This window comes from Mustela putorius, unplaced genomic scaffold (assembly GCF_011764305.1).
Source record: "Mustela putorius furo isolate JIRA1106 unplaced genomic scaffold, ASM1176430v1.1 tig00001535_pilon_pilon_pilon, whole genome shotgun sequence".
Taxonomy (NCBI): domain Eukaryota; kingdom Metazoa; phylum Chordata; class Mammalia; order Carnivora; family Mustelidae; genus Mustela; species Mustela putorius.
Genome location: NW_025421787.1, coordinates 98354 through 229946, shown reverse-complemented (window position 1 = coordinate 229946; position 131593 = coordinate 98354). Strand labels below are relative to the sequence as shown.

At 40.4% G+C, this 131593-nt stretch overlaps 4 protein-coding genes across 6 annotated transcripts; 3 read left to right on the top strand and 1 right to left on the bottom strand.

The window, feature by feature from the left end:
• Positions 1-11742: 11742 nt before the first annotated feature.
• On the top strand, positions 11743-48740 carry LOC123394146. The gene is given in 4 exon segments (XM_045087819.1): positions 11743-11746; positions 14062-14335; positions 47964-48378; positions 48380-48740. Coding segments are annotated over 4 exon segments (1011 nt in total). The 3' UTR covers positions 48698-48740.
• Positions 48741-54272: 5532 nt separating this feature from the next.
• On the top strand, positions 54273-73052 carry LOC123394142 (ral guanine nucleotide dissociation stimulator-like). Of its 3 annotated transcripts, XM_045087813.1 has the most exons (7): positions 54273-54362; positions 67925-68512; positions 68910-69017; positions 70398-70591; positions 71178-71237; positions 72166-72365; positions 72617-73052. In XM_045087813.1, exons 2-7 carry the CDS (start codon positions 68375-68377, stop codon positions 73027-73029), a joined length of 1113 nt encoding a protein of 370 aa, XP_044943748.1. In that variant the 5' UTR covers positions 54273-54362; positions 67925-68374; the 3' UTR covers positions 73030-73052. The 3 variants fall into 3 exon arrangements, with proteins under 3 accessions (XP_044943748.1, XP_044943750.1, XP_044943749.1); XM_045087815.1 differs by lacking the exon at positions 54273-54362 and having other exon boundaries at positions 67707-68039; XM_045087814.1 differs by lacking the exons at positions 54273-54362; positions 71178-71237 and having other exon boundaries at positions 67707-68512.
• On the bottom strand, positions 65870-124202 carry LOC123394144 (ligand of Numb protein X 2-like; the record flags this gene model as incomplete). The annotated part of the gene is made up of 9 exons (XM_045087817.1): positions 65870-65944; positions 76828-77005; positions 102632-103003; positions 108286-108485; positions 109720-109967; positions 111719-111784; positions 112899-112923; positions 117309-117419; positions 124055-124202. Coding segments are annotated over 9 exons (1407 nt in total), but the record flags the coding sequence as incomplete, so codon positions are not given.
• Positions 93416-95642, top strand: LOC123394145 (ral guanine nucleotide dissociation stimulator-like). The gene is made up of 3 exons (XM_045087818.1): positions 93416-93611; positions 94196-94255; positions 95189-95642. The coding sequence occupies exons 1-3, from the start codon at positions 93463-93465 to the stop codon at positions 95406-95408; spliced, it is 429 nt and encodes a 142-aa protein (XP_044943753.1). The 5' UTR covers positions 93416-93462; the 3' UTR covers positions 95409-95642.
• Positions 124203-131593: the final 7391 nt, after the last annotated feature.

Sequence of the window (131593 nt, the reverse complement as noted above, 5' to 3'; positions counted from 1 at the left end):
ATCATCTAAATTCATATTCTGACAGTACTAAGTAAAACATTTCAAATATTAATTTCGAACAAGTCTATTTCTCATTGAGTGATATGGTCTATTCAGGCTATTTGAGTATATCTGCAGGTATTTTCGCATCTGACCGTCTCCAGAGATATTTCAACATGAAGCATATGAATTATCGTCATTACATATACTTTTATGTGTCTAGTTCTAAAATGAGACCTTCATTTTCAAGATACATCCCTCAATTTCGGATGTTAAAAGGTGAAAGACAAAAAGCCATCGAAAACAGCAAGTATTTACTTACAACATGTCCTTTACTTTTGCGACCTTTGTACATCGGGTTTCTTGGTTGTACCTTTTTAATCTAATTACAATTGAAATTTTCATTATTTTGTATGTTGATATGTTGTCTTTATACGTAACAATTATGACAATTCTGAAATTATAATCCATGTTTTAAAACTAACCGATTGCAAGCCTCTTGACTGGACGTAAGATAAAGGAGGGATTTAATTTTTTTCCCACAGACTTCAACTTTTTTATTCATTAAGCGTCCTATTTTTGCTCTCTCTTTGATATTCCATTTTTTTTATTATATTACAGAAGTCTCTATACAACACAAAACCGGCGTATAGAAAACTTAGGCCTGTTTTTTTTGGCCGACCGTGGGCCCTGACTAGTCCATCTAGCTTGGCATCTGTAATCCTCTTTAATACCTGTGGACTGCGTGTCCAAAGCTCACTCTCAGCACTCCACCTCTGTTCCTGCCATCTGCTGCACATTATCTCTTCCACATGGCTGCCAGAATGCTCTTCTTCAAACACGTATCTCATGTCCTATTATTCACATCAAACCCCTAGTGGGTCTCAACTGTCCTCGTGTGTAATTACAAAACTCTTTAAGATGACATACACGGCCCTTCCCTTTATGACATCTGGAATCTGATCTTCCCATGCTGCGGATTCCACGGTTTCCAGCAGTTCTTCAAAAGAGTAAAGATCATCCTTGTCTCTAGATCTTACTCAATGCATAGCCCCCACTTAGAGACCACTGCTTCAACCCCTCTTCATCTATCAAACCCAATACAGCAGGTCCAGGCTACTGATGCAGCTCTGCTTTAGGGAAACAGAGAAATCCTTTAGAATAAGGAACCCCTGGACACGTATAGCAGGTTAAAAGGAACTGGATGTGCTATATCAGGTCATGTGCACTTATTCTACATACTCCTTTGGTTCAACTCTGAGGCAACAATGCAAGAGGAAGACAATGGGGGAAGGTGGAGTGGCATGGGGGGGGAGGGCGTCGAAGGAGATTAGATAACTCCTTATATTTCTCTTACTCCTTTGCCTCAATCAAGTCTTTCACGTGGAGCCTATAAGCAATTACAATAAAGAGAGAACCAGTTTCCTAATTAAAATCAAAGTAGTTCAAGGGTACCAGACTGCTTCAGCTGATTAAAAAAAAAAACAAGCTGCTAAAACATCTAAGATAATTCCTTCTAATTTTGATGCGGCTACAAAGAAAAACTAAGTAAAAACAAGAGACAGACCCCTATGTTTAAAAATCAATTTTTGGGGTGCCTGAGTGGCTCAGTTGTTAAGCATCTGCCTTCAGCTCAGGTCATGATCCAGGGTCCTGGGATCAAGCCCTGCATCAGGCTCCTGGCTCAGCAGGAAGCCTGCTTTTCCCTCTCCCACTCCCCACTTGTATTTCCTCTCCAGCTGTCTCTCTCTTCTCTGTCAAATAAAAATAAAAAAAAAAAGTAAAATAAAATAAAAATCAATTTTCATTCAAAGTTATCCTAAATTTTCTAAGTTTAAAAGGATTTTAGGATAGCCAGCTTTTAAAAAACAGTACGTCACCCTAGAATCGTCTACATAATAAGAACCACATCCAAATAAAAAATTTCCTACACAGATATATGGACTCCTTCATCTGTTACTCATTCTAAGTTCTTCAGAGGATTCAATGCAATACGTGAAACATGCTTTCATCGGAGGCAGAAGAGGCAATGCAAGACAAACAAAACAAAAAATCATGCACAGGGAATCGACAAAACAAAAAATCATGCACAGGGAATCAACAAAACCAAAACATCATTCAAAATGAATCTGGATTGGTAATTTTTTAACAAGAATATTCAGCATTGCAAGAGCACAGGAAGAACGGCATTTTCATACTGGCTAGTGGGTAATCAATTGGTAAACTCTTTCTAGAAAGTAATTTTACAATATTTACCAGAGTCTCCAAAACTCTCCCCTCTCTTTGAGCCAGTGATTCAGTTTCCAGGTTGTCTTTAAAAAATAATAAAAAATTATGAATGAAAATTTATAAGAAAAACAAACACATAGAGAGCATTTATTATGTGCCTGGCTCTACTGAAGTCTTATAAACTGTAATCCTTGGGCCAACAATGTCAAGTAGTTACTGCTCTTTTCCCCCACTTTACAGATAAAGAAAACTAAACACAGAGGGATAAATAACTTGAACAAGGTCGCAGAGCTTATCAACAGTGGAGGGGATCTGAAGCCAGATTTCAGCTCAAGTCTATCCCCTTAAGCTACAATACCACATTGCCTCTCCCCATAAAGATGCTCAATATGTTGATACTTCCTAGAATATACGAACTGAATACAAACACTAATAATGGAAGGACGGCTGATTAATGATGTATCGATTCATAAAGCTGACTTAAGCAGCAATAAAACACTCCTAAACAATTACTGAACTGACAAATATTGGCGATATAACATATGAGAAAGAACAGGTTACAAAGCAATCCAGTTGACCTTTGAACAATGCAGGGATTAAGGGTCCTAAACACCCAGGCAGTTGAAAATCTACACATAATTTGACTCCGCAAAATCTTTACTAATAGCTTCCTGCTGACCAGAATGTTTACTGACAATATAAAGTCTATTCACACACACTTTGTATGTGATATGTACTACATACTGCATTCTTACAATAAAGTAAGATAGAGAAAAGAAAATATTAAGAAAATCGTAAGGAAAAACACATTTACAGGACTCCACTTTTACTGGAAAAAATTCACATATAAGTGGACCTAACCAGTTCAAAGCATGTTGTTCAAGTATCAACTTATATACCATACATGTGTTCATGATCCCAACTTAAGAACATATATTAATACACACACTGATAGCTACATAACCGTATGCATAAACAAAACTCAGTTTTCTATGAAAATAAAATCTTAAACACATAATACACAAAAAAATTTTGTGAGATATAAAGTAAATGCATAAGTAAAAACTTTACTACTGAACATGTAACTAAAAATCTTACTGACATAGAAATTTAAGTTACTGTTAGAACAGAACATTACTTACTCTTTTTATCTGATGAGGTACGAAAATCTATACCACCAAGACCTTCATTGCCTACAGTTGAAGTAGCTGCTGTGGTTCCCAAAGTCAAGCCTAAAGCATTCTGTCCAAATCCTACAAATAAACCAAATATAATTTACAAAGTCTTTACAATGATTTTCCCTCAATGGACAAAATTCTCAAATGCTTTCAAGCTGGATCCCATTTTTACTTCATAATTGGTTTAAGCAAATAACATGGAATAAGTCTAAAGCTGGGATTTAATGGTGTATGTAGTCTGGATAATAGAATTTTAAACTTCTTTACGTTTTAGGTAATTTTTTTAAAGTGTAGACACACAATGTCACATTAGTGTACAACAGTGACTTGAAAACTCTATACATGCTGTGTTCACCACAAGTGTCACTACCCTATCTGTCACCATACAACCTTATTACAATACCACGGATGATATCCATCCCTGTGACTGATTCCATAACTGGAAGGTTGTACCAACGCCCGTCAGCCATTTTGCCTGTCCTCCCTACCCTTTCGGGCAACCATCAGTTCTCTGTGTTTATGGGTCTATTAATTTGTCTTTACTAAAAAGGTCAGAGTTTATCTGTTAATTCAATAAATGTGAACATACTACTTGTTTTTTTTTTTAAATCCTCCTGAAAAAGCAGTTTTAGTTTGTATATTTCCAGGTGAATAGTTCTTGTCCTCTAGTCATGCTTTGTAATTGGATACTTTTTAAATTATCAAGTATTGGATGTGTTAATTAACTTGATGGGCATTTACAATGTGCACGTATATATGAAATCACTATGCTCTACACTTTAAATATCTTATACTTTTACTTCTCAATTATACCTCAGGAAAGCTGGTAACAGATAAATAACATTACATAATAAAATAATCCGGTAATGATTTATAAGATTTCAGCAAATATTATAAATCTTATAAAGCAAATAGTTTCATTATTCATGAAATCTAAAGAACTGAGAGTTAGAAGCCTTACAGTTCAAACATCAAATTTCATACTCCCAAGCTTTTTCAAGAAATATTTAATGAAAGAAATAGACTTCATTTATTTAAATCCTACCTCACTGACAAAAGGAATTGAAGGGGCTAAACTACAGTTAATCTTAAGTCATGAAGGTATGCTTGTAAATCAAGTAGCAAAATTTTAAAACCACGCATTGGTAAATCATCTAAGTCCATGCATTACCAAGCTCACATAACTGGTGGTTCTTTTTTTGGACAGATGCTATTTACTTTAAACAGAGGAAACAGTAGAGGTACTGAATAAAAGCACGGGATATATGAAGAGTGGATTTAAATACTGACAATGTGTGAAAAATAAAATACAGCTAAATGAATGTCCATTAAAGAAAAATAAAAAACAGGGGTATGTTTAGTTAGCACAACCATAAATCAAGCACTGACGTGTGTCTAGAGCCTAAGAAAAATTGTAGCAGGCCTAAAAACTCATTAGAAAGACACAAAAAAACAATCCTCCACCTCCCCTTTCTGTTATTTTTGTGTTTTTTTGCTCTCATAGGACTCTTTAGGAGAGATGTTTAAACACTTATCCTACAAAGAAATGTATGTTACAGTCATCCAGTGATTCAGTTATTAGGAGATATTTTGAATACCTACAAGGTGAGACTACAGTGACAAAGACAAGTATCTGAAAGATAATGCAAACCTGAATGCTACAAATTTTTACAGATTATCTTCACCAACTCCTTTTTTTTTTTTTTCCCTTCCACTGACCCAGACTTTCTTCACTAAATTTAGTACCTGAACGGAGGACATAAAAGAGCTGTTTAATAGAAAACACCAGGTCATACTCCTTCATCTCTCCCACACGACCAAGTATTAGACACCTACGAGGTGTTGAGTAAAACTTCTGATATTAAATAGCCATGTATTGCTGGGAATGCTATGATTTTAACATGTTTCAAAGCCAAAAAGTATGTTTTTCCTAACACATAAATTGTTAAAGAAAATTCTTGATATTATATTGCTATGTGAGATAATTATACAATGTTTTCAAATCAGAGGAAAGCTCTTCTCACTCCTACATGGTATTATATTACATGATTTATAGTATCATGTCTCCTCTATTATTCATTCATTTATATTTATATATAAATATATTTATAGTATACCTTAATACTCAAAACATCGACAGAATCCTTAACATGAAGCTAATTTCAAAATAAGAAAGAAATGAAAAATCAATCCAAGATGGAAAATATGAAGTATTCTCTGCCAATTGAATTGATACTTTAGTATTTTGCTTGACTAGAATAAATTTAATACTTGTGTTCTAAAACCTTTTCTTTGAAGCACGCTAATACCCTTTCCTGATGCCTGAAATGGAAAGCCATTCTTAAAACCAGGGCTTGAAAGGTCAAGTTGTTTTGCAACGAACTTAGATACCAAATGATCCAAGACTCTACAACTTACCATTTCTTGATAAATTTCTCTAGAATAGTTTATAGGCTCCTTAAACAGGCCCTTCTTTGTTTCTTTATATAGTCAGTCAATACTGAGAAGCAGAAAACTTTTCAAGTTATCTTGAATAAGGTGGATACCTACATTCACTAGCCAAAAACAAAATAAAATTCAACCACAAAACGTGACTTTTCCTTTCTGCCTCACCTGCTGGAGTTGACATCAGAGCAGACGAAAGAGTAAGACCACGAGCTGAGGTAGAAGTAATAGGGAGAGCAAATGGTGTGGCAGATGCGGCAGGTTTACTGAATCCTAAACTGAAACCTGTTGTAGACGCAGATGTAGTAGCTGGCGTTCCTGATTCAAACAAACAAACAAATCCTATTTTACCAGGACTGTATATGTATATGTATTACATCGGTTTCAATCAGGATCCCTAAAAGTTCGTGACCCTACTTTTGTAGATATGTGGGTAAGTATGAAAAAGGAAAATATAGAAGTTGGAGCCAAATCATGATGAATAATTAAAAGAGGATGCTATGATCTTAGGAAAAGCAAGAAAAAGTCCCATCAATGTGGTCATATTGAAATCCAGTATCAGTTCTAAAACAGATTTACCTAAAACAGCACTTACCCTTCCTTTGCTCTATACTCAACAGAAAAATATTCCTCCCCTCCAACGCTATTTAAACCACCATTCTCTACTGTTTCCTCTTCCTGTACTTCTGTCAACTCTGGCTACTCCTTCCAGTCTGCTTTTGTCCATCTCCTTCCTCTGTTCAGTTCTTAAATGATACTGCCTACGGCTCCAGGCCTGCTCCCATACTTCCCAACTACAGAATCTCAGCTAGGGCAACACGGGCCTAAATCTACACCTGCCGGAGTCTCCACTGGTTAGCTCTACCGGGATGTCCCTTAACTTTCTACCTCTACGCCTCCCTACACAAAACGTTTCCTAAATCCCCTGCTGTGGTCCACGCAGTTGCTCAAGCCAGAAACCATAATCACCCCTGATATCCCTTCTCTCTCCTGCATTCTACTAGCCACGAATCCTGCTGATTCTACTGCAGAAATAGCTCTGGATTACGAGCATCCTCAAAACCCTTAGCTCAGGTCATCTGCCTCTCAAGAACAATTATAACCTCTTAATTTGTTTCTGTCCCTCTAAACTTTAATCTTTTCTTGGAATTATTTCAGTTACTTTAAAAAAGAAGAAGCGAGAACACCAACAAAAAATAATACCCTGGTGATTCTCTCTGACCGAAGGCTCTTATTAGCTCTATACTATCTCTACCCTAGAGTCAAAAGGCGTGACACACAACCACCTTTCCTATCTACTTCCAATCTGCTCTTCACACCCCCTCTCTCCCTACCATTCCCACTTCTGAAACCTAAATTCTAACCAAACACTTTTCCTACTTCCCTGAGTCCCCTTATGACTGGGCAGTTGCACGTCTCCATCAGGAATGATGTTTCCTGCCTCCCAAAATAAACTTCTACTCTTATCTTCCTCTACTTCTCTTGGTGCCTTTCATACATGTTAGAGCACTTATCAGGTCATACAAGAACATGTTACTATACCTGCCAGTCACCTTCACCTCATCACCCACTGAATGCCTTACTCATGCTCATGCTCTTGACAACATTAGTATCACCTGCACCACCAGTATCATCACCACACCAACAGCTAATACTAAATGTTCAAAGCATTATGTATACCCAAGGCCACAGAGTTAGGAAGTAGTAGCTGCTCAAAACTATTAAATGAGGAAATACATAATGACCTGCATTTTGGCTTTCCCTAAAGGCACTGAGAGAAGCAGCTTCCAGAAATTAAACTTCTGGATTGCCCTTACAACAACCAGAAATTCCTGCCAGGGTACAGTGCTCTAAAATCCTGTATGGGTTCTAAAATCTCAGAAAACAAGAGAATCCAACTGCTTGCCCCGAAGCCAATCCTGTCCAAAACTCTGGTAGTGAACAGATGGGTTACACTTTCTGCTGGTCACAGGTGAGTAGCATCCAAATGAACAAAGTCCACCAATCTTTGGTTTACTTCAAATGTTAATTAAATTAATAAATTTAACTTTGACTGAGTTTCCTCACTGTCCTTTGATTCATTCATTTCTTTTGACATTATTTTTTTTTTTTTTTTTTTAATTTTTTATAAACATATATTTTTATCCCCAGGGGTACAGGTCTGTGAATCGCCAGGTTTACACACTTCACAGCACTCACCAAAGCACATACCCTCCCCAATGTCCATAACTGTATGTACCCCTTCTCCCTCCTTTGACATTATTAACTGTCATCCTACTTACTCACATTCCCTTTGGCGTATCGCTACAGAGAACCATGGCGTTTTTGAGCTGAAAGAAATACAAAAACCTTTCAGTCCTACCCTTGTTTTACAGATAACCAAAAGCTGCCAGATACTACATGACTACCTAAGATCTCACAATGATTTGGAATTACAACCAGGGCTTAATTCTAAGACTTCTGGTCTAGAGTTTGTTGCCATTTTTTTTTTTTTTCCACTAAAAGGGTTCAAATGACTATAAAAATACAATGTAAAATAAACCTCCAGAGAAAAAAAACCATTTGCTTTATTTAAAGTTTTTTTTGAATTATTAAAAAGTCATTGACTTTTTTAAAAACTCCAGTACTGAAAGGCTGTATAATGAGTCAGTGTCTGTGATCTATTAGGTTCCTTACATGCTTCCTTCTATACCCCAGCTCTGTGAGATAATAAGAAAGAGAAGAGAAGAAAACCACAGATCTGGGATCTTTCCTCCAAAAATTCTTACCCAGAGTTAATCCTGTAGTTATAGTTGCTGCTATGCCTGGGGACAAAAAGAGAAATAAAATTTAATCATCAATGGCAGATGACATTTTGGGGGGGGGTATTACAAGGGCAAGACTTAGAGTCATCCTCAGGATATGATACTACAACAACCAGTATCTTCTACCATGACCGCTAATAGAAACGTTCTTCCTAGAGCACTGGTTTTCATATTACCGGCTATATATAATTATATAGGGAATAAGATTTATAAATGCAAACAACGTACTGCTTATAACAACATTAGGCAAGGAGAAAAAAAAGCTACTCTAAGCAAACACTGGCACACAAAGTCGTTTCAAGGAGCTCACTGGAGGCTCCCGCATTCCTGCAGTTCTTACATTTTCTATGTGTGGCTGTGAAAAGTGGCAATCAAAGCTGGAATGTCAATGCATAAAGTGGTAACAGAGACCAAGAGGCCCTGCGGGTACAGAATAAAGAGTAAATAAAGAAATAAGCTTTTGAAATGGCAGCATTACTGACACATATTTTTAATAACCAAATATCTTTAAGTATTAAAAAACAGATTTTTATTAGCGAAATGTCTACCAGAAACCTTGACCTCTTGCCCTTTTCCCATCAAAACAACTCTTTTAATAATATAAAAACTTAAAACGCCTCTTAGGAAGGTAAATTATAATGTTATAGCAAGAAAGAATGCTGACTGCCCCATATATGCAAATTAAAAAACGTCCAAATTGGTAAACTTGATTTATCTTCACTAAGGTGAAACACTGCATTATATACTCTCATGTAAAAATTAAATTAATTCTTTATATTTCAAGAGGTATATCTCCTTTGTGTCAAGTATACCAAAAAAGAAGTTATTTTAAAAAGAAATCTTGGGATGCCTGCGTGGCTCAGTTGGTTAAGCGGCTGCCTTTAGCTCAGATCATGATCCCAGGGTCCTGGGATCAAGTTCTGCAATGGGCTCCTTGCTCAGTGAGGAGCCTGCATCTCCCTGTGCCTCCTGCTCCCCCTGCTTATTCTCGCTCTCTCTGATGAATAAATAAAATCTTTCTTTAAAAGATCACATCTTCAAATTTGTTTCTCTTCTTTTTTTGAAGATTTATTTATTTTTGAGAAAGAGCTTGGGGGAGGGGGGTGCAGTATGCAACAGGAGGATAGGGAAATAGAGACAGAATCTCAAGCCGACTCCCCAAGGAGCTTAAAGCCCAAAGAAGGTCTCATTCTGCAAGCATGAGATCATGACCCGAGTGGAAATCAAGAGTTAGACCCTTAACCAACTGAGCCATCCAAGAACCCCTAAATGGGTGTTTTCATTTACACTAGAATAGATCATAACCAATGTGAGGCCTACCACTAGCCCTTAAACCACATCCCTATATATCTTTCCATCTTCATATTTACCATGTTTTAGGTCTGACACCAATGACAATCCCTATAAAGGGCAGAGATATAAACCAGAACCTTCAAAAGAATATCCCACAGCTACTCCCTGAAATGTGACAATCCTCCTTACCTGTATTTGTTCCTCCCAGAGTGAACCCAGTGGTAGGTTTCGATCCAAAGAGCCCGGTTCCAAAACCACCTGAAGGAGCAGATGTCGTGGCAGGAGTTGCAGTGCTTCCAAGAGTTCCAAAATTGAGACCCACTGAAGGGTTGCTTATTTATAAAGAACACAAAATAAAGTCTACTGGAACCAGTATTTCCTAAAGAAAAATAAGAATTAACTCTTCAAGGTTAAACACTTTCTTTCTTTTCACATATTCAATATATTGCCATAAAATACAAAAAGAACTAACAATTTATTTTTAACCAACCCAATTCAAATAGTCTCCTGTTCTCTTTAAAAATAAGTCACATACAAAAGATTTCAGATCCCAAGGAAATCATAAACAGTATCACATATTCTCCTTTTCTAAGTTTTATTGACAGCGTATTTTAAAATGGCCACAGAGAAGTCCTATGAATGTGGATCATTTTCCTCTTGAATGACTCACGTATAGTTCATATTTCTAAATACATTTGTTCTTTCCCAACTACTAAATAAAGAAAAATAAAACATACTCAGAAAAGTTCTTTTAAGTGATCTTTGCCACCTCTCTGTTGCTTTATCACCATATTCATGGATTTAGGCAGGGATGGGGGATACAGTTACTTTTCTTGTCACCAAAACAGCATCAAGAACTGGGGTAGGGGTGAGAAGAGGAAAAGAAACATAATCTGGCAAGAGGAAAATACAAAGTAAAAATTACCCTCTATCCAGATTATGTGTTCATAAGCAGAAATTCTCTTCAGAGTTTCTGAAAGCTCAAAAAGAACAGCTGGTGATAGCAAGTGATGTGAACAAAGTTCACAACTTTCAAATGTTCTTATCAAAACTCAAGGGCTCATATTTGCTAACTATAGTGGGAGAACAAATTATTAAAATGAACAAAATGTCTCAACAACCTGACACTCCAAAAATTGTACAAGAGAGTTAAAAGAGACTATAACACATAACATAATGGGAGCTCCCATTCATCCTATATAGGTATCTTTATTCTGTCTTGCCGGCCCTTCCAAACAGACATAATCCCAAGAGAAGTCAAGGTCAGTTTTAAAAAGCTTATGTCTGGGACACTGCAATTTAAGGAGGGAGCGGTGTTATGGCTGGGTTCCAGTGCCAACTCTCCAATGTCCTGGGATGTGTGTGACATAACTTAGCCTTCTTGATCCTCTGTTTCCTCATATGCAATATGTTAATAACTGTGCCCACTTAACAGATTTTTTGCAAAAGATTGAGAGATTATGCATGGTGAATTAACTTCACTTAATAAATGTTATTACTGTCATCATTAGGAACTTAATAAATTCAACTAAACACATTTTATACAATGTATTACACCAGCCAATCACTGTGAGGGGAACAGAACTTGAAACCAGTCATCAACACTAGGGGGTCAAAAAAAGGGTCCTGGGATCGAGTCCTGCATCGGGCACTCTGCTCGGCGGGGATTCTGCTTCCTCCTCTCTCTCTCTCTGCCTGCCTCTCTGCCTACTTGTGATCTCTCTCTGTCAAATAAATAAATAAAATCTTTCCAAAAAAATGGAGCGGGCCTGCTGTCTTAGTTTATCATTGATTGTAAAATTATCTCTAGGAACATGGGTATGTGAAGTACAGAAAGTTGGCAAAACAGGGTTTAAGGTATTACCAACAAAGCACAAAACTGTGAACACTTAATCAACTGAGCTAAAAAGGTATTTTAATAAATGTTATTGGCAAATTTTGAAGACCTCAAATTAAGGAAATGGTAGTTATGCTGTCCTCCCTCCCAAATAATTCAGTGATCCCATTTGGTTTTACTGCTATTCCATAAATATAGAAAGACGCACAATGAAATTTTTTTTATTTTTATTTTTTCTGAAATTATGTATTTTTAGACTAAATATTTAAAATTTCTTGACAACTTAAGATAACTGAAGACACAAGGCACTGTTTCATAATTAAATGTGAAAACATTACCGAAGAAATACTCAAAGTGGTATCTTCTTACTCCAGAAAGCAAAAGAGAAATTTCTCTACAGGAGAGAAATTTATTTAAAAGCTACCCCAAACAGGACCAAGTTTTGCCTCAACCCACTATTATCTGCCAATGGCTCATCAGAATGTGTTACTGTTGACTCCATCAGGTCAGGAATGTTGTTTTAACTTCTCCAGCATGCCCTAATGTGGACTTAGAAAGTAACATTTAGGGAGCACTTACCAAGTGCCAGATATGATGTTAAGTACTTTATTCATCAGCATTTCTGTTCCAGATGTGGGAACTGAGGCTTGGAGAGTAACTTCCCTAAAATGATTTACCTAAAGAGACCAAATCGGGATGCCTGGGTGGCTCAGTGGGTTAAAGCCTCTGCCTTCAGCTCAGGTCATGATCCCAGGGTCCTGAGATAGAGTCCTGCATCTGGCTCTCTGCTTAGGAGGGAGCCTGCTTCCTCCTCTCTCTCTGCTTGCCTCTCTGCCTACTTGTGATCTCTGTCTGTCAAATAAACAAACAAACAAATAAATAAATAAATAAAATCTTAAAAAAAAAAAAGGATATTTTTGACACAGCAATTGTGATTCCATTGAACTAATCTAAGTAGGACATGATAGGAATAGTTTTCGCCAAATCGGAGAAGGGTTACTGGTTGAAAACCTGGAAGAAAGAGCCAGTACCCTTATTTATTTCACCATCTAAAACAGAGTCCATTATATGGAACTGTGTTCAATAAATATCTGTTCCATGAATGACAAGAGCTTGCAACAGGGCGGTGGCACTGGAAGTGAAGCAAATGGAAACTAGGTAATTAAAATTAGCAGGCCTTGCTGATTATGGGTGCAGAGAGAAAAGGAGGTATTAAGGGAAATTCCCCGACTTTTTCCTTGACTGTGTAGTCTGTACCTCCCCCATTTTTCTTGGTAAATTATGTTTTTTTTTTTTAAGATTTTATTTATTATTTGAGAGAGAGAGAGAGAGCTCTCAAGTAGGCAGAGAAGCTGGGGGTATGCCCCTTGCTAAGCAGAGAGCCCCATGCGGAGCTCAACCCCAGGATCCTGGGATCATGACCTGAGCAGAAGGCAGAGGCTTAAGCCACTGAGCCACCCAGGCGCCCCTGTACCTCCCCTTTTTAATATAAGGAAGATACTTTTGGCTTTTTACTCTACAATGACATCCCTCAAGCTTCAGGAGATAGATACCTTGTAACATTTTCTATGCACACTTCTTGATGTAATGAACTCCTCCCCTTTTACCTTAAAAAGACAGAGTTCTAAAAATTAAATCTCTCACCATGAAAATGACCTTTGACTATTATTGTCTCTTTCTAAACCTCTGCTGGCTGTATTTCGTCATCGCCTGAAGCGGTGCTTTAGCAGGTTGCACAAAAACGATAAATATGCTACCTACAGTTTTCAGTGTAACTAGAAGACAGTGTGAGTCATTCCACCATAACACTCACGTATACTAATACGCACACTGTTCAAAATGACCACCAAGAAATGCTGCAACACGTATTTAAAACAAAAACCTGCAGTAAAAAAGGACAGGGTTCCATGAGGTACCAAGAGGTGAGCTCGTTTAGAATACCACGAAATCATTAAAGCAGTGGAATGTCCAAAGCCCTATATCCTGCAATGAATTCTGAATTATCAGCGATAAAACTCTAATTGTCCCCCTTAAAATTTTTCTATTGTCTTTTTCTAAAAGCCCAGAATGACCCACAATGTCGTTCATCCCTTCTGTGCCTCAGACTGCCGCACTGCGAGGGCTCAGCGTGAAATCCCAGGCCCTTTCACCCAGCCAGACCCCACTGGACAGGGACACTGGGTGAACCATTGTGGATTCTGGGGACTCACAACCCTATGACCACCCTCCCGACCAGGCCCCCGAACGGCAGGACTATGAGGCTGGCGCTGCGCAAGTCTGTCTTTCTCTTTCGCAGACCCACTAGAAAGGAACCCAGCGCGAAGGGAGAGGGACGGGCCCACCCACGGGATCTCACGGAGAGGACCAGGCCGGGAAGGCGCAGAAGCGCAGTTACCTAGATGCCCCGTCCCGAAGGAGAAACCGCCGCCTGCGCCGGTCCCGCCGGGGGCTACGGTGGTGGAGCCCAGCGTGCCGGTCCCGAAGGAGAACCCCGTGGACATGGCCGCCGGGGTTCAGCGCCGAAAGGAAGCTGCAGCGGTTCTGGACGTTCCTCTCTCCTCAAAGCCAAGGCGGGCCAGGCAGCATCGCTCTTGCCCAGCCGCAACCTGGCGGGAAATTCAAGACCTAGAGGCTGAACAAACTAGGCCGAGGGGGGTGGGGCAACCACCCGAGAGCACGTTCCGGCTCCCGCCGCGCGCACGTAACCGGGAGCGAGCCCGCCGCGCAAGGCACCCTGGGATGGGAGCAGTGGATCACGCCGGCGCAGGGCAACCTAGGAGGGGGCGGGCTGCTGGGGGGGGGGGGGGGGGGACAGCGGGGGGGGGGGGGGCTGCGGAGGGGGGGGGGGGGGGTAGCGGGGACGGGGGGGGGGCTGCGGGGGGGGAGGGGCGGGGGTTGTCGGGGGCGAGGTTGGAGGGGTGGGACTCCGGTGCTCTTAAAGGGTAGGCGCTTGCCGTTAAACAGCCTAACCGTTCCCTTAGTTCTGTATTTGCATACGTGTTGATGTAATCTGTACTTCATGCCTGTTGAATATTATTGCTTATGTCTTTCCTTACTGGTAAAAGGATGCGTGGAATCCCAAGGTGGGGAGGGCCCTATTGAGCAGTCCAAGCCCTGTTAGAGGAACGGAGGCGCGCTCAGTCCATGGTCGGCTGCCGTCCCTTCCCGGAGGAGGAGGGGTAGCTTGTCTTTCCCTGACAGTTCGGAAATGAACTGAGAGCAATTCATTCATCCGCTCCACAGCTTTTGGAGCCCGATAAGCGCAGTCATTGCGAGTTGCCAGCCAGGAAGCTCAGAGAGCGTCCTTTGGTGGGGGGTGGCGGATCCCGTTGGTGGCGCTGAGCAAACCCCCTGGACGTCAAGCGATGTGGTCAAGTCCACGAAGTTTTTGCAGCATATCCTGCTGGGTAGGAGTCTGGGTCTCCAGGCCCATCGTGGCGATGGCTGCCTTCTGGCTTTGGGTTTTGCATTGCTCTGACGCCTCTTTGCTACCCACCAGAGGAACTGCCAGGTGGAAGGTCTAAGTACAGAAACAAACACAATATAGTGCGGAATTTAAGAGTTCCAAGAGCAACCCCTAAACATAAGAAAAATGTAGATTTAAGGAAGAGATCCCCTCTTGTAGAAGCATCAGGAGAAGCTTCATGTCTGGTGCATTTAAGGTGCTGTCATCATAATGTGGGTCTTTATTCAGAGATTGTTACATTACTCCCGCAAATGGTTTTCCTACTTGTGATTTCTTCCAGTAAAATTCATCCCATAAGCAACCACCAGATTTGCTCTCCTAAAACACAATTTTCACCCCTGCACTGCCTTGATGAAACACCCAGTGGCCCTTTAGGCTAGCATTCGTCCTCCATATAACAAATCTAAGCTCCGGCCTCACAATTCCTCTTAATGCAGCACTTTCTCTAGTGTTGAGGTTGGGCATTGCTGCCTCCTGTGGACTGAATCCTGTCCCTCTAAAATTCATGTGTTAAAGCCTTCACCTCCAATGGGATAGTGTTTGAAAATAGGGCCTGTGGAAGGTCTTAGGTTTAGATGAGGTCACGAGGGTGGGGCCCTCATGATGGGATTGATTCCCTCATAAGAAGAAACATTAGAGACCTCTGTTTCTCCATTTCTTGAGGATACAGCTAAAAGGCAGCCTTCTTAGGCAAGAGGAGAGCTGATGGGCACCTTGATCTTGAACTTCTCAGCCTCCAAATCTCTGAGAAATTTCGATTGCCACCCAGACTGTAGTATTTTGTTATGGCAGCCCGAGCACTTACACATTACCTCTGTGTGTGTTTAATTAAAAAACCTAAATAGCATTTTAGATATTATGGATATCACCATAAGAATAATTAAAAAGTATTGCATTTGAACTGTAATTTAAAGAAAAATTTCATAGTGACTGAACAGGAGGAGGAAAAAATGAAATATCGTGGGTTTTAGAGCTTCAGTGATCTAGAAAATGCTATTATCAGTGATAACTTATAAGATGGTTAATAAGAGGACTATGAGGGAAAAATGTAGGGTATTTTGACTGGAAAAAAAAGATCCAGATGATTTTTGGAGGAAGATAGAATGTGGCTCCCTACATCTTTTAATTCCATTGTGTATTCTTTCCACAACTTTTGAAGACTATCAACATAAAATTACTAAGTTCAAAAGGCTTGGCCTAGGAGTACCTGGGTGGCTCAGTCAGTTAAGTGTCTGCCTTCCACTCAGGTCACGATCCCAGGGTTCTGGGATGGAGCCCAGCACCAGCCTCCTTGCTCAGCGGGGAGCCTACTTCTCACTCTCCTTCTGCCTGCCGCTCCCCCTGCTGGTGCTCTCTCTCACGATCTCTCTGTCATTTAAATAAATAAACAAAATATTGTAAAAAAATGCTTGGCACATACAGTTTATATGTTGATTAATAAAACATGTAAGGTTAGCTGGAAGGAAAGTGCATGTAAAAATGTAGTAGGGACTAATATATATTCATAATAAGGGAAACTGATGTGGGCCATATCGGAATTAAGTTCTCAATCATTCTGTAAATCTTAAACAGTTTAAAAATAAGTTTATCAAGGGCACCTGGATGGATTAGTTGGTAAAGCATGCAACTCTTGATTCTCAGGGTTGTGAATTCAAGCCCATGTTGGGTGTGAAGTCTACTTTTAAAAAGCTAAATAAATAAAATATAAGTTTATAAAAGAAAGTCAGAAGTTTGTTAGATAAAAGTTTGAGTTTGGGGGGAGCCATTCAAATTGATAAAGTATTCCTTTAACTTCATAAAAGTTTTAGTATGGCATTTTTGTCTTCCATCTGGCAGAGTAGTTTAACTTGTGCAGAAGTAACCCCTGAGCTGCCACGGAGAGGAGGGCCGCAGGGATGGAAAGCAGACTACTTAATGAACAGCAGTATTACAGTCTATAACATGGCTCCAGATACACCGAGTGTAAGCCTGGACCTCAAAGACCTTTTCTCATATAAATTCTTCTGCTTGTCATATTAGCAAAAAGAAAACACTTTACCTCCTTTATTCTACAGAACTAGAACTCCAAAGAAAGCAGTTTCTATAAGCCAGCAATGTGGTTATTAAATGGAAAGCTTGATGTAAAATGTCCATGTAAATTTCATGCCTATTTAAGCCTAAAGTCTATGCATCCAGGCAAAACCATGCAGCACAGTCATTTGGCTTAACTGTCCTTATTTAGAATAACACATTCTATTCCAAAGGATGTTTCCCATATTCCTCTTTGACATTGGGGGACCTGAATCCGTGTATCCATTCTATGGGAATTACCACTTTCCAAGGAGGAAGCAAATGATTCAGATTCTAAATTATGTAACAAACCACATTCCTTCCCTTTTTTTTTTAATATTATGTGAATCATACTAAAAAAACCATCTTTTGCAGAGTTACTGGCTGTATGGTGATGTTGCTAATGTCAGAATAAAACTGAATAATCCAAAAGGCAATAGCATTGTAAAAAAAAATTAATTTCAACTTGCATTAAAATGGCTAAAGAAGCTTGTTTCCGTGGTATGCTCAGATCAGGATAACTCTGAGAAGCATCATTTGAGAAGTTCTAACATAGAAAAGAAGCTGGAATCTTAGGTCTATTTAAGTGGATCCGCAATATATATGGTCTGATCCTCTGAAATAACCAAGAAAGAAATTATGATTTAAAGCCTATATATGATCAGTTGACCTCTGTCTTGCATTTATTCCTGGGGATCTATTGACTTTAAAGTTTTATATAGTGTCCTAACTTTTTTATAAAAATCCTATTAAAGTTTCAAAAGATCCAACAACAACAAAATTTATAGAAAGATAGATCAACAGTCAAAATGCGACCAAATGTTAATAACTGCTGACTCTACAAGAAAGATAGATGGGTGTTCATTGTACTGCTCTCTCAAATTCCCTACAGGTTTCAAATTTTTCATACTAAAAAATTGGAGCCTAAATCTAAAGCAGAAGTTTCCAAGAATAGATCTAATTATGATCTGTTTCCTGATAAAATTTTCACTTATCTCCCAAGAAATGAATAAAAAAGAAAAGAAAGGAAAAGCAATACAGGGAGTCTTACATGAAGCTAATTTTATTTATTTGTTTTTAAATTTTTTTTTAGTAATCTCTACATCCAACGTGGAGTTCAAAATCACAAAGCCGGGCACCTGGGTGGCTCAGTGGGTTAAGCCTCTGCCTTCGGATCAGGTCATGAACCCAGGGTCTTGGGATCGAGCCCCACATTGGGCTCTCTGCTCAGCAGGGAGCTGGCTTCCTCCTCTCTCTTTCTGCCTGCCTCTCTGCCTACTTGTGATCTCCGTCTGTCAAATAAATAAATGAAATCTTAAAAAAAAAGATTTTGTAAAAAAAATTTATTTGGGAGAGAGAGAGAGTGCTCTAGCAGGGGGAGGGACATAGAGAGAGGAGAAACAGACTCTGCCACTGTCAGGAAGCCTGACATGGAGCTCCATCCCAGGATCCTGGGATCACAATCTGAACTTAAGGCAGATGCTCAGCCAACTAAGTCACCCAGCTCCCACTTCAGACTTCTTTTAAATGAAAGAAAAAAAAATCAACTTCCGTGTTAAGTTATCAGAGTTGGCCCTGGGGATAAAAATACATGTTTATAAAAAAAAAAAAATTTTTTTAAAAGTTATCATAGTTGGGTCTCTGTTATTCATAGCTAAACTTAATATACCAGTTTAAGTACGAACCCACACTAAAAGATAGATTTTGTATGTGTTACTGAAGAAACAGGAAATAGGCATGATGAACCAAGGTCCAGATTCTCTATAGGATCACTATATAGTGATAAAGGCAAAAACAAAATATCCTGTTATCTAATTTTATTCGGCTAGCAGAGAGCACAGTTGAGTTCTAGTCTCAAAAACATAGGAGCCAAAGAGGGAGAATGTATCTGCATTTATTGTTCTCACATCTTAACAAAACAATTCATGGTACCTGATGGACTCAGTATGCACTGTCATGGAGCAGAAATACATTCACAAGACTATTCCATAGCATGCACAAAATTTCCCTCAATTCTCTTTGACCAGTTTTCCCACTGCTTGATTAGACCTCTTTTGGTTACAAGGAATAGAAATCCTCTAAAAGTAATTTTAAGCACAACTGTGTATACATGTGCAAGGAGATGTGGGAAGACAGAGTTACTGGTAGGTCTTGACAGAGTTACTGGTAGGTCTTGTTATTGAGACATGGGAGACAGACTTGGAATACAGAGAAGTTTCAAGTGAATCTAGAGGAAAAGGTGTCACGGCCGGTGCGACAAATCGACCAGGAACGTGAGGGTAAGAGGATGAAGAAAAAAAGAACTCGAGAAGCAGAGAGATGGGGCAGGAGGAGCGCTGAGGAGGATGTCCAACAGTGCTAAGTTTATTCAAAGCATTAAGGCCATATATATAGTGATAATAGGAGAAGCAATACATCTGTGTCTAGTTAACCACGAGTTCCCATAATAAGTTTCACAATGAACTATAAGCAGACTTTGTGACACCAAATGGCTGACGCCGGTACAATTGTTCTGTATTGACACAGCAAACCTGAAAGTAATTTATGGGCTGTACTAGGGCAGCAAGGACCAGCCACGAACTTATGACCCCAACCGAATTGTTCTCATTTTTAGCAAGCATGTGGGAAGTCAGGTAGGCGAGCGCATAACACATAGCACAGACCCTTTCTCAATGCTACTCGATTTTATCGACCTAAGGCTTTTGTTCGGCTATTCAGCCTTTAAAGGAGCCACAAGTCAGGGCCTGGATTGGTCCTCATCTCAAGCCCTATTGTGGCCTCCCACAAAAAGGAATAGCCAGGCCTCAAGTATATCAGAAAGTGACAGCTAGACAGTTCATAAGAAATGAACAGGAGAGAGTTGCACTTATTTTGGAACTGAGAAGATCTGGAGGTCCCAGGGGATGGGGGAAGGAGTAACTAACTGGTTGAGTGCCCAAGGGAAACAGAGGGGCATTCAGGCATCTGCCACACAAGAATCTGAGACCCAGCTCTCAAGGAGAAAAGGCCAGTAAACAAATGCGGAGAAAGTGAAACAAACGTAGCAGAACAGTTTCCCCCCAACCCTGTCCATACGTCCAACCCCACTGTTATCAAACCAGGGAAGTACAGGGAAAAGAGTTTTTGAATAGGATAGAGGGGCAAATTTATATTTATGTTAAACTAAACTCTTGACTCCTAAAAATAAGTTTTTTCTAAATCCAGAGTAATCGTACAAAGTTATTGAGAGGTAAAAGGAAAACCAACAAAACAGCCTTAAAGGGAAACTGTGAAGAAAAAGCTACTGCCTGTTTCACCCCATAAGAATCCAGTGTTCAATGAAGGGATTATGCAGAATACAGCACGACTGACCACTGTATCCACCAATGTTAATAACCATTGTGAATGGCCAGAAAGATCAGACATGGATACCACTTGGGCAAATCATCAATATTTGCTCATCTAAAGGATTCAGAGAGAAAGTCACACCTTCAGGATACAGTGAAAAATGATGAGTTATCTTCTTTATGACAGAATGAGGAGCAAGCCAGCCTCCGAACTCTCAAATCCAGAGACAATGAAAGTTATACTAACCTCTGGAAATATAATATTTCTCCCTCCAAGTATGAGACTGAGGCATATCGGTTAACTTGGCTACATGCACTTTGCTGGGCCAGGTGCACGTCCTCACCCGCAGGTATAGAATACAGAGTGTGATCACTTGCATACAATGTACAGTCACTCTGATAAGAACAAATGTTTATTCCGTCACCCATTCTCCTCAAGGAACACAGCCTGATCCATATAAATTCCTAAACTCAGGGTTGAAGAGGAGGATGAGGATCAGCAAGCACGCAGACATCTCCAGGCATTCTGGGATGCATTCTTAAAACACACGTGCTCACACCTATTATTTATTGAGCATTCGTTGAGGCCAGCCACTAAGCTTGAGCATTTCTCTTCATTCCATCATTTAACTAACACAAATAACTTAGTGGAGAAGATGATGGTAAGTACTACTACTTACCAATAAGTAAACCGAGAGTAGAGAAATTAAATAATTTTGTAATTATTAAATTATAGCTAGTAAATTATTTGGTAATTAAATAATTTAATATCTGTTCACACAGATAGTGAACAGCAGAAATGAGATTTGAATTTAGATAGCTTTGATTCCAGAAAGAATTCTGACCATAGATTTCATCTTCTGCAATAATATACCTAAAACTAAAAGTGAAGAAATGGAGTCAAATGAAATATTCTTATTCTTTCAATGACTTATGTTTATTTAAGAAACAACCAAATTAAGAAATATAATTGCTCTTATGATATCTCATTAGGTGGCAAATAGTAAACATAATTATAAAAGCAACAACATTTGCTTTTAAAATATTAATGTTATCTCACATGAATCATAGTATCAGACAACTCTCACACATTTTGTAGGGGAAGTAAGTGTTTTGGTGTTTTTTTTTTTTAAGAGTGTTCAAACAAACAAGCATTAGGGAGAAAGGAATGCAGGAGATTCTGATTCCTCATTATTTCAAAGTATCATGATTGTTTATTGAATGCTTTATTGTGTTTGTTAATTTTGATGCAAAAATCTACCATCTTTAATTAAGAAAATGCCATTTCATTAAAGTCATCCAATAACAATAGTCACATCCCTATTGTAAGTTGTTTTTGTTGGCACATAAAGGAAAAATTTAGGTGTCCCCTAGAACTTGGGTGACAAAGGAAGTTCTAACTAGATGCAACAAAACAAACTAATCAAAGAACTAACATTTAAGGACTCCATAGAAAGACACAGTTTGGTGTCTAGACCATGACTTACAGGAACTTAGTTGGCCAAATGGTGTAGTTAAAGAAACAACAGGACCCTCAGAAGGAGACTTTTTTCGGCAATAAAGCCTAAATTAGGCTTACTTGATACACCCCCTATAATAATGAACCTTCAGGGCTGCGCCAGACGTTTCCCTGGCCCAGAAACACTACTACCTTCTCCTGCACTTGATTCCTCCCAATAGGATTTACAGATGCATCAAGACTTTGGCTGAATGAGAACAGCCTATCCACATGATTTTTTTCCCTTGCTCTGAATTCATGCTAACTAAGCAAACTTCTCCACTGTAAAGTGTCTGCATACCTTTATAGGAATACCTTTATAAGTATAAGTCTGGGAGCAGGTACCTATGATGTAAGATACTGAAATTCTGACCTTCACTGAAGTAAGTAAATGAAGATTATCTAAAACGGAAAGGAAAAAAAAAAAAAAAAGGAAAGAGTCCCATAACAAGTTACTTAGACATACAGAAGTGAAAAAAAAAAAAAGAGGAAAAAGGCAAAAATCAAAATGAGTGCTTTGGGGGAAGTAGGAATAGCGATGAAGCATGAGATAACCACATTTTGTTATAAGTTTTATGCTACTCTTGAACTTTTAAAAGCATCGTATATTATTTTGGGAAAAAGTTCAAATTTCCTACTCCATAGATTTTCCCAATTGTGAAAATATCATACTTGAGGAAGAAAGTACAAAGTGTACAAGTACTGTATAACTAGATACCCTCATCTCTAAACGTCACATTGTAACCACCACTCACATCAAGAAACTGAGCGCTGCAAGAGACTTAGAAGTGACTTCTAGTGATTGATGTCCTCAATCACACTCCAGTGGTAACCATTATCCTAGCTATTGTAAGGATATATTCTCCACTTTTCTTTACAGTTTCAATACCTACATGCTCACCCCTAAACATAGTTGCGTTTTTGCCTATTTTTGAACTGTAATATAAATGGAATCATACCATATGCATCATTTGGTGTCTTGTATAGTTTTCTGAAATTATTTTTTAAGTAGGCTCCACACCCAGCGTAGGGCCCAGAGTGGGGTTTGAACTCACAAACCTGAGATCAAGACCTGAGCTGAGATCAAGAATCAGATGCTTAACTGACTGAGCCACCCACGTGCCCCTGTGCCTTGTATCTTTTGTTCAAGCTTATGGTTTTTTTTTGTTTTGTTTTGACAGATTTTACTTATTTATTTGTCAGAGAGAGAGAGCGAGCGAAAGTGAGCACAGGCAGACAGAGTGGCAGGCAGAGTCAGAGGAGTAGCAGGCTCCCTGCAGAGCAAGGAGCCCGATGTGGGACTGGAGCCCAGGACGCTGGGATCAGGAACTGAGCTGAAGGCAGCTGCTTAACCAACTGAACCACACAGGCATCCCTGTTCAAACTTATGTTTAAGTTTAATCCTTGCTGTATGTAACTGAAGATTGTTCCTTTCCACTGCTGCATAGCATTCCATTTTATGACTATATCACCAGATACCTATTTTATTGTTGCTACTGTTTACAGTTTGGGGCTATTAGAATGGGGTTGCTATAAACATTATACATGTATCTTATTGCATATGTTTAAAATTCTCTAGAATCCACATTTAGGAGTGAGTTGATGGTTCCTAGGCTATGTATGTGTTCCACTGGATAAGAGGAAGATAAATTGTTCTTGAAAGGTTTTGTAACAAATTACACCCCAACAGCAACCATGGTCTGAGAGTCCATGCTGTTATCCATCCTTGCCAAAACATGTTAGTGTCAACGTTTTTGAATTTTCCTGATTAAAAATAAAGTTAAATACTTTCATATATGCTTACTGAAATTTTGTATGTCTTATTTTGTGAAGTCCTATTTAAATGTTTTTCCCATTTTTCTGTGGAGCCTCTGCCTTTTTCTAATTTATTTATAGAAGTTCTTTATATTTTCTTAATATGAATCCTTTGTATATTATATGTATTAAACTGCCTTACACTCTGGGTGCCTGGGTGGCACAGTTGATTAAGCCTCAAACTCTTGATTTCAGCTCAGGTCGTGATCTCGGGGTCCTGGGAACGAGCCCCATGTGGGGCTCTGTGCTCGGCACAGAGCCTGCTTGTCCCTCTCCCTCTGCTCCTTCCCCCTATGCTCTCTCTCTTTCTCAAATAAATAAAATAGTTTTTAAAAACCTGCCTTACACTCTATGGTTTGTCCTTGTACTGCTTTATTGTTGTCTTTTTTTTTTTTTTTTAAGGAATAGAATTGTACAATTTAAGTACTGTTCAATTTATTGTCTACAATGTTTGTATAGTCTGTTTTAAATAATTTCCTCTATAATAAAGTCATGAGACTCTTCTCACTTATCCTCCAAAAGTTTATAATGCTGCCTTTCACACTTGGGTCTTCAATCAACATAGGAATAGATAGTGTGGGGTCAGAAACAAATTTCATCTTTTGACCCATATAGATAGCAAATTTTCTCAGCCCCATGTATTGAAAAGAGAGTTTCCCCACACTGATCTGTAATATCACATTTTTTCATAAACCAGATAGCTACATATATGTGGTTTTATTTCTGGACTCTCATTCTGTTTGCCTATTCTTGCAACATGCCACCTTAAGTACTATAATTTGGGAAAGTCTTGCCTTCTTGTTCTTCCTCAGAATTATTCTTAGCCCTTTACATCCCCATATAGGTTGTAGAATCAGCTCATTACACATACATACTGACAAATCCCTGCACCCCCAAAATATATACACACACCAACCTGTTAGGATAGTGATTGGGAATACACTGAATTTATAGATAGATTAGTTTGGAAAGAATTGATATATTTTAAAATTGAGTTTTCTGTTCCATGAATATAGTGCATCCCTTCAATTTAGTTAGGTCTTCGTGTGTGTGTGTGTGTGTGTGTGTGTGTGTGTGTGTGTGTTGGCAGGGGGAGAGAGAGAAATTGAGATAGATCTACCCCAACATATCTTTTCATCCATCCATTTTGAAGTTTTATAACATTCTCTATAAATATCTTACATGTATTTTGTTAAATTTGTTCATTGACATCTGACATTATTTTTATGCGGTGGCAAATACAATTCCATTTTCATCTTCTATTCAATTGGAATTTATATGTTATTTCTAAAAGCAGTTTCCCTAGCAATTAAAAGCTATAAACAGCCTTTTTCTTTTCTTTTCTTTTCTTTTCTTTTCTTTTTTGAGAAAGAGAAAGAGAAGGAGAGAGTAGGGTGGGGATATAAGGGAAGGGGCAGAGGAAATGGGAAAGAGAAAGAATCTTAAGCGGGATTGATCTCACAACCCAGGATCATAACCTGAGCTAAAATAAAAAATCAGATGCTCTAACTGACTGAGCCCCCCAGGCGTCCCTACACACAACTTTTTAACGAAAGTTAACTAGCATTCCTAATTTCTACCAAGATGATGCAAGGATCCTAAGATACTTTATTTCAATCCTCACTCATATATATAAATTGCTTTTCAATTTTATAAAACTTGAGTATCATTGTTTTATGCAGTCAGTGTTTATTTACATTTATTCATTTCTTTACATTAAAAAAATCTTCATTTCTTTTGTAGCTTAGATCTTCCATCTCTGATCATTTTACTTATTCTGAAGTATAAATTTAAAATTTGCTTTAGTATGGATCATGGCAAACTCCATCTTTTTGTTTGTTTGTTTGTTTGTTGGAAAAATGAATTTTCCTCCCTACTCTTATTTTCTGGAAGATATTTTTTTCTGGGAGAAGTATTTTATTTATTTATTATTTATATTCATTTTTTGAAAGATTTTTTTTTTTCCCAAGTAATCTCTGCACCCAGCATGGGGCTCAAACTTACAACCCTGAGATCAGGTGTCCTATGCCACACTGACTGAGCCAGCCAGGTGCCCCTGGGAAAAGTACTTGAGATTGTCAGTTGTTTCTTTCTGTATATGGAAGATACCATTGCAATGTTCCATGGCTTCTATCGCTGATAAGAAGTCTACTATAAGTTTAATTGTTGATCTGCTGGAGGTAATTTGTACTTCTATTCTGGATGGTTTTAAAATCCCCATTTTTGTCTTTGGTGTTGCCATAATGAAGTCACCATAGTGAACCTGTAGTTCACTAGCCTGTGTTTAGAGTTGGATTTCTTTTTAATATACTTGGAATTCGTTGGTTGCTTTATTCCGTGGATTGGTGTCTAGCATGCATTCTGAAAAAAAAAATGAGGCATTGTCTCTTCAAATATTATCTTTGCCCCAGTCGCTCTCCTTCTCTCTCTTATTCTTGTGAAACTATGATCAAGTTTGCTTTAGATCTTTTAATTCTATCCTTCATTTTTCTTAACCTCTTTTCATATAATCTTTTTGTCTCTCTGTATTCCTTTTCTTTGTGGATAATCTTCTTTTAGTAACTTCCAGTTTTCTAATTCTTTTTCTAATTTGTCTCATCTGTTAAACTCACCCAATGAGCTTTCCATTCCAATTTTTGTATTTCAGTTGTAGAACTTATATTTGGTTCTTCTTCATATTTTCTATATCATTCAAAAATCATTTTCCCATACACTGCAGATGTTTTAAGGGTCTTTAATTTCTTGAAATAAAACAGTTGCTTTATAAACAAAGCCTGATAATTATAAAATCTTTTATTGCCATCAGGTTGTAACTGCCAATGATCTCTTGAGAATTGTTTCCTTGTGTACTAGTTTTGTTGTTGTTGTTGTGATGAATTATTTTCCTTTGAAAACTAATTGTGAGAATTATTTGAAACCTATCGTAGAGAGACAGTCCAATCAAAAAGAATTTGTATTTGCTGTAATAAAAATTCTTAGGCACTACTAATTGCAAACACTTTCAATTATATGCACAGCTTGACATTTGGGAGAAGTTTTTTGGGTAGTAAGAATATAGGTTGCAAATCCATCTATTAACTTTTTTGTGGTTGTGATATATCCAAGACAGGCAATTTCTCAATGTCAATACAAATTTTCTGATGTATTCTATGGTTTGGGTTGGTTGTATTTTTATATGTCCCTGGCTTTATGTAGGAAGAGTACCTCATTAGACTCCCCATTCATTAGGCCCTAGATTTTAACTTCTGAATTTTATGTCCTGTAAGAAATATAAATGGCCCTTTTGCCACAATTTCACTATTCTGCTTACCTCTCTGGGTGTACAGTTTCTTATAGTGTATAGTGTATAACTTCTCTACTCAAAATGCTAACAAAACAGGAGGCTGGGTACTGAGACACTAGGAAACACGCTCAAGGAATAATATCAGCCCATGATTTAACTCTTTGAAGAAATAATCTTGGTTTCCTCCTTGGCTCTTGAAGATTGGTTAATTATCATGAAGGACACAATAACTATCTGGACCAGGAAGTTCACACCATCAGACTATCTCAGTTGGAAACAAATGGTCATTGATGTTCTTCACTCCAGAAAGGCAGCAGAACAGGAGACAAAAGTTTGGGAAAAACTAGCCAAAATGTATAAGACCACAAGAGATGTCATCTTTGTATTTGGATTCAAAACCCATTTCAGTGGTGCCAAGACAACTGACTTTGGTATGACTTAGGATTACTTGGATAATGCAAAGAAAAAAATGAACCCAAAAATTGAGTTGCAAGACAGAGGATGTATGAGAAGAAAAAGACCTCACGAAAACAGTGAAAGTAATGCAAGAGCAGAATGAAGAAAGTCAGGGGGACTACAAAGCCAATGTTGGTGCTGGCAAAAAGTGAACTGGAGATTCAACAACAGAAGGAGAAACACTTGGCAGTGACTTTATCTGTGGTGATTGTGCAGATTTTTGATGAGAGAATTAATAAACCAGAAATTAAAGGAAAAAATGAAAGTATCCTCATGATTCCTATAATGTACCAAACCACAGCAAGGACAAACACCCACCAGAACAAGAGATGTGAAACATCATCTCAAATAATCAAACTATTTACTAGGAAATGGGTACATTCCTATTGAAACTTGAAGGTATATGCTATAAAATAAATGAACTATGGATTAAAGTCATTTGGAGAATCCACAAGCACTTTCTCCAAGAAATGCTTCTCCAACCTAAGCAGAATTTTTTCTAATTTAATTCTTTCTCATCTTTAAAGCTTTTCTGGTTCCTCTCAGTATTTGCCTGACTTGACTCTCAAAGTCTTTTCTTTGGAGTGTGCCATAGCAATTATGTTTCTCAAGGTCAGGTGATAGGTGGCAACTAGGAGAGCTCAGGTCCAGGTCCTGGCTTCACCATAATTCCAAAACTCCTTTGGTTAATGAAATGCAAGTCTGATGGATTATTATTTCTGGATCTTGACTCTGTAAACTGGATTAGCCCTTGCAGTCTCTGGACTGCTACAACAGACTAGAAGGCTAAGACTTGAGCCCTATGGGCTAAGTGCCTAAGGGCACTTTTGGTCACTTACTGCCCACTAAAGTGGGTTTATTCAAGAGTGATAATCTTCTGAAAGCTAAACATGGTGAAAAAGCTAAGTGTATGTAAACTATGTATCTGCACCCAAAACTAGTATTTGTAGATGTGAAACTAATTTGTTCATTATTTTTTACAGAGAATAGAGAAAAAAGGTTTAAAATGTGTGTGTGTGTGTGTGTAAGTGAAGAGATGCCATTTCTCCCCTAAACTGTGCAAGGCTATAAATCATACTATTTGAGACAATTGTGCATGTATTTACTTCCTCTGAATTATATTTTCACAACACAGTTGCCAAGTATAGGTGTATTTCTACTGCAGAGAGTAGTGCCTGGAATTTGTCAGGGTTCCTCTGCTATTACTCTGTGGGCTGTGTGGTTGTCAGGATTACGTTCAGTGTGTATGCGTGGGAAAGGTGCTGGCGGTGGGTGGGAGGTAGGCAGAGGGAGAGGCAGCAGGAAATCTGAAGAGTAAGAGATTTACCTAAGAAGATTATTTTCAAGAAAAAAAAAAAAGGAAGAAGAATATTTTCTTTTCTTTCTCAGAAAGAGTAAGTCTGATAAAGAATATAGTGTATAAAACAACAAATATTTAGGGAAAAAAACTCAAATTTTTATTTTTTAAAGACCAATTTATAATATTAAATTTCATGCTGTTAATAATTCTTGAGTAAAACAATTTTATGTATAGGATGACTAATTTCTCATATCAAGATTTAGTAACAATAACAGAAATTTACAGCTGGAAGGAAACTTAGTACTCTCCTAGACCTTGCCTTCATTTTTAAGAAGAGAAAACAGAGCTAAAAGGTTGACTTGCCAGAGGTCATAGTCAGTGATAAAAAGGCTAGGATCCAGGTCTCATCATTTCCTCTCAGATGTCCTTAACACAAATAATTTTGAAATATTAACTTTTCCATATTGCAGAGCTTTTCATTTGAGCTCCACAACACATTTTCACATAAATCATATTTGTAGGAGATATTATAAGCATTGCACCACATCCCAACATGAACATATTTCAAATCTGTACCTCTCTACTTTTAATTCATTTTTTTACTAAGAACAGTTAAGAAAAGATGTTTGTATATAAGTATATATTAAGAATGCTGCCTTAGACTATTCTTACCAATTTCATTAACATGAAATATATCTGAATTACTACAATTTTAAAAATTTACAGCAACCATCAATCTCAAAGATAGACCTATTTTCTAAAAGTCATACCTTCTAAAATCAAGCAAATTATGAAAAAGGGGAAGTGAACATGAATCTTTTTGAAAATTACGCAGCACTCTAATTGAAAGTCCTTTACCCTTCTACCGTTTTTATTGTTTTTCATCTTTCCCCAAAACTACATATAAATAATATGAGAAAAGGTCTTCATCGATCCATACAAAGTTTTTAAGCAACAATGTAATACTACTTCATTACAAGTCCTCTGGGTACAGAATCTTTTGGTGGTGGACATGGAACTGACCGACGGAAGTTTCAGTCTTCGAAATGCTAGCTCAGAATAAAGACCAACATGTGGAGGATGATAAACTAGTCTGGATCCCCTTAATAAAAAGACCAATTTTCAATAAAAATATGGTGAATACATTTGTATGTTTAAAAATGCACAACTGTTTATGTTAAAAATAAAATAGCTTTGGGGGGAAACCTTAATAACGAATTAATGGAATTCATAGCACAGTTTTTATAAGAAAATATTTTCTAGGTTCCTTGTTTGGAGGCTGGGAAACTGTCTTCCTTTTGTCATGGATAATGGCCACTGGCAAAAAGGCAACATGGAGGCTCAAGGAATAAGCCCTCCTCTCCAGAGGAACACAGCATGAGCACAGTACAAAGACAGCATTAGTTATGTCTTCATAAGTCAGATGCTCAGAATCCATAATACCTAGACTCCTATTAATGTTGAATGGGACAATCTATAATAATGTGATCACAGTGATTACAGGTCTGAAAGGGATAAAATAACATTTTGTCCAACTCATAAAAATCTCACCGGATCATGAACATCTAACTAAGTTTCTAGTTTATGTCATATATGTTCCAAATCTCACCACCACTGAAATCTTAGGGTATAGGTATTATCATCCTCATTTAGCAGATGAGAGAACTGAGAGACTAAGAGAAGACAAAACTCTGGATGATTGACACATCTCCAAAGGCAAGAGAAACAAAAGCAAAAATGAACTACTGGGACTTCATCAAGATAAAAAGCTTTTGCATGGCAAAGGATATAGTCAACAAAACTAAAAGGCAATCTATGGAATGGAAGAAGGTATTTGCAAATGACATATCAAATAAAGGGCTAGTATCCAAAATCTATAAAGAACCTACCAAACTCAAACCCAACAAACAAAAATTCCAGTCAAGAAATGGGCAGAAGACATGAATGTTTCTCCGAAGAAGACATACAAATGGCCAACAGACACATGAAAAAATGCTCATTTCTCACCAACGGGGAAATACAAATCAAGACCACCACAAGATACCACCTCACACCAGACAGAATAGCTAAAATAAACAACTTAGGAAACAACAAATGTTGGTGAGGATGCAGAGAAAAGGGAACCTTCTTACAGTGCTGGTGGGAATGCAAACTGGTAGAGCTACTCAGGAAAACAGTATAGAGGTTCCTCAAAAATTTATTTTTTTTAAAGATTTTATTTGTTTATTTGACAGAGAGAAATCACAAGTACACTGAGAGGCAGGCAGAGAGAGAGAGAGAAGGAAGCAGGCTCCCTGCTGAGCAGAGAGCCCGATGCGGGACTCGATCCCAGGACCCTGAGATCATGACCTGAGCCGAAGGCAGCGGCTTAACCCACTGAGCCAACCCAGGTGCCCAGGTTCCTCAAAAATTTAAAAAGAGAGTTACCCTATGACCCAGAAATTGCACTACTAGGTATCCAACCAAAGGATACAAACATGGTGGTTTGAAGGAGCACCTGCACCCCAGTGTTTGTAGCAGCCATACCTACAATAGCCAAAATATGGAAAGAGCCCAGATGTCTATCAACAGATGAATGGATAAAGATTTGTTATGTGTGTGTGCATGTGTTATATGGAATATCACTCAGCCATCAAAAAGAATGAAATCTTGCCTTTTGCAATGGATGGAACTACAGTGTATTATCCTAAGTGAAGTAAGTCAGAGAAAGACAAATACTGTATGATTTCACTCATATGTGCAATCTAAGAAACAAAACAGATTAACATAAGGGAAGGGAAGGAAAGATAAAACAAAATGATAATGGAGAAGGAGGCAGACCATATGAAAGGCTGAACTCTAGAAAAGAAACTGAAGGTTGCTGGATGGGAGGTTGGTGGGGGGAAGGGGTAATTGGGTGATTGGCATTAAGGACATAACCTGATATAATGAGCACTGGGTGCTATATGCAACTGATGAATCACTAAATTCTACTCCTAAAAATAGTAATACAGTATATGCTAACTGAACTGAATTTAAGAATAAAAAAAAAGTCTGTGATTCCTTTGCTAAGATGTGCTGAGCTCTATCACAATTGTGTGACTTAAATGAGCTATAAATTAGTGTTCATTCTTTCCTATAGATAATTCTCATTGTTCTTTAGTGTAAATTAACCGAGCCTTATTAAGTGTGGCTAACTGTCAGGCTAAGGATACACGGACAAAACCAAACCCAGAGACCCTCAAAGAGCTCAAACCAGTGGAGAAGTTTAATATATAAACACCCTGTTACAGATGAAGGCGATTGCAATGAAAAGATCACACAGAAGTGGGGTGGTAGCATGGAAGAGTAAAGGATTAACTTCGTTTGAATTTTCTGGGGAAGATTCTTATAGAAGATGACTTCTGAGGGGCACCTGGATGGCACAGTCAGTTGAATACCCACCTCCTGTTTGCAGGTCAGCTCATGGTCTTGGGGTTGACGGATGGAGTCCTGTGTCAGACTCTGCACTAAGTGAAGAGTCTGCTTGAGTTTTTCTTTCCCTCTCCTTCTGCCCCTCTGCTCAGGCTCACTCACTCTGACTCAAATAAATAAATATTAAAAAAAAAAAAAAAAAGGATGACCTCTGAGATTATTTTTGAAAGATAAACATGAATTCACGAGATTGGAAGGGCCAAAGAGCATTCCAAGCATTTGGTAGGTCCTGGAGACTTCTCCCTCCTGGCATGTAATTATAAGCTGTCCCGCACTGCTGGTGTATAAAGTAAGAGTGGGGCCTGTGGGACCTGAGGCTGAAGAGGCAAAGGCAGATTAAAGAACCTCACGTGTGCCTGTTACAGTTTGAATTCAGCACAAAGCCACTAAGGAATCATTGGTGGGTTTCAGTTCTCGGAGATAAAGTATGTATTATATTCAAGTTTGAAACTGATGATGTTGGTAACAGATGGATTAACCAAACACCCTAAAAGGGCCTCTAGAGATCATACATGATCTGGCTCCTTTGTATTTCTCCAGCTTGATTTTGAGTCATCCTCTTCTGTCCTCTATCTGGTAACACGAAACCACATTCGGTTCTCTTTTCTGGGCATTTGTACAAGTGGTCCCTTTGCTTGGAAATTCTTTCTTTTCATTTTGAGGGTCTAACTCTTCAACTTATCTTTTAGAGCTTAACAGGAAGATAATTTCTGTTGGAAAGCTTGCACTAACCCTCAAAAATTGGAGCTACCCATCTACCATGTGGTACTTAGTCTGCTTGTACTTCCCTTCTCAAAGCACTTACTTCACTGTCACGTGACCAACTGCCTGTTGATTTTCTCTCCAGATACTGTGAATTTTCTAAGGGCAAGCTTGATGGCCTGTGTATCTACAATACCTAGTGCAGCCCTGCAAAAGAGACAGTGTTTGAAAATAAGCTCTTGAATGGGTGCTGAATATCAAGTGTGCAGCTAGCAGTAGATCAATTGGGTGACCAATGATAAAGGTCTGAACTGAAGAGGGTTAGGATCACTAAAACTTGGTGACTTGCCAGAGTTAAAGAGGAAAGAAAAAAAGGTAAAAGATTAAGTAGTGAAGGATAGTTACCAATTTTTAAGAAAATAGGTAGGACAACACAACCATGGTTGCCTATAAACTCTCTCTCTCTGACCTCTCTCCTATTGCTCCTACCTCAGTTTTCCCAAAATGCGAGACTTACTCTTGCTTCACAATGGGCAACTGCTGTTCCTTCATCCTGGAAAAATATTCCCCAAATGTCCCCATGGCTTGCTCCCTCACCTCCTCAGATCTTTGCTCAAATGGTAACTGTATAGTGATGGCTTCCCTGAGCATCCCACTTAGAATTATAACCCTATCCACATCTTGGCTCTCCTTAGTCCTCTTCCCTCCTCTATTTTTCCCCACAGAATTTATATCAGACACACAACAGATTTATTTGCTTTGTCTTTTCCACTACAGATGTGTTCCCTGAGGGGTAAATATTTGTTAATTTGTTTACTTCACTACTGTACCCTCAGGGGCTAGGACATAGTAGGCATTCAATATATGTTTAATTAATGATTGAACAAGTGAATTAACAGTAGCATCAACATCGGTACAGAGTGGGGAAAAAGTATGCAGAAAATGATTATGTGCACTTTTAAATATGCTCAATTAGAAGAGGTCACTGAGAAGAAAGACAAAATTGGAAGAGTAGCAGGGGGACCCTGGGTTTGCTTTATCCCTCAAACAGAGGAGCTCAACATCAAATCATTTTGAACAACTAGGAAATAGATTTGAGGATTAAGAAAATAATCTGCGTAACTGGAGGGAAAGTGGCAGATGTGAGGTTTGGAGCTATGAACTAGGGGAGAGAAAAGCTGTGGTGCTGGGAAAGGGAGGGAGCCATTTGTGTAGAGTGAAGCCAGGGAGAGAGAGAGAGAGGGCAGGAGAAAGAACAGCATATAGGGTTCCTGCAATATGCTGGGGTGAGGGGATCCCCTGAATGGCACTGAGAGAAATCACTCCCCCTCCTGGAGTACATGTGGAAGAGGGATTTTGCTTTTCTGTGGACAAAAGGCCCCCTAGGAGCCACTGAGTGGCTGTTTAGCAGCAGGGGACAGAAGCATGTGTAGAGGGCAGATATGCTGGTCACAGCTTTCCACTGTGGGGCCCAACAGACTCCACTCTGTGTGACTGCCTTTATGGGACAGAATGGTGCTGGGCAAGCTGCAAGCCTCTCCTCCTAGGGAGAGAAGCAGGTCCACACCTTGCTGGGTCCTTTAAGATTTGGAGTTTTCAATACCAGCCATGGGACAAAGATAAAACACATAACTGTGGCATAGCGTGTGCAGATGGCCAGGCACAGGGAAGTTGAGGTGCAGTGATATGATGAAAGCCTGGAACACAGGAGAAGAAGTTGTTCACTTTTTTACCAGGGCCTCCTAAACAGTAGCAGCTGTGAGTTTTCCCCCAGGTTGAGATGGTGGGGTGATAGGATCTTCCACACATTCCCTTCCCCCCACCACCATGGTTGGACTTAAGAGAGAAACAGAACCTCCAGGGGAGGCTGGAGTCCCTTACACCAAACCCTGCCCTTGTGCACCCAACAGCGGCAAGTTTTCTAAGGCAGGTCTGACTGTGAACCAGCACAGGGGGCCTCTCCCTCAGAACAACATACGCTGCCCCACATGTACCAGGTCTACTAATCACAGAGTGCTCTAAAGCATCAGCTTCAGTTCTGGTGGAAATAGGACCAGGTTTTCTTTTCTTAAGAATTCTTTTATTTCTTTATTCTTTATTTTCTTCTTCCTTTGGCATTAGGCTTATAGTTTTGTGTTTATTTGTTGGTTTGTTTCTTTTTTTCCTTTATAGGATCAGCCTTTGTTGTTGTTGATTCCCCCCCCCCTTTTCCTTCCTTCTTTCTCATTATTTGGAATCAGGGTTATAGTTGTTTGTCTGTCTGTTTTTTCTTCCTTTTCCTTTTCTCTTTTCTTAGATCAGCCCCTTTTTTAAAAATTTTTTTTTTTAAATTAGGCTTATCTCAACAAACAAATCAAAGCACACCTAGTGAAAGGTTCAACCACCTCCCACTGCAAGCACGGAGGAAGTCTGAGCAAACTGACCTGTGGAAAAGGGCAGCCAAAACACTACATCAGAGTGCACACAGCATACAACAGAAACACTTCCTGAAGTGCAAGACCCTGGACAGTGTGTGACCCCTTCTTAATATAGTATTCCTCTCAGGAGCAGGAAACCTAACATTCTTTCATGACATGCAAAAGACAGAAACCTAGACATAAAGACAAGACAGAGGGATTCTCCCTAAAAGAAATAGCAGAAGAAATCACAGCCAGGGATTTCTCAAAACAGATGTAATCAATATATCTGAACAAGAATTTAGAATGACAGTCATAAGAATACTACCTGGGCTTCAAAGCAGCATAGAAGACACCAGAGAAATCCTCACTGCAGAGATAAAAAACTAGTCATGCTGAAATAAAAATGCTATAGCTGAGATGCAGAACCAACTGGATGTAATCACAATGAGGATGGAAGAGGCAGAGAACCAAATAGGTGATAGTGAAAATTATGGAAAATAACGAAGCTGAAAAGAAGAGGGAAAGAAAACATCATGAATACAAACTTAGGGAATTTAGTGATTCAACAATGTGCAATATTATCTGTATCCCAGGAGTCTCAGAAGAATAAAAGTGTGAAAATGGGGCAGAAAGTTTATTTGAACAAATTATAGCTGACAATTTCCCTAATCGGGGGAAGGAAAACAGGCATTTATGTCCAAGAGTCACAGAGAACTCCCCTCAAAACCCAAACAGAACAGGTCAACACCAAGATATATTAGAGTGAAACTCACAAAACAAAAAAAGATAAAGTGAGAATTCTGAAAGTAGCCAGGGGCAAAAGGTCCTTAACCTACAAGGGTGGACACATAAGGTTAGCTGCAGACCTGTCCCCAAAAACGTAGCAGGCCAGAAATAAGCAGCATGATATATTCAACACGCTGACTGGGAAAAATCACACAGCCAAGCGGCAAAGCTGTCATTAAGAATGGAGGGAAAGATAAAGAGTTTCCAAGATAAGCAAAAACTAAAAGAGTTCATGAACACTAAACCAGCTCTGCAAGTAATACTAAAAGGGATTCTTAGAGCAGGAAATAGATACCAAAAGTGACAGGAACTTTTTAAACCATTTTTAGAAGGAACACAGACAATCTACAGGAACAGCGATTTTACAAGTAATACAATGGCACTAAATTCCTATCTATCAATAATTACTCTGAATGTAAATAGGCTCAATGCTCTAATCAAAATACACACGGCTTCAGAATGGATTAAAAAAGAAAAAAAAAAACCCACCAAGATGCTGCTTACAAGAGACTCATTTTAGACCAACTGACACCTCCAGACTGAAAGTGAGGGGTGGAGGACCAGGCTAATGGATACCGTGCTAATGAATCATGCTAGTGGACATCATAACAAAGCTGGAATAGCCATACTTACATCAGAAAAACTATATTTTAAACCAAAGACTGTAGTAAGAGATGAAGAAGAGTACTGTATTATAATAAAGGGGTCTATCCAACAAGCTCTAACAGTTACAAATATTTATACCTCCAACTTGGGAGCAGCCAAATATATAAATCAATTAGTAACAATCTTAAAGGAACTCATTGATAATAATATGATAGTAGGAGGGGCCTTTGACACCTCACTCACTCCAATGGACAGATCATCTTAAGGAGATCAACAAGGAAATAATGACTGAATGGCACACAGGACCAGATGGACTTAAGGGACATATTCAGAGCATTCCATCCTGAAGCAGCAGAATACATATTCTTTTTGAGTGCACATGGAACATTCTCCAGAAGAGATCACATACTGGATCACAAATCAGGCCTCAACAAGCACAGGAAGACTGAGATCATACCATACATATTTTCAGACCACAGTGCTAGGAAACTTGAAGTCAACCACAAGAAAAAATTTAGAAGGACCACAAATGCATGGAGGTAAAAGAACATCCTACTAAAGAATGAATGGGTTAAGCAGGAAATTAAAGAAATTAAAAAAAAAAATTGGAAGCAAAAGAAAATGAAAACACAACAGTCCAAAACTGCAGCAAATGCAGTTATAAGGAATTTTATCGCAATATAAGCCTTTCTCAAGAAGAAAAGTCTCAAATACACAACCTTAACTTACACCTAAAGAAGCAGGAAAAAGAACATCAAATTAAGCCCAGAATCAGCAGAAGAAGGGATATAACTATGATTAGAGCAGAAATAAATGATATACAAGTAAAAAAAAAAAATTAGGACACATCAATGAAAGTAGGACCTGGTTCTTTGAAAGAATTAACACAATTGTTAAATCCCTAGGCCAGACTTACCAAAAAGAAAAGAGAAAGGACACTAATAAATAAAATCACAAATGAAACAGGAGAGCCCATAACCAGCAATGAAGAAATTCAAATAATTACAGGAGAATCTTATATAAGCAATTATATGCCAAAATATATAAACTACCAAATATATGGAAATATATAAACTACCAAAACTGAAATAGGAAGGAATAGAAAATCTGAACAGACCCATAACCAGCAAAGAAATTAAATCAATCATCAAAAATAACCCAAAACACAAGGTCCAGGGCTGGATGACTTCCCAGTGGAATTCTACCAAACATTTTAAAGAAGAATTAATACCTATTCCTCTGAAGCTGTTTAAAAAAGTAGAAAAGGAAAGGAAAAAACTTCAAAACTCATTCTATGAGGCCAGCATCACCTTGATTGCAAAACCAGACAAACACCTCATTAAAAAGAATTACAGACCGATATGGCCAATGATCATGTGCAAAAATTCTCAACATGATTCTAGCCAATCAATTTCAACAGTAAATTAAAAGGACTATTCACCAAGATCAAGTGCAATTTATTCCTGGGCTACAGGGGTGGTTCAATTTCCGCAGGTCAATCAACACGATACACCACATTAATAAAAGGATAAGAATCATATGATCCTCTCAACAGACGCAGAAAAGCATTTGAAAAAAGTACAGCATCGTCCTCGAAAAAAACCCTCAAGAATGTAGGGATAGAAGAACATACCTCAACATCATAAAGGCTGTATACAAAAGACTAAGAGCTAATATGATCTTCAATGGGGAAAACTGAGAGCTTTACCCCTAAGGTCAGGAACATGATAGGGATGTCCACTCTTACTGTTATTGTTCAACACAGTCCTGAAAATCCTAGCCTCAGCAATCAGACAACAAGAAGAAATAAAAAACATCCAAATTAGCACAGAAGAAGTCAAACTTTTCACTCTTCTCAGACAACATGATACTTTATGTAGAAAACCTTTATGTAGAAAGATTCCACCAACAAATTGCTAGAACTGATATATGAACTCAGCAAAGTCACAGGATACAAAATGGACATTCAGAAATCTGCTGCATTTCTATACACCAATTATAATAAAACAGCAGAAAGAGAGATCAAGGAATCAATCCCATTTACAATTACATCAAAGACAATAAGATACCTAGAAATAAACCTAACCAGAGAAATAAAAGTTCTGTACCGTGAAAGCTAGAGAACACATATAAAAGAAACTGAAGAAGGCACAAAGGAATGGAAAAACATTCCATGTCATGGATTGCAAGAAAAAAAATACTATTGTTAAATGGTCTATTCCACCCAAAGCAATCTACATATTCAATGCAATCCCTATCAAAAATAACACCAGCATTTTTCACAGAGCTAGAACGAACAACTATAAAATTTGTATGGAACCAGACAAAACTCTAAATAACTAAAGTGATGTAGAAAAAAAAAAAAAAAAAGAAAGGCTGGAGGCATCACAATTCCGGACTTTAAGCTCTATTACGAATCTGCAGTCACTAAGACAGTATGGTATTGGCACAGAACAGACATATAGATCAAAGGAACAGAAAAGAGAAACCAGAAATGGACCCACAAGTGTAAGGTCAACTAATCTTCAACAAAGCAGGAAAAAATATCCAATGGGAAAAAGACACTGTCTTTAAAAAATGGTGTTGGAAAAAACTGGACAGTGACAGGCAGAAGAATGGCACCAGACTACTTTCTTACACCACACACAAAAATAAATTAAAAGTGGATGAAAGACCTAACTGTGACACAGGAAACCATCAATATTCTAGAGAAGAACACAGGCGGCAACCTCTTTGACCTCGGCCATAGAAATTTCTTACTAGACATATCACTGGAGGCAAGGGAAACAAAAACAAAGATGGACTATCAGGACCTCATCAAGACAAAAAGCTTTTGCACACTGAAGGAAACAATCAACAAAACCAAAAGGCAACCGATGGAATGGGAGAAGGTTTTTGCAAATGACATATCAGATAATGGGCTAGTATCCAAAATCTATAAAGAACTTCTCAAACTCAACACCCCAAAAAACAAATAATCCAGTTAAGAAATGGGCAGAAGACTTGAATAGAACCTTGTCCAAAAAAGACTTTCAGATGGCTAATAGACACATGAAAAGAGGCTCAACATCTTGCATCATCAGGGAAATACAAATCAAAACCAAAATGAGATACTACTTCACACCTGTCAGGATGGTTAAAATTACCAACTCAGAAACAACAGGTGTCTGTGAGGGTGCAGAGAAAGGGGAACCTTCTTGTACTGTTAGTTAAAAGGCAAATTGGTGATCCACTCTGGAAAACAGTATGGATTTTCCTCAGAAAGTTAAAATGCGAGCTACCCTATGACCCAGCAATTGTATTATTAGTTATTTATCCAAAGGATACAAAAATTCTGATTTGAAGGGGCACATGCACCCCACGTTTATAGCAGTACTATCAATAATAGCCAAATTATGGAAAGAGCCCAGATGTCCATTAACAGATGAATGGATAAAGAAGATGTGGTATATGTACAATGGAATACTACTTGGTATCAGAATGAATGAAATCTTGCCACTTGCAATGATATGGATGGGACTAGAGGGCATTATGTGAAATAAGTCAGTCAGAGAAGGACCAATACTCTGTGATTTCACTCATATGTGCAATTTCAGAAAAACTGTTAAACAAAGAGGAAGGGAAGGAAAAATAAAATAAGATAAAAAAGCAGAGAGGGAGGCAAACCACAAGAGACTCTTTAATGTAGACAAGAAGCTGACAGTTGCTGAAGGGGAGGTGGGTGGGAAAATGGGCTCGATGGGTGATGGACATTATGGAGGACACTGGTTTGAATGTGAACTCGGTGTTGTATGCAGCTGACGAATAACTGGATTCTGTTCTTGAAAGCAGAGCCACACTCTATGTTACCTAACTTGAAATTTAAGAGAAGAAAGAAAGGGGGGAAGGGAGGGGGCGGACGGACGACGGGAGGAGGAAGGAAGGATGGAGGAAAGAAAGAAGCAAAGGAACAAAGGATATAAAGGAGTGCCCAGAAAAACAAGTAAATGGTTCAGAAACTTGCAAATGTGTTTAACTAATTCCAAAGACATGCCCATCACAGTTACATGTACCATTTTTCAACCATTAGTAGATTAGTAGAGATTAAAGATTTGGAAAAGACCCACCTAATTCATGTTTTTGGGTTAAAGTCACAATACAAATGCATACCCACATACCATATAAATACTTAAGGCTATAAATGAAGCAAACTCGAAAAGAAAATGCATTCCTTTCTCTCACTTTAAAAAAGAAAGAGGTCTCTGAGCAATACAACTGGTGCTCCGGGAAAAGGTTTCAGCTAGTATAAGAAGCATTATCATACTCACAAACAATGTGCACGGGAAAAAGAAAAATTTAAAAAGCTATAGAAATTGGGAAACAACAATATTTAAGGTTTGGGCAAAGGAAGAAGAATAAGCAAAAGGGGAGCCTGGGTGACTCAGTGGGTTAAAGCCTCTGCCTTCGGCTGAGGTCATGATCCCAGTGGGTTAAAGCCTCTGCCTTCGGCTCAGGTCATGATCCCAGGGTCCTGGGATGGAGCCCCGCATTGGGCTCTCTGCTCAGCGGAGAGCCTGATTTCCTTCCTCTCTCCCTGCCTGCCTCTCTGCCTAGTTGTGATCTCTGTCTGTCAAACAAATAAATAAATAAATAACCTGGGGGGAAAAAAAAGGCTAAGAACAATGCCAGAAAAGGAGAAAGGAGAGAATTTGAAGAGGTTCAGTAGTATCCAGTGTAAGACAAACTATAATAAAGGACTGACTTTAGTCAATGCAGTTTTAGAGGATCACAAAGTAACAATGACGAATAACCACCACTTATTGAACAATCACTTATAGGTATATTCAAGGGGGTGATTCAAATGTACTATCGCTAATCTTCCCAACCACATTACCAAGTACCTCTCCTATTATCCAAATTTTATAGAAGAAAACTTAGGCTAAGTAAGATGAAGTGTCTCATATGTTACAGATGAACAAAAAGTGGAGGAGCTAAGGTTTGAGTCCTAGTAAAAATATACCTTATAAAATGTTTTGTTCATATGACACTCTTGATGTAAATTCCACATGCATAAATTTTTGAGGTACAAAAATCTTGCCACTTTAAATACCAACAGTCACATATTTTAAAGATCTTTAAAAGAATTGTTAAAAAAAGCCTTATACTTGATCATTTATGAATGCCATTATGAATGTCAATTGCTGTATTTATGCCTTTGGGAACAGTTAGAGTCGTTTAGATTTTTTTTGCTTTTATGATGAAAGGCACTATGTTTAGATTTTTTTTTTTTTTTTTTTTTTTTTTTTTTGAGAATCTGTGTCTTCATTTTATGATTTTATTTTTGCCTATGGGCTAGAACCATGCTAAGTGCTATACATATATCCTCTCAGGTAATCCTCACCATAACCTTATGATTTAAGTTCTAGTATAAGAAAAAAGAGGAGAGAGTAAATAACTTATCCAATGTCACATATTCAGTCCTAGCAGAGGTTTTAGGTCTCTGAGCCTCCAACTCCAAAGCTCTTAATCTTAATTCTGACTCAGCTGTTTTCCAGGGTGATATGCCAATGAGGTCCTTAGTCACTTTGCAGATAGACCAGATTTCCGGATAAGTATTGCCCTAAATGAACTCTGAGATATTCAACTTCCAAAAATTTGCTGTTAATTGGGGAAAAAAAAGTTAACCTTTTAGATATTTGGACAAATGCTAACAATTTAAGAAAAAAAAAAAAGGAAGCATCAGTATTTGTGAGTACTCTGTCATAATAGTTTAATAATTGCATTAATTTCCTATTTGTTACCAAATTACCATAAATTCATACTTTAAAACAATGCTTTTTATTACCTTGTTGTTGTATAGGGTCAAGTAACCTTGTATAGGTCTCACTGAGTTAAGGCTGGGGACAGCTGCATTCCTTTCTATGGGCTCTTTGGGGGAACCTTCCTTTTCCAGATTCTTGAGATGGCACATCTTCCTTGGCTTATGGTTCCTTTCCTCCATTTTTAAAGCCACAAGAGCAAAATGAGTCTTTATCACATGAAATATATTTCACCTTCTTTCCTGCACTCCTCTTGCTCTTTTAAGAACCCCTGTAATTGGGCGCCTGGTGGCTCAGTGGTTTAAAGCCTCTGCCTTTGGCTCAGTTCATGATCTCAGGGTCCTGGGATCGAGGCCCGCATCGGGCTTTCTTCTCAGTAGGGAGCCTGCTTCCCTCTCTCTCGATCTGCCTCTCTGCCTACTTGTGATTTCTGTCTGTCAAATAAATAAATAAAATCTTAAAGAACCCCTGTAATTACACTGGGCCCACCTGTATAATCTAGAATACTCTCCCTCTTAAGGTTAGCTGATTAGCAACTTTGACCCTATCTGTAACCTTAATTCGCCTTAGGCTGTGTAAGGTAACATACTCACAGGTTCTGCAGATCAGAACATAGGCACCTTTGGGGAACTCGTATTCTGAATACCACAGTAAATAAGAAAATTCTCACCTATAGCATAGTATGTTCCTACTATTGGAGAACAGGATGGAGAACATGTGTTCTCCATTTCTTTTTATTTTTTTTTTTAACCAATAGAAGGAGAGGGAAAAAGATACTAGGCTGATTGGGAAATACGAATTTGGATTATACTATTTGCAGAAATATTTAGGCTGAATTTTTAAAATTTATCTTGCAGATCTTAAAAGTAGTCTTCAGATATCCTCAGTCTAGGCAATAAAACAGGGGCATATGCTGTGGTCCGGAAAGGTGCTTACTTTCTATAAAAAGTGAAAGGATCTGTTCGTTAGTCTTCATTCATCCCTTCACCCCTTGCCCTTGCAAGTTACACTTTCACCCTTCCTAGCAATGTCCATGGCCTCTAATTTACATATATGACCAAAATTCAAGCTATCTGAATGTAACCCATCTTTGATATTAGTGATTCCTCATACATCTTAGTGAAGCCTGCGGGTTTTCAGAGCTTTTTCTATACTTTAGAAAAACTAATTATTCCAACTAATTTTTCCAGCCCTAGAATCACATGAAGGAAACGTTTTTTAAGCCACGAGTGGAAAAAGTATTATTAACATTTTCTTATCAAAGCTCACCTTCCTCGGGGCGCCTGGGTGGCTCAGTGGGTTAAAGCCTCTGCCTTCAGCTCAGGTCATGATCTCAGGGTCCTGGGATCGAGCCCCGCATTGGGCTCTCTGCTCAGCGGGGAGCCTACTTCCCCCTCTCTCTTTGCTTGCCTCTCTGCCTATTGGTGATTTCTTTCTGTCAAATAAATAAATAAAATTTTTTTTTTAAAAAAAAGCTCACCTTCCTCTCTTTCCCTAATATGTCCTCCAAATTCTCAGAAAGTAACCTAATATTATTCCCACTTCCATTGTAATAAGTTGAACAGGGAAGACTTGCTAACCATAAATATTTAAAATAATAATTCAAAAATTGCTAAATAATTATTAAATAATAATTATATACTAACCTTTATTTTTTTAAAACTTTATGTTTCTAGTACTCTTTTTTTTAAGATTTTATTTATTTATTTGACAGACATCACAAGTAGGCAGAGAGGCAGGCAGAGAAGAGAGAAGAGCGAAGCAGCAGCTCCCCGCTGAGCAGAGAGCCAGATGCCCAGCTTGATCCCAGGACCCTGGGATCATGACCTGAGCCAAAGGCAGAGGCTTTAACCCACTGAGCCACCCAGGTGCCCCTAAACTAACCTTTATTACAATGCAACAAAAAAGAAACTGCAGAGGAATAAATTTAAAACAATAAGTTGTATCAATATAAAGAAAACACTGAAACTCTACTAAGAAAATAGAACATAAATGGAATAACATACCTTGCTGTTAGAATGAATATTGGAAGGATAACAACTCTCTTAAAATGAATACATTTTTACTTCACGGAAGTAGAGTTGTCCCAGACCAGCAGCATCAACATCACCCTTTGAATTTTAGGATACACAAATTCCAAGCCTCAACTCAGACTCAGTGAATTAGAAACTCTGAAGGTGAGGCCCCACAAACTATGTTTTAGCAAGCTTTCCGCAAGATTCTGACTGATAGGTGCAAAAATCTGAGATTCCTGTTTTAATGTTTTTTTTTTAAAGATTTATTTATTTATTTATTTGACAGAGATCACAATTAGGCAGAGAAGAAGGCAGAGAGAGAGGAAGGGAAGCAGGCTCCCCGCTGAGCAGAGAGCCAGATGCTCAGCTTGATCCCAGGACCCTGGGATCATGACCTGAGCCAAAGGCAGAGGCTTTAAAACCACTGAGCCACCCAGGCACCCATTTTAATGTAATTTTAACAAAAGTAACAACGTAAATTTTTCCTCAACAGGGAAATAGAAATAGACAAGCTGATTCTAAAGGTCATATGGAAAAATACCCATTAAAATGTTGGCAAAGAAATCAATGGAAAAGAATAGAGAGTCCATAAATATTCTCTCTACATAAAGGAATTTAGTACCTAAGAAGAGTGGCGTTTTATTTATTTTTTTTAAAGATTTTATTTATTTACTTGACAGACAGAGACCACAAGTAAGCAGAGAGGCAGGCAGAGAGAGAGGAGGAAGCAGGCTCCCTGCTGAGCAGAGAACCCGATGTGGGGCTCGATCCCAGGATGCTGGGATCATGACCCGAGCGCTGGGATCATGACCCGAGCCGAAGGCAGAGGCTTTAACCCACTGAGCCACCCAGGCGCCCCAAGAGTGGCGTTTTAAATCAGAGAGGAATGATGCAGAGACAACTGGTTAGCCCTCACAAACAATAAGCCACCCAAATAAATAACGAAATGGAACAATAAGTTCCTGGAAGAAATAAGAGATGAATTTTTATGAACTGAGAAGAAACAAATGCCCTTCTAAGCAAGACATACAGGTAGGAAGAAGACTGGGAAATCTGACTGACTGCTTAAAAAAAAAATTAACAAAGAAAAAAGTACTGTAAACCACACCATGTGACCAGTAATCAGCTAGAGAAAAGAATATTTGTAATATGTAAAACAGACCAAAAGTCCAACGACTCTAACTCACAAAGAGCATTACAAATTAAAACTCAATAAAAAAATGAGAGAAGGATATGAAAAGAGGTGCTGTGTGTGAAGCGAAGAAGACTCACAAACATATGAATATATGAAATATATGAGAAGGTATTATAAGAGAAGAGAAGTAAAACAATAAGGAGAAATTTTCATCTTTGAAATTGGCAAAACATACTTGATAATCCAATGTGGCAATGAGGAGAAACAGCATTCTCCTTTACCACAAACAGAAGCATAAACTGATGAAACATCATTGGAGGCAATTTTCCAACATCCATCAATATCTGAAAACAAACACACCTTACATTTCATAGTTAGGAACTTATCGTTCAGTAATAGCACACATGGTCAAAGAGATGGAAATGCCATGGTGTTCATCCCATCATTGTTTGAAATAACAAAATAGTAGACCAAACCAAGTGTCTGTTACTAGAAAATGTGTAAATAATGCCCTATTCATCTTACAATACCAAACAACCACAACAACAAACTGAAATAGCTCTATGTAGCAACATCTAAGGTAAATTACCAAGTTTAAAAAAATGGTGAATAATAGAGAGTACAGTATATTTCTATATGTATAAAGGAAATACAGATCTTTTGTCTCTCTATATACATGCTTCTCTAGGCATGTATTTATGAAAGACACACAGTAGCTGTTAACACTAGTTAATATTCTGGGAGTACCTGGGTGGCTCAGTCGTTAAGCATCTGCCTTCGGCTTAGGTCATGATACCGGGGCCTGGGATCAAACTCTGCAATGGGCTCCCTGCTCAGTAGGAAGCCTGCTTCTCTGCTTCTCTCTCTCTCTCGTTCCCCCTGCTTGTGTTAACTCTCTTGCTGTCTCTCTCTAATAAATAAATACACAATCTTTAAAAAAATATTCTGTTTGGGATCCAGGGTCGAGGTGTTTAGGGTAGAAACCTTATTTACAACACTTTTTTGTTCTATTTCTACTATTTGAATTGCTTTTCATTTTTTTAAATTTCACTATAGTGGATACACATTACATTAGTTTCAGGTGAAAATAGTATAGTAATTCAACAACTGTATACATTATGCTTTCCATGCCACAAGTATAGCTGCTAGCTGTCCCCATACATTGCTATTACAATATCATTGATTATATTCCCTACACTGTACCTTTTATTCCCATGACTTACTCACTCCATAACCGGAAGCCTGTATTTCGCTCGCTCCTTCGCGGTTTGGTCATCCCGCCCCACCCCCAGCCCTTCCCTTCTGGCCACCATCAGTTTGTTTTCTGTATTTATAGGTCTGATTCTGCTTTTTGTTTGTTTATTCATTTTGTTGTTTAAATTCTACATATAAGTGGAATCATATGGTATTTGTCTTTTAAAAAGTAGAGCTTAATGTTTGGAATGGTGGAGTAAAAGCAATAGCAACAATGGCAAAACTCTCAAAATCATCTTTTTCCAAACTCTGCAAATTGACTTCAGTTAGTTATCTCATTTTTCTCTTAATCCCATTCCCCTATCAGGTTCTGGAGTAGCAATGAAAACAAAGAGCCACACCACTCTGGTAGCTGGATAAACTCGCAGCCTATCAATACATATAGGATTAGGGTAGGTTTAGAATTCCCTGGAATGTCCATACCTAAAGAACTGTCAATATTTGCCTATCTAGCATCTCACCAAACGATTCCATTTTCAAGGCATTTTATTTCATGACTCAAGAGCTGCCTCTGTGCAAACAGTGTTACTTTGGAGCGCTTACGAAAGAAAATCAGTGGCAATTAGTTAGCACTGAAGCTGTTGGAGGGAACTTTAACGCTTGGGGCTGATGAGAGGCTGATCAAACAAACACAAATTAAAGGGAAAATTGAAGAATTAAGATGTCCACATGGAACCCTGAAAAACTTCAACATATTCCTGGGGTTCTAGAGGCTCATGTACATGCAAAGAGCTTAGTGCGTGACCATGAAAGACTTGAGAAGGCTCTGAGCTCTCATTTCTGGCTGACTTTGAGACTCTGTGCAAGCAGAAAGTGAAGGCTAAGGCCAAGGCAGGGTTGTGAACTGCCCGGTGGAGCACTGAGGGAACGCCCCGACAAATATACCAAGCCCCTCAGCAAAGGTTGAGAGACTTCTTAGTTCAACCTCCCATCAATCATTGGCTGACTGCTAAGGCACCAGAACAGAGACTTCAGTGCCCACACAACAAAGAACGGACTTTACAGAACCATCACTTAAAACACAGAGAGCAGCTTTCCGCGTCTCCCGCGGCGAGCGGCCGGTCGCAGCGGCGTGGTCGCGGCTTCCCGGCCCACAGCTTCTTCGCCGGCCCCGCCGCCGCCGCGCTCGCTCCTGCCTCTGGGCCGTGGGAAGGTGGTGGCCGGAACCGCGCCGGCGCCGCCGGCGTCTGCGGGGCTCTCTGCAGCGGGTACTGCATCTGCTTCGGCCGCAAGAGGCCGAGTGACCCCAACTTCGAGAACAGGCTTCGAGAAACGAAGAAAGAAACAAAAGCTTGCCAAGGAGAGAGCCGGACTTTGCAAGTTACCTGACCTTAAAGATGCCGAAGCTGTTCAGAGATTCTTCCTTGAAGAAATACAACTTGGGGAAGAGTTGCTAGCCCAAGGCGAATATGAGAAAGGTGTAGACCATCTGACAAATGCAGTTGCTGTGTGTGGACAGCCACAGCAGTGGCTGCAAGTGTTACAGCAGACTCTCCCACCACCAGTGTTCCAGATGCTTCTGACCAAGCTTCCAACAATTAGTCAGAGAATTGTAAGTGCTCAGAGCTTGGCTGAAGATGATGTGGAATGAGAACATGTCAACATAATCTCAATTAAAAATATTTTTAAAATCTGAAGTTGGAAGATGAGCAGCTCTGGGGGGAAAAGGGCAAATAGGCTTGTTACGGACTGTCCTACACTGAAATCTACCAAACTTAATTTTTACTTTGTGTAGATCCATTCGCCTGTTTTATTTATTTTTCCCAGTGAAAAGTGTATTTTGATACACTATGCTGTCCATTTTATAAATATACTGATTTACCAAAATATCATGGATTTTATTCCTAAAACGTGCAATTAAAGTGTACATATAACATCACATTACTTAGGTTAAAAATACTCAGTGCTTAGTTTTGAAAGATAGGCCGAAAAAGTAGAGGAGAAAGCTGAAGAATGCACGTTCTTTTTAAGCTCGTACATTTGCTCTCCATTAAAGAATTGGATGGAGTCTATCAAAACTGAGCATTAAAATCTTTGAGAGATTATTTTTTTCCTTTTAATCTCTTAAATATGATGTGAGAAGTGCTGCTGTGCTGTATTAATTCACCTCCTCCCCGTGTATTTGTCATTTTAATCGGTGGGCTTAATGTGTTCTGGATATTTATCGTATTTTAGATGTATGTAGTAAATAGCACCGGGAATTAAATCTATGTACATCCTTTTTCTAGCCATGTGAGCCTCACTAATTACTGTCTACCCTCTTTCCTCACTTAAAAAATGAGGGAATTGGTCTGCTAATTCAGAGAAGTGTCCCTTTCAGCTTTTAATTCATTTGTTTCTGTTAAGCACCACCATCTCCTGAGGGATATATTTGTTTGGACAACCAGGCCTTGCATTTTTTATACTCTGAAGTTTGCATGCTTGCCTGACTTAGTATTTCTGAACTGATTCTCCCCCCCCCCCACCCCCCTTTTTTTTTTTTAGATCTAACTTGTGTTGGTTTTCACTGAAATCATGCTGTTCTGTCATTACTCTTGTAAATCTGAAACTTAACCTTTAGGGTAACTGGGATGATAAACTTGTAAAATGTTTGTTCCCCTTTGCTTGTATCTTCAGTGTATCTCCTTAATCCTCCTTCAATCTCATTCATTTATCTTGTTATGATGAGAATAAGGTATAACCTTATGGCTGAAGACTTGGAAAGAATGAAGGTGTTCTCGAAATAGTGACATGTTATCTGCAGTCACAGGTTGAACATTAGGTCTGAAAAAATAAAGATCCTTGGTACTTAAAAAAAAAAAAAAAAACACATATCATAAATATCCAGTTTCTACAACAACAACAAAAAGAGATTATAATCAAACAAAAAAGCATAGCCTATAAACAGGAAAAATAGCAGTTAACAGAAACTGTCCCTGAGGAAACCCAAAAGTTGGATTTATTAGCCAAAGATTTTAAATCACCTATAATAAATAAGTTGAAAGAACTGAAAAAGAAATCATGTCTAAGAACTATGGGAAAGTATGCAAATGATGTCTCATCAAATAGAGAATAACAATAAAGAGATATAAATTATTATTCCTTTTATTTATAAAAGATTTTATTTTTAAGTAATGGTCTACACCCAGTATGGGGCTCAAACTCTAGAGTCACACGCTGTACTGACTGAGCTAGCCAGGCACCCTTATTATTTGAAATCGAAGAGAAATTCTGATGTTGAAAAGTATAACTAAAATGAAAAACTTCTCTAGTCTGAATAATATATTTATTATTTATATAATATAAAATGTAAATATAATAATATATTTATTATTTACGGAAGAAAGAATCAGTTAACTTGAAGACAATGAACTGAATACAGGTCAATTGAAACTATCCAGCATGAGAAGGAAACAGCAAAAGGAATGAGGAGAAATTAACAGAGCCTCAGACACCTGAGGGACACCATCCACCATCCCCAACATGTAAAATGGGAGTCCCGGAAAAAGAGAGAAGGACGGAGTGGCTGGGAAAGGTGGGAGAAAGAGAGAGAGAGAGGAGAGAGAGGAATATCTTAAGAAGGAGCAGATGGAATATCTTAGCAGGGAATTCTGTCTGCCTGTGCTTGCTCTCTCCCCCTCTCTCTCTCTGATAAATAAATAAAATTAAAAAAAAAAAAAAGAAATAATGACTAGAAACTCTCCAGATACAACAACAACAAAAAGAATTAGTCTTAGAATTCAAGAAGCTCAGTAAACTCGAGTACAATAAATCAACAAGATCTACGCTCAAACATTTCATAGTCAAAATGTCAAAAGAAAAGGACAAGAGACAATCTTGAAAACTGCAATGGAAAACGTGATCCTCAATAAAAGTAAAGACTGACTTCTCACTAGAAAGCATAGAGGCCAAATGGCACTGAGATGACATTATCCCAGGTGCTGAAAGAAAACAAAGAAAGAAGCAAAAAACAACTATTAACAAAGAATCTTACATCTGCAAAACCATTTTTAAAAATGAAAGAGAAATCAAGATATTTCTAAAAAACAAAAACTAAGAGAAGATGTTGCTAGTAGTTGTGTCCAAGAAGTGAGGAGAGTATTTCAGTCTAACACTAGACATACCTTTGTTTTACATAGGGAAACAAAAAGCACCAGTATTTACTATAAAAGTATATAGGTAAATATAAAAGTATAAATAGATATTTTCATTGCAATTCTCTTCTTCTCCTATATGATTTAAAACACAGCTATACAATTTTAAAACTGTGTTGATGAGTTTACAATGTATAAAAATGTAATGTATATGATAGTAATTGCACAAAGTAAAGGAAGTGAATGGAACTATACTGGAGCAAAGTTTCTGCAATGAAATTAAATTGGTATTAATCTAAACTAGATTATTTTATGTAAACATGCTAATAATAATCACCAGGACAACCATTAAGAAAACAATTCTAAAGCATACAGTAAAAGAAACGAAGAAATTAAAATGGTATACTAAAAAAAAATCTATCAAATACAGAGGAAGGCAATAATGAAGGAATGGGAACAATGGGTGAAGACATAAGAAACACAGCAACCAGGAAAATGGCAGGTGTAATTCTTAATTTTACAGTAATTACATTATATGTAAATGTAATAAACAATCTAAAATGGATTAAAAAACATGATACTATACTCTCACTCTCTGTAAAATATATATACTTGAGATTCAAGACAGAGATTGGTTAAAAAGGAAAACTATAAAACGATTATGCCATACAAACAATAATCAAAAGATTATTTTAATAATCTTGAGATTCAAGAATACTTGAGATTCAAGACAGAGATTGGTTAAAAAGGAAAACTATAAAACGATTATGCCATACAACAATAATCAAAAGAAAGTTGGAGTGTGTGTACTAGTATCAGAATAAACTTTAAGACAAAAATTTTCCCTAGAGACGAAGAACACTTTACAATAATAAAAGGATCAACCTATCAGAAAGTAATAACTATTATAAATATATGCATCTAACAAAAAAAGCCCTGATAAACCTGAAGGAAGAATTTACAGAACAGAAGGGAAAAATACACAATTAAACAATAATAACTGGAGACTTCAGTATCCCATTTTCAGTAACTAGCCAGAAAGTCAACAGGGAAATAGAAGACTGAAATAGTACTAAGAATCAACTAGAGGTAAGAGATTTATAGAATACTCTACCCAACATCAGAAGAATATCTTTCTTCTCAGATGTGCAGGGAATGGAAATGCACAGACGTGAGGAAGTTAAATGGCACACTTCTAAATAATCAACAAACAAGATATCCCAAGAGAAATCAGAAAATATTTTAATGAATAAAAACATAAACAAAAATATACCCAAACTGATGGGACTTAATTAAAGTAGTGCTTAGAGGGAAACTTACAGCTATAAATGCCCATATTAAAAAAAGAAAATCTCAAGTCAAATCAGGAACAAAGGAGGAATAACACTACCAACCACATAGAAATAAAAAAGGATTATAAGGGCATACTAACAATAATTACACTTCAAGAAATTAGAAAACCTAGATAAGACGCATATTTATTAAAGTGTTTTTGCTGTTGTTTTAAATGTTTGTGTATCTTAAGTTCTGCAAAGTGTCAAATCAACACACAATTAACTCCTGCCTTCATAGAAGTTGAGATATTGTATTTTTTAAATTGATTTTATTTTATTTTTTTAAATGTAACAAAAAAGTTTTTATTCTTTGATATATAAAACCAAGAAAACTTTAATGTGTAATACATCATAGTTTTTTTTTTTTTTTTTTTTTTTTTTTTAAAGAAAAAGGCAGAAGTGAAGATACGGGTACAAAAATACACTCAAGCAGCTGTTCCAGGAAACTCAGAACTCCTAAAATTATGAACAACAGAATACAAGTCTCAGAGGAGGCTTCTTTTTTTTTTTCTTTCTTTAAAAAATTATTCACATTTGCTTAGCTCAAACATGGTAAGAAACGTAATTTCCTTCTTGGTAACAGATCCCAGTACTCAACAAGATATTCAATAACCAGCAATAACTTAGTAAAAGAACATTTCATTGTGATAGTAAGTAGCATTAGGTTTTTGGTTCTATAATACTTACTGTTTTAAAAAAAAAAAAAAAAAAAAAAAAAAAAAAAAAAACAAAAAAAAAAACAAAAGAACAAAACAACCAAAACCACAAAAACACTTCTGACTGCTTGGGTGCCAGAAAAGATGCTCCTACGTTCACTGGCGCCCATCAATCTGGGTGTATCTGAGCTCTTGCCCCAGACCACAAAGAGAGAGCACCTTTGGTCTTTCCTGTGTTTAGGAACAAAAGCGCACAAATAGCAAAATCAAATATAGGCGTGGCAGACCAAAATTACTCAATAAAAAGTATTTCTGCCCAATAAATAGTTTCCAAAAGAAAAATAATTGGCTTTTACACTTAATGGATTCAGCAAAAATGAAGATGGTGAGATTGTGTTTTCCAGTTGGTGGCCTGAGCGTCCCGAGGCAGGACAGTTGCCACTGAGCAGCAGGTGGTGCCGGACCACAGGAGGAGCTGCTGTGTCTCCACCCAGAGGCTCCTAGAAAAACACGTTATTTGTAGGAAAGCTTTCTTGGGCCCGAGCCGGGTTCTCCCAGTGAAGGTGTCCTGTTTCTTCCTGGACATCGGACTCAAACAAACCAGAGTTCATATAAAACTGGATCAAATGAGGAAACCTTTACAATGACTCAATTTATAAATATTGCTGAAGATCAAAGCGAAGTGACAATGAATTTAATCTGCGTAAAAATCAGGTTCTAAGCGGCTTGTTATTTAAAACCAGAGACAACAGAGACTGTACATCCAGATGACCGCGAGCTGCCCGGGCCCCTGGAGGCGCGGGGGGCGGGGCGGGGGGGCGCGTCCGTCCTGCCCGCGGCCAGCACCTCCCAACGGCCTCGGGCTCCGTCGGGGCGCAGGGAAAGGCCACACGAGCGTTTTCGTCCTGCGGCGCTGGCGCGGCCCGAGGCTGGACACCGGCCGCCTGCGGCCACCCACACGCACCGGCCTGCTCCGGGCCCCCAGGGCTGACCTCCGGGCTGTGTCTGCAGAGTCACACGGAAACCGAGGATTTACTCTTCTTTTAAGAAGGTCATTTTAAAGCTTCATTTATGAAAGTCGCTCGACAGCTTCCGCTGAAATCCCTCCTGCGCGCGGCCAGGGGAGCCGGTTCCCGCCTCTGGCCTCCCGTGGTCTGCGGAGAAACCGCAGGAATGATTTTATTTTTATCAAGGTAATACATGTATATAGTTTATTAAGTAAAATTATATTAAGTCTTATAGTGAAAATTACATCCTTCGGGTACACCCCTCTATACTGTCTCATATATATATGTATACGTACATATACATATATATACACATATATATGTAATATACACATATACACGTGTATATGTGTATATATATATATATAAATGTAAGTATTACATTGGTTTCAGGTGTAAAATATAATGATTTAACAATTCTATACATGACTCAGTGTTCATCATGATTACGTATACTCTTAAACCCCCTTATGTATTTTATCTGCCCCCCTCACCTACCACTCCTCTAGCAAACACCCATTTGTTCTCTGTACTTAAAGAGTCTGTGTTTCTTTTTCTTTGTTTTAATTCTTAAATTCCACGTAGGAGGAAAATCATATGGTATGTCTTTTTCGCACTTATTCCATTTAGCAATATAACCTCTATATCCATCCATGTTGTCACAAACGGCAAGAACTCATTCTTTTTATGGTTGAGCAATATTCCATTTATATATATGTGTATATATATAATATATGTATATTGTATATATTATATATATTATACATAATTTAAATATATATATACACTTAAATGTAAGTATATATATATATATCACATCTTCTTTAGATATATCGATTTATCTAATTTACCTAATCTATTTCTATATATCTATATATAAATAATATATATTCTATCTATATATCAATCAAATCTTCTTTATCCAGTCATTTATGGACACTTGGGTTGCTTCCATATTTTGGCTATTGTAAATAATGCTGCAGTAAACATAGGAGTGCATCTGCCTTTTCGAATTAGTGTTTTATTTTCTTTGGGTTAATACCCAGTAGTTGAATCACTGGGTCATATGGTATTTCTATTTTTAATTTTTTGTAAAACCTTCATGCTGTTTTCTACAGTTGTTGCGTCAATTTGCATTCCCACCAACAATGTGCCAGAGCTTCTTTTTTAAATTTCTATTTTTAATTTTTTGAGAAAGGTTTATACTATTTTCCACAGTGGTTGTACCAATTTGCATTCCTACCAACAGTGCACACGGGTTCCTTTTTCTCCACAGCCTCTCCAACTGTTGTTATTTCTTGTCTTTTTGATTTTGCCATTCTGACAGGTGTGAAATGATATCTCACTGTGGTTTTCATTTGCGTTCCATTGTATAATGATGTTGAGCATCTTTTCATGTATCTGGTGGCCATGAGTATGTCTTCTTTGGAGAAATGTCTATTCAGGTCCTTTGTCCTTTTTAAAATCAGATTATCTGTTTGTTCTTTTTTTGGGGGGGGTACTGACTTGTATAAATGCTTTATATATTTTGGATATTAATCCCTATTGGATATATCATTTGCAAATACCTTCTCCTACTTAGTAGGTTGCCTTTTTGTTTTGGTGATGGTTTCCTCTGCTGCACAAAAAAGCTTTTTATTTTGGTGTAGTCCCAACAGTTGATTTTTGCTTTTGTTGCCCTTGCCTCGGGAGACATATCTAGGAAAACGCGCTGTGATGGCAGATGTCAAAGAAATGACTGCTTATGTCTTCTTCTATGAGTTTTGTTTTTTTTTCAGGTCTCCCACTTAGGTCTTTAGTCCATTTTCATTTATTATTGTGTATGTACAGTATAAGAAAGTGGTCCAATTTCATTCTTTTGCATGTAGCTGTCCAGTTTTCCAAGCAAAATTTGTTGAAGACTGTCTTTTCTCCCATTGTATACTCTTACCTCCTTTGCCACAGATTAATATTAGTGTGGGTCTAGATGATATCCTTATACTTTATTTCTTCATTTATCAATTTAAAACAAAATTGGTTAACTCCCAATCATATGAAGACTTCACTTTTCTATATTCTTATCCCACATTTCTACCCATCTCTGATATCAAAATAATGTTATAATGTGGGACTCTATAAATCACCAATATAAATATAAATAGCTAATGACTACATTATTATGAGTTGCAAATATTTTAAGCAAAGAGGTGAACTAGGACCATGCCTATTATTTCTCCTGGAGTTCATAGCTACTAATTTTTTTACCCTCTAGTTTTCTATGTACTTAATACAATTATTATATACTCTTCCAAATCACTGCTACATGCAATTAATATTTTTTCTGTATGCTCAACATGTTATGTTTCTTTGTTTCCTGGAGAGCTCCTTCCCAAGGTTCTCATTTTGAGAGTACAATATGGAACTGACTGACCTCATGGCTTGTTGAATAGCAGCCATGCTGACACTTTTTTATCCCTCTCCTGAGTCATCTATATCTTTCTCTTTCTTATTTAATCATCTGGACAAATCACATCCTTTAAAAATTTCATAGGCCACAGTCCATGGAAAGTATTTTTTAGGGAAAGGAGGGACCACTCTTTCTTTTGTACCATCACACTTGATTTGGCTGAGTACAGAATTAACTAGTGAAACTGTTCCCCTTACAATTTTGAAGAAATTGTTTCAGAATGTATTTGTGGAGAAGTCCAGTGCCATTCTACTTTTTGGATGTGAACTATTCCCATTCCTTGCATTTGGGAAGCTCTTACAACCTCTTGTTTATCCTTGATATGCTGCAATTTGGGACTTTTTCTTTGGTAAGAGTATTTTTCATTTATCGTGCTGGATATTCAGTGGGCTTTTTCAATGTGGAGACTCATTTCCATCAGTTCTGAGAAAAAATAAACTTATTAGTTCTTTAATAATTTCTTGCTCACTATACTTTTTCTATTCTTCCTTTATTGGAGTCTTACTTGCAATATGATGGGCCTCCTGGTTAAGCCTTGAATCTCAAGTTTTTTCTGCCTTCGTTTTTTGTGTGTTTTTTTTCCCCCAGGTTTTTATTTAAATTAGGTGGTTAACAGATAGGGTAATACTCGTTTCAGGAGTAGAATTTAGTGATTCATCACTTACATATAATACATGATGCCAATTACAAGTACCTTCCTTAATATCCATCATCAAATTTGCCCATCCCCCACCCACTTCCCCTCTGGCAACCCTCAGTTTGTTTTCTATAGTTAAGAGTCTTTTATGGTTTGCCTCTCCCCCACCTTTTTCTCTTCCTTCCCCTTCTGTTTCTCTTAACCTCTTTGCTTCCTGTTCTGTTTTCTAGGGGCTCTTCATAATTTTCTCTTCCAGTCTATTTGTGTTTATAATTAAATTTTATTTATATTTTTAATTTCAAAGTTCTGCTTTTTCTATTTTGAAAATTTTAAGTAGCCCCTTATTCTTATTTAAGGAACTCAATAGTTCCACTGATTCTTTGAAAATATAGTCTGTCTCTAACTTATATATGTTTCTTTTTCTTTTTCTTTTTGCTTTTGCTTTTAATCTTCTAGCTACCTTCATTGTCAGTTTCTTCTGGATCACAGAATACTGTTTGATTCCGATTATCATGTTTTTCATGTTGGAAACTTTCCTTAAATTAATGGACAATTGTTGGAGTGAACTATTGGACGATCACTCATATAAAGAATGAAGCACTGAAAGAAGTGTGTGGGTAGGTCCTGTCAATTGGTGACTTTCACTGCAAGTTAATCAGGTTAATAAGGTGAAGTGTCCTATTTTGTAGAAGAATCTCCAAATGTTTGGATCTGAAAATCTTTTGCTCTGGGAATATTAAAGTGCTATCCAACAGTAAAGTATTATTTTCTTACTTTGTTTTATTACACAGGTTGAAATTCTACTTGGAGCAGACTTTCTAAAATCTATAGCAATCTCAAAGATATTTCATAAACATATTAATGTAATATGGCATTATAAAAATTACTTTAGAATTAATTCTGAATACAATCTCAAGTAATTTGTCAGTTTAAAATGTTTTAGCTAAAATGAAGTTCAAATAATTTAAGACATCTTCGCAGATTTTCACAATATGTTAGACATGTTCTATACATCCTTCTTACCTCTAAATGCGTTAGGAAAAAAAAAAAAAAAAAATGACACAGCATTGTAAAATTTAAGTTTTGGTTAATGTGACTTAGAGAAGTACAGAACTAGAAAAGATTTTGAGCTATCATTCCAAATAAACTCTTATTTTATAGAATAGGAAACAGCATTTGGATCCTTCCTTCAGGCAATTAACTAAAATAGAGAATCAGGACTAGTTAACTATCTTTATATGAGATTCCAAATGTAAATAAACTTTAAAAAAAGTAGTTATATACTTAAAGTTATGCACAGTGCAACATTGTCTTACCAGCTTTGGTCTAAAACAATATAGGTACTTACAGAATTTAGTCAATACCAAAATTTTCTAGTGGTGTTGAGTGCTTTTGATTTAGTTTTGTAAAAAAAATAGAATCTTTTTCTAAAATTTTTAAAAAAGATTTTATTTATTTATTCGAGACACACACAGAGAGAGAGAAACTCACACAAGAGGGTGGGGGAAGCAGAGGCAGAGGGAGAGAGGAAAACAGACTGCCCCACCAAAGCAGGAAGTTTGACATGGGGCTCGATCTCAGGACCCCAAGATCATGACCTGAACCAAAGGCAGATGCTCACCTGACTGAGGTATCCAGGCGCCCCTCTTTTCTTAAAATTTGAAGCAAAAATTTATTCTTGTTATATACATGGAGAAATGAAATGTGCTTGGGATGATACTTAAAAACACAAGTCCAGTAGGATATGGTAAAAGAGCACTGAAATGGGAATAAAGGAATCTGGGTTCTAGTTCACTACGAGCATTTTCAATATGGGCAAATCACTTAACCTCTCTGGGCCTCAACTTCAAGTATAAAAGTGTTTGACTAGATAATCTCTCTTAGGGCCTATCACTGAAAAGTTTCTTTACTTCAATACAATCATTTTCACAGCAATAATATTATTTACTAATGGATAACCTGAGTGATGGACTTAGTTTTATAATTCTGATGTTTAAGTTCTGTCTAATTATTCATTCTGCCATCACCATTGAATAGGAACTTGAGCTTATAGGCTGGTTAGAAAAAACAGGGTGTGTTGGGGCCCAGCAAGCCAGTAAAGAGCAGGAACCAAAGTTCAGAGGTGAATATAGCCACACATGTCCAATGAGCATATCAAGAGACAAGGAGAGGAGAAGGGTGATAAGAGTATACTGGAGAAAAAAGCCATCTTGTACCTTCTCACTAACTTGTCAGGTACCTGGTGCTTTACGGAACTTGATTTCTACTTTGTTATTTTAATTATTTTTTTTTAAGGCAGGGTCATTTCCTAGCCTATTATATTATCATAAGTGGAACTTATATATAGATTTTGGAAAAGAAATCAGTATAGAATAGCTGTTAAAAATACAGACTCTATAATCAGAGAAAGACAATTATCATATGATCTCTCTGATAAGAGGAATTTGAGAGTCAGGGCAGGGGTCGTGGGATTAGGGAAGGAAAAAATGAAAAAAAAAGTGATGGGGACGGGAGGGAAACAAACCATAAGACACTCTTAATCTCACAAAACATACTAAGGGTTGCTGGGGGGTGGGGAGGTAGGGAGAGGGTGGTTGGGTTGTGGACATTGGAGAGGGTATGTGCTATGGTGAGTGCTGTGAAGTGTGTAAGCCTGATGATTCACAGACCTGTACCCCTGAGGCAAATAATACCTTATATGTTAATAAAAATAATTCTTAAAAAAAGAATACAGACTCTCGAGTCAGACTGTCTGGCTTTACATCGTGGATCTAGGCTTTAACTCTCTGTGATATTGGGCAAGATACTTAACTTCATTGTATTCCACTTTCTTCATCTTTAAACGGAGGAAAGGAACAGTATTTTCCTCATAACACAGGTGATGCATTTGCTACACTTTCCGTCTCCTGATAATCCCTTAGTAAGTGTTAGTTACTGTTATTACCTCTCCGTGAAAATTGGCAAAAGAAAAACAAGGAGACATGATAGGAGACAAGAGTGGGGGAGGACAGCCTGGGACCTGCGGGCAAACTGCGGACGAGCAGGAAATAGGGAAAGTGACAAACAAGGCGGGAGAAACAGTATACAAAGAAGCTTTATTAAGGGAGTCTTGATGGATGTTGTTTAGTATAATTCACCCTATTCTACCTTCTCAAGAGATCTTCAGTAAGGAGCTATATTAGTTTTCAATGTTTTGTTTGGTTTTAAAGCAGGATTTGGGTTTCTTTGGGATGAGATACTCTACCAACACTGGTGTCTAGGTGGCTTGATCTTATTCTTATTTCACATATACCTACAGGAGTAAGTAATTTCACCACGAAGACTGCTGAGATTAATAAGCATTTGCTTTGGCAATCTGTCTGGAGCAGAGCAGGCATTCAAAACATGAAACAAAACAAAACCAAACCAAAAAGCAGACAAACCAAAACAAACCAACACCAAGACAAGTTGAATAAATATTAAAATAAAATAAATATAAAAAAGTAAGTAAATAATCCAAATGAGATGCTGGCACATTTTTAACTAGAGAAGAAAACTTAGGTGGTAAGCCTTTGTCGCACATGTTCCTGGTGGAAACAAGGGCACCACCTGTGAAGTAAGTATTCCTGAGAGAGAGAGAGAGAGAGAGCAAGGACAGAAGAGAGGCAGGGAGGGAGGGAGGGAGGGAGGGAGGAGAGAAAGCGCGAGAGAGGAAAGAGAGAAAGAGCGAGACATGAGGGAAGGAAGGAAGGAAGAAAAAGGGAGGAAAGAAGGAAGGGGGGAAGGAAAGAAAAGGGAAGGGAAGAGAAGGGAAGGGAAAGAGAAAATCAAGCCCAGCCAAGCTTCTAGATCTAACTACTAGTGTAGAGGAAACCCAGGACTCCGGAGGAAAAAATGTCAACTGACACCCAGGGTGAACTAAAGGTGGGCACTAGGGCTCTGGGTGTGGAAGATCAGACTTATTTAATGTGAGGATGTCTAGGATGCTATTGAGCTAAGGGAAGTGATCAAACTCTCCTCCTCTGGAAGCTCTAGCTCAAACTGCTTTTCTTGTAGAAAATCGTTCCAAACTAATCCAACCCAGAACAATCACTCCCTCTCCCAGGTTCCACCTGTTCCTGCTATCTGTTTCAGCCTGTCTGATCCTAAGTCACCTGCTAGATTATTTAAGAATAGCTTACATTTTCACATCTTCTCCCCCAAAAGCCAGGATAGGGTTTGATGGGGATGCCGAGCCCTGATTCTCCCGATATGTCTGTCTTCACCAGCACATACCCACCCATACTGTAATTGCTTGGACAGCAGGGGCCAAGGCTAAGACCCTTTGTGTTCCCAGTGCCCTGCACAGGGTCTGGTCCATAAATGCTTGAAAAATGAACAAGGGCTTTCCTCCTATCCCTACTGTACAGTCCAGAATATAGGGCAAGGCATGGGGGAGCTTCTTGTAGAATGAATCAAAGTTACCTGGAATCGGGACATTTGAGTGATAAAGTCTCTCTTTCTCTGTCTGTCTCCCTCTCTCTCTCTATCTGAATCTCTCTTTCTCTTTTGCCTACATGCACATGCATTTTCTTTCTCACCATTGGAACCCAGACACCACGCTGGCAAGAATCCCAGGATTAGAGTAAGGAGTAGAGGAAAGCCATGTCCACTATCCCCTGTCCAAATCCATGACCCATAGAATTTGTGAGCATTATAAATTTTTTTTTATGACATTGCATTCTGGCAAGATAGGATACAGAGTCACACTAAATGGAACATTCTCTTTGCTCCTGATCCTTCTCTACATCTCATCTAAACAAGGAAGTAATACCTTAGGTAGGATTGTCAAATTAAATGCGATGTCCCATTAAATCTGAATTTCAGAAAAATAATAAGTGATTCTTTTGGCACAAGTATGTCCCCAGTATTTCATGTAACATATCCTTTAAAAATATTTATTGTAGGTGCCTCCTTAGCACAGTAGGCAGTGCATCAGTCTCATAAAACTATTTGTTTATCTGAAGTTCAAATTCAGTTGGCACTCCTTTATTTTTATTTGCTAATTCGAGGAACACTTACCTTGAGTCTCCACCCTGGACCTTTTCTCTACCCACACACACTACTTAGGGGAGTCAACACAGTCCAAGCTTTATCCTGACAACTCTGAAATTTTTATCTCCAGTTCAGAAATCTCTACCAATCTCCACACCAAAAGAGTGGACTACCTACATGATAACTCCACTTTTACAGCTGAGAGTCATCTCAGACCCAATCAGAATTGTTGATTTGCAACCCCTACCCACCCCCCCAAGCTGTTGCTCCTCACCCTTCCCCATCTCGGTGAATGGCACTGACATCGACCCAGTTGCTCAAGCCCCCAAGGAGAGCGTCAGCCTTGATTCCTCCCCATCCCGTACTCTGTGTCCAGTCAATCAAGAAGTCCCTTTGGCTCAACCGCCAAAACATATTTCCAGCCCATCGCTGCCTCCTGGTGTCCCCTACAACCCCTCTGGATCAAGGCACACTCTCCTCTCACTTGAACAACTGTACTGGCCACCAAATGGCTTTCCTGCTTCCCCTCTTGCTTCTCTATAAACCCTCTCTACTGCATTCTCCCCGCAGTAGCTGGAAGGATCTTTTTAAAGATACATCATGGAACTCGTCTGCTACAAATGCTCCGATGTTTCCTCACTGCACTAAAAATAAAATGCAAATATTCTTCAAGATCCTTCATGATCTATTTCCTGTACCATCTGTCAAAGGACACCCACCTTTCTGTTTTACAAACATCATAAGGTCCTACGGGACCTTAGGATGTTCTGCCTGAAGTACGGCACCCAGGTGGCTCATTCTTACCATTTCCGCCTCAAATCTCACATCACTTCTTCCATTTAGTCCTCCCTTAGCTGGCCCCCCCCCCCCCACCCTCGTGTCTCCCAAGGCCATCAGCCTGGGGTATTTCCACCTCCAGGCAAAACCCAGTGCATCTGCTTTTTGGTTTTAGTTTGGGCCTGTGCACTGGTTTCTGTCCTCTTGCATTTGATGTTTTTTTAAAAACAGCAGAGAAACAGATTTTGTTAATTTCCTAATTCAATTTAAGAGTTCTGTCCATTCATATATCATTTGACTTATGGTTTAACTACCCACATTTGTTGTGATGGCTTATATAGGTAGACTTATTTCTACCGTATGATTTTTACTTTTCTATAGATCATGCTTTTTTTTTTTTTTTTTTTTTTTTTTTTGTCAGAGAGAGTGAGCGGAGGAAGGCAGAGGCAGAGGGAGAAGCAGGCTTCCTGCTGAGCAAGGAGCCCGATGTGGGACTCAATCCCAGGATGCTGGGATCATGACCTCAGCCAAAGGCAGCTGCTTAACCAACTGAGCCACCCAGGCGTCCCTGATCATGCATTTTTTTTTAAATGATTTTATTTATTTATTTGACAGAGAGAGATCACAAGTAGGCAGAGAGGCAGGCAGAAAGGGAGAAGGAAGCTGGCTTCTCACCGAGCAGAGAGCCCGATGTGGGGCTCGATCCCAGGACCCTGAGACCATGACCTGAGCCGAAGACAGAGGCTCAACCCTATGAGCCACCCAGGTGTCCCGATCATGCATTTTTTTTTTTTCTTTATTTTTATTTATTTATTTGGCAGACAGAGATCACAAGCAGGCAGAGAGGCAGACAGAGAGAGAAAGCAGGCTCTCTGGTGAGCAGAGAGAGCCCGACATCTCGATTCCAGGACCCTGGGATCAACCTGAGCTGAAGGCAGAGGCTTTAACCCACTGAGCCACCCAGGCGTTTCTGCATTTTTAATGTTTCTTTCTTCTCATTTGTTCCCTGTCAAGGAGTTGACATACTTTCTTTATTCTCTAATTTCATCTTTTAGTTTGAAAAAACATATACTTGATTTCTGTGATTTTTGGGTTATCTGAGAGAGCAAGAGAGAGACTATGAGAGGGGAGAGGTCAGAGGGAGCAGCAGACTCCCTGCCGAGCAGGGAGCCTGATGTGGGACCTGGGACTCCAGGATCATGACTTGAGCCGAAGGCAGTTCCTTAACCAACTGAGACACCCAGGTGCCCCACCTTTAAAACTCTTAAGCCCACGTAGGGACGCCTACGTAGCTCAGCCTCTTAGGCATCTGCCTTCAGCTCAGGCCAAGATACTGGGGACCTGGGATTGAGTCCTGCATCAAGCTGCTTGCTCAGCCCAGAGCCCACTTCTTCCTCTGCCTGCTGCTCCCCCTGCTTGTGCGCTCTCACACTCCTGCTGAGAAATAAATAAATTAATAAATAAATGAAATCTTTAAAAGAGCCAAACTCTTAAGCACGTGTAACTTATGTCTGAACTGAGTCTATTACCCACTTAGAGCACAAAATGAGAATCTCAGAATCCTAATGCTATGTACCTTCAGTTGTTCTAACAATGTGCATTATCATGTCATTCCAACTTGTCACTAACATCTCTCGAAATGGCTTTTTCATGGGTTTTACAGCTAGTGGTGATTCAGATTTCCCGACATGTTGGCTAACTACTTACCCACCGGGCTCCATGTTTCCCACTCACTCCTGCAGGTCTGACTTCCGGTGCTGAAATAATCCTTCAGTTGTCCTTCCAGTAGCTGTGGTGGAGGAACCATTTCTCCATCCTTATGTCAAAAAATGTTTCTCTAGCACCTTCAATCCTGGGCATAATCCACAGGTACGAAATTCTGGTGTACAGTCCATTTCTTCATTGCAACCAGAATGGCGAGATGTGTGAGACTTTGTGGATGGAATAAGGTGGTGTCTGGGCCCAGCTTGCTTCCCAGAGCAGAAAGCCGGGACCTAGCTTCCTGGTTTTCAGCCATCCTCCCTAACTGATGTCTGGGAACTCAGAAGCATTCGGGCCCCAGCTGGTCTTCTGGGGACCCCCGGGATCCTGAGATCATGCTGTCACACCTGGGATATCGCCCCGCTTCACCGCTTGAACACTTTTAAGCCAGGAATGTCCCCCACCCTAAGTCTTTCAATCATGCACCTGGTTGTCCATAGAAACTTTGCAGTAGGCCCCTTCAGGTAGGTGCCTGTATCCATCGGCTGTATCCATAGCTGTATCACACTCACAACTGGTTCCCATCCAGGCCCCTCGGGCTCTGAAGCTGCGGCAGGCACCACAGTGGGAGCTAGAGGTAGCTCTTGAGGTGGTTCAGCATCTTCTTCTGAGGTTGGGGCTGTCGGTCCAAGAAGAGAAAGTATCAACCCAATGATTGACTTTTCATGTCCCTCCTAAATCAAGGAAAATTTCCCCACCATTCAATGTTCTCTGAGTCCAGGAAGCAATCCCTAGAGGGTCTCCCCTGATAGCAGGTCATGGGCACAGGGATCTGAGGCTACTCCTTACTCCCGGCCCACCAGATGACAGAGGCCAGCTCTGGGCGGCCTCGGCTGTTCCCTGCACAGGTCTATATCAGCCACCCCCTGTCCTCCTCAGATCAGCATCTCTCTGGTTCTCCTCCCCTCTACCCCCTCCCCCTGCTTGTGCTCTTTTCCCTCTAATAAAGAAATAAAATCCTAAAATAATACATAAAAGCTTGAGCATCAAAGTGAACCTTGAGGCCTTCAAGACCTGGCCGGAAACACCCTCCTGTGTGTATTTCCTTGTCATCTTTCCTCTTGTGCTGATGGCATCAGAGGTGCATGTCATCCCAAGGAGGGAGAAGGCCGATGGTGGAGAGACTCTGGGCTCCTGAAGAACACAGAAAGGATTTCAGTCTCCAATCTGAAGATCCACTCAGCACTGTCAAGGCGGGGACCTCTGTGGTGACAGGCTACCAAAACCTGGGGAGTTACATGGTCATTCAGCGTAATGTAATATAGCTCCGTACAGCATGTTAAAATGACCAAGTTCACTTGAATAGTGATCAGCCTAAAACCTTTAAAGAGGACCAAAGAGGCACCTGGCTTCCTCAGGCACTAGGATCCTTGATCTCAGGGTTATGAGTTCGAGGCCAACATCAGTCACAGTTAACTTAAAAATAAACAAAAGGCTTACACAGGACTAAAATCAGTGAGGCTCAAACAACGGAGCTGGTCTGTGCTGGGATGGATCCTGTCTCCCGTTCATTCAGCCACTGGGCACTGCACACTCAGATGGTGCCAGGGCTTATCAGCCCAGCGGGTTCTCCTCGTGAGAGCTCAGGGTCTAGAGCAGAAGATGGACAGACGAGAAACCAAAATGTGAACGGGAAAAGCGATTGCTCCACAGCAAAAGAGCAAGGGACACAACTAAGGCCCGAACTCCACCCGGTAAGGGGTATGACAAGGCTGTGCTGAGATGACACAGAGAATTCCTGCGGGAGGAAAAGAAGGAGACAGCCCTGCACAAATGCGAGTGCATTCCACCTGGCGGAGGGCACCATGGAGCAGAGGACTGGAGGTTAGAAAGGGGGCCAGGGTGGCCAGAGAAGATGAGGAAGGACCAGAGTGGGAGGGGAGGAGGGCCAGGGCCTGGGAAGTTGGTCAGTATCAGTGCTCTTCTCCCAGGGCTGTGTGACTGCACTTCCCCACACTCAGTGGCTGAACCCACAAACGATGCCTTGTGGTCTCAGGGGATCAGGAATCCAGCAGTGCTCTGCTGGGGGGCTCCTGCCAGAGTCTCTCCTTAAACTGGGCTGATGACAACACCAAGGGAGGACCTGCTTCACCGAGAACCTGAGTGCACTCAGGGGCATGGGCCAGATACAGCCCATCTCAAAGACCTGACTTCTGTCTTTTGTGGGCCCACAGGGCTGGGCCATGTGCGTATGTCTGGGTCATGGTTCCACCTAGGGTCTTGTGCTCCAGTATGAATATTGGAGAGAGAACATGGATCCGAGTCAACATGGGGCTGGGCAATGAGTTTTTTCGAACGAAATCTCAGAAGGGCCTTTGGGTCACGTGGCCACGTTCTGTGTCATGGAAGTGAATCACCAAGTCCGGACCACACTCTGGGGAGGGGTCACACAAAACATGTCTACAGAGGAGTTGGGCAACCAATGGAGCCCCCGAAGGGAGACTGTAAAGATCCCAGAAGGGTCCAGGCCTTGCCCAGAATCAGACTGGTTGGGATGCTTAGCAGGCTTGAACCCAGCTCTTTGAGTATCCTCAAAGTTGGGGTCCTGGATGCAACCTAGCCATTCACTGGGGGCTCTGGAAAAGTTTTTCTGGAAGGAAGTGGCTGTTGGCCTGGAAATGTTATCAGGCTGAGGGTGATCATTGGTCTCCTAGACAGGAGACATATGCCCAGTTTCTTGTCTGAGGAGGCTCCCGGGTCATGGCGACCCACTGGATGGACCCCTATCTGCATCACACCCTTTGGATAGGAGAGAATGGCCTGCATCCCGGGACAGGTGGTCTCTAGGGCTAAGGGTACATTCTGACCATCAAGGGCCAAGAATCCAGTCCCTTCTTTAGGGTTTGCATTGAAAATGCAAAGCCTAAGACCTTGGGAACTAACACCCCAGCCTCTGTAAGTGGGGCTGTCCTCTTCTGGGACTCCAGAATGTGAGAACCGATGAACACATGTGTGCACACAGGAGCTTGTGTGCTGGTGCACACAAACACACACACCCCAGGAGGGACTGTGGGGTGGGATCTGATTAGTAGCAGATTCCAAGAAGTTGACAGGAGGGTGGAAATTGGGTGGGAGGTATTTCCTCCATGTGACAGCACTCTTCTAACATCATAGCTATTATCCAACCTATGCCTTTGGACATCTGATAGAAAGACATGCTGGATTCATCCATATTTGGCAAGAAGACCATCCCTGTGTGCCACAATGGCTTCTCTAGGATCTGAACCAGGTAAGAATAGAGACTTGTGTCTGAAACCAGGTGTGTTTGCAAGCTGGGGCCCTGGCTGCTCCCAGACCTTCCCTGGGGGCCTGTGGAGAGGGGTGTGTTGGGGTTACTGTGTACAGATAAGATGTGTCCTTGCATGCAGAAGGGAGATGAGGAGATGGCAGACAGGAGCACTGTTCGTGTAGGGGTCCAACCAGGAGTGGGCCCCGATAGGGCATCTCAGGAAGTGATGTCACTGCCTGGATCACAAAGGCCTTCAGAACTTGGAACCCCTGCAACCAGGCAGCCAGTCTAGTCCAGTAGCAGGGTTACTGGACTCAGGACCTAGACACAGAAAGATGTTTTCCTGTTGTGTACCTAGTTTCCGGGGCTCTGGGTACCAGAACCCCCAGGAAAATGACTTGTTCCCATGCTGCAGACATTGGCTAAAACCACCCCCCCAATGCCGCAGAACCTTTCGAGGGAGACGCCATAAGGTACTTACTACTGAGGAGACTAGGCGATGCCCCCCCCCCCAACCATCCTAGGGAAGCCCCATCCCTTCCTCTGGAGTTTGAGGGGAGGAGGGATATGTGGGGGTTCCTGCCCATGGGCTGGAGGAGGGTGAGCACAGTGGATACCCTGGTGATCCCTTCTTGTTCACACCAATGTCAGGGTGGGCAGGGTGCACAGGGGATTCCTGAGGTGACTCTGAGCTGTGCCAGAGCACATCCAAGGCCCTGAAGCTGGGCCACGTTTCTCTCCTTGGGGGAGGGCTCTGCCACCTGGGCTGTGGTGTGTCTGGAATGGAGCGCCCTGGGTCTGAACACTAGCAAACGCCTCCAGACAGGGCTCTAAGGCCTCCTGCCTGGCTGCCGGGCACTGTCTTTACAGAACGCCCCAGAGGACATGGTGCAGGAGGTGACCGAGGAGATTGCCTGCTCTCCTTCCTCCAAGGATAAGAAGCCTCACACGGCCAAGAGAGTCTGGCGCTGGCTCAGGGTGAGTGCAGGTGCTGGGGAGACCCGACCCCGGGGCGCCCATGCAGCACCAAGGGCCCCACTTCCTAGAAGCCAACCAGGCCTCCTAGAGTCCTGTACTCCCGTGAATCTGCATCCCATCTCTTCCCCAAACTGGCCCACATGGTCCTGCCCACGCCTTGGACAGAAGCACTGCCATTGTCCACATACTTATAGGAGTATCATTAAAGAGACTTTAGACCAGGTCTCATCCCGTTGATTTAGACTCCTTTTGCCCTGGCCAAGGCATTTTTCTAACTCGTGCTCCCAAGTGCCCCCACTGGCCCAACAGTCCTTCCTCAGCTTCTGCAAGTCTTGCAAATGGGAGACTTTGATCCAAAGGGACATGGGTCCCATGGTACTCTGTCTCTTGCTCTGCGCTTTGGTATTGATGGAACACATTGTTGCCCCCCCCCCCCCCCCAAGGAATAGGAACAGGGGCCTCACTGCACTGCACTGCACGGCAGTCCTGAAGGCCAGTCATTGATCACAGCCATGGAGCCCTTTACTGCGGCAGGACTGGATGTAATCCCCTTCTCTGGCCAAGGCACAGTGCTGCATCCTACAGCCTCTGTTCCTTCTTATCCTAAGCCCCCTCGCCTTAAACATCTCTGTGTACTCGTCTCAAGAATGGGATATGTTGGGTGCCGGGGTGGCACAGGGGTTTCAGCCTCTACCTGCAGCTCAGGTCATGGGTCGTGGGTATCACAGTCCTGGGATCGAGGCCCACGTTGGGGGCGTGGGGTCCTCTGCTCAGCAGGGAGCCTGCTTCCACCTTTATGTCTGGCTGCCTCTCTGCCTACTTGTGACCTCTCTCTCTGTCAAATAAATAAATAACAAGTCTTTCAAAAAATAAAAAGAATGGGCTATGTTATCAGAAATCACAGGATCCATGCCACTCATGCAGGGACGTGCTATCCATACTCCGCTCACAAAGGGACCTGAGATACTAGCAAGTTCAGACATCATTTCTTTCAATTCTTTGTATGGATACCAAGAACATTTTCTCATTGCCTTAAAGGCTTCTTAACTGATTGGCTGATAGATGGATTTGAGAGAGAGTCAGGAGGAGAGTGGGGAGAAGCAGACAGAGAGAGGGAATCCTCAAGCACACACTGCCCTATGGACACAGCCCTACGAGGAGCGCAGCCTCAGGACACGGAGACCATGACCTGAAGCAAAACCAAGATCCTTAGGCTGAACCCAATGAGACACTGAGTCACCCGATTCTTTTTCGGACTCTGGGCTCTCTTGTCCCACCTCTTGCAGAAGTCCCTGAGATCTGGGGGCTCATTCTGCCCTCCTAGCCCCAACCCTCCTGGTGGACACAGCACTGACTCATGTCTCCTCTGATTCACCTCAGGGGAAAAATCGTTCAACCAGGAAGAGGAGGAAGACCTCGGTACTGATGGCCAAGCGGGCCGACAAGCTGCAGGCCGCAATAGATCACCTGGTGCCTGCCGTCATCAGACAAGATCTACACTGTGTCCACACCTTTCTGGACACATACCGTCACTTGGCCACCACCCAGGAGGTGCTGGACCTCCTCTTTGCAAGGTGAGCACCCTCCCCTGCCCCTAACTGCTCTGTGAGATTTGGCCAATTCCTGTTGTGAGACTCTGGCACGTCCCCAAGCTTCCCCAAGCTTCCCTTGCTCCTAACTGGGGCAGAGGTATTATAGGGACTCAGTGGGGTCTTGTAGGGAAAGGACACCTGGGAGCCTGCGCCAGTGGAAAATTCTGCTGGAGGGCCTGTGGGCATGCTCTTTGCTCATTCCTGTGCCCCTCATGATGAAGCCACTGCCTCATCCCTGACTCTCACTATGATCTTGAGCTGTGCTCCTTTGCCACTGAAAGGGAGATCTGAGACTCCTTCTGGGGCCTGTGTCTGGCTGAATCCAGAGCAAGCATCCCTGGGGGTGAGCAGGGGCCAGGCCCACTCAGATGTCAGTGATGGGCTGGTTGGGGCCCTTTTATTCAGCAAGCATTCAGGAAGCCCCGGTAGGTGGAGGCAATTATCTAGGAGCTGAATGGGATCCCTGCACAGAACAGAGAGCACCCCAGGGCTGCAGGCTAGTCGAGGGTCAGGCGGTGAGAGCCAACATCCACAGATATCTCATGCGATGCCCCCTGGCCTCCTCTAGATTCGGATGTGTTTATTCCAGCTATGATGAGGTCGGCGGACCCCAGGAGCAGCGCAACATGTGAGTAAGCTTTGGCTGCTTTAGGAGGGCCTTCCCTGTCCACCAGGGTAGTGAGGGTCCTGTGAGTTCGAGGGGCTGCCGGACGTTCAGACTCACCTCGTTATTCTTGCTTTATGGTAAATGTCTGAGAGCTTCTACTGGAAACTGGGAAGGTGCCCTGGGGGACTGGGGTAGGTGTGTGAGCACTGTGGGAGAGCAGAGGGGGTTGGAGGACAGCTTCAACCCCTGAGAGGGTCATGCTCCATCCCTGCCCCCTCCCAGCCCTCTCTCTGCCCCAATTCTGGGACCCAGAACGCAGGATTGAGGAACCATCGCACAGCAGTCTGTTGGCACCTGCACGCTGGGTGCTCAGAGGGGGCTCAGGGAGAGTGGTGACCCAGTAGAGCCCAGGGAGCAGCAGGCATCCCACACCCTGTGGGAGGTGAATGTCAGTGGAAACAGACCCACTCTCATGGTACCTAGTGAACGGGCAGAGGAGGTAACGGTGGAGGTATGGGGAGGGTCCTGGGAAGGCCTGGCTAGAGACAGAGTCCCTTTGTTCCCTCCTCGGTTGGATCTTCACGGAGCAGAGGCGAGTGCAGTGAGGGTAATTAAGAGGTCAGACACCACCCCTTCCCGGGCACAAGCAGTTGAAGTGGCTCGTGGGCAAGGAGACAGACTGAGGAGTGTGTCCAGCTCCCCTAAGAAGTCCAGAAATGCTCACCCCATTGACCAAGGACTCCCACTCCTAGCGGCTTTTGGCCAGCCTGCCGTGTGGGAGCAGGCCTTTCTCGGCAGGACTGCCAGGTCGCACGTGGACAAGGAGTCCGACTGGTCTCAGACAGGAGCTGACAGCCCAGGGGCCCAGGTTCCCACATAGGTTCCCTGGGATATTGGTTTGGATGCGTACCCTGTCCTCTGACTTCTCTGCCTCCATGTCTGTCCCCAGGGCCGTCTATGCCATCCTTAACACCTGGGTGGAAAAGTATCCAGGGGATTTTGTGCAGCCTCCGGAGTTTCCCAGCTTGCATACGCTGCTGGCCTACCTGCAGGTCAATGTGCCGGGCTCGGACCTGCAGCGCTGTGCCCAGCTTCTGCTTCCAGAAAGGCAATGCGCTCCTGAAAAGACCACGGAGCCAGAGGCTGGGGGTGAGGAGGACTGGGGGTGACTGGTGTGGGCCTGAGGCAGAGGCAGGGTGGGCCACCCTGAGGAAGCCTCTGTAGATTGTAATTGGGCTGAAGAGAGTGAATCGTCTCAGATCCCTGTCCCCATGGGCTTCCGTCGGGGACACCTTCTGGGGGCTGGGTCTTGAACGCAGGCCACGCTGAGTGGTGGGGAAAGGGAAAGGCAAAAGAGAAGTCAATCAAGCTGATGATGCTTTCTCTTCTCGGAGCTACAGCACCGGCCCCAGAGCGAGATCAGGATGTGTCTCGGGAAGTTGTTCCAGCAGCCACTCTGGCACCCGCGGCACCTCTGGGGCCTGAGCTGGCCCCCGCCATCCCTGCTATGGCTGCTCACTATGGGTTAGGAAAACCAGTGACACCCCCTGACCCATTGGGGCCAGGGCAGATGGTCGTCAGGGCCCTCGTTCACTTCTCTGCCACGGAAGAGCCACCAGGCCTTTTGAATTTCCTGGATGACCAGCAGGGTCCTGCCACCGAGCTGCCGCCCCCTGCCTCCGTGGAGCAAGCAGGCTGGGCCCCCGAGCAGCAGCTTGTGCTTGCTGCAGCTCCAGAGCATGACTGGAGCATGACATCATTACCTTCTTTATCGTATTTGTTTTCTGTGTTCACCTCTATAATTACTTCATAGATGTTATTTGTTAAATAAAGTAGAATTTGAGTTTATATAACATTTTACTCGCATCCTTTGCAGTGGGATATGGAGGTCTCATTAGGTCCATCCAGAGTGTTGCACAACCATGTCCTTCTACGACGTTTCCTCACAGAGACACCCGCGCTCCTCATCGCTCACTGCTCTGTCCCTCCCCCAGTCCCTGCAACCACTGCTCTTCTCTTTGTCTTGGCCACTTCACCTCAACTTGGATTTTCCTCTGCCTGGAAAACTACAATATGGCCTTCTGTGTGTGTCTGCAGAACATAAGAGTGATTCCCCTCTTTTCAAACTTTTTTAGAGACGATATAGGTATTTTCGTTTTTGTGAATCTTCTGCCAAAACAAACAATGAAACAGCACAACACAAAACAAATGACTCTTTTGTCTGGTACACCGCCAGCTAACTGCAGAGAAAGACCCTCCCTTTTGAGAAAGAGCAGAGTTGCTACCCTGTGTGGTGTGCGACATGCTGGAAAGAGCCGCCGGTACCCACAGAGCAGTGGCCCTCCCAATACCTGGTTGTGTATACTGGTCTGCACACAACACACAACCTCAAGAAGTCCACAGAATTATGAGCTTGGACTGATAGACACCCTTTCGATACAGGCAGACCCCCCAAATAGATTTCATTATCCCATGTACTGTTCATCTGAAATATCATTGTTCTTTGTGATTCACCTGAAAATGCTCCGCCCTGGGGACAGACATGGAGGCAGAGAAGTCAGAGGACAGGGTACGCATCCAAACCAAAATCCCAAGGAACCCAAGTGGGAACCTGGGTCCTGGGCTGCCAGCTCCTGTCCGAGACCAGTCAGACTCCTTGTCCACCTGCGACCTGGCAGTCCTGCCCAAGACAGGCCTGCTCCCACACGGCAGGCTGGCCAAAAGCCACTAGGAGTGGGAGTCCTTGATCAATGGGCTGAGCATTTCTGGACTTCTTAGGGGAGCTGGACACCCAGAACACCAGGTAACAAGAACAAAAGGAGCGCCAGCATGGCCTGGCCACCGGCAGTGGTGTGCACACGCTCGGCTCCTGCGCCGCCGAGGAGACCACTTCTCCCCCACTGGTGTGGTACCGGGCCTTTCTGACATGCTGGGTTTCAAGTGACACGTCAGTGTATCAGGCTGAGTACTCAAGAGGATAAATGAGTTCCCTCTGCTGGCTGAGCCCTCACCATTAGGTAGAACGGCCATGGTTTCATAGCAACCATTCCAATCTATGCCTACAGGGCCCTGAGATACGAATTCTGTTACTGTTTCAGGCCTTTTTGGTCTTTTTCACTACCACAAGGACAAGTCAGTAAGTTAGATGATAGACAAATGAATTCCATTCATCCTGGATTTTTCTGCTATTCTTTACGTGAAAGGACTTTTAAAAATATATATATATATATATATATATATATATATATATATATATCTCACATAGCACTATACAAATGCTAGTTATTACAAATTACATCCAAATGAAGCTAGATGTCTCAGAAACTGGCATTCTTATTGTTTATTTTTATTTTAAAAAATCAGTCATTTTCCTACTTGGCTCAGAATCAGAAAGTTTCATCATAGTTCAGTTTTAGGATTCCTCTAAAGTGATCTAGAAACAAAGACAGTAATACACATTCTTCCAACTTCAATACCGAAGTATATACAACACTCATCAGGAGCTGAAACACTTTCATGAGCAGACAATGACCAACTACAGAATGTCCTGGTGGGTTACAGTCCCGAAGGTGGTGAGAAGACCTACTCTCGCACACCCGTGGTTTGGCTGAAGGAGTCTCTCATGTTCAATGAAAACTGAGTTCTGACATCCTGCCTTTTTAGACAGAGTTAACAAGATTAAGAAAGGGGATTTAGTAAAGCTTTTCAAAAGGCCCCACACTTTGACCTGTTTTTTCTGGTGAAAAATGCACACGAAGTCTAAGCATGTACACGTGTGGTAAATGACAGCTTTTCTAAAGCAAGAGCATGAACATCCAAATCTCATGGCTGGCCCACTTGAGAACCTTCTTAATAGTCATGGACAGAATGGCTTTATTCATTTTTTATAAACAGATACACCAAGTCTTTTTAGCTGAGTTCTTACATATTAAATTTACCTCTAATAAGGTAAATGGTTTATTTTTTAAGAATGTTAATTTTTTAAAAATTACAAAAAATCTTTTTTACAAACTCATGGCCCGGAGTACAAGACCTGAGCTGAGATCCAGAGTTGGATGCTTAACCGACTGAGCCACCTAGAGGCCCCTTAAATTTATCTTTTAAAATATAATAACCTAAGGAAAAAATTACCCTTTTCTTCTATAACTTGATATGCCATTGCCACTTTCATCTCTGACCAGGACCTTCCCCCTCACACCCTGGACAAATGAATTTACTATGTTCCATACTGAGAAATGTTGTCACTATTATTCCATGAAACTGCTCAAATGCTGTCAGTACCTTGGAAGCCCAAGCCACATGACCCACGACGGGGACCAGCTGGAGTCCTACTCATTCTCACTGAAGGTGCCTGGCTGCTCTTCAGTAGCCTGGGCTGCCTCATCGACAGTCTGGACCTCAAGTGCTTTCAGGACAATAGCAGGGGACGCGGCGCTGGCTTTTAGCATAGCCATGGCCTCACTGTGACTTCAATTGTTCAAATCAATGCCATTGATATTCAGCAATATATCACCTGTCCAAAGGAATAAACAAGAAAATGAGATGAGCTACCAAGTCATTATCTTCCCTATACATCCTGTTATTTGTAATTTTTTCACATCTCTGTCATTCTTACGATATCGAGGGAAAAATCCAATTCATGGAAAACATTCCAAAACAACTCAAAACTTTAAGATAATTTCATCATATATAGGAAAAAATGTGGCTTGAGGCACTGTGATGTGACTGGAAGTCCAAGTCATTAGACCTCGTTTTGCTAATGTTGTGCAGGACCTGGGCATGTTCATTTCTCTTCTTTGGGCTTCAGTGATCTCTATAGTTCTTTCCTGCTCAAAATTATTTGATCTTTTGCTCTTAGAAATGAATGTTTAACATATCCTGTTTTAGAGTTACACAGTTTTATAGATATAGTCCTACAGAGTTTGCTCAGCGTGAATGTATCAGAATACTTAAAGAGAAGAGATCCTTGGGTCTACACAAAGAAATGAAACTTGTGATTTGAGCATCTTTTGCTTAAGGAAGAAAAAAAAGTGTTTGTTGCCCTGCCAAGTAATATAATAAAAAAAAAGGGCAACGAGGATTATATAAAAAGTTAGGAAGGAAAAGATGAGTGTTCTATTTTTTGGAGGGTTTTTTCCTACATAAAATAATGCAATGATCTAAATAAACATTAGAAAATAACGGAAAGGGCGCCTGGGTGGCTCAGTGGGTTAAAGCCTCTGGCTGCAGCTCAGGTCATGATCCCAGGTCCTAGGATCGAGCCCGCATCGGGCTCTGCTCAGCCGGAAGCCTGCTTCCCCCCCCCCCCACCCCCCCCGCCTGCCTCTCTGCCTACTTGTAATCTCTGTCTGTCAGATAATATAATAAATTCTTAAAAAAAAAAAGAACAGAAACATCATCAAACTGCAGCAATTTTCCTTCCCATTAGGCATTGTTCTAACCTTAGAGAAAGGTTTTACACATATATATGGAAGGGACACTTTAGAAGATTTTTAAAAAAATCATATTTAATAGAAAATTTGGGGGAATATTTGTTACTTTTTTTCAAACATGAGTTGCATGCAGGGAGAAGATGGGAGAGTTTCACTGTTCCCAGCCCTCCCTATCTTACCTCTTTTGATGCGGCCATCACGTGCCAGACAGCCATGAGCTGGCACACTGGTTACAAAGATGGGCAGTTCACCACTCTTGCTTCCTCTGTCCCCTGCCACTGTCATTCCCATTGACTTAGGTGGTTCCTTCTTTACAGTAATGTGTTTTTCTTGGCATGTAACACACTGGGTAAGATCCTAACACAGGAGAAGAAAATTCATTGCAAAATAAATAATACATAGCTGAAGTAAGGTAAGGAAACTGAAGGAAAAAATACCATGGCAATGATAAAGTCACTGTTAAAATCAGTTACTGTAGAAATAATACACAGTTCCTCATGGTACAAACATGACACCGAACACTGGGGATCACAATGTCAGACTTTGGACGGCTGTATTTTCATATGACTATGTATGGAACAGAAAAAACTCAGGACTGTTGACATATGGAAGTCAAAATAGGGCCAATTCTACAAAGGTCAATAATGCACTTGAGTTTTAAGATTCTGAAGACAAGCTAATTAATTTTATTTCTCTCTCTCTCCTCTATTCTTTGAGAGAAATGGTGACAGAACAGTACAAAAGTAAAGTGCAGATTTTGTTAACTGCCAGAAAAAAGCTATAGATCTATCTTCTGTTTCTTACTCATGAGAATGCTCAGTCATGAAATGGGTGCAAACTGATCTTCACAACCTTCACGGAAAGCTATAAGGATATGAAATAACTGAATTTTTGAAAAAGTTAAGGAAGAGAACAATTTTCCAACAAACTGTGTTCTCAGGAAAAAGCAATTTTTACCGATATTGATTGTTTCTATTTATGGGGACATCCTAGAAGAAAAGGAAAATTTAAAACACCACCCTTTTTTAAAATTAGAATGCTATAAAAAACAAGGTGTACCTATGCAATATTAATATTAAAATAGCAATAGTAACTAACATTTCTTGAAGATTTACTATGTGTAAAGCAAATGGCTTCACATGTATTATTTCATTACATGGTTTCATTACATTTCATTACAATGGTCCGGAGTGTAAATCCTATGGTTGGCCCCATTTTATAAACAAGGGAATAGCCTTATTAGAAAGGTCATGTAGGGGCGCCTGGGTGGCTCAGTGGGTTAAGCCGCTGCCTTCGGCTCAGGTCATGATCTCAGAGTCCTGGGATTGAGCCCTGCATCGGGCTCTCTGCTCAGCGGGGGCCTGCTTCCTCCTCTCTCTCTGCCTGCCTCTCTTCTTACTTGTGATCTCTGTTTGTCAAATAAATAAATAAAGTCTTAAAAAAAAAAAAAAAGGAAAGTTCATGTAATTTGCTCCAAATTATATAGCTACGCATGATCACACTGGGATCTGAGGTGATTCAAGTTTAAAAAAAATACACATACACACACATAGTGTATATACATAAACATGTATTCATATGTAGTTGTGTATGTTCATACAGCATGATGCTATATGCATCCACACTACAAGGGTGCTATCCCATTAGGTGTAATAATGGAAGCTCCTATCTCAAAAGGTTCCATAACACATATACTGTAACAGCATAGTGTAGATAACAAGATAACTATTACCACGACTAACAATATCAACAGCAGAACTAGATGAATTCTTTTGCTAGAACTGTAACATTTCCTTTAGTGACACTGCTTCAGAGCGGACAGGTACGACGTGTCAGTCAAGCCCTGCACCGGCAGGGGTGTCTGCTCTTCTCTGCTCCTGAAACCAACACTCTGAAATTTTCTTGAGGGCACTACTTAAATAGCCTAGAGTTCCTAGAATTTTGACCTCATAGAAAACCTGTAAACGTCCACAGGTGGTATCATAGCATATGACATCTATGTTCACATCCTTCCAAACTGGGTAAGACCCACGTTATTATGAAGACAATCCAGGTAAACTCAGCTGGGAGCACATTGACTTCAACGCTTGTGTCTGTCAGGTATCGAGTCAATTAGAGGTGGTTGTTTTATTCCTCCATATGGCTGAGATGTATGCATTTTAGCCAAACTTCAGGGATTACTCTTGGTATACTTCATGGAAACTTCTAAGGGCTTAACACTGTATGAATGTTTCCAAGCAGGGGCTACGCAGGGGCTTAGTAATAGAGTAATGTGTGCTTTAATTTTTAACAATGATTATCCTCTGAACAGGTTGTTTTGATGAATTTGTATTTGTTTTCCCTAGGAGACCTTTATTTTTTTAAAGTAGGATTTGACATCACAAATGCTGTATGTTAATGGTAAATTGCTAAATTAATGCTTAAAATTACATTTCATGTGGCTGTTCTAACAATCAGGTTTACAGAGCACCTAGAGTAAGAATTCAGCATTGCTATTTAAAACACCACACTTAAAATTAAGGAAGAGGAACTAGTAAAAAGAAAAATATTTGTGCCCAAAACAAACAAAAGGACATAAATCGTCCTCTATATGAACGCTGAAATGGTGAAGTAGTTCCTAAGACAGTCTTAAATTTGTAGCATTGTCTTTGAGCACCCATATTTCCACTTTCTGTAGAATTCATGGATTCAGTTACCAAATTTTGCCTTAATTATGATTCTTTAGGAATATGTATATATATGTAACTTGTAAAGCAAGGACCAGCGATATGAACAACTCCTATTCAAATTCCTTTTCGAAACAATAACTGCTTTTCGTAGTCATCATTGTGAAAGCAAAATTATAGGTTCCCTTCACACATTTCATTTTCTGTTCAAAAATAAGATGAAGTTTGTGCTTATAATTTCTTAAAAGTTTGAACTGAACAAAGACCACTGACAAGTCTATACTTCAGCTCAGAAAACAAGATAAACCTGATGGGCCAAAAATACTTGTGCCTTTAAATGATGCTTTCTTGGGGCGCCTGGGTAGCTCAGTGTGTTGAGCCACTGCCTTCGGCTCGGGTCATGATCTTGGGCTCCTGGGATCGAGTCCCGCATGGGGCTCTCTGCTCAGCGGGGAGCCTGCTTCTCTCTCTCTCTCTCTCTCTCTCTCTGCCTGCCTCTCTGCCTACTTGTGATCTCTGTGTGTCAAATAAATAAATAAAATCTTAAAAATAAATAAATACATAAATAAATAATGCTTTCTTGGGCTCCTGTGACATTACAGAGTTATTCTCTCAAATTGTACTTACATTAAGAAGCCACTTTAAGCTAAACATGTGTTTCTCAAGTCATTCTCCTTAAGTAAAATTAAATTGCTTTGCTAAATTAAAACTTATTTACTGGTCTACTTAAAAACTATAGGAAGTAAAAAAAAAACAAACAAACAAAAAAAAATCTATAGGAAGTTTCCGATGTGTGATTTTCACACAGTTGGTAAATAGCATCATTGTAAAAATTCTGGCCTACTAGAAGTTGAGTTCAAATGAAAGATCAAATGAAGTAAATAACACTGAGAACACAGTAAAGTGCCACTGTTTTTTGATTTCTACTGATTTCTGCATCCAAAGTGAGACAGCATCAGAATTTTTGGCACAGATAAATGACCTAGGAATATATTATCAAAGCACTGAAAGATGAAAGATGCAGCAAAAAGCTCAACATACGGGAATTTAAAATGATCTAGGGTAGTATTCCTATGAACTGTAACATAAAAAGAAATGCTTTCTGTGTTTTGCATGTACCTATCAGAAAGTATGATTTATGCTTCATATTCACATAGAGAATTCTGTTGTTGTAGGCAACCTGCCCAACCGCTAAGTATGGACTTGTTGGTCATTGCCTTTTTTTCAGTTACATAACCTCCTGTTACAACTGAATGAGCAAACCAAGATAAATCCCACTTTCAAGCAGGACCAAACAAAGAAGTCTTTCTAGAAGATCAAACACTTCTCATCAATCTGGCAGAGGGACCTTCTTACTCAGAAACCACCCCTACTGGCTGAGGAACAGACTGTACAGGGACTCTCAAGGTAGCCAAACACACATTCCACACCCCCAAACACCTTGTGTTCACCTTTTCCAACAGAGTAACAGCCCTCATTTAAATCTTACCAGTTTGTCACAAGGATTCCCTGAGGGCAGATGAATGAAAACATGCAAACTCGAGGCCTCACCTTGTGTGAGCTGGGTCTGTTGTGGTACAGCGGCTGTGCATGGTGCTGGCTGCTACCCTGAGCTCCTGTGTCCTGGACAGGGTTACCAGGCTGGGATTTCCCCGGCCTAGCAATTGTTAAATCCACCCTGTCGCCACTAGCCTGGAGAAAACACACATATATAATCACCAGTCATGAATGATGCTTCTCACTTAAAAAAATTATAGGGAGGGTCATTTTCAATGCACTTATCATCGCTGTATCAGAGCCTCACCTGAGTGGGGACTGAAGGACCCTGCTGGGGGTGGGGTAGACGAGGGAGTTCATTTCAGGAGCTAATACTTTAAAACTTCTGCAGGTAAAAGAGCCACACGCAGACCTCTTGGGTAAACCTTCCCTAATCCTGGAAATACCAAGGATATAACCAAAGCAAAGCCTGGGTTCTGATCTCCCCATGATTTCTTGAAGGGTAACTGTCTTTTTATACTTCCCTCCCCTGCAAAACTGGCCTTGGCACTGAGAGAAAGAGAGCAAAGAAGATATAAGGACGAACGGATTCTAAACTGGATTACAATCCTTTGTGATTTCTGAAATAAATTCCAAGATGGCTACTTTGAGAGTGGTAATCAATGAAACTACATGTAGCTCTGTTTCCACACACTACAGCTTCGAATCGAAAATAGGGATCAGCTTAAACAGTCCTGAAAAGAATGATAACAAAGGTCCTGTAAAACAGGATTAGTATTTATATACATCACAAATTGTGTGCGTATATATGCCATATGTGCACTCACACATAAATGTAATTTTAGAGGTGATGACAACCACGTTAAATTTAGAGGTCCATTATCTGTATTTATAGATCTAGATCTGAAACACAGATTCACATTTATTATACTTTTTAAAGCTATTTTATCTTTGCTTTTAACGTACAGGCCTGGTCTACTTGATGCTGATTCTTGGTCATGACTACAACTTTCCAAGTTTACTATCATTTCTATGGGAAAATTTGACAGCCTGCTTTCAAGAAGCTGTGGTGGAAAGTAGAACACTTCTCCCCCATGACTGCAGTCAGTAATGTTAAGAAAGCACTCCAGTTTCAGTTCTCAAGTTGGAAAAGGAGTGAAAACCATAATTTTTAAAAAATGATTTTATTTATTTATTTGAGAGCAAAAGCGAGAGAGCAAGGTGGAGGGGCAAAGGAAGAGGGAGAAGCCGACTCCTCGCAGAGCAGAGAGCCCGATGTAGGATCTGAGCCGAAGGCAGATGCTGAACCACGGAGCCACCCAGGTGCCTGAGTGATAACCAATTTTAAGGCCCTAGTAGAGTCACTTACTTATTCAAGTATTTCATTAAACTAGTTTCAGACAATTCTTCAAATAACTGAAAGAATAACACTTCTCATGTGGCCAGAGTCTGGGGATTTGATCTAACAGGTAAATGCCAAAGTAGAACGCTTACAATCCAGATATTTGAGATTCTGACACTTCCGAGTATTAGATCACACGGTGTGAGGGATGAGAGGCCCCTCTGTGATCTCATTTCAATATTAAGAATTGTTTGCTTTACTGCCTAACCCTCACCACTACCAAATACTCTATAACCAGTAATTTAGCTTTATGGGAAGACCCCTGCTCATGCAAACCTATTAACAAACAAATCCCTGATCTTTTTTGATTTCTTAAAAAAGACAAAATTCTGGGTGTGTGATGGAAGTGGACATATAAGCTTTAAACGATGGGCCAACATTTGGCTTTAGGCCAACTGCCTATCTAACACTTCAGGGTTTCAAGCACAACAAAAGAATTCTGGTAAAGTCAAGATTTTTAAAATTGCAGGATGCCTAAACGACAATACCTGCATTTCATAAAATAGTGGCATGCCCTATTGCTGGGAGTATATATTGGTACAATCTTCCTAGAGGGAAGTTTAGCAAAATGTCTTAAACTTGAAAACAAAACATTAAAGTCTGTTGACAGGGGAGTGCTTACGTAAGCTTTAGCACAACACGTCTACTATACAGCTATATCATGGTGCATCTATTTTCAGGGTAAGAAGTCCACAGCATACAGCTGATGTAAAGAAAGGGTGGCAAACTCAGAATTTGCAAGCTGAGTGCATGTCTCAGTACCTACGTAAATAGGTACCTATTTATTTGTAGGCATATACAGAAAAATGATTGTAACGATGTTCTTCAAAACTTTAATGTCACTATCTTACGGACTTTAGGCTGACAGTGATTTTGACTTCCTTCTTCATTTTCTGTATTTTGCCTTCCTTAGTCTCCTTTTCAGACATGGAATACATGCTGTTCTCAGAATCCAAAACATTAAGATGTTTTTCACAAAGAAACAACTTGAGCAATATATTATATTTGGTATCATATATAAGTATCTGTATTCAATTTTTTAAACCTCAAGTCTGGAACAAGAGACCAATGCCTGAATCTCCCTCCTAATGCAAGATGGCTACTGGTGTGTGTTCCCATAGTTATAATGAACCAAACATTTGTGAAAAGGAGTAACTTAACTGGGATTTAAATTTGGGTTTTCTTATACAGTACTTAAACCTTCATTATTAATTCTGTTTACTATACACATTTCTCAGTGACTATCAACCTACTTTAATTCCTGATGCTCGATTATGTTACTGCGTGGTTTCCTCTATGTCAGAGTGTTTTCTTGTGCTTACTTAAAACAAAACAAAATAAAACACCATACACATCTTTGTTTCACCCCTATCACTGAAGGAGATACCCATATCATTAAATGCTCTGGAAGGTTATAGAACTGGAAGGTCTCCTCTAAATGGTTTTCTACTTTTTCTTATTTTTAAGAAAAAATTTTAAAGTTGTTTCCTTTTTTTAAAACATTTTATTTATTTATTTATTTATTTATTTATTTATTTGACAGAGAGAAAGAAAAGGAAGACAAGCAGAGAGAGAGGGGGAGAGGGAGAAGCAGATTCCCGGCTGAGCAGAGAGCCCCGATGTTAGACTAGATGCCAGGACGCTGGGATCATGCCTGAGCCGAAGGCAGATGCTTAATGACTGAGTCACCCAGGTGCCCCTCTACTTTACCTATTTTAATGCTCTTATTGAAAAAATTTTTTCTCTCTAATAAAAAAGGGCATCTTTACTTCACAGGGATACTGTAAGAACACAAGTTATGATGTGTTTGAAATGATCTGAGTGCTTTATAAAAAGGGCACTACAGAGATAATGAGTTCTTCTCAATAAAAATTGATTTTCCCCACTTGTATGGAGGTGAAGCGGAGAGTCTGTGTCAGCCAGGCCAAGTGCAATGAAGGAGGGGTTTTGGGCCCAAGTGTCGAAGTGGAAATCACAAACTACAAGAGGCAGAATACGGATGGGTGTGAAAACCAAAGCCAGGAACCCCCAGTGGAAAGGTCAATCCTTGCTGCTCTTGGAGCCTAGTTTGTCTGCCTTCCCCTCTGGACATTTCTCTTGAAGAACTAAAAATCCTAGAGGTTCTAAGTTTGGTTTTAATGAAGAAGACAGCTATGCCCAACAGGATATCATAACCAAATCCACTCTTTTATTGACTCAGCAAGTATGTCCTGGGTATCGACTCCAGGCACAGCTCTGTGAGAAGCCTGTCCCATAGTACGTAATAATGGCGGCTGCCATCCCCAAAGGAAGACACTGCATTTGAATAACTCTCTGTGACCAATTATGCATTCAGTGGTGAAGAGAAGGAATGTCTTCAGCACTTAGTGTGAGAAGGGGTCTGAACGGGTGAAAATGGCAGGGCAGGGCTTTCTGGATGAAGGTGGGGAAGCTGTAGCACAATGGGGACAGGCTGGAACGTGGAGGGAAGCAAGGAGACTGCTATGTCTGGCTTTTCTGCTACATTATACATTCTATGAGGGCAGGGCTTGCTTTTTGCTCTTAATTATACCCTCAGCTCTGACCACCATGCCTATGATGTTTCAGTAATACACCGATGGCTACAGCTGAAAGAAAAAGCAAGGGTGAAGGCTGAGGGGACAGGTTGTGTAAGAGTCCACAGAGGACCCGGACTGTTAGATTAATCAGTATGGACTTGATTCTCTGGTCCAATCTTCCCAGGGAAAGCAGAGTCACAGAAGAATTAACCTGACAATGGTCGTACCGGATTTCAGAGCAGAGTAGGAAGGCGGGGTATTGATTCTACTGGGTTAGACGTGAAGCAGTGAAGGCACAGACCAGAGAGAGAGGTGGCAGGGAAAAGGGAAGGGGTGAATACCAACAGACCGTGGGGAAGGACCCAGCAGTGAAATTGAGGAGGCAAGAATCCTTGAGCTTGGGTTCCTGGAAGATATCTTTTCTCATTCATGCCTATTTCTGCTCTCCTAAATATCCATTCTTTTAGCTTCAAGTACCACTTACACTAGTATGGGTCATATATCCAGGTCAATTTTCACATACACCTAAAATTCACACGAACAGTGGAATTCTGGCCATCTCACGCTCATCAGTATGCCCTCTAACACAATATCATCTTGCCCGAAGCTAGTTCATTTGTTGGAGTAGCTATTTCTCTTTAAAGAGAAGAGGGAGAGGGTAGCACCAAGGATTAGTGCAGAGTCAGGCTGTTTGTGGACACGAGTGCATTTGAGAGCCAAAAAGAGGTGGTCATGATTTCTGAATTCTAAAATTCAATGCTGTAACCCATAGAGCTGTCATGAAAACTAAACTGGACTAATATAAATTGCTTAAAATACTGCCTCATAAATAATCAGAACTCAATACAAACTAGTGACTACTAGTATCATAGCAACTTAAAAGTACTCAAGCTAGGGCTCCTGGGTGTCAGTTGGTCAAGCGACTGCCTTCGGCTCAGGTCATGATCCTGAAACCCAAGACTGAGTCCTGCAACTCACTCCCTGCTCAGCAAGGGGTCAGCTTCTCCCTTTGACCCTCCCCCCTCTCATGCTCTCTTTCTCTCTCTCTTAAATAAATAAAATCTTTTTTTAAAAAGCACACATGCTATACAGTTTTCTTACAGTACATCTATATCAAGTCTTATAACCTATAAGACTTAAATAAAATGAAACAACACCCTACAATAAAATTACTTTAAGTTAGTTTATCTGAGCAGTTTCTGTTTTCAACTTATCAATACTGAGGGTGTTCCTCTGTAATCCACTGGCAGCCAGTGACAGAGTTTTAATATCTTCTTGTACTTTAAGCATGGCTTTTGAATACATTCTACTAATTTCTTCTTGTACCTGTTTCTGTTCCTTCACAAATTTCCTAAAAAGATACATAAAACTGAATTCCAAAAAAATACACCTTTTTCCTAAAGGAAAAATGTATATTTACTATAGGCTGGTCAGAGTCCTAGTGTTTTTTAAAAAGGAAATATTAAAAATTCATCCACAGTTCACATGCTTTTCTCAGATTGACAATAAAAGAATTTTAATTCCCATTATTCTGCTTTGTTTATAAAAATATTAAAATTTTTACCAACAGAGATGTTCCCCTTAAAATAGATTCTAACATTCTTCAACATGATATATCTAATTACATTTGACACACTTACTGGAGGTTTTCAACATCCTGGGAGATGACAGGAGGGAGATTTGCATCCTTCAGTGCCTTACTATCCCTGAGAAAAACGCCACAGATAGATTAAAGCCATTGAGGTTCTAAAAAGCTGACAGCTGAGTTCCACTACGGAAGTGTTAAAGGGGAGGAGGTAAAACAAATATTCCCCATTTATAGCTCTTATGGTTGATTTCAAATCTCTTTATAAAAAAAATGTTGTTTCCTGACCTTTAAAATAGCTTTAACAATTCATCTGACGGGGAGATTTCTCTTCTAAAAGGACTGGCACCTATCAGAAGTACACATAAATGCATCTGACCAAATGTTTAAGAAAAAAATTAGAAAATACAAGAGATTAAATATTGAACTAAGTTTCCCTGGCTCAAAAACTATGACTGACCTTTTATTTCGTTCAAAAATATTAAAGCATTCATTAAAGAAAGTCTACAAACTTCTCATAATGAGATTCTCATTATATTTTACTTCATTTTTAGAATTTCAATTTATTCTTCAACAAAATAAAACCTAGGGATAGACTAAGGGAATCATAAATATTTAATGAGAATAGAAAGAGGTGAAATGTGGCAGGCTGTAATGGAATTAGGAGTTAAAATTCAGTCACAGATCTGCTACTACTTCCTTGATAGAACCTGAAGCAAACCTCAGTCTCCTACAGCTTTCTCATTTATGAAATAGGGCTAAAGTATACAGAAGATATTTTGGAGGCATGAACTTGATCATTTATTTACAAAAGTTTTATCTAATGTAATACAAATTAGGCGAGAAATGTAAGTGCTAGTAAAAATAGTGATCTTCAAACCTATCTGATGTATATTATAGATAGAGGCTTTTCTCCCTCTTCATCATCAGAAAATAAATGGGACTGGTATAGTAGTTTATATAGAAAAGGTATATATACCTAAAACTGAGCATAAAGTATCCAGAAAAAATTGGTTATAAACTTTCCTAATGATTAAAAATTAAAGATCTGACCTTCCAAAATCTTTCCAGAGCATATGTTTATTATTTTACTTTAGACAAACACTGATTCAAAGAATTTTTCTTCTACATGTCTATATAGTTTCTTTTAGTTCCGATGAGACCACCTGCCTATAAATTAACAAATAAAATTCTTCAAATAAAATACTTTAAAAGTTAAATTGTAAACTTACTCTGGTCTTGTTCCTGTTTTATCACCTAGAAAATTCAAGAAGCTTTATGTAAAAACAGGTCATTTAACAATGTATTCCAAATTCAAGTTTAAATTTAACACAAACTTAGGTATAAACAGAAACTTCTAAGCATTTTTAGGACAGCCTCGTAGACATCATGTGAGGTCACTTGTCACAAATTCCAACAACATACTATGGGGACATGTTTGTATACACATAAACAGATAGTTACGTAGCTGATTTGTATCTCTTTCTTTCAAGGGCAAGATTCTTCCTCTTTCAACTATCTTCTATGAAAAATATTCTTGCTTGGCACAGTTGACCTCCTGCAAGTTCTACTGGATGCTTTCTTAGGTTCTATCAGTTTAGAATACTAAAATATGTCAGACTACCTGGATGTCTCTAAATATTTTACAAGAGCAGCAATTTTTTTTTAAGATGATGTTTTTTTAATGTGTGCAGATAGATCAACAGCTTTCTCATGAACACTTATTTAGTGGTTATCATTATTAGTGTATGTCTAAAAGTAGAAAAGTAAAAATGCTCCGTCAGCAAAATGCAGTGACTCACTTTCTGCTTTCCCAGAATTTACTTCACACTGCAAAATAAGACCTGCTTAATGAAGGAAATACAGGAACACACAAAACTTCATCCCATCAGAGAACCTTAATGGTTCCTCTTTCAACCCGTTTTGGCACTTACACACACACATTTTTAAACGTGATCGGGATGACCATAAGTTATGTGCACATATTTTCTCAGGATGTTGAAATTAAGTCTTTTTCATGTCACTTAACATGGTTTTAAATGACCACAGAATACTGATGACATAGCTGTATCAGAACCTTTATGCCCAACCCTCTTCTTAACATATACGCCTTTACTATATAAACAATGCTGCTACAGTGAATGCCTTTATCTCCAAATACTTGTGCATGACTTTATTTGTATTCCACAAAAAGAGGAATTTATAGGTCAAAGATTACATCAAGGAAAACCTACGTATTATCAACTGATCCTTTAAAACAACTGTTCCAATTTATCGTCCCACCTACTACGAATAAGTAATTTTTCTGTCACACCATCTACAACAATGGACATTTTTCTGAAACAATCACTGCCAGTACATAGGTGAGAAATGCCACTTCATTATCATCTAAATTCATATTTCTGACAGTACTAAGTAAAACATTTCAAATATTAATTAGACAAGTCTATTTCTCCTTGAGTGAATGGTCTATTCAGGCTATTTGAGGTATATCTGAGGTATGTTTCTCACTGACTTCTCAGAGCTATTTCAACATGAAGCATATTAATTATCTCATACATATACTTTATGTGTCTATTTCTAAAATGAGACCTTCATTTCAAGATACATCTCAATTTCGGATGTTAAAATGTGAAGAAAAAAAAGCATCGAAACAGCAAGTATTTTACTTCCAACCTGTCCTTTACCTTTTGCCTTTGTCCATAGGGTTTCTTTTGTTTACCTTTTTAATCTAACTACAATTTAATTTTTCCTTACTTTGTATGTTGATATTTGTCTTTCATAGTTTAACATTTCTGAAATTGATATCCATGTTCTACCGATGCAAGCCTTTGACTGGACGTACAGATAAATAAGAGGGGATTTAATTTTTTTCCCAGACTTCAACTTTTTTATTCATTAGCATCCTATTTTGCTCTCTCTTTGATATTCCATTTTTATTATATTTACAGAAGTCTCTATACACACAAACCTGCGTATATAACACTTAGGCCTGTTTTTGGCCGACCGTGGGCCCTGACTAGTCCATCTAGCTTGGCATCTGTAATACCTGTGGACTGCTGTCAAAGCTCACTCTCAGCACTCCACCTCTGTTCCTGCCCTCCTGCACATTATATTCCACATGGCTGCCAGAATGCTCTTCTTCAAACATGTATCTCATGTCCTATTATTCACATCAAACCCCTAGTGGGTCTCAACTGTCCTCCGTGTAATTACAAAACTCTTTAAGAGGACATACATGGCCCTTCCCTTTATGACATCTGGAATCTGATCTTCCCATTTTGCAGCTCGCCGGTTTTCCAGCAGTTCGTCGAAAGAGTAAAGATCATCCTTGTCTCTAGATCTTACTCCATGCTGCCCCCACTTATAGACCACTGCTTCCTACCCCTCTTCATCTATCAAACCCAATACAGCAGGTCCAGGCTAACTGATGCAGCTGCTAGGGAAACAGAGAAATCCTTTAGATTAATAAAGAACCCCTGGACACGTATAGCAGGTTAAAAGGAACTGGATGTGCTATATCAGGTCATGTGCACTTATTCTACATACTCCTTTGGTTCAACTCTGAGGCACAACACAAGAGGAAGACAATGGGGGAAGGTGGAGTGGCGCGGGGGGGGGGGGGGGCGAAGGGAGATTAACTCCTTATATTTCTCTTACTCCTTTGCGTCATTCAAGTCTTTCATGTGGAGTCTAAAAGCAATTACAATAAAGAGAAAACCAGTTTCCTAATTAAAATCAAAGTAGTTCAAGGGTACCAGACTGCTTCAGCTGATAAATAAAAAAAGCTACTAAAACATCTAAGATAATTTCTTCTAATTTTGATGCGGCTACAAAGAAAACTAAGTAAAAACAAGAGACAGACCCCTATGTTTAAAAATCAATTTTCGGAGCGCCTGAGTGGCTCAGTTCTTAAGCATCAGTCTTCAGCTCAGGTCATGATCCAGGGTCCTGGGATCAAGCCCTGCATCAGACTCCTGGCTCAGCAGGAAGCCTGCTTCTCCCTCTCCCACTCTCCACTTGTATTCCCTCTCTAGCTGTCTCTTCTTCTCTGTCAAATAAAATTTTAAAAAAATAATATAAAATAAAAATCAATTTTCATTCAAAGTTATCCTAAATTTCCTAAGTTTAAAAGGATTTTAGGATAGCCAGCTTTTAAAACAGTACTTCACCCTAGAATCGTCTACATAATAAAAACCACATCCAAATAAAAAATTCCTACACAGATATATGGACTCCTTCATCTGTTACTCATTCTAAGTTCTTCAGAGGATTCAATGCAATACGTGAAACATGCTTTCATCAGAGGCAGAAGAGGCAATGCAAGACAAAACAAAAAATCATGCACAGGGAATCAACAAAACTAAAACATCTTTCAAAATGAATCTGGATTGGTAATTTTTTAACAAGAATATTACAAGAATATTCAGCATTGCAAGAGCATAGTGAGAAGGGCATTTTCATACTGGCTGGTGGGTAATCAATTGGTAAACTCTTTCTAGAAAGTAATTTTACAATATTTACCAGAGTCTCCAAAACTCTCCCTCTCTTTAAGCCAGTGATTCAGTTTCTAGGGGCCTGTGGAGAGGGGTGTGTTGGGGTCACTGTGTCCTTGCATGCAGAAGGGGGAAGAGGAGATGGCAGACGGGAGCACTGTTCGTGTAGGGGTCCAACCAGGACTGGGCCCCGATAGGGCATATCAGGAAGTGATGTCACTGCCTGGATCACAAAGGCCTTCAGAACTTGGAACTCCTGCAACCAGGCAGCCAGTCTAGTCCAGTAGCAGGGTTACTGGACTCAGGACATAGACACAGAAAGATGTTTTCCTGTTGTGTACCTAGTTTCCGGGGCTCTGGGTACCAGAACCGCCAGGAAAATGACTTGATCCCATGCTGCAGACATTGGCTAAAACCACCCCCCCAATGCCGCAGGTCCTTTCGAGGGAGACGCCATAAGGTACTTACTTACTTCTGAGGAGACTAGGCGATGCCCACCCCTCTGAACCATCCTAGGGTAGCCCCATCCCTTCCTCTGGAGTTTGAGGGGAGGAGGGATATGTGGGGGTTCCTGCCCATGGGCTGGAGGAGGGTGAGTACAGTGGATACCCTGGTGATCCCTTCTTGTTCACACCAATGTCAGGGTGGGCAGGGCGCACAGGGGATTCCTGAGGTGACTCTGAGCTGTGCCAGAGCACATCCAAGGCCCTGAAGCTGGGCCACGTTTCTCTCCTTGGGGGAGGGCTCTGCCACCTGGGCTGTGGTGTGTCTGGAATGGAGCGCCCTGGGTCTGAAGACCAGCAAACGCCTCCAGACAGGGCTCTAAGGCCTCCTGCCTGGCTGCCGGGCACTGTCTTTATAGAAAGCTCCAGAGGACATGGTGCAGGAGGTGACCGAGGAGATTGCCTGCTCTCCTTCCTCCAAGGACAAGAAGCCGCACAGGGCCAAGAGAGTCTGGCGCTGGCTCAGGGTGAGTGCAGGTGCTGGGGAGACCCGACCCCGGGGCGCCCATGCAGCACCAAGGGCCCCACTTCCTAGAAGCCAACCTGGCCTCCTAGAGTCCTGTACTCCCGTGAATCTGCATCCCATCTCTTTCCCAAACTGGCCCACATGGTCCTGCCCACGCCTTGGACAGAAGCAGAGCCATTGTCCACATACTTATAGGAGTATAATTAAAGAGACTTTAGACCAGGTCTCATCCCGTTGATTTGGACTCCTTTTGCCCTGGCCTAGGCATTTTCCTAACTCGTGCTCCCAGGTGCCCCCACTGGCCCAACAGTCCTTCCTCAGCTTCTGCAAGTCTTGCAAATCATCATTTGCAAGAGTTAATTGGGAGACTTTGATCCAAAGGGACATGGGGCCCATGGTACTCTGTCTCTTGCTCTGCGCTTTGGTATTGATGGAACACATTGTTGGGACCCCCCCAAGGAAAAGGAACAGGGGCCTCACTGCACTGCACTGCACGGCAGTCCAGAAGGACAGTCATTGATCACAGCCATGGAGCCCTTTGTGGGGCAGGACTGGATGTAATCCCCTTCTCAGGCCAAGGCACAGTGCTGCATCCTACAGCCTCCGTTCCTTCTTATCCTAAGCCCCCTCGCCTTAAACATCTCTGTGTTCTCGTCTCAAGAATGGGATATGTTGGGTGCCGGGGTGGCTCAGGGGTTTCAGCCTCTGCCTGCAGCTCAGGTCATGGGTCCTGGGTCTCTCAGTCCTGGGATCGAGGCCCACGTCGGGGGCGTGGGGTCCTCTGCTCAGTGGGGAGCCTGCTTCCCCCTTTATGTCTGGCTGCCTCTCGGCCTACTTGTGACCTCTCTCTCTGTCAAATAAATAAATAACAAGTCTTTCAAAAAAATAAAAAGAATGGGCTATGTTATCAGAAATCACAGGATCCATGCCACTCATGCAGGGACGTGCTATCCATACTCCGCTCACAGAGGGACCTGAGATACTAGCAAGTTGAGACATCATTTCTTTCAATTCTTTGTATGGATACCAAGAACATTTTCTCTTTGCCTTAAAGGCTTCTTTTTTTTTTTTTTTTTTTTTTAAAGATTTTATTTATTTACTTGAGAGAGAGACAGTGAGAGAGAGCATGAACGAGGAGAAGGTCAGAGAGAGAAGCAGACTCATGGAGCTGGGAGCCCGATGCGGGACTCGATCCCGGGACTCCAGGATCATGACCTGAGCCGAAGGCAGTCGTCCAACCAACTGAGCCACCCAGGCGTCCCTGCCTTAAAGGCTTCTTAACTGATTGGCTGATTGATGGATTTGAGAGAGAGACAGGGGGAGAGTGGGGAGAAGCAGACAGAGAGACTGAATCCTCAAGCAGACACTGCCCTATGGACACAGCCCTACGAGGAGCGCAGCCTCGGGACACGGAGACCATGACCTAAAGCAAAACCAAGAGCCTTAGGCTGAACCCAATGAGACACTGAGTCAGTGATTGTTTTTTTGGACTCTGGGCTCTCTTGTCCCACCTCTTGCATAAGTCCCTGATATCTGGGGGCTCATTCTGCCCTCCAAGCCCCAACGCTCCTGGTGGCCACAGCACAGACTCATGTCTCCTCTGATTCACCTCAGGGGGAAAAAAATGGCTCAACCAGGAAGAGGACGAGGACCTCACTGCTGATGGCAGAGCGGGCCGACAAGCTGGAGGCCGCAATTGATCACCTGGTGCCTGCCATCCTCAGACAAGATCTACACTGTGTCCACACCTTTCTGGACACATACGACACCTTTGCCAGCACCGGGGAGGTGCTGGACCAACTATGTGCAAGGTGAGCACCCTCCCCTGCCCCTAACTGCCCCGTGGGATTAGGCCAATGCCTGGTTGTGAGACTTTGGCAGGTCCCCAAGCTTCCCCAAACTTCCCCTTGCTCCTAACTGGGGCAGAGGTATTATAGGGACTCAGTGGTAGGTGTCAGAAAGGGTACCTGGCAGCCTGCGCCGGTGGAAAAGTCTGCTGGAGGGCCTGTGGGCATGCTCTTTGAACATTCCCGTGCCCGTCATGATGAAGCCTCTGCCTAATCCCTACTCTCATTGTGATCTTGAGCAGGGCTCCTTTGCCATTGAAAGGGAGATCTGAGATTCTTTCTGGGGTCTGTGTCTGGATGAATCCAGAACAGTCATCCCTGGGGGTGAGCAGGGCCAGGCCCCCTCAGATGTTCGTGATGGGCTGGTTGGGGCCCTTTCATTCAGCAAGCATTCAGGAAGCCCTAGTAGATGGAGGCAATTATCTCGGAGCTGAATGGGATCCCGGCACAGAACAGACAGCACCCAAGGGCTGCAGGCTAGTCGAGGGTCAGAGGGTGAGAGCCAACATCCACAGACATCTCATGTGATGCCCCCTGGCCTCCTCTAGATTCGGGTGCTATTATTCCACGTATGAAGAGGTCAAGAGATCCCAGGAGCAGCGAGACATGTGAGTAAGCTTTGGCTGCTCCAGGAGGGCCTTCCCTCTCCAGCAGGGTAGTGAGGGTCCTGTGAGTTCAAGGGGCTGATGGACCTTCATGAACACCTCTGTGATTCCTGCTTTAGGGTAAAGGTCTGAGAGCTTCTACTGGAAACTAGGAAGGTGCCCTAGGGAGCTGGGGTAGGTGTGTGAGCACTGTGGAGAGCAGAGGGGCATGGAGGACAGCTTCAACCCCTGAGAGGGTCATGCTCCATGCCTACCACCTCCCAAACCTCTCTCTGCCCAATTCTGGGACCCAGAACGCAGGATTTAGGAACCATCGCACAGCAGTCTGTTGGCACCTGCACGCTGGGTGCTCAGAGGGGGCTCAGGGAGAGTGGTGACCCAGTAGAGCCCAGGGAGCAGCAGATATCCCACACCCTGTGGGAGGTGTGTGTCAGTGGAAACAGACCCACTCTCATGGCACCTAGTGAACGGGCAGAGGAGGTAACGGTGGAGGTATGGGGAGGGTCCTGGGAAGGCCTGGCTAGAGACAGAGTCCCTTTGTACCCTCCTCGGTTGGATCTTCACGGAGCAGAGGCGAGTGCAGTGAGGGTAATTAAGAGGCCAGACACCACCCCTCCCTGGGCACATGCAGTTGAATTGAAGTGGCTCGTGGCCAAGGAGAGAGACTGAGGAGTGTGTTCAGCTCCCCTAAGAAGTCCAGAAATGATCATCCCATTGATCACAGACTCCAACTCCTAGAGGCTTTTGGCCAGCCCGCCGTCTGGGAGCAGGCCTGTCTCGGGCAGGACTGCCAGGTCGCAATTGGACAAGGAGTCCAACTGGTCTCGAACAGGAGCTGGAAGCCCAGGGGCCCAGGTTCCTACAGGGGTTCCCTGGAATATTGGTTTGGATGCATACCTTGTCCTCTGACTTTTCTGTCTCCATGTCTGTCCCCAGGGCCATCTATGCCATCCTAAACACCTGGGTGGAAAAGTATCCAGGGGATTTTGTGCAGCCTCCGGAGTTTCCCAGCTTGCATACGCTGCTAGCCTACCTGCAGGTCTATGTGCCGGGCTCGGACCTGCAGAGCCGTGCCCAGCTTCTGCTGCCAGAAAGTCAATGCCCTCCCAGAGAGGCCACGGAGCCAGAGGCTGGGGGTGAGGAGGACTGGGGGTAACTGGTGTGGGCCTGAGGAGGAGGCAGGGTGGGCCACCCTGAGGAAGCCTCCGTAGATTGTAATTGGGCCGAAGAGAGTGAGTCGTCTCAGATCCCTGTCCCCATGGGCTTCCGTCGGGGATACCTTCTGGGGGCTGGATCTTGAACGCAGGCCACGCTGAGTGGTGGGGAAAGGGAAAGGCAAAAGGGAAGTCAATCAAGCTGATGATGCTTTCTCTTCTTGGAGCTACAGCACCGGCCCCAGAGCAAAAAATCTCGAAGTTGTTCCAGCAGCCCCACTGGCACCCGCTGCACCTCTGGAGCCTGAGCTGGTCTCCACCATCCCTGCTGCAGCAGCTCACAGTGGGTTAGGGAGACCAGTGACCCCACCTGACCCCTTGGGACCAGGGCAGATGGTTATCAGGGCCCTCGTTCACTTCTCTGCCACGGAAGAGCCACCTGGCATTTTGCCTTTACTGGATGACCAGCAGGTTCCTGTCCCTGAGCTGCTGCCCCCTACCTCCGTGGAGCAAGCAGTCTGGTCCGACAAGCTGCCGCCGCCTGCCTCTGTGGAGCAAGCAGGCTAGGCCCCTGAGCAGCAGCTCATGCTGGTTGGGCCCCCAGAGCATATATCCCCCTCCCGTGTCGTTTCCTTTTTTATCATATTTGTGTTCTGTGTTCACCTCTATAATTACTTCATAGATTTAATTTATTAAATAAAGTAGAATTTGAGTTTATATAACATTTTACTCGCATCCTTTGCAGTGGGATATGGAGGTCTCATTAGGTCCATCCAGAGTGTTGCACAACCATGTCATTCTACGACGTTTCCGTCACAGAGACACCCGCGCTCCTCATCGCTCACTGCTCTGTCCCTCCCCCAGTCCCTGCAACCACTGCTCTTCTCTCTGTCTTGGCCACTTCACCTCAACTTGGATTTTCCTCTGCCTGGAAAACTACAATATGGCCTTCTGTGTGTGTCTGCAGAACATAAGAGTGATTCCCCTCTATTCAAACTTTTTTAGAGACGATATAGGTATTTTCATTTTTCTGAATCTTCTGCCAAAAGAAACAATGAAACAGCACAACACAAAACAAATGACTCTTTTCTCTGGTACACCGCCAGCTAACTGCAGAGAACGACCCTCCCTTTTGAGAAAGAGCAGAGCTGCTACCCTGTGTGGTGTGCGACGTGCTGGAAAGAGCGGCCGGTACCCACAGAGCAGTGGCCCTCCCAATACCTGGTTGTGTATACTGGTCTGCACACAACACACAACCCCCAGGAGTCCACAGAATAGTGACCTTGGACTGATAGACACCCTTTCGATACAGGCAGACCCCCCAAATAGATTTCATTATCCCCTGTACTGTTCATCTGAAATATCATTGTTCTTTGTGATTCACCTAAAAATGCTCTGCCCTGGGGTCAGACATGGAGGCAGAGAAGTCAGAGGACAGGGTACGCATCCAAACCAAAATCCCAAGGAACCCAAGTGGGAACCTGGGTCCTGGGCTGCCAGCTCCTGTCCGAGACCAGTCAGACTCCTTGTCCACCTGCGACCTGGCAGTGCTGCCCAAGACAGGCCTGCTCCCACACGGCAGGCTGGCCAAAAGCCGCTAGGAGTGGGAGTCCTTGATCAATGCGGTGAGCATTTCTGGACTTCTTAGGGGAGCTGGACACCCGGAACACCAGGTAACAAGAACTAAAGGAGCGCCAGCACGGACTGGCCACCAGCAGTGGTGTGCACATGCTCGGCTCCTGCGCCAGCTGAGGAGACCACTTCTCCCCCAGTGGGACCGGGCCTTTCTGACATGCTGGGTTTCAAGTGACACGTCAGTGTATCGGGCTGAGTACTCAAGAGGATAAATGAGTTCCCTCTGCTGGCTGAGCCCTCACCATTAGGTAGAACGGCCATGGTTTCATAGAAACCATTCCAATCTATGCCTACAGGGCCCTGAGATACGAATTCTGTTACAGTTTCAGGCCTTTTTAGTCTTTTTCACTACCACAAGGACAAGTCAGTAAGTTAGATGATAGACAAATGAATTCCATTCATCCTGGATTTTTCTGCTATTTTTTACGTGAAAGTACTTTTAAAATATATATATATATATATATATATATATCTCACATAGCACTATACAAATGCTAGTTATTACAAATTACATTCAAATGAAGCTAGATGTCTCAGAAACTGGCATTCTTATTGTTTATTTTTATTTTAAAAAATCAGTCATTTTCCTACTTGGCTCAGAATCAGAAAGTTTCATCATAGTTCAGTTTTAGGATTCCTCTAAAGTGATCTAGAAACAAAGACAGTAATACACATTCTTCCAACTTCAATACCGAAGTATATACAACACTCATCAGGAGCTGAAACACTTTCATGAGCAGACAATGACCAACTACAGAATGTCCTGGTGGGTTACAGTCCCGAAGGTGGTGAGAAGACCTACTCTCGGACACCAGTGGTTTGGCTGAAAGAGTCTCTCATGTCCAATGAAAACTGAGTTCTGACATCCTGCCTTTTTAGACAGAGTTAACAAGATTAAGAAAGGTGTTTTAGAAAAGCTTTTCAAAACGCCCCACACTTTGACCTGTTTTTTCTAGTGAAAAATGCACACAAAGTCTAAGCATGTACACGTGTGGTAAATGACAGCTTTTCTAAAGCAAGAGCATGAACATCCAAATCTCATGGCTGGTCCTCTTGAGAACCTTCTTAATAGTCATGGACAGAATGGCTTTATTCATTTTTATAAACAGATACACCAAGTCTTTTTAGCTTAGTTTTTCCTATTAAATTTACCTTTAATAAGGTAAAGGGTTTATTTTTTAAGAATGTTTTAATTTTTTAAAAATTACAAAAAATATTTTTTACAAACTCATGGCCCGGAGAACAAGACCTGAGCTGAGATCCAGAGTTGGATGCTTAACCGACTGAGCCACCTAGAGGCCCCTTAAATTTATCTTTTAAAATATAATAACCTAAGGAAAAAATTACCCTTTTCTTCTATAACTTGATATGCCATTGCCACTTTCATCTCTGACCAGGACCTTCCCCCTCACACCCTGGACAAATGAATTTACTATGTTCCATACTGAGAAATGTTGTCACTATTATTCCATGAAACTGCTGAAACGCTGTCAGTACCTTGGAAGCCCAAGCCACATGACCCACGACGGGGACCAGCTGGAGTCCTACTCATATTCACTGAAGGTGCCTGGCTGCTCTTCAGTAGCCTGGGCTGCCTCCTCAACAGTCTGGACCTCAAGTGCTTTCAGGACAATAGCAGGGGAAGCGGTGCTGACTTTTAGCATAGCCACCAGTTTGTAAACAAGGATTCCCTGAGGGCAGATGAATGAAAACATGCAAACTCAAGGCCTCACCTTTGTGTGAGCTGGGTCTGTTGTGGTACAGCGGCTGTGCATGGTGCTGGCTGCTACTCTGAGCTCCTGCGTCCTGAACAGGGTTACCAGGCTGGGATTTCCCCGGCCTAGCAATTGTTAAATCCACCCTGTCGCCACTAGCCTGGAGAAAAAAACACACATATATAATTACCAGTCATTAATGATGCTTCTCACTTAAAAAAATTATAGGGAGGGTCATTTTCAATACACTTATCATCGCTGTATCAGAGCCTCACCTGAGTGGGGACTCAAGGCCCATGCTGGCAGTGGGGCAGATGAGGGAGTTCATTTCAGGAGCTAATACTTTAAAACTTCTGCAGGTAAAAGAGCCACACACAGACCTCTTGGGTAAACCTTCCCTAATCCTGGAAATACCAAGGATATAACCAAAGCAAAGCCTGGGTTTCTGATCTCCCCATGATTTCTTGAAGGGTAACTGTCTTTTTATACTTCCCTCCCCTGCAAAACTGGCCTTGGCACTGAGAGAAAGAGAGCAAAGAAGATAAAAGGACGAACGGATTCAAAACTGGATTACAATCCTTTGTGATTTCTGAAATAAATTCCAAGATGGCTACTTTGAGAGTGATAATAAATGAAACTACGTGTAGCTCTGTTTCCACACACTACAGCTTCGAATCGAAAATAGGGATCAGCTTAAACAGTCCTGAAAAGAATGATAACAAAGGTCCTGTAAAACAGGATTAGTATTTATATACATTACAAATTGTGTGCCTATATATGCCATATGTGCACTCACACATAAATGTAATTTTATTTTATTTTATTTTTTTAAAGATTTTATTTATTTATTTGACAGACAGAGATCACAAGTAGGGAGAGAGGCAGGCAGAGAGAAAGACGGAGAGAAGAAGCAGGCTCCCTGCCGAGCAGAGAGCCCGATGTGGGGCTCGATCCCAGGACCTGAGATCATGACCCGAGCTGAAGGCAGAGACTTTAACCCAATGAGCCAACCAAGCGCCCCATAAATGTAATTTTAGAGGTGATGACAACCACGTTAAATTTAGAGGTCCATTATCTGTATTTATAGATCTAGATCTGAAACACAGATTCATATTTATTATACTTTTTAAAGCTATTCTATCTTTGCTTTTAACATACAGGCCTGGTCTACTTGATGCTGATTCTTGGTCAAGACTACAACTTTCCAAGTTTACTATCATTGCTATGGGAAAATTTGACAGCCTGCTTTCAAGAAGCTGTGCTGGAAAGTAGAACCCTCCTCTCCCATGACTGCAGTCAGTAATGTTAAGAAAGCACTCCAGTTTCAGTTCTCAAGGTGGAAAAGGAGTGAAAACCATAATTTCAAAAAAAATGATTTTATTTATTTATTTGAGAGTGAAAGCGAGAGAGCAGGGTGGAGGGGCAAAGGAAGAGGGAGAAGCCGACTCCTCGCAGAGCAGAGAGCCCGATGTAGGATCTGAGCCGAAGGCAGATGCTGAACCACGGAGCCACCCAAGTGCCTGTGAGTGATAACCAATTTTAAGGCCCTATTAAAGTCACTTACTTATTCAAGTATTTCATTAAACTAGTTTCAGACAATTCTTCAAATAACTGAAAGAATAACACTTCTCATGTGACCAGAGTCTGGGGATTTGATCTAACAGGTAATTCCAAAGTAGAACGCTTACAATCCAGATATTTGAGATTCTGACACTTCCGAGTATTAGATCACACGGTGTGAGGGGTGAGAGGCCCCTCTGTGATCTCATTTCAATATTAAGAATTGTTTGCTTTACTGCCTAACCCTCACCACTACCAAATACTCTATAACCAGTAATTTAGCTTTATGGGAAGACCCCTGCTCATGCAAACCGATTAACAAACAAATCCCTGATCTTTTTTGATTTCTTAAAAGACAAAATTCTGGGTGTGTGATGGAAGTGGACATATAAGCTTTAAAAACGATGGGCCAACATTTGGCTTTAGGCCAACTGCCTATCTAACACTTCAGGGTTTCAAGCACAACAAAAGAATTCTGGTAAAGTCAAGATTTTTAAAATTGCAGGATGCCTAAATGACAATACCTGTATTTCATAAAATAGTGGCATGCCCTTTTGCTGGGAGTATATACTGGTATGATCTTTCTAGAGGGAAGTTAAGCAAAATGTCTTAAACTTGAAAACAAAACATTAAAGTCTGTTGACAGGGGAGTGTTTACATAAGTTTTAGCACAACACGTCTACTATACAGCTATATCATGTGCATCTATTTTCAGGGTAAGAAGTCCACAGCATACAGCTGACGTAAAGAAAGGGTGGCAAACTCAGAATTAGTAAGCTGACTGCATGTCTAAGTACCTACGTAAATAGGTACCTATTTATTTGTAGGCATATACAGAAAAATGACGATGTTCTTCAAAACTTTAATGTCACTATCTTAACGACTTTAGGCTGACAGTGATTTTGACTTCCTTCTTCATTTTTGGTATTTTGCCTTCCTTAGTCTCCTTTTCAGACATGGAATACATGTTGTTCTCAGAATCCAAAACATTAAGATGTTTTTCACAAAGAAAAACAACTTGAGCAATATATTATATTTGGTATCATATATAAGTATCTGTATTCAATTTTTTTAAACCTCAAGTGTGGGACAAGAGACCAATGCCTGAATCTCCCTCCTAATGCAAGATGGCTACCGGGTGTGTGTGTTCCCATAGTTATAATGAACCAAACATTTGTGAAAAGGAGTAACTTAACTGGGATTTGAATTTGGGTTTTCTTATACAGTACTTAAATCTTCATTGTTAATTCTGTTTACTATACACATTTCCCAGTGACAATCAACCTACTTTAATTCCTGATGCTGGATTATGTTACTGCTTGATTTCCTTTATGTCAGAGTGTTTTCTTGTGCTTACTTAAAACAAAACAAAACAAAACAAAATAAAACACCATACACATCTTTGTTTCACCCCTAGACTGTAGGAGATACCCATATCATTAAATGCTCTGGTAGGTTATAGAACCAGAAGGCCTGGCCTGGATTATTTTCTACTTTTTCTATCTTATTTTTTTAAAAAATTTTTAAAGCTGTTTTCTTTTTATAAGATTTTATTTATTATGTATGTATTTATTTATTTGACAGAGAGCAAGAGAAGGAACACAAGCAGAGGGAGTGGAAGAGGGAGAAGCAGATTCCTGGCTGAGCAGAGAGCCCCGATGTAAAACTGGATGCCAGGACCCTGGGATCATGCCTGAGCCGAAGGCAGATGCTTAATGACTGAGCCACCCAGGTGCCCCTCTACTTTACCTACTTTAATGTTCTTATTGAAAATTTTTTTTCTCTAATAATAACCATCTTTACTTCACAGGGATACTGTAAGAACACAAGTTATAATGTGTTTGAAATGCTCTGAATGCTTTATAAAAAGGGCACTACAGAGATAATGAGTTCTTCTCAATAAAAATTGATTTTCCCCACTTGTATGGAGGTGAAGCGGAGAGTGAACGTTACAAGAGCAGGGAAGTCACAACTTGGAACCACAGCTCCTTCAAGCTTTGCTTGTCTCACCTGTTAAATGTGGACATAAATGTGTTTTTTATGTGTGGGCTTAGGTGGAGCCCATGGAGCAAATGAAAAACCCATGTGAAAATATAGAGCCTTCACTCTATAAAGAGCAAGGCTAAATGTTCACAGGGATACAGTTTTCCGGACAGGATTTTATCTGTAATGATAAAATCATCTCTTGTGCATTTTGAAGGATTTGGGGAGCCATGTTTGATTTCCCCCATGAAATATCAAATATCCCTCAGGTTCTCATGTTACGAAAACATCGACATAAAGGCTGAGCACGTGGAATGAATATCCGCGTGTACCTGAATGATCTGGGCGGCAAGCTCAGGGGTTCCGAGCTTCAGGTCGTGTCCATTGATGGCGAGCACTCGGTCACTGCTGCTCAGCCTTCCATCCTGTGCAGCCAGCCAGGCCCTCTTCCAACAGATCAAGGATAAAAACCCTGGTTCATCGGTCCTTCGAATGAGTTTAATGCCAAGTTGTTCACCAGAGTCCCATTTGTGAAAGACTATGTGGAAGACCTCTTCCCGGGGAGAGCTACTGTCGGGGTGGCTGTAGGTCCGGCCCCCAAAGCACCGCTCTCGCAGCACGGTCAGGTGCAGCATGGAACAGGGCTGGGAAAGGGCAGCTCTGGCATAGTTGGGAGACACATTGCTGGTGTTACAGTTGTTGACCTGGAAGAAAAGAATTATGACCGAGGTGGGACAATCTTTTATCCTCTCAACTGGAAAACATTTATATGCCATTTCCAAAAGAAACGGACTTTGGAAAATGATATATAGTCATTATTTACAAAGAAAAGCCCTCTGAAGATGTTTTAAAATGCACAGTTCCTAAGCTTCACTCACAATGACTAGCACGAAGTAGAGAATGGCAGTTAGGATCTCAGGCTTCAGCGAGGGTGCTGAATCAGAGTCCCTGGTCCTACCAGTAGCGGGATGTCTGAGTGTGTCCCCTGAGTGGTGAGATGGGTTTACTCTCCACTTCACGGGACCAGGAGGAGAAATGCAGAGACAGCAGCAGCATGTGGCAAGTGCCAACAAAATACTAGTTCTAGTGGAACAGAAACTGAAGTTCTACTGGATTGATGTGGCTTTTCCAAATGAAAAACACCTACCCTGGAAAAAATACACTGAGTTTTAATCTAAGAAAAGGGACAGATTCTAGATACACAACCTGATCTCAGTTCAGTCATTTTTACTTTAAAGAAAAGCAGGTAATTACAGTTTCACTCTGTTTAGCACTCAAGTGTAACATCTATCTGATACAACAAGCTTAACTCAGTACTCACAGAAAACTTACTTACTAAACCTTATGGCCCTGAAAAGAGTATAGTGACTGATCCTGGGACAGGAACAGGACTAAGAAAATACACCCAGCTTCAGTTATTCACCTAGTTAGAGGAAGAGGTTGGCGCAACTCTGAGTGTTTATCACAATTAGAATTCCTCTCCTCATCTGTCTGCACCAACAGCAAGCAGGATATCGACATTCTCTTGGATGTGTTATGTGGCACAGGCTCTGGGTTAAGTGCTTGTGATTACCCAAAGCCTTCAATCTTTTTCACGTGAGTCTATCTTAAGGAAAGCCTTCCCCCTTCCTACTCATCTCGGGATGACAGTTTTGAGCACCACTAACTTGAATTTTATTGATTTGGGCCTGTGGACATCTTTTAAAATTCAGGCATCAAAAGCCATAGATCTCACACATAAACTTGTTCTTCGCCCAATTTTGCAACATTTGTGCATTTGGTTGCCATCCAGATCCTTGATGAAAAAGTTGAGTAACATAGGGTCAAGAACAGAACTTTAAGGCAGCTTCTAAAAAACCAGCCTGACGTGGATTTGTTAGTCAAAACTCATCATTTCTGGTTATTCCGCTAAAAAAGCCACTTATCTCTAGGTTCTTATTTTTCCGTCTTAAATTCACATCTATCACAAATGACTTTACAAACATCTGGCTGGAATCCAGCGCCAGCCACGTGCGACTATGTAGCCTCACACCATTTTTGTGACATGGGTTGTGGAATATCCTACAATCAGAGATTTTCCCTTCACAAAAGTGTGGTTGCCAGTGAAACACAGAGAAAGCAGAGACCAAATAAAATACTGTTGCTAGATGTTGTAGAAATAGCACCAACAGAGTAAACTTTACCACATCTTTAGCTAAATATATTTTGTACCAATGCAGTCCACGCATGACTGCAATTATTTTCCTTCAAAGCCAAAAGTGATGGGACACCTAGGTGGCTCAGTTGGTTAAGCAGCTGCCTTCGGCTCAGGTCATGATCCCAGCATCCTGGGATCGAGTCCCGAATCGGGCTCCTTTCTCAGCAGGGAGTCTGCTTCTCCCTCGGCCTCTGCCAGTGCTTGCTTCTCTCTCTCTCTCTCTCTCTCTCTGATAAATAAATAAAATCTAAAAGTAAAATAAAATAAAATAAAGTAATATCAATTAAAAAAAAAGGAATATATCACTGACGACTCAGATCACACTGTAAATTCGTACTCTTAGTCATGTTCTGAAATTTGTATTATTTTTAATAGTAATACTGATGTAATCTCTTACACTATTTTATTCTTCAAACTGCTCAAAATGCTGCACTGTGAAAGGCCCTGAGGGTATATGGTTCTCCTTTTCAAATAGGTTATTTAATAGAATAACATGGATGTGTGGGTATATTTATAAAACACACACACACACACACACACTTAATCAGTGTGGGAAAACCAAAGCTACCCACTGTTACTACATCTAGTTTGCTAAACTAACAACACAGGCTAGCTAGCCCTTTGGTCAGTAAATAAACCATCTTAACAACTCCAAGGTCTTTCAAATTGGCTCACGGTATTATTTATGCAGCTCACAAAAAGTGGAAGATAACCAGGTAGTAAAAATATACTAAGGAGCCTTCTTTCCAAGTCTTTCCTTTTGAATGGCCATAAATGCTACTCTGTATTTGGGCAAGTAGTGTGGCTTTACTTACTTCCTCCAGCATACCAGCCAAAGGCCAATGAGAAGTCAGGCCCACAAGAGGAGAGACCCTTTGTGAATTCAATAATCAGGTTATGTGCTCATAGTTTTTGTATCAATTTGAAATAATTAAACTGCATTTAAGATTGCCATTACTAGGGTTATTAATATGTATGCCTCCATAAATAATAATACTGCACTGGAATGTCTACAATGCTGATTTATAGCTTTGAGTTAATTCCCCAAATTATAGCCAGTATTTCAGATAATTAGCTTTTTATTTGAGATATACAGATTCAGTTATGTTATTAAACAATTCTCCAAAGCAGACGAGTAAAAAAGCCTGTAGATGAAATATATTAGCAAACAAAACCCTATAGCAAACAAAAGTATATATTAAATATATTTTATACATTTTTATATTTTTGCTAATATATTAGCAAACTATATATTATAGCAAACAGAAGTATATATTAAATATATTTTATACATTTTTATATTTTTGCTAATATATTAGCAAACTATATATTAAATATATTAGTAAATCTGAGGTTACAGACTTAACCTCAATTATACTCAAAGAAATGCAAATAAGAACAAAGCATTTGTTTTTACCTTGAAAATTTAGAAAAAGCGTGAGAAATATGTAAAATAAAAATATGTAAAAAATATGAAATATGTAAAAAGAAAAATATGTAAAAAATTTAATATCCAAAGCTGGCACACTGCTGGTAGCAAAGAACAAAAGATGAAAATAAATGTATACTCAATTATAGCTAGAAAGGCCAGAGTGGAAAAGTAAAGAACACTGTGTAAGCTGCAAAAAAGGGCAATCTGGTTCTTTTTGTCTTGGCCACAAAGGTGTCAAAATGTCAAAACCAGCTACAAGAGTTCCTCCACGGAGAATCAGTTCAGGAGCTGGGGTAGAAGGAATACAGGGTAAGGTGTCCAGAGAGCTGTGCCAACCTCATGCAACCAGAGTACTACTAATATCATAAAGGACAGAAAACACAGGAATGCGGTAAATAGCTAGCTATGGTAGGATCAGAAACTGGATTTTACATAAGCTGGATTAGTTGTGCTTCCTGTATTCTCCTATTGCCTCTTCGGATTTAGTCAAGACAAAACACTGAAAGTTCAGTCTGTGTCAGCCAGGCCAAGTGCAATGAAGGAGGGGTTTTGGGCCCAAGTGTCGAAGTGGAAATCACAAACTACAAGAGGCAGAATACGGATGGGCGTGGAAACCAAAGCCAGGAACCCCCAGTGGAAAGGTCAATCCTTGCTGCTCTTGGAGCCTAGTTTGTCTGTCTTCCCCTCTGGACATTTCTCTTGAAGAACTAAAAATCTTAGAGGTTCTAAGTTTTGTTTTAATGAAGAAGACAGCTATGCCCAACAGGATATCATAACCAAATCCACTCTTTTATTGACTCAGCAAGTATGTCCTGGGTATCGACTCCAGGCACAGCTCTGTGAGAAGCCTGTCCCATAGTACGTAATAATGGCGGCTGCCATCCCCAAAGGAAGACACTGCATTTGAATAACTCTCTGTGACCAATTATGCATTCAGTGGTGAAGAGAAGGAATGTCTTCAGCACTTAGTATGAGAAGGGGTCTGAATGGGTGAAAATGGCAGGGCAGGGCTTTCTGGATGAAGGTGGGGAAGCTGTAGCACAATGGGGACAGGCTGGAACGTGGAGGGAAGCAAGGAGACTGCTATGTCTGGCTTTTTTGCTGCTACATTATACATTCTATGAGGGCAGGGCTTGCTTTTTGCTCTTAATTATACCCTCAGCTCTGACCACCATGCCTATGATGTTTCAGTAATACACCGATGGCTACAGCTGAAAGAAAAAGCAAGGGTGAAGGCTGAGGGGACAGGTTGTGTAAGAGTCCACAGAGGACCCGGACTGTTAGATTAATCAGTATGGACTTGATTCTCTGGTCCAATCTTCCCAGGGAAAGCAGAGTCACAGATGAATTAACCTGACAATGGTCGTACCAGATTTCAGAGCAGAGTAGGATGGCGGAGTATTGATTCTACTGGGTTAGATGTGAAGCAGTGAAGGCACAGACCAGAGAGGTGGCAGGGAAAAGGGAAGGGGTGAATACCAACAGACCGTGGGGAAGGACCCAGCAGTGAAATTGAGGAGGCAAGAGTCCTTGAGCTTGGGTTCCTAGAAGACATCTTTTCTCATTCATGCCTATTTCTGCTCTCCTAAATATCCATTCTTTTAGCTTCAAGTACCACTTACACTAGTATGGGTCATATATCCAGGTCAATTTTCACATACACTCTAGAATTCACATGAACAGTGGAATTCTGGCCATCTCACGCTCATCAGTATGCCCTCTAACACAATATCATCTTGCCCGAAGCTAGTTCATTTGTTGGAGTAGCTATTTCTCTTTAAAGAGAAGAGGGAGAGGGTAGCACCAAGGATTAGTGCAGAGTCAGGCTGTTTGTGGACAAGAGTGCATTTGAGAGCCAAAAAGAGGTGGTCATGATTTCTGAATTCTATCTTAAATTCAATGCTATAAGTTTTAAGTAACTTGTGCTGTGTGACCTGTCTTTTCTAGATTATAGTAATCCGTGTAGAGAAGGATGAATCAGACAACGAAGGTCACTGATGGATGGTACCCTGGGACTAGGGATACAGACAATGGGACAAGAGAATTTAGCAGTGAAGGTTGCCCCAAAATAGCCAACCATGGAGTACAAGCCAGGAGGAATCCAGCTGGCCTGGAGAGCCACGCACTGAGGCACATGTGGGATCAAATTTAAGATGGGGGTAAAAATACATTCCATGAGTCTGGGGGAAATCGGAGAAATTATAGATAAATTCTGATCTGTTTTTTGCATAAATAAAACAGTAAAACTTACCTTTTTATAAGTCAGATTCCACAGTACCCTAATTTCCTAAGTTTTAAATTGATGAATAAGAGCAAAAAAAGAGGCAAGTTAACAAAATAATTTAAAAAATTGATACCTGAAGAATTGGGTCTCCAGCAAGAAGTCTTCCATCTTTGGCGATCACCGCATCCCGACAGACTTCCTGGATAACAATGTTGATCAGTGGCCTTTCATTGCCTCCCACAATGCTAATTCCTAGCTGAATATAAAGATCAGCCCGGTGAATTTCAATTGTAGTAATAATGCATTCCGGAAAACTAACCTGCTGCTGCGTAGCTGCCAAGTTAAAAATGAGAGGGAGAAAAATAGAAAGAAAAAGAAAGAAAAACGTTTTATATTTTGATTATCTTCACGTAAGTAAGTTATCGTCTATCATTAGTGATGACCTTACGTTAATAGATGATTCATAACAAAGCAATACCACGGGATAAGAAAAACAGAATGACCAAAACACCAATAGATAAGATTAGGAAAACACTTCCTCTTCGAAAGGTGAATAATCAACAAATAACTACTATGCATCAGATCACTAGGGACCACATAGTGATCTGATAAAGAAATATACAGACAATATCATCTTGTCCTAATTGATCAGAGAAACTCTGACCCATGAAACAGCTGTAAACAGTGCAAGGCAGTACATATGAAATAAAAAAGACAAACTCTGTGACATACAATCACCGTAGAGGTTGACAAAATAACCACATTAAGCAAGAAGAGGAGGGTCTTGATCTGAGTAGGAGGAGATAGAAGAATTGTTATAGCCATGGCTGGGAAAAATGGGATTTGTAGAAAAATTGGAATTTTCATAAGATATAAACCTATTTAAAAGTAAGACAAAGGACCAACTACAAAGATATGCCCAAGATGTATGACTAGAGGTTTTCTGCCTGTTTCCTGGTGGGTCATGTAGACAGATCAGTGGCTGCTACCAGAGGACAGCAATAGTCAGACACATGGACTTGGGAGTCAGATACATACCTAGCCATTTCGTGGCTCTCAGACTTTGACCAATGACTCCCTGACTAAATTCCCTCATCATTAAAAAAAAAGCCAGTATTGGTACAAGCATTTAATAAGTTAATATATGTAAAGTGCCTGGCACAGTGCTGACACAGAATAAGCACGTAGGCTGAGGTATTATTTTTTCTTCTTCTTGATGCTGTGGATTTCTTAGTCAAGAAGCAATAGGCTTCAAAACAAACAAACAAAAGAAGCCTGCTGATGACCAGTGAATTTGTGGACTACAACAGAAGAGGGGGGAGGGGGAAGGATAAGCCTCAAGGTAAGACTCGCTTTCTGTTTCTAAACGGCAAACTGTTAGACTTGTACACTTAAAGGGTGAATATGTGATACGTGAAGCATATCTCAGTAAAATTATTTGTTGAAGAGGAAAAACAACAACAACAACAACACCCCATGGAGGGAAAGTAATAGGGAGTACTGAGAAGAAAGGAAATATCTGATTTGAAAACAGATGAAAAGCAAAAGCAAGGTGAAGAGCACATACTGTCAGTGGCCGTGTTCTCCTCCAAGGCGGGGTTGTCCAGGCCAGGCTCCTCAGGCCACGGGGGCAGAGACGCTGATATCAAGCTGCACTCAGCAGGTGCTGTGCCTGTCCTTGAACAGTCCGTTTCGAGGGATAAAGTACCTGGAAGATCTATTACAGTGGTTCCATTTTCATTCTCAATCTCTGTCTGAGCTTTATCAGTTTTCCTCCTTTCTAGGGCAAGTCTCCGATGAGAAGCTCCAGGACATCTAGAGAGAGAGCATTAGGGGGTTCCCAGATGATTTGAAAGGAAAAATGATTGACAGCTTGTGCCCCAACAACAGAATAGCCACTGCTTCATTGCCAAACTCACCTAGAGGTAATCCACTTGTGGTATGTAATTCTGATTTTAACCTCTGCTCAAACTAAGTTCCTAACACACTGTATAGCAAACTTAAAACAGGCGTTGGCATAAATAGTGGCTTCGTGCACGTCTCAAAAAAATACTTCAATAAAAACCTGTATTCGGATACATACTAGTCCCAGAAATACACCAGCACAGTAGACGTTACCCTGCAAATACTATTCTGAGATCCTGATTGCATAACCCCCTTTTCACAGGGATAGCTTAACTCCTTAACAGGAGTGGAAACAGCAATCTTCTTCCACAATGTGCTCCTGCATCCAGACTTGGACCCTGAGTGACACTGTTCCTTTCCAATCTCAGGGCCAAGGGTACACATTCATTAATTAGTGAGAAGCAATACATGTGAGGCTCTGCCACTTGCAGAAAAGCAGAGCAAAGGCTCAAGAGGCTGCGTATGGTGGGTGGCGGTCTTATGTCTAGGACTGCAGACTTCATTCAATGATAGTGTTTTTTAAAATCTCAAATTTCATGAAAAATCAAGTATAGGATAAATTTATTGAAAACTGGAAGCTATCCCTTAGCTGTAAAAGTAATGAATTTCCCCTCACAAACCAAAGATAAGTTGTGGGTTTCAAGTTCTTGCAAAAGATTGCTCTGGAATTTCTTTATTTATATTTTTCTCATTCCTGGTTTCCTCATCACCTTATTAAGAGGACAAAGGATTTCCCTTCTGCACTGTTGTGCCGCACTCCAGGAAATGTTCCTGCAAGGACCTGACAAGTAACTTGGAATATTGTATCACTGAGAAAAACGATTTTTGTCAAGTAAGTAGATTGCATAAGAAATGCATTTAAAAACTATTTCATTCAATAAAAAAAATGGTGACAAAAAGTGGATCATAAAACAATACTTGAGATTAAAACTATAGGGAAAGATTCAATTCCCCAAATGCATATCACACACTGGTATCCATATGCGTAACAGCCAGTCTTCGATGGAGAAACAGACTAGGAACAGGGTTTGGGAAGGAAACATAAGCAGAATGTGCACAGCTGGGAAAGGGCCTAGCTAACAACTACAAAATCCTAAAAACTAAGTAACTGTAAAGCCCCTCTTATCTTATCCAAGAATAAATTTTTTTCTGTTCTTTACTTTACCTGAGCACTTTCTGTTTTCAACTTGTCAATACTGAGGGTGTTCCTCTGTAATCCACTGGCAGCCAGTGACAGAAGCTGGTTCAGAGTTTTAATATCCTCTTGTACTTTACGCATGGCTTTTGAAGACATTCTACTAATTTCTTCCTGTACCTGTTTCTGTTCCTTCACAAATTTCCTAAAAAGATACATAAAACTGAGTTCCAAAAAAATACACCTTTGGTTTCCTATAGGAAAAAAGCATATTTACTATAGGCTGGTCAGAGTCCTAGTGTTTTTTAAAAAGGAAATATTAAAAATTCATCCACAGTTCACATGCTTTTTTTCAGATTGACAATAAAAGAATTTTAATTCCCATTATTCTGCTTTGTTTATAAAAATATTAAAATTTTTACCAACGCCCAAGTTAAAATGTTTAAGAGGAAGAAGAGATGTTCCCCTTAAAATGGATTCTAACATTCTTCAACATGATATATCTAATTACATTTGACACACTTACTGGAGGTTTTCAACATCCTGGCAGATGACAGGAGGGAGATTTTCATCCTTCAGTGCTTTACTATCGCTGAGAAAAATGCCACAGATAGATTAAATCCATTGAGGTTCTAAAAAGCTGACAGCTGAGTTCCACTACGGAAGTGTTAAAGGGGAGGAGGTAAAACAAATATTCCCCATTTATAGCTCTTATGGTTGATTTCAAATCTCTTTATAAAAAAATGTTGTTTCCTGACCTTTACAATAGTTTTAACAATTCATCTGACGGGGAGATTTCTCTTCTAAAAGGACTGGCACCTATCAGAAGTACACATAAATGCATCTGACCAAATGTTCAAGAAAAAAAATTAGAAAATACAAGAGATTAAATATTGAACTATGTTCCCCTGGCTCAAAAACTCTATGACTGACCTTTTATTTCGTTCAAAAATATTAAAGCATTCATTAAAGAAAGTCTACAAACTTCTCATAATGAGATTCTCATTATATTTTACTTCATTTTTAGAATTTCAATTTATTCTTCAACAAAATAAAACCTAGGGATAGACTAAGGGAATCATAAATATTTAATGAGAATAGGAAGAGGTGAAATGTGGCATGCTGTAATGGAATTAGGAGTTAAAATTCAGTCACAGATCTGCTACTACTTCCTTGATAGAACCTGAAGCAAACCTCAGTCTCCTACAGCTTTCTCATTTATGAAATAGGGCTAAAGTATACAGAAGATATTTTGGAGGCATGAACTTGATCATTTATTTACAAATGTTTTATCTAATGTAATACAAATTAGGCGAGAAATGTAAGTGCTAGTAAAAATAGTGATCTTCAAACCTATCTGATGTATATTATAGATAGAGGCTTTTCTCCCTCTTCATCATCAGAAAATAAATGGGACTGGTATAGTAGTTTATATAGAAAAGGTATATATACCTAAAACTGAGCATAAAGTATTCCAGAAAGCATTGCTTATAAACTTTCCTAATGACTAAAAATTAAAGATCTGACCTTCCAAAATCTTTCCAGAGCATATGTTTATTATTTTACTTTAGACAAACACTGATTCAAAGAATTTTTCTTCTACATGTCTATATAGTTTCTTTTAGTTCTGATGAGACCACCTGCCTATAAATTAACAAATAAAATTCTTCAAATAAAATACTTTAAAAGTTAAATTGTAAACCTACTCTGGTCTTGTTCCTGTTTTATCACCTAGAAAATTCAAGAAGCTTTATGTAAAAACAGGTCATTTAACAATGTATTCCAAATTCAAGTTTTAATTTAACACAAACGTAGGTATAAACAGAAACTTCTAAGCATTTTTCGGACAGCCTCGTAGACATCATGTGAGGTCACTTGTCACAAACTCCAAACAACATACTATGGGGACATGTTTGTATACACATAAACAGATAGTTACGTAGCTGATTTGTATCTCTTTCTTTCAAGGGCAAGATTCTTCCTCTTTCAAATATCTTCTATGAAAAATATTCTTGCTTGGCACAGTTGACCTCCTGCAAGTTCTACTGGATGCTTTCTTAGTTTCTATCAGTTTAGAATACTAAAATATGTCAGACTACCTGGATGTCTCTAAATATTTTACAAGAGCAGCAATTTTTTAAGATGATGTTTTTAATGTGTGCAGATAGATCAACAGCTTTCTCATGAACACTTATTTAGTGGTTATCATTATTAGTGTATGTCTAAAAGTAGAAAAGTAAAAATGCTCCGTCAGCAAAATGCAGTGACTCACTTTCTGCTTTTTTCAGAATTTACTTCACACTGCAAAATAAGACCTGCTTAATGAAGAAAATACAGGAACACACAAAACTTCATACCATCACAGAACCTTAATGGTTCTTCTTTCAACCCGTTTTGGCACTTACACACACATTTTTAAACGTGATCGGGATGACCATAAGTTATGTGCACATATTTTCTCAGGATGTTGAAATTAAGTCTTTTTCATGTCACTTAACATGGTTTTAAATGACCACAGAATACTGATGACATAGCTGTATCAGAACCTTTATGCCCAACCCTCTTCTTAACATATACGCCTTTACTATATAAACAATGCTGCTACAGTGAATGCCTTTATCTCCAAATACTTGTGCATGACTTTATTTGTATTCCGCAAAAAGAGGAATTTATAGGTCAAAGATTACATCAAGGAAAACCTATGTATTATCAACTGATCCTTTAAAACAACTGTTCCAATTTATCTTCCCACCTACTACGAATAAGTAATTTTTCCGACACACCATCAACAACAATGGACATTTTTCTGAAACAATCACTGCCAGTACATAGCTGAGAAATGCCACTTCATTATCATCTAAATTCATATTTCTGACAGTACTAAGTAAAACATTTCAAATATTAATTAGACAAGTCTATTTCTCCTTGAGTGAATGGTCTATTCAGGCTATTTGAGGTATATCTGAGGTATGTTTCTCACTGACTTCTCAGAGCTATTTCAACATGAAGCATATTAATTATCTCATACATATACTTTATGTGTCTATTTCTAAAATGAGACCTTCATTTCAAGATACATCTCAATTTCGGATGTTAAAATGTGAAGAAAAAAAGCATCGAAACAGCAAGTATTTTACTTCCAACCTGTCCTTTACCTTTTGCCTTTGTCCATAGGGTTTCTTTTGTTTACCTTTTTAATCTAATTACAATTTAATTTTCCTTAGTTTGTATGTTGATATTTGTCTTTCATACTTTAACATTTCTGAAATTGATATCCATGTTTTACCGATGCAAGCCTTTGACTGGACGTAAGATAAAGGAGGGATTTAATTTTTTTCCCACAGATTCAACTTTTTTATTCATTAGCGTCCTATTTTGCTCTCTCTTTGATATTCCATTTTTATTATATTTACAGAAGTCTCTATACACACAAACCTGCGTATAGAAAACTTAGGCCTGTTTTTGGCCGACCGTGGGCCCTGACTAGTCCATCTAGCTTGGCATCTGTAATACCTGTGGACTGCTGTCAAAGCTCACTCTCAGCACTCCACCTCTGTTCCTGCCATCCTGCACATTATCTTCCACATGGCTGCCAGAATGCTCTTCTTCAAACACGTATCTCATGTCCTATTATTCACATCAAACCCCTAGTGGGTCTCAACTGTCCTCCGTGTAATTACAAAACTCTTTAAGATGACATACACGGCCCTTCCCTTTATGACATCTGGAATCTGATCTTCCCATGCTGCAGCTCACCGGTTTTCCAGCAGTTCTTCAAAAGAGTAAAGATCATCCTTGTCTCTAGATCTTACTCCATGCTGCCCCCACTTAGAGACCACTGCTTCCAACCCCTCTTGATCTATCAAACCCAATACAGCAGGTCCAGGCTACTGATGCAGCTGCTAGGGAAACAGAGAAATCCTTTAGAATAAGGAACCCCTGGACACGTATAGCAGGTTAAAAGGAACTGGATGTGCTATATCAGGTCATGTGCACTTATTCTACATACTCCTTTGGTTCAACTCTGAGGCACAATGCAAGAGGAAGACAATGGGGGAAGGTGGAGTGGCATGGGGGGGGAGGGCGCGAAGGGAGATTAACTCCTTATATTTCTCTTACTCCTTTGCCTCAATCAAGTCTTTCACGTGGAGCCTATAAGCAATTACAATAAAGAGAGAACCAGTTTCCTAATTAAAATCAAAGTAGTTCAAGGGTACCAGACTGCTTCAGCTGATTAAAAAACAAGCTGCTAAAACATCTAAGATAATTCCTTCTAATTTTGATGCGGCTACAAAGAAAACTAAGTAAAAACAAGAGACAGACCCCTATGTTTAAAAATCAATTTTTGGGGTGCCTGAGTGGCTCAGTTGTTAAGCATCTGCCTTCAGCTCAGGTCATGATCCAGGGTCCTGGGATCAAGCCCTGCATCAGGCTCCTGGCTCAGCAGGAAGCCTGCTTCTCCCTCTCCCACTCCCCACTTGTATTTCCTCTCCAGCTGTCTCTTCTTCTCTGTCAAATAAAATTAAAAAAAAAAAAGTAAAATAAAATAAAAATCAATTTTCATTCAAAGTTATCCTAAATTTTCTAAGTTTAAAAGGATTTTAGGATAGCCAGCTTTTAAAACAGTACGTCACCCTAGAATTGTCTACATAATAAGAACCACATCCAAATAAAAATTTCCTACACAGATATATGGACTCCTTCATCTGTTACTCATTCTAAGTTCTTCAGAGGATTCAATGCAATACGTGAAACGTGCTTTCATCGGAGGCAGAAGAGGCAATGCAAGACAAAACAAAAAATCATGCACAGGGAATCGACAAAACAAAAAATCATGCACAGGGAATCAACAAAACCAAAACATCATTCAAAATGAATCTGGATTGGTAATTTTTTAACAAGAATATTCAGCATTGCAAGAGCACAGGAAGAACGGCATTTTCATACTGGCTAGTGGGTAATCAATTGGTAAACTCTTTCTAGAAAGTAATTTTACAATATTTACCAGAGTCTCCAAAACTCTCCCCTCTCTTTGAGCCAGTGATTCAGTTTCCAGGTTGTCTTTAAAAAATAATAAAAAATTATGAATGAAAATTTATAAGAAAAACAAACACATAGAGAGCATTTATTATGTGCCTGGCTCTACTGAAGTCTTATAAACTGTAATCCTTGGGCCAACAATGTCAAGTAGTTACTGCTCTTTTCCCCCACTTTACAGATAAAGAAACTAAACACAGAGGGATAAATAACTTGAACAAGGTCGCAGAGCTTATCAACAGTGGAGGGGATCTGAAGCCAGATTTCAGCTCAAGTCTATCCCCTTAAGCTACAATACCACATTGCCTCTCCCCATAAAGATGCTCAATATGTTGATACTTCCTAGAATATACGAACTGAATACAAACACTAATAATGGAAGGACGGCTGATTAATGATGTATCGATTCATAAAGCTGACTTAAGCAGCAATAAAACACTCCTAAACAATTACTGAACTGACAAATATTGGCGATATAACATATGAGAAAGAACAGGTTACAAAGCAATCCAGTTGACCTTTGAACAATGCAGGGATTAAGGGTCCTAAACACCCAGGCAGTTGAAAATCTACACATAATTTGACTCCGCAAAATCTTTACTAATAGCTTCCTGCTGACCAGAATGTTTACTGACAATATAAAGTCTATTCACACACACTTTGTATGTGATATGTACTACATACTGCATTCTTACAATAAAGTAAGATAGAGAAAAGAAAATATTAAGAAAATCGTAAGGAAAACACATTTACAGGACTCCACTTTTACTGGAAAAAATTCACATATAAGTGGACCTAACCAGTTCAAAGCATGTTGTTCAAGTATCAACTTATATACCATACATGTGTTCATGATCCCAACTTAAGAACATATATTAATACACACACTGATAGCTACATAACCGTATGCATAAACAAAACTCAGTTTTCTATGAAAATAAAATCTTAAACACATAATACACAAAAAATTTGTGAGATATAAAGTAAATGCATAAGTAAAAACTTTACTACTGAACATGTAACTAAAAATCTTACTGACATAGAAATTTAAGTTACTGTTAGAACAGAACATTACTTACTCTTTTTATCTGATGAGGTACGAAAATCTATACCACCAAGACCTTCATTGCCTACAGTTGAAGTAGCTGCTGTGGTTCCCAAAGTCAAGCCTAAAGCATTCTGTCCAAATCCTACAAATAAACCAAATATAATTTACAAAGTCTTTACAATGATTTTCCCTCAATGGACAAAATTCTCAAATGCTTTCAAGCTGGATCCCATTTTACTTCATAATTGGTTTAAGCAAATAACATGGAATAAGTCTAAAGCTGGGATTTAATGGTGTATGTAGTCTGGATAATAGAATTTTAACTTCTTTACGTTTTAGGTAATTTTTTAAAGTGTAGACACACAATGTCACATTAGTGTACAACAGTGACTTGAAAACTCTATACATGCTGTGTTCACCACAAGTGTCACTACCCTATCTGTCACCATACAACCTTATTACAATACCACGGATGATATCCATCCCTGTGACTGATTCCATAACTGGAAGGTTGTACCAACGCCCCGTCAGCCATTTTGCCTGTCCTCCCTACCCTTTCGGGCAACCATCAGTTCTCTGTGTTTATGGGTCTATTAATTTGTCTTTACTAAAAAGGTCAGAGTTTATCTGTTAATTCAATAAATGTGAACATACTACTTGTTTTTTTTTAAATCCTCCTGAAAAAGCAGTTTTAGTTTGTATATTTCCAGGTGAATAGTTCTTGTCCTCTAGTCATGCTTTGTAATTGGATACTTTTTAAATTATCAAGTATTGGATGTGTTAATTAACTTGATGGGCATTTACAATGTGCACGTATATATGAAATCACTATGCTCTACACTTTAAATATCTTATACTTTTACTTCTCAATTATACCTCAGGAAAGCTGGTAACAGATAAATAAATTACATAATAAAATAATCCGGTAATGATTTATAAGATTTCAGCAAATATTATAAATCTTATAAAGCAAATAGTTTCATTATTCATGAAATCTAAAGAACTGAGAGTTAGAAGCCTTACACTACAAACATCAAATTTCATACTCCCAAGCTTTTTCAAGAAATATTTAATGAAAGAAATAGACTTCATTTATTTAAATCCTACCTCACTGACAAAAGGAATTGAAGGGGCTAAACTACAGTTAATCTTAAGTCATGAAGGTATGCTTGTAAATCAAGTAGCAAAATTTTAAACCACGCATTGGTAAATCATCTAAGTCCATGCATTACCAAGCTCACATAACTGGTGGTTCTTTTTGGACAGATGCTATTTACTTTAAACAGAGGAAACAGTAGAGGTACTGAATAAAAGCACGGGATATATGAAGAGTGGATTTAAATACTGACAATGTGTGAAAAATAAAATACAGCTAAATGAATGTCCATTAAAGAAAAATAAAAAACAGGGGTATGTTTAGTTAGCACAACCATAAATCAAGCACTGACGTGTGTCTAGAGCCTAAGAAAAATTGTAGCAGGCCTAAAAACTCATTAGAAAGACACAAAAACAATCCTCCACCTCCCCTTTCTGTTATTTTTGTGTTTTGCTCTCATAGGACTCTTTAGGAGAGATGTTTAAACACTTATCCTACAAAGAAATGTATGTTACAGTCATCCAGTGATTCAGTTATTAGGAGATATTTTGAATACCTACAAGGTGAGACTACAGTGACAAAGACAAGTATCTGAAAGATAATGCAAACCTGAATGCTACAAATTTTTACAGATTATCTTCACCAACTCCTTTTTTCCCCTTCCACTGACCCAGACTTTCTTCACTAAATTTAGTACCTGAACGGAGGACATAAAAGAGCTGTTTAATAGAAAACACCAGGTCATACTCCTTCATCTCTCCCACACGACCAAGTATTAGACACCTACGAGGTGTTGAGTAAAACTTCTGATATTAAATAGCCATGTATTGCTGGGAATGCTATGATTTTAACATGTTTCAAAGCCAAAAAGTATGTTTTTTTTTCCTAACACATAAATTGTTAAAGAAAATTCTTGATATTATATTGCTATGTGAGATAATTATACAATGTTTTCAAATCAGAGGAAAGCTCTTCTCACTCCTACATGGTATTATATTACATGATTTATAGTATCATGTCTCCTCTATTATTCATTCATTTATATTTATATATAAATATATTTATAGTATACCTTAATACTCAAAACATCGACAGAATCCTTAACATGAAGCTAATTTCAAAATAAGAAAGAAATGAAAAATCAATCCAAGATGGAAAATATGAAGTATTCTCTGCCAATTGAATTGATACTTTAGTATTTTGCTTGACTAGAATAAATTTAATACTTGTGTTCTAAAACCTTTTCTTTGAAGCACGCTAATACCCTTTCCTGATGCCTGAAATGGAAAGCCATTCTTAAAACCAGGGCTTGAAAGGTCAAGTTGTTTTGCAACGAACTTAGATACCAAATGATCCAAGACTCTACAACTTACCATTTCTTGATAAATTTCTCTAGAATAGTTTATAGGCTCCTTAAACAGGCCCTTCTTTGTTTCTTTATATAGTCAGTCAATACTGAGAAGCAGAAAACTTTTCAAGTTATCTTGAATAAGGTGGATACCTACATTCACTAGCCAAAAACAAAATAAAATTCAACCACAAAACGTGACTTTTCCTTTCTGCCTCACCTGCTGGAGTTGACATCAGAGCAGACGAAAGAGTAAGACCACGAGCTGAGGTAGAAGTAATAGGGAGAGCAAATGGTGTGGCAGATGCGGCAGGTTTACTGAATCCTAAACTGAAACCTGTTGTAGACGCAGATGTAGTAGCTGGCGTTCCTGATTCAAACAAACAAACAAATCCTATTTTACCAGGACTGTATATGTATTACATCGGTTTCAATCAGGATCCCTAAAAGTTCGTGACCCTACTTTTGTAGCTAGAAAGATATGTGGGTAAGTATGAAAAAGGAAAATATAGAAGTTGGAGCCAAATCATGATGAATAATTAAAAGAGGATGCTATGATCTTAGGAAAAGCAAGAAAAAGTCCCATCAATGTGGTCATATTGAAATCCAGTATCAGTTCTACCCCTGGATTTACCTAAAACAGCACTTACCCTTCCTTTGCTCTATACTCAACAGAAAAATATTCCTCCCCTCCAACGCTATTTAAACCACCATTCTCTACTGTTTCCTCTTCCTGTACTTCTGTCAACTCTGGCTACTCCTTCCAGTCTGCTTTTGTCCATCTCCTTCCTCTGTTCAGTTCTTAAATGATACTGCCTACGGCTCCAGGCCTGCTCCCATACTTCCCAACTACAGAATCTCAGCTAGGGCAACACGGGCCTAAATCTACACCTGCCGGAGTCTCCACTGGTTAGCTCTACCGGGATGTCCCTTAACGTTCCACCTCTACGCCTCCCTACACAAAACGTTTCCTAAACCCCCTGCTGTGGTCCACGCAGTTGCTCAAGCAAGAAACCATAATCACCCCTGACATCCCTTCTCTCTCCTGCATTCTACTAGCCACGAATCCTGCTGATTCTACTGCAGAAATAGCTCTGGATTACGAGCATCTTCAAAACCCTTAGCTCAGGTCATCTTCCTCTCAAGAACAATTATAACCTCTTAATTTGTTTCTGTCCCTCTAAACTTTAATCTTTTCTTGGAATTATTTCAGTTACTTTAAAAAAGAAGAAGCGAGAACACCAACAAAAAATAATACCCTGGTGATTCTCTCTGACTGAAGGCTCTTATTAGCTCTATACTATCTCTACCCTAGAGTCAAAAGGCGTGACACACAACCACCTTTCCTATCTACTTCCAATCTGCTCTTCACACCCCCTCTCTCCCTACCATTCCCACTTCTGAAACCTAAATTCTAACCAAACACTTTTCCTACTTCCCTGAGTCCCCTTATGACTGGGCAGTTGCACGTCTCCATCAGGAATGATGTTTCCTGCCTCCCAAAATAAACTTCTACTCTTATCTTCCTCTACTTCTCTTGGTGCCTTTCATACATGTTAGAGCACTTATCAGGTCATACAAGAACATGTTACTATACCTGCCAGTCACCTTCACCTCATCACCCACTGAATGCCTTACTCATGCTCATGCTCTTGACAACATTAGTATCACCTGCACCACCAGTATCATCACCACACCAACAGCTAATACTAAATGTTCAAAGCATTATGTATACCCAAGGCCACAGAGTTAGGAAGTAGTAGCTGCTCAAAACTATTAAATGAGGAAATACATAATGACCTGCATTTTGGCTTTCCCTAAAGGCACTGAGAGAAGCAGCTTCCAGAAATTAAACTTCTGGATTGCCCTTACCACAACCAGAAATTCCTGCCAGGGTACAGTGCTCTAAAATCCTGTATGGGTTCTAAAATCTCAGAAAACAAGAGAATCCAACTGCTTGCCCCGAAGCCAATCCTGTCCAAAACTCTGGTAGTGAACAGATGGGTTACACTTTCTGCTGGTCACAGGTGAGTAGCATCCAAATGAACAAAGTCCACCAATCTTTGGTTTACTTCAAATGTTAATTAAATTAATAAATTTAACTTTGACTGAGTTTCCTCACTGTCCTTTGATTCATTCATTTCTTTTGACATTATTTTTTTTATTTTTTTACTTTTTATAAACATATATTTTTTTATCCCCAGGGGTACAGGTCTGTGAATCTCCAGGTTTACACACTTCACAGCACTCACCAAAGCACATACCCTCCCCAATGTCCATAACCCCACACCCCTTCTCCCTCCTTTGACATTATTAACTGTCATCCTACTTACTCACATTCCCTTTGGTGTATCGCTACAGAGAACCATGGCGTTTTTGAGCTGAAAAGAAAATACAAAAACTTTTCAGTCCTACCCTTGTTTTACAGATCACCAAAAGCTGCCAGATACTACATGACTACCTAAGATCTCACAATGATTTGGAATTACAACAGGGCTTAATTCTAAGACTTCTCGTCTAGAGTTTGTTGCTTTTTTTTTTTTTTTTTTTTCCTAAAAGGGTTCAAATGACTATAAAAATACAATGTAAAATAAACCTCCAGAGGAAAAAAACCATTGCTATATTTAAAGTTTTTTTTCCTGAATTAAACAGTCATTGACTTTTTTAAAAACTCCAGTACTGAAAGGCTGTATAATGAGTCAGTGTCTGTGATCTATTAGGTTCCTTACATGCTTCCTTCTATACCCCAGCTCTGTGAGATAATAAGAAAGAGAAGAGAAGAAAACCACAGATCTGGGATCTTTCCTCCAAAAATTCTTACCCAGAGTTAATCCTGTAGTTATACTTGTTGCTATGCCTGGGGACAAAAAGAGAAATAAAATTTAATCATCAATGGCAGATGACATTTTGGGGGGGGGTTATTACAAGGGCAAGACTTAGAGTCATCCTCAGGATATGATACTACAACAACCAGTATCTTCTACCATGACCGCTAATAGAAACGTTCTTCCTAGAGCACTGGTTTTCATATTACCGGCTATATATAATTATATAGGGAATAAGATTTTTAATGCAAACAAGTACTGCTTATAACAACATTAGGCAAGGAGAAAAAAAGCTACTCTAAGCCAACACTGGCACACAAAGTCGTTTCAAGGAGCTCACTAGAGGCTCCCGCATTCCTGCAGTTCTTACATTTTCTATGTGTGGCTGTGAAAAGTGGCAATCAAAGCTGGAATGTCAATGCATAAAGTGGTAACAGAGACCAAGAGGCCTTGACGGTACAGAATAAAGAGTAAATAAAGAAATAAGCTTTTGAAGTGGCAGCATTACTGACACATATTTTTAATAACCAAATATCTTTAAGTATTAAAAAACAGATTTTTATTATCAAAATGTCTACCAGAAACCTTGACCTCTTGCCCTTTTCCAATCGAAACAACTCTTCTAATAATATAAAAACTTAAAACGTCTCTTAGGATGGTAAATTATAATGTTATATAGCAAAGAAAGGATGCTGACTGCCCCATATATGCAAATTAAAAAAACGTCCCAATTGGTAAACTTAATTTATCTTCACTAAGGTGAAACACTGCATTATATACTCTCACGTAAAAATTAAATTAATTCTTTATATTTAAAGAGGTATATCTTCTTTGTGTCAAGTATACCAAAAAAGAAGTTATTTTGAAAAGAGATCTTGGGATGCCTGCGTGGCTCAATTGATTAAGCGGCTGCCTTCAGCTCAAATCATGATCCCAGGGTCCTGGGATCAAGTTCTGCAATGGTCTCCTTGCTCAGTGAGGAGCCTGCCTCTCCCTCTGCCTCCTGCTCCCCCTGCTTATTCTCGCTCTCTCTGATGAATAAATAAAATCTTTCTTTAAAAAATCACATTTCTTCAAATTTGTTTCTCTTCTTTTTTGAAGATTTATTTGTTTTTGAGAAAGAGCTTGGGGAGGGGGGTGCAGTATGCAACAGGAGGATAGGGAAATAGAGACAGAATCTCAAGCCGACTCCCCAAGGAGCTTAAAGCCCAAAGAAGGTCTCATTCTGCAAGCATGAGATCATGACCCGAGTGGAAATCAAGAGTTAGACCCTTAACCAACTGAGCCATCCAAGAACCCCTAAATGGGTGTTTTCATTTACACTAGAATAGATCATAACCGATGTGAGGCCTACCACTGGCCCTTAAGTCCACATCCCTATATATTTTTTCATCTTAATATTTACCATTTTTTAGGTCTGACAATCCCTATAAAGGGCAGAGATATAAACCAGAACCTTAAAAAGAATATCCCATAGCTACTCCCTGAAATGTGACAATCCTCCTTACCTGTATTTGTTCCTCCCAGAGTGAACCCAGTGGTAGGTTTCGTTCCAAAGAGCCCGGTTCCAAAACCACCTGAAGGAGCAGATGTCGTGGCAGGAGTTGCAGTGCTTCCAAGAGTTCCAAAATTGAGACCCACTGAAGGGTTTCTTACTTATAAAGAACACAAAATAAAGTCTACTGGAACCAGTATTTCCTAAAGAAAAATAAAAATTAACTCTTCAAGGTTAAACACTTTCCTTTTCTTTTCACATATTCAATATATTGCCATAGAATACAAAAAGAACTATCAATTTATTTTTAACCAACCCAATTCAAATAGTCTCCTGTTCTCTTTAAAAATAAGTCACATACAAAAGATTTCAGATCCCAAGGAAATCATAAACAGTATCACATATTCTCCTTTTCTAAGTTTTATTGACAGTTAGCATATTTTAAAATGGCCACAGAGCAATCCTATGAATGTGGATCATTTTCCTCTTGAATGACTCACGTATAGTCCATATTTCTAAATACATTTGTTCTTTCCCAACTACTAAATAAAGAAAAATAAAACATACTCAGAAAAGTTCTTTTAAGTGATCTTTGCCACCTCTCTGTTGCTTTATCACCATATTCATGGATTTAGGCAGGGACAGAGGGATACAGTTACTTTTCTTGTCACCAAAACAGCATCAAGAACTGGGGTAGGAGTGAGAAGAGGAAAAGGACTAAACATAACCTGGCAAGAGGAAAATACAAACTAAAAATTACCCTCTATCCAGATTATGTGTTCATAAGCAGAAATTCTCTTCAGAGTTTCTGAAAGCTCAAAAAGAACAGCTGGTGATAGCAAGTGATGTGAACAAAGTTCACAACTTTCAAATGTTCTTATCAAAACTCAAGGGCTCATATTTGCTAACTATAGTGGGAGAACAAATTATTAAAATGAACAAAATGTCTCAACAACCTGACACTCCAAAAATTGTACAGGAGAGTTAAAAGAGAGTATAACACATAACATAATGGGAGCTCCCATTCATCCTATATAGGTCTTTATTCTGTCTTGCCTGCCCTTCCAAACAGACATAATCCCAAGAGAAGTCAAGGTCAGTTTTAAAAAGCTTATGTCTGGGACACTGCAATTTAAGGAGGTAGCGGTGTTATGGCTGGATTCCAGTGCCAACTCTCCAATGTCCTGGGACTTGTGTGACATAACTCAGCCTTCTTGATCCTCTGTTTCCTCATATGCAAAATGTTAATAACTTTGTCCACTTAACAGATTTTTTGCAAAAGATTGAGAGATTATGCATGGTGAATTAACTTCACTTAATAAATGTTATAACTGCCATCATTAGGAACTTAATAAATTCTACTGTACACATTTTATACATTGTATTACACCAGCCAATCACTGTGAGGGGAACAGAACTTGAAACCAGTCATCAACACTGAGTAGGGGGTCAAAAAAAGGGTCCTGGGATTGAGCCCTGCATCGGGCACTCTGCTCGGCGGGGATTCTGCTTCCTCCTCTCTTTCTCTCTGCCTGCCTCTCTGCCTACTTGTGATCTCTCTCTGTCAAATAAATAAATAAAATCTTTCAAAAAAAATGGAGCGGGCCGGGTGTCTTAGTTTATCATTGATTTTAAAATAATCTCTAGGAACATGGGTATGTGAAGTACAGAAGGTTGGCAAAACAGGGTTTAAGGTATTACCAACAAAGCACAAAACTGTGAACACTTAATCAACTGAGCTAAAAAGGTATTTTAATAAATGTTATTGGCAAATTTTGAAGACCTCAAATTAAGGAAATGGTAGTTATGCTGTCCTCCCTCCCAAATAATTCAGTGATCCCGTTTGGTTTTACTGCTATTCCATAAATATAGAAAGACGCACAATGAAATTTTTTTTTTTTTTTTTGAAATTATGTATTTTTAGACTAAATATTTAAAATTTCTTGACAACTTAAGATACCTGAAGACACAAGGCACTGTTTCATAATTAAATGTGAAAACATTACCGAAGAAATACATCAAAGTGGTATCTTCTTACTCAAGAAAGCAAAAGAGAATTTTCTCTACAGGAGAGAAATTTATTTAAAAGCTACCCCAAACAGGACCAAGTTTTGCCTCAACCCACTATTATCTGCCAATGGCTCATCAGAATGTGTTACTGTTGACTCCAACAGGTCAGGAATATTGTTTTAACTTCTCCAGCATGCCCTAATGTGGACTTAGAAAGTAACATTTAGGGAGCACTTACCAAGTGCCAGATATAATGTTAAGTACTTTATTCATCAGCATCTCTGTTCCAGATGTGGGAACTGAGGCTTGGAGAGTAACTTCCCTAAAATGATTTACCTAAAGAGACCAAATCGGGATGCCTGGGTGGCTCAGTGGGTTAAAGCCTCTGCCTTCAGCTCAGGTCATGATCCCAGGGTCCTGAGATAGAGTCCTGCATCGGGCTCTCTGCTCAGGAGGGAGCCTACTTCCTCCTCTCTCTCTGCCTGCCTGCCTCTCTGCCTACTTGTGATCTCTGTCTGTCAAATAAATAAATAAATAAAATCTTTTAAAAAAAAAACTATATTTTTGACACAGCAATTGCGATTCCATTGAACTAAGTAGGAGATGATAGGAATAGTTCTCGCCCAAATCGGAGAAGGGTTACTGGTTGAAAACCTGGAAGAAGAAGAGCCAGTACCCTTATTTATTTCACCATCTAAAACAGAGTCCATTATATGGAACTGTGTTCAATAAATATCTGTTCCATGAATGACAAGAGCTTGCAACAGGGCGGTGGCACTGGAAGTGAAGCAAATGGAAACTAGGTAATTAAAATTAGCAGGCCTTGCTGATTACGGGTGCAGAGAGAAAAGGAGGTATTAAGGGAAATTCCCAGACTTTTTCCTTGACTGTGTAGTCTGTACCTCCCCCACTTTTCTTGGTAAATTATGTTTTTTTTATTTTTTTTCAAGATTTTATTTAGTATTTGACAGAGAGAGAGAGAGCTCTCAAGCAGGCAGAGAAGCCGGGGATATGCCCCTTGCTAAGCAGAGAGCCCCATGCGGAGCTCAACCCCAGGATCCTGGGATCATGACCTGAGCAGAAAGCAGAGGCTTAACCCACTGAGCCACCCAGGCGCCCCTGTACCTCCCCTTTTTAATATAAGGAAGATACTTTTGGCTTTTTACTCTACAATGACAACCCTCAAGCTTCAGGAGATAGATACCTTGTAACATTTTCTATGCACACTTCTTGATGTAATGAACTCCTCCCCTTTTACCTTAAAAAGTCGGAGTTCTAAAAATTAAATCTCTCACCATGAAAATGACCTTTGACTATTATTGTCTCTTTCTAAACCTCTGCTGACTGTATTTCGACATCGCCTGAAGCGGTGCTTTAGCAGGTTGCACAAAAACGATAAATATGCTACCTACAGTTTTCAGTGTAACTAGAAGACAGTGTGAGTCATTCCACCATAACACTCACAAATACTACTACGCACACTGTTCAAAATGACCACCAAGAAATGCTGCAACACGTATTTAAAACAAAAACCTGCAGTAAAAAAGGACAGGGTTCCATGAGGTACCAAGAGGTGAGCTCGTTTAGAATACCACGAAATCATTAAAGCAGTGGAATGTCCAAAGCCCTATATCCTGCAATGAATTCTGAATTATCAGCGATAAAACTCTAATTGTCCCCCTTAAAATTTTTCTATTGTCTTTTTCTGAAACGCCAGAATGACCCACAATGTCGTTCATTCCTTCTGTGCCTCAGACTGCCGCACAGCTAGGGCTCAGCGTGAAATCCCAGGCCCTTTCACCCAGCCAGACCCCACTGGACAGGGACACTGGGTGAACCATTGTGGATTCTGGGGACTCACAACCCTATGACCACCCTCCCGACCAGGCCCCCGAACGGCAGGACTATGAGGCTGGCGCTGCGCAAGTCTGTCTTTCTCTTTCGCAGACCCACTAGAAAGGAACCCGGCGCGAAGGGAGAGGGACGGGCCCACCCACGGGATCTCACGGAGAGGACCAGGCCGGGAAGGCGCAGAAGCGCAGTTACCTAGATGTCCCCGTCCCGAAGGAGAAACCGCCGCCTGCGCCGGTCCCGCCGGGGGCTACGGTGGTGGAGCCCAGCGTGCCGGTCCCGAAGGAGAACCCGGTGGACATGGCGGCCGGGGTTCAGCGCCGAAAGGCAGCTGCAGGGGTTCTGGACGTTCTTCTCTCTCTCAAAGCCAAGGCGGGCCAGGAAGCATCGCTCTTGCCCAGCCGCAACCTGGCGGGAACTTCAAGCCCTAGAGGCTGAACAAACAAGGCCGAGGTGGGTGGGGCAACCACCCGAGAGCACGTTCCGGCTCCCGCCGCGCGCACGTAACCGGGAGCGAGCCCGCCGCGCAAGGCAACCTGGGATGGGAGCAGTGGATCACGCCGGCGCAGGGCATCCTAGGAGGGTGCGGGCTGCGGGGGGAGGGGGGAGTGGACAGAGGGAGGGCCGGAGGGGGGGGCGGAGGGGGGGTTAAGCGGGGGCGGGGGCGGGCTGCGGGACCGGGGGGTTGTCGGGAGCGGGGTTGGAGGGGTGGGACTCCGGTGCTCTTAAAGGGTAGGCGCTTGGCGTTAAACAGCAAAACCGTTCCCTTAGTTCTGTATTTGCATACCTGTTGATATAATCTGTACTTCATGCCTGTTGAATATTATTGCTTATGTCTTTCCTTACTGGTAAAAGGATGCGTGGAATCCCAATGTGGGGGGGGGGGGCCCTATTGAGCAGTCGAAGCCCTGTTAGAGGAACGGAGGCGCGCTCAGTCCATGGTCGGCTGCCGTCCCTTCCCGGAGGAGGAGGGGTAGCTTGTCTTTCCCTGACAGTTCGGAAATGAACCGAGAGCAATTCATTCATCCCCTCCACAGCTTTTGGAGCCCGATAAGCGCAGTCATTGCGAGTTGCCAGCCAGGAAGCTCAGAGAGCGTCCTTTGGTGGGGGGTGGCCGATCCCGTTGGTGGCGCTGAGCAAACCCCCTGGACGTCAAGCGATGTGGTCAAGTCCACGAAGTTTTTGCAGCATATCCTGCTGGGTAGGAGTCTGGGTCTCCAGGCCCATCGTGGCGATGGCTGCCTTCTGGCTTTGGGTTTTGCATTGCTCTGACGCCTCTTTGCTACCTACCAGAGGAACTGCCAGGTGGAAGGGCTAAGTACAGAAACAAACACAATATAGTGCGGAATTTAAGAGTTCCAAGAGCAACCCCTAAACACAAGAAAAATGTAGATTTAAGGAAGAGATCCCCTCTTGTAGAAGCATCAGGAGAAGCTTCATGTCTGGTGCATTTAAGGTGCTGTCATCATAATGTGGGTCTTTATTCAGAGATTGTTACATTACTCCCCGCAAATGGTTTTCCTACTTGTGATTTCTTCCAGTAAAATTCATCCCATAAGCAACCACCAGGTTTGCTCTCCTAAAACACAATTTTCACCCCTGCACTGCCTTGATGAAACACCAGTGGCCTTTAGGCTAGCATTCGTCCTCCATAAGACAAATCTAAGCTCGGGCCTCACAATTCCTCTTAATGCAGCACTTTCTCTAGTGTTGAGGTTGGGCATTGCTGCCTCCTGTGGACTGAATCCTGTCCCTCTAAAATTCATGTGTTAAAGCCTTCACCTCCAATGGGATGGTGTTTTTGAAAATAGGGCCTGTGGAAGGTCTTAGGTTTAGATGAGGTCACAAGGGTGGGGCCCTCATGATGGAATTGATTCCCTCATAAGAAGAAACATTAGAGACCTCTATTTCTCCATTTCTTGAGGATACAGCTAAAAGGCAGCCTTCTTAGGTAAGAGGAGAGCTGTTGGGCACCTTGATCTTGAACTTCTCAGCCTCCAAATCTCTGAGAAATTTCGGTTCCCACCCAGACTGTAGTATTTTGTTATTGCAGCCTGAGCACTTACACATTACCTCTGTGTGTGTTTAATTAAAAAAACCTAAATAGCATTTTAGATATTATGGATATCACCATAAGAATAATTAAAAAGTGATGCATTTGAATTGTAATTTAAAGAAAAATTTCATAGTGACTGAACAGGAGGAGGAAAAAATGAAATATCGAGGGTTTAGAGCTTCAGTGATCTAGAAAATGCTATTATCAGTGATAACTTATAAGATGGTTAATAAGAGGACTATGAGAGGAAAAAATGTAGGGTATTTTGACTGGAAAAAAAAGATCCAGATGATTTTTGGAGGAAGATAGAATGTGGCTCCCAACATCTTTTAATTCCATTGTGTATTCTTTCCACAAGTTTTGAAGACTATCAACATAAAATTAGTAAGTTCAAAAGGCTTGGCCTAGGAGTACCTGGGTGGCTCAGTTAAGTGTCTGCCTTCCACTCAGGTCACGATCCCAGGGTTCTGGGATGGAGCCCAGCACCAGCCTCCTTGCTCAGCGGGGAGCCTACTTCTCACTCTCCTTCTGCCTGCCGCTCCCCCTGCTGGTGCTCTCTCTCAGGATCTCTCTGTCATTTAAATAAATAAACAAAATATTGTAAAAAAATGCTTGGCACATACAGTTTATATGTTGATTAATGAAACATGTAAGGTTAGCTGGAAGGAAAGTGCATGTAAAAATGTAGTAGGGAGTAATATATATTCATAATAAGGGAAACTGATGTGGGCCATATCGGAATTAAGTTCTCAATCATTCTGTAAATCTTAAACAGTTTTAAAAATAAGTTTATCAAGGGCACCTGGATGTTTTGGTTGGTAAAGCATGCAGCTCTTGATTCTCAGGGTTGTGAATTCAAGCCCATGTTGGGTGTGAAGTCTACTTTTAAAAAGCTAAATAAATAAAATATAAGTTTATAAAAGAAAGTGAGAAATTTGAGTTAGATAAAAGTTTGAGTTTGGGGGGAGCCATTCAAATTGATAAAGTATTCCTTTAACTTCATAAAAGTTTTTGTATGGCATTTTTGTCTTCCATCTGGCAGAGTAGTTTAACTTGTGCAGAAGTAACCCCTGAGCTGCCACGGAGAGGAGCGCTGCAGGGATGGAAAGCAAACTACTTAATGAACAGCAGTATTACAATCTATAACATGACTCCAGATACACCGAGTGTAAGCCTGGACCTCAAAGACCTTTTCTCATATAAATTCTTATGCTTGTCATTTTAGCAAAAAGAAAAACAGTTTACCTCCTTTATTCTACAGAACTAGAACTCCAAAGAAAGCAGTTTCTATAAGCCAGCAATGTGGTTATTAAATGGAAAGCTTGATGTAAAATGTCCATGTAAATTTCATGCCTATTTAAGCCTAAAGTCTATGCATCCAGGCAAAACCATGCAGCACATTCATTTGGCTTAACTGTCCTTATTTACAATAACACATTCTATTCCAAAGGATGTTTCCCATATTCCTCTTTGACATTGGGGGACCTGAATCCGTATATCCATTCTATGGGAATTACCACTTTCCAAGGAGGAAGCAAAGGATTCAGATTCTAAATTATGCAACAAACCACATTCCTTCCCTTTGTTGTTTTATATTATGTGAATCATGCTAAGAAAACCATCTTTTGCAGAGTT

Excerpts from the sequence above, each read along its gene's own strand:
- LOC123394142 (XM_045087813.1), top strand. The coding sequence starts at position 68,375 with ATGTTTTCCTGTTGTGTACCTAGTTTCCGGGGCTCTGGGTACCAGAAC. Across the intron at positions 69,018-70,397 it reads GAGTCTGGCGCTGGCTCAGG|GGGAAAAATCGTTCAACCAG; the intron begins GTGAGTGCAGGT and ends GATTCACCTCAG. Across the intron at positions 72,366-72,616 it reads CACGGAGCCAGAGGCTGGGG|CACCGGCCCCAGAGCGAGAT; the intron begins GTGAGGAGGACT and ends TCGGAGCTACAG.
- LOC123394145 (XM_045087818.1), top strand. The coding sequence starts at position 93,463 with ATGGCAGAGCGGGCCGACAAGCTGGAGGCCGCAATTGATCACCTGGTG. Across the intron at positions 93,612-94,195 it reads CTGGACCAACTATGTGCAAG|ATTCGGGTGCTATTATTCCA; the intron begins GTGAGCACCCTC and ends GGCCTCCTCTAG. Across the intron at positions 94,256-95,188 it reads TCCCAGGAGCAGCGAGACAT|GGCCATCTATGCCATCCTAA; the intron begins GTGAGTAAGCTT and ends GTCTGTCCCCAG.